This window comes from Rhinolophus ferrumequinum, chromosome 15 (genome assembly GCF_004115265.2).
Source record: "Rhinolophus ferrumequinum isolate MPI-CBG mRhiFer1 chromosome 15, mRhiFer1_v1.p, whole genome shotgun sequence".
Lineage (NCBI taxonomy): Eukaryota > Metazoa > Chordata > Mammalia > Chiroptera > Rhinolophidae > Rhinolophus > Rhinolophus ferrumequinum.
Window position 1 is genome coordinate 50,859,627 of NC_046298.1, and position 115,681 is coordinate 50,975,307.

At 52.4% G+C, this 115,681-nt stretch overlaps 9 protein-coding genes across 23 annotated transcripts; 5 read left to right on the top strand and 4 right to left on the bottom strand.

The window, feature by feature from the left end:
- The first annotated feature begins 11,424 nt into the window (after positions 1-11,424).
- Positions 11,425-15,595, top strand: RPS5 (ribosomal protein S5). Its single transcript, XM_033127805.1, has 6 exons — positions 11,425-11,567; positions 12,344-12,452; positions 14,134-14,343; positions 14,496-14,624; positions 15,300-15,398; positions 15,475-15,595. Exons 2-6 carry the CDS (start codon positions 12,345-12,347, stop codon positions 15,541-15,543), a joined length of 615 nt encoding a protein of 204 aa, XP_032983696.1. The 5' UTR covers positions 11,425-11,567; position 12,344; the 3' UTR covers positions 15,544-15,595.
- Positions 15,596-16,382: 787 nt separating this feature from the next.
- On the top strand, positions 16,383-19,234 carry RNF225 (ring finger protein 225). 2 transcript variants are annotated; one of them, XM_033127794.1, is made up of 2 exons: positions 16,383-16,416; positions 16,949-19,234. In XM_033127794.1, the coding sequence occupies exon 2, from the start codon at positions 16,959-16,961 to the stop codon at positions 17,931-17,933; it is 975 nt and encodes a 324-aa protein (XP_032983685.1). In that variant the 5' UTR covers positions 16,383-16,416; positions 16,949-16,958; the 3' UTR covers positions 17,934-19,234. The 2 variants fall into 2 exon arrangements, with proteins under 2 accessions (XP_032983685.1, XP_032983686.1); XM_033127795.1 differs by having other exon boundaries at positions 16,391-16,416; positions 16,738-19,234.
- A 10,507-nt stretch (positions 19,235-29,741) lies between these two features.
- On the top strand, positions 29,742-32,734 carry ZNF584 (zinc finger protein 584). The gene is made up of 5 exons (XM_033129316.1): positions 29,742-29,993; positions 30,792-30,890; positions 31,277-31,398; positions 31,759-31,907; positions 32,210-32,734. The coding sequence occupies exons 2-5, from the start codon at positions 30,877-30,879 to the stop codon at positions 32,732-32,734; spliced, it is 810 nt and encodes a 269-aa protein (XP_032985207.1). The 5' UTR covers positions 29,742-29,993; positions 30,792-30,876.
- A 3,383-nt stretch (positions 32,735-36,117) lies between these two features.
- Positions 36,118-42,846, bottom strand: LOC117034571 (zinc finger protein 132). Of its 2 annotated transcripts, none has more exons than XM_033127661.1 (6): positions 42,335-42,846; positions 41,989-42,125; positions 41,208-41,323; positions 40,913-41,081; positions 38,415-39,281; positions 36,118-38,330 (listed from the first exon to the last, which is right to left on the bottom strand). In XM_033127661.1, the coding sequence occupies exons 1-6, from the start codon at positions 42,421-42,423 to the stop codon at positions 37,387-37,389; spliced, it is 2,322 nt and encodes a 773-aa protein (XP_032983552.1). In that variant the 5' UTR covers positions 42,424-42,846; the 3' UTR covers positions 36,118-37,386. The 2 variants fall into 2 exon arrangements, with proteins under 2 accessions (XP_032983552.1, XP_032983551.1); XM_033127660.1 differs by having other exon boundaries at positions 36,119-39,281; positions 42,335-42,449; positions 42,564-42,845.
- Positions 42,847-43,135: 289 nt separating this feature from the next.
- LOC117034591 (zinc finger protein 324A) lies at positions 43,136-79,243 on the top strand. Of its 3 annotated transcripts, XM_033127731.1 has the most exons (6): positions 43,136-43,590; positions 45,311-45,409; positions 55,078-55,223; positions 75,992-76,118; positions 76,485-76,601; positions 77,219-79,243. In XM_033127731.1, exons 4-6 carry the CDS (start codon positions 75,998-76,000, stop codon positions 78,649-78,651), a joined length of 1,671 nt encoding a protein of 556 aa, XP_032983622.1. In that variant the 5' UTR covers positions 43,136-43,590; positions 45,311-45,409; positions 55,078-55,223; positions 75,992-75,997; the 3' UTR covers positions 78,652-79,243. The 3 variants fall into 3 exon arrangements, with proteins under 3 accessions (XP_032983622.1, XP_032983623.1, XP_032983621.1); XM_033127732.1 differs by lacking the exon at positions 55,078-55,223; XM_033127730.1 differs by lacking the exons at positions 43,136-43,590; positions 45,311-45,409; positions 55,078-55,223 and adding an exon at positions 74,436-74,804.
- LOC117034589 (zinc finger protein 304) lies at positions 47,505-53,743 on the bottom strand. Its single transcript, XM_033127728.1, has 3 exons — positions 53,028-53,743; positions 51,477-51,603; positions 47,505-49,734 (listed from the first exon to the last, which is right to left on the bottom strand). The coding sequence occupies exons 1-3, from the start codon at positions 53,061-53,063 to the stop codon at positions 48,122-48,124; spliced, it is 1,776 nt and encodes a 591-aa protein (XP_032983619.1). The 5' UTR covers positions 53,064-53,743; the 3' UTR covers positions 47,505-48,121.
- Positions 79,237-89,896, top strand: ZNF446 (zinc finger protein 446). Of its 4 annotated transcripts, none has more exons than XM_033127762.1 (7): positions 79,237-82,369; positions 83,652-84,028; positions 84,105-84,306; positions 84,570-84,664; positions 85,922-86,006; positions 86,197-86,286; positions 86,416-89,896. In XM_033127762.1, the coding sequence occupies exons 1-7, from the start codon at positions 82,216-82,218 to the stop codon at positions 86,907-86,909; spliced, it is 1,497 nt and encodes a 498-aa protein (XP_032983653.1). In that variant the 5' UTR covers positions 79,237-82,215; the 3' UTR covers positions 86,910-89,896. The 4 variants fall into 4 exon arrangements, with proteins under 4 accessions (XP_032983653.1, XP_032983654.1, XP_032983656.1 ...); XM_033127763.1 differs by having other exon boundaries at positions 82,358-82,493; XM_033127765.1 differs by lacking the exon at positions 79,237-82,369 and adding an exon at positions 82,657-82,683.
- A 1,620-nt stretch (positions 89,897-91,516) lies between these two features.
- SLC27A5 (solute carrier family 27 member 5) lies at positions 91,517-99,353 on the bottom strand. Of its 6 annotated transcripts, none has more exons than XM_033127689.1 (11): positions 98,526-99,304; positions 97,964-98,173; positions 97,428-97,586; positions 95,088-95,212; positions 94,445-94,456; positions 94,161-94,355; positions 93,987-94,077; positions 92,889-93,087; positions 92,555-92,652; positions 92,250-92,380; positions 91,517-92,166 (listed from the first exon to the last, which is right to left on the bottom strand). In XM_033127689.1, the coding sequence occupies exons 1-11, from the start codon at positions 99,211-99,213 to the stop codon at positions 91,990-91,992; spliced, it is 2,085 nt and encodes a 694-aa protein (XP_032983580.1). In that variant the 5' UTR covers positions 99,214-99,304; the 3' UTR covers positions 91,517-91,989. The 6 variants fall into 6 exon arrangements, with proteins under 6 accessions (XP_032983580.1, XP_032983582.1, XP_032983584.1 ...); XM_033127692.1 differs by having other exon boundaries at positions 91,989-92,166; positions 92,583-92,652; positions 98,526-99,309; XM_033127691.1 differs by lacking the exon at positions 97,428-97,586 and having other exon boundaries at positions 98,526-99,306.
- Positions 99,354-100,002: 649 nt separating this feature from the next.
- Positions 100,003-106,498, bottom strand: ZBTB45 (zinc finger and BTB domain containing 45). 3 transcript variants are annotated; one of them, XM_033127761.1, is made up of 3 exons: positions 106,409-106,498; positions 103,059-104,337; positions 100,003-101,554 (listed from the first exon to the last, which is right to left on the bottom strand). In XM_033127761.1, the coding sequence occupies exons 2-3, from the start codon at positions 104,335-104,337 to the stop codon at positions 101,298-101,300; spliced, it is 1,536 nt and encodes a 511-aa protein (XP_032983652.1). In that variant the 5' UTR covers positions 106,409-106,498; the 3' UTR covers positions 100,003-101,297. The 3 variants fall into 3 exon arrangements, with proteins under 3 accessions (XP_032983652.1, XP_032983650.1, XP_032983651.1); XM_033127759.1 differs by having other exon boundaries at positions 106,360-106,457; XM_033127760.1 differs by lacking the exon at positions 106,409-106,498 and adding an exon at positions 105,673-106,353.
- Between the last annotated feature and the right edge of the window lie 9,183 nt (positions 106,499-115,681).

Here is a 115,681-nt window from a genome sequence, read left to right on the forward strand (position 1 = left end):
CAGCCTGTGGGACATAAATATGCGACCATAGAAAATCACCACCTCACTGAGCACAAGGGTGCAGGTTCTACTCCTTCTCTGTATAGACAGATATCCTTTTATAAAAAATTCCACAAATCTGAGCATATTTAGTGAAATTGCTTGCTCCAATTCTCCCCTGACTCATTGTCCCTTTTCCGTCAGTATTGCAAATTTCTAATAAACAGTTCCCCTGGGTCACCCAGTGGCCTGAAATAACATGAGCAGGAACTAAAAGAATCAGGAAGCATTTAACCAAGACCCTCTACACGTTTTCAGCAAGGACATTTCAGAGCGGACGTGGTGCTTTCCAAGTTGCTGCTACTAACCATCTCTGGTAGATTCTTTTACCCTTGGACATCACAACCACAATGGCAGAAATGCACCAATGGTCAGTGCTCTGGGGGCAAATGTTTTTGAGTGGAAATGAGACACACTGGATTGTTTAAAGGTGAAATGCAGAGGTAAACACACCCCACAGATTGTGAGAAGCCACAGAAGCAGCTCAGCTGTCGCTGCCATACTCTGAGGAGGCTGTTTTTCTGAGTGTGGGAGATGAGGCTGTGACCTGAGGTTTCTCAAACAGCCCTCACTCCAGTCACACATGTGATAATTGCAAAACCCGCCTGTCCCCTCTGGGCCTGCGGGAGGCTGACCTTCAACCATGGCAGGTGAGGCCCGCCCTCCCCCCCCCCCCCGCCTGCACCTCAGAGTCACGCTCAGGGTCTGGGTTGACTAAGACTTCATAGAGCCACGAGGGCATGGATCCTGCTGGCTCTCTTCCCTGTGGGCGGCACTGATCAGGACTTATTCCTTGATTCCTTGGAAAGCCAACACCTTCCTACACCGTGGCAATGGCCACTTTGTGCCTTGGTTTCTCCACCTGACAAATTAGCAGCTGGAGCTTAAGACCCAAGGAGAGGGGTGCTCAGAGCCCCTAGACTTAGGAACTTCTCCCGGCAAGTGTGAGCACATCTGAGTGACAATGAACACTAGCATGTCACAACCGATGCCAGACTGTCCACGGGACCCTTAGAGAGTGACCCATCACTGTGTGGGCCTGTGGGAGGATACAAGAGAGAAGCAAACATTGTGGATTAGAGTTCAAGGACGTTCTTTCCAGGTGGGAAGTGTGCTGGCTGCTGTCCTCGCCTGTTTGTGTGTTTGCTGTCCACCCTAAGGTGCTGACGGTGCAGCTTCCAAGAACAGGGGTGGGGATGACAGGGTGTACTGCGTAGCTAGCAGCTGAGGGCCCCACCCCTACCAACGCTGGCCAGCCCAACAGTAGGTGCATATAAATCTAACCTACAGTGGAAACCATGCCCAGGGCTGACGGGCAGGCTCAGGGGCATGACTCCTGAGGGGTCCTCATGGGCCCCACGTAGGGGAGGTCAAAGGAGGTGCTTGCTCTAGAATATGGAGCATGATACGGCAATTCCATTCCTAGGTTCTACCCGAGAAATGAAATTTGAGCAAAAACTTGTACACAACTTTTTGTAGCAGCCTTTTTTATAATGGCCAAAAATGTGGAAACAACACAAATGTCCACTAACGATGAATGGATAAACAGAATGTGGTCCATCCATATAATGGAGTACTACTCAGCAAAAGAAAGGAACGAAGTTCTGATACATGGTTTGACCTAAGAAAACATACTCAATGAAAGAAACCAGACACAAAAAGACCACGTATTGTATAATTCCATTTATATGAGAAATCTAGAACAGGCAAATCCAAAGACAAAGAGTGGATTAGTGGTTGCCAGGGGCTGAGGGGAGGAAGAATGGAATAACTGTTTAGTGAGTATGGAGTTTAATTTTGGGGTGCTGAAAATGTTCTGGAATTAGATAATGGTGATGGTTGTACACTTAGTAAATATATTAAAAACTAAAAAATATACTAAGAACCAACCTGAATTGTACATTTTAAAATGGTTCATTTATGTTATGTGAATTGTATCTTTAAAAAAAATGGGATGCAGCCATGGCACAGAGTTCCTGCTGTAAGCGTGCCCTGGTGTGTGTCCTAGGGCAGCCAGGATGCCATGTGGGCCCCAGCCACAGCAACAGCACTGCATAGGGTGAAAGGTTGTGTGTGTGTGTGTGTGTGAACAACACTTTCATAATAAGAAAAACAAGGTCTTTAAACTTGCTAGGTAAAAATAAAACATTACCTTGGCCAAGCGAACTGCATACCAACCAAGCAGAGTCTTCACATCAGAAGCTTAAACTCTAGGTTGACAGCATTCTCCCCCCAAGACACAGACTTTTCTTCAACCAGGTATCTCTTAACCATTCATCTCAAGAAGGAAACTCTTTCTAAGGAGCTGGACACGCCTGCTGGGAATAACAGGCAGCATGCAGGGGCACAGGGCGAAACCTTCCAGTGTCCTGAGCCCCAGGGCACTGCTAATACTCACTTACAGATAGGAAGCTGAGACTTGGCAAGGGCAAGACTCAGGCAGGACATGGGGCGTGGGTACTCCTGCCCCATTCCATGTGACCATGGAACCCTGTCCTCCATGCTCAGGTGGCCCACTGGTTCCACAGAGAGCTGTGCAGAACAGGCCCATGCCATTCACCTCCCCAGTCTGCCCTGCACCCCAAGCCTCTGCCTCTGGGCATGGGAGATTTTGCAGAGGCCAGGCTGACCCTGCGGGGGGGCCAACTGCAGAGCTGCTGGGGAGACCCCCACGACTCTCTACTAAGGGGATCAGTCCAGGGACACTACCAGGCTGGGATCCAAGATCCCCACACACAGGGAAAGGGGCTCCCTAGCCATGAGCACTGATGTGGGGATCCTGTCACTCCCTTCCTCCTTGTATAACTATAATTGCAGGGCAAATTTGGGCCCCTCACACAGAAGAAGGTGCCCCACAGTGAGTGTTAAGCAGTAGGACGGCAGGCACCCAGGTTTCTGTGCATCATCCCTAGGGAAGGACCAGGATTTCTACAGTTGTGCATCCCAGAAGCCCCATAGCTGGGATCCGGGTCCCTCTGACAGCACACAGGGTGCTCTGTGCCAGATGTGAGGGACAATGGAACCTGGGTGCCTGCCACACTCCTGTCCCAGGGCTTCTAGTGAATGCAGGGTCATGGCTGCTGGCCTCGTGCCCTGGTTTGCATAGTAGCTGGCAGCCACAGCAGGGCCCCAGGCCAACATTCAGCATGACCTCCTGGACCCCTAAGGGTCTGGAGGCCAAGGACCTGTCAGGGTGGGAGAAGACACCCAGCATGGCCAATCACCATGGACTCCGAGGACAGGCCACAGGATGGTGTTCTGGGCATGAGGTCACCCACAATTGAGCAGGCTTCCCTGAAGGAGGTGGTAGTGGCTTGAGTGGTACCCCCACCCCTCAAAAGATACCTACACACCCTAATCTCCAGAACCTGTGAATGTGACCCCATTTGGGACAAGTGTATTTGTAGATGTAAGAAAGGATCTTGACCTGAGGTCTTCCTGAATTCCCCGGTGGGCCCTAAATCCAATGACAGGTATGTTTATAAGAGGGAGGCAGAGAGAAGAGGAGGAGGCAAGGCCTGGAGGGCAGCGGCCATATGCCAAGGAACACCTGGAACCACCCGAAGTTACGACACGGCATGCTTTCTGCCTCAGAGCTTCACAGTGTCACCCTGTCAACACCATCATTGCAGACTTCTGGCCTCCAGAGCTGAGAGAATCCATTTCTGTTATTTTAAGCCACCCAGTTGGTAGTAATTTGTTACAGCAGCCACCGGAAACTGAGGAAGAGACTGGTCCAGACCCTCGACAGGATGATTTGGTTGAGAGGTACCTCCTGGGCCCTGGAGATGTGGAGTCAGATGCCTAGGCAGAAGGTCAGGGAAGACTGGACAGTCCCCGGAAGAAAAACCAGCCCCCACCTGGCAGGAAGTGATAGGAGCCTAGGGGTACCCGTTAGCCATGTACACAGGGCATCTCCAGAACTGCCACCAGACACCGCATGCCCACAGGTAGCTCCTCTGCTCGTCTTCTGGGACAAAAACTTGCCTCCCAGCACCAGACACAGCAGGTGGAAGCCTCCAACGATGGCTGCGGCTCTGTCCCTCCCCCACCCCGCCCACCCTGCTTCCAACCTGCACAGTCACACTACCTACCTGTACCCGGATGATCTGGAGCCATTGGAGCTGAGCATGGCAAGGGGCCCCAGGGGCATGTCCCAACCCTGCACTGCATCTGTCCCAGGTGTTCTGACAGTGACCTCCCACCTGCTCTGTACCCTGAGCATTCACTCAGGCTTTCTAAGTGTCTCCCGGGCTGCTAGGAATGGGACACAGAGCAGCCACCTTCCGGCAGACAGGAGGGCTGAGAAGTTAACGTGTCCCAGACTGAGCCCTGCAGAACCACATGGCAACAGCACACAGGAAAGCGGCCAGTGAGGCTGAACATCCTCAGAGCTTGGACTCAGCCCGCTGAAGCTGATAAGAGGATGTTGGTCGAGGTCAACATAGGCAGCTTTGAGGTGTGGAGGATGGACTCCATGCCAAGACCAGGGTGGCTCCACCTCTCTGGGTCACAGACCAACCTTCACCCCCACTGATAGCCCAAGGGGACACAGACCCTATCCTGTCTGTCGTCTTTTACAGTACGACATGCAGTAGAACAGGAGTGCCCTGAGTGCCCGCACAACTCCTTTCTGTGGCTGTCCTCCCCATGGTGCCTCCTTCTGCCTGGGCCCGGCTGACGAGCTTCAGCACTCGCAGGACGTCCACTGTGTCAGGGTCGGGGACACAGCGAAGCCAAACCAGGCGCTTACAGGGAGTGACTAAGATAAGCACAGGCAATAGAGGAACGAGGAGAAAATTAAAGAAAGTGACGTGAGAGCATGAGGGAGGGAGGCAGCGGCTTCTTCGGCCTCTTCGAGGAGGGGACATTGGGACTGAGTTGGAGCCGCCGGGTCTGGAGACAAGGGAATGGCAAGTGCAAAGGCCGGGAGGCAAAACCAGAGGCAGCCGGGAAGCCAGTGTCAGCCACAGGAGAAGATGGTCTTGATTCCGAGTGTCGCGACGAGGGGTCCTGGGCCTGGTGCCTCCCATCGTGGGCCTCATCTCCACACTCAAAATGCGGGACATGGGAGCCAGAACCAGAGCGATCACACCCGCCCGACGTGCCATGGCCAGCCGGAACCCTGAGCATGAAGACCGAAGTGCGCGCGGGTCAGGTCTCGGCTCCGGACCCCGAGCGCGGGGGTGGCGAGGGAACGGGCGTAAGCGCCTAACAGGCTGGGGTCGCGGGTACCAGCAGAACGCCACTTACTCGTTGCGGGCGGCCGTACACGTCCTGGTCCCCGCCCCTCAAGCCACGCAGAGCCTTCCTCGCTCCTCCTCCCAGCTGCAGCGGCACTGATTTGGTACCGCCTCAAGGGTAGGCGGGAGCCCTCGCCGGGACTGCTGGGAAGCGCGGTCCCTTTGCGATCCGAAATCCTGTCAAGGCAACTGAGGCAGTCTACATCCAATTAACGAGGCACAAACCTGGGTCGTCGCCCAGGAGACGGCGTCCCGGATGAGGACAGTCCCACCCACGGGACCCTGGCAAACCGGGTGATTGGCCATTACGATGATTGATAGCCCTTGCGTCCAGTCAGACTTCTGGGAGATCCGGACCCAGAAACGACCAGCCATTCTCAGCCTCGCTGGAGTGGAAAAATCCCGGAGGGCTTTGAAATGTCCCGGTGACCGTGCTACTTGCCACACCTCTGGGAGTGGAGCTCGAGCATCTGGGTGTCAAAGCTCCACAGTTGATTCTAATATTTGCAGCCCCGTTTGAGAACTACAGCCCCCCTAACCCCAAAGGTGATGTTAACGCCGCTTGTTCATCTGGGTAGAATAAGCTGGTCAGGTTTCCCACCCACTTATGGTACCCTCATCTTGTGCCCATCTATTCCTTGGCTCCTGCCCCACATAGACACACTGAGTTTTGTTAGCCGGTTTAGCTCAGCAACCCAGCATGTGACGCCGCCCAACTGCTCCCATTGTGTGTCTCAGAGGCGCTGGGACTGCCCGGCTCCCTCTCTTGATCGAATGCCCTGCCTTGGGGTTTGTCTCCCTGTCCAAGGACAAAGTAAGGGCTTGGTTTGAAACTCTTGAGTGGGGCTTGCCATGCTCAATGAGGTTGGAGGGAGTGGTGGCTGAAGGGGACTCGGAAGGCCGCTTGCCCTTGTGCCTATCCTGGTGGCTAATGAGGGCCTTGCCACAGTTGCCGCAGAGAAACGAACGCAATTGCTGGCTGTGTGTGTGTGTGTGTTTGTGTGTGTGTGTGTGTGTCGTGCACAGTCTCTGGTCCCGCTCCCCACACAAGAACGCAGGATACGGTGAGGCCAAAAAGGAACACCAACGGAGCCATGGATAGAGAGTTCATGCCACTACTTCTCACTGGCAGCTGGGTTGGAGACACAGGAAGCAGGAGCCACACAATCCGCAATCTGTCATCCACTTCTCTGCCAACCAACCAACCAACCAACCTGTTGGCGTAGCCACAGCAGTTATGTCAGTGGCTAATGGCTAACCAGTAACAGCTGACAGCCCTCTACTACCCGAGCCAGCACCTTTCACGTGAGGCCAACAGCCTGGAAACTGCTCTCTGGGACTCTGTCCCCACACTCACCCCTCCAGGGTCTTGCCTCACAATCTACATGACAAGCATCTTCCGTGACAGGCCCTGTATCAGTAACCCAGCTCATGAGAAAAAGTTTCAGTCCACTTCAAGTAATGTCCCAGGGAGTGTCCTTCAATGTCCACCTACTTTCTGGGCACAGCCAGGGTTGTCAGGGTACCACCAGTCTCTCTGGGCACAGCCAGACTTTCTGAGCACAGTAAGGGTTTCTCAGGGTACTGTGCTGGAACAATAGTGGCTCACAGCCAAGGTGTTTACATATTCTCGATGGCAGCCAGTCGCAAACATCCTCCTGCACCCCAACAAGGGGTCTTCCTGCACCACAGTCTTGCTGGCACCAGGCAAGACACAGGAAGCAAACATCCGCCGGTTCCACTAGATGGTGGTATGTTCCCAAGCAAACAGTCAAGCGGTCCATCAAATCAGGGATGGAAGGCAATTCCCCATAGTCCACAGTTATTTACCAGGGCTGTGTGTTGGCCTCACAGTGTGTGCTCTCTCCGCAGGGTGAGGGCTCCAACTCCTCCCCAACCTGGGGGTGAGGGACGGCCTTGACCTCACCCGCATCCTCCACCGAGGACTCAGCAAGCATTTTTTTCCTGGGACTACAAGTCCCGCATCTGGGCTGCCTCAGCAAGCACTTCCCAGCCCACAGGGCTGGGTGGGGGCTGGCTGCAAGGTCTGTGGAAGGTCTGCACACCCTCCCCACTTTTATTGAAGTCTGTTCACTAAGTGGATCCTCCTCCCTCCCCAAGGCTGATGCTGGGAGTAGCAACACCCCCACTAAACTCACTGGTCACACACAGGGGGCTTCAGGAGCAAAGCCCTTGGTCACACACGTACTGGAAAGGAAGTGGGGCTCCCACATGAGGAATCCAGCTCCTGCAAATTGTCAGGTACCTGGACTGGAGCTCACGCCAAGGCCACAACCCTGGATGCCTGTGCCCTGGGGAAGTTGTTCTGCTGCCTGCTGTCCCTCCATACAGGCCCCCCCCCCTGAGAGGGGGGTTTCCCAGCTCTGCCCTCTGTGGAGGGTGCTCAGTTCCACCTCAGGCCTCTCCTGAGGGCCCAGGACAACTCAGTGGGAATCAGCCTAGGTACTCTTCCGTGGTCAGCATCCTGAGCTTCTTGAACTTTCAAGTTGAGGCTGGTCTCCAACTCAGAGAACTGGTTGCAGGATCTGGACAAGCTGAGTAAAAATGGAGAGGCCAGTAGTTTCCAGGAGGGGAAAAGGTAGCAGGAGCCATGAAAGCAAACCCCAGCAGCTGAGGCATTCTGGATGGCTTAGCCGAATTTGGTCAAGAGTCTTGAAAGCTGTAAAAAGGGCAGAGACATAAAGGAATTTCAGCAGGAACTGAAGGCAGCCAGCTAGCTCAGTGGGTGAGGTGGTCAGGGAGTGACCTTGCCTCTCCAGGTTTGGTACCTCCCCTCTCCTCTACTGTCCTCTATCATCTGTCCTGGTGTGGGGGAGGGGGTTAGGACAAAGTCCAGCACTTGACCTAGCTGTCGAATGTGGCTCTGAGTCTGGCTGCATGGATTCAGCTTGGGATGCATGGTTTTCCTGCCTAAGCCTGTTTCCCCACCTGTAAAGTAGGGAAACATGGGCAACCATCTCATGAGGGGGTTGTGAGCTCTAGCTCTTTCCAGGTGGCCCCAATCTGCATTTGAAGCCCTGCGGTGGCTCTGGGCGGTAAAATGTTCAGATTCCTGAAGATCTGAAGGCTTCCTCTCTTTGAACCCTCATTTCCCCATCTGTAAAATGGACGGGATGCTGCCGCCTTCCTAGACTTAGAGTGAGGACAAAATGAATCAATCTGTTTAACAGTCTTGGCCCAGGGCTGGATAGTGCCTAGCAGGCACTCAGAAAATTGTAGCTGCTTGTAGCTAATTTATAAAATGGTTGTCCATTGAGCAGACATTTATGGAATGCTACTGTGTGCCAGGCTCCAGACACTGCCTCTGCCATCTCCAGCTTTTGGAGCTACCCCAGCTGATTCTCCTGTGAGTATAGAGCTTTCTTCAAATCCTGATCTCTACACACTGGGCCCCGAAAGCGGCCTCGAACCGGAGGCCCAGACGCAACAAGTGGCCCAGGCCGGTCACCCCCTCTAAACCGCTGCCCATCCCAGGCCAGCCAGAGTCCTACCCTCCTCCTCCGATCCAAAACAACTCCTCCCAAACCTGAAGTGCAGGGGCCCAGCCGCTCCCTCCATAGCGTCACCCCGAGTGGGCTGCTCTGGGGGAGGACTTCCGTCTCACTGGTTCTCCAGTGGTTCTCGGTGGTTCTTCTGCACGGTGTCCAGGGTCCCTTTCCGCCCCCCTCCACCCCACCAAGAGACCTCCAGAGGAAGCCAGGATGCAGACTTCCTCCCGCCTTCTTTCAGGCCTAAAGGACCCTGTAGCAAAGGCCTGTAGGAGCCAGCTCAGAGGCTTGAGGGAAATGTAGTTCCGCCTGGGAGCCGATGCAGTGGAGAAACGGACAGGAAAGGAATGAGCGAACTTGTCGAGGCTTGACTGAGCAGCATGGTTACCGTGGCGACCGCCAAGCCTACAGGGAAGGGAGGAGACGTCCTCTTCGAGGAAAGCTGGAGGTTTCCTGCGACTCGCTATTGCCTGGGAGACGCCTCACATCATTCCGCCAATTACTTGGATGCTGGTGAATGGTCACTCCCAGGGGAGGGGCAGGGCTTCCAGCCTGGGTCCACGTGTCTGCACGTCCCTAGTGCAGGAGTGAGGAATGCCTGCGTGCCCTGCGAAGATTTAGGCCTTGTCCTTAGAATCCCCCCTCCCAAATCCCGAAGGCCGGGTCCTCCTGGCTGTGTGACCTATAATTTCCTAAATTCCCGTCTCAGCTTACACCAAATTCCGATGCCTGGTTCTTTCCCAATATTCGTCTCTAGTCGTTCTCCAATTCCTGCCTCTGGGTCTTCCCAAATCCAGGTCCCTGCTTTTCCAGTTAAGGCCTTAGATTTCCCCCTCAAATCTAGATCCACATTTGTCCCCCAATTTGTGCCTTATACCCCCAAATCGCAGCCATCACGAATCTGTGAGACTGTTCTAAATTCATACCCTCCAAAGCACAGCAGGTCACCTTGTGATGTCTATAAAGATGTCCATTATCAAGTGACCACCAGTGGCCAGGCCACAAGCTCCAAACTGGCCTTGTCTGATTCTGCTCTCATTTCTATGCTGAAGGGGGAAACTGAGGTTCAGAGGGGTGGGTCCCTGTCAGCTTTTGAAGAGAAAGAGGCAGGAGCCCCTCTGGATCCCGCTCAGTGTGAGGGTGAATGATGCCACTAACTTTGCCCAGCCTCCCTGCTTTCCCGGAGTCAGCACCTCCCCAGGGGCAGCCCCCAGGATGAGGCAGGGCCCCCAAGGATCAGAGAGGATCCCTCCAGGACCAGGGAGGAACCCACTTATCCCCTCTACATCCCCACAAACCCCAGTGGGAGGCCCAAGGCTGCTGCTCTGCATATACCAGGGTGGAGAGCAGAGGTAAGGGCCTTGGCTTCTGGGAGCAGCTCCTGTGCCCCTGCCAGAGCCTGAGGTTTAACCCCCAACCCAGGCCAGCTTCAGGGCCTGAGTCCTCCTGAACTGTTACTAATGGCATTCCTGTTATTAATGACAGTCCAAAGGTACCCAGAGTCCCTGGTCTGAGACGCTCCTGGAATTGGAATAGGACTGGTGTGAACCCTTACAATCCGTCAGTAAACAAACAATGCGGCTGAGCACCTGCTATGTGTATGCCCAGGGGTGGGCAAGTGGGGTAGGTAGGGACAAATGGAAGCCCTCCTGAGTCAATTTGCAGAGCCCGTTGGTGTCTGGCACCCCTTTGGAGGCTCGGGTGGGCACCGAGAGGTGGGGAGCCCCATAGTCTGCCTGATACCACCCCATGCCATCCTGCGGGCCAGCATGAGTGTATAGCTATTGTGGTCGCTGCCTCTGAGCTCACCAGGATGGAGTCCACGTTCCAGCTCAGCTAGTGTCTAGGTTTGGAAGGTGCCAAACAGGCAGGGCGTGCGTGTGTGTGTGTGTGTGTGTGTGTGTGTAAGGGCTGGCATGTGCTCTCCATTCTGACCTCCGGGGTCAATGGGGATGGCTGCAGAGTGAGCAGGGTACCCACCAAGGAGAGTGGGGGCTGTCCCTCAGGCCACCTGCTGGGCACAGCCCTAGGCCCCTCGTCCAGCGATCCTCCCCGACCTCTGCCCGCACGCGATGAGCGCGGATCGAGGAGACAATAGGGGGGAAATCGACATGGGGTGAAGGGAAGGGTCAAGCCAGAAAATGTCCCTTCTCCGAGGCTCAGGCCGCTGCAGCCCCGAGCGCACCATTGTGGGAGAGGGAGGACTCATGAGTGATGCGCACGTGGGGATCGGAACCAGCGGGGGGCAGTCGTGGCCACCGGACCCACTCCGCAGCCCGGGACTGCGGCGCGCGCTGCCTGAAAAGCTATCGTGACCGGACCGAGAATTGAGGAGGCGCCGAACTGGCTACCAGCGCTCGAAACCTGCGGTAGGTGGGATGTGAAGACAGTGGCCGAACAAAGCGGCGAGCCCGAGCCGGACTTCTGTCCTCATTAGACATGGCGGCGCTGGCCTCATGGAGACCTCCGCGCTTGTACTGGGGTCCCCAAGTCCGGACAAATACTGGATGTCAGACTTCCGCCAGGCACGCCGGTGGGGACGTTTTTGCAAATGCCCATGCGCTCTGTATTTACGTATTCCGTCTGGCGCAGAGGACGCTCTTACATTCTTGTTCCAGATTGGTCCATGAATACACTGTTCCTATTGCGCGCGGGTAGCCTCTCTGACCCGGAAGTTTTCGCTCCCGTTAAAAGCGTAGGCCGGCAGCCTGCGGCCTTTTCCTGTCTGTGTCCAGACGGCGCGTGGTGCACGCCGAGCGAGACAGACGCACCTGAGGTGAGGCCGCGGTAGGGTCGGGGATTTGAGGGACGATCAGGAATCTTACAGGGAGCCGTGTGGTGGGTCCCGAAGCCCCGGGCTTCCCTTGTGGGGCCTCACCTCTGCCTCCGGAAACCGCGCCGAGGAACCAGGTGGAGACGCAGGGTGTGTGCGTCTTGCCTGGTTGCTGGTTCCCCGCTGCCTCCGTAGCTCTGCCCGAAGCGGAGCTCGGGATTGTGGGTTTGTCCTCTGTAACAGCACATTGAGATAGGAAGTTTGCGTTATTCTGAGATGCACGATACACCTCGTGCAGTTTTCCCCTGAATAACAGCCCCTAGTGCCTCGTTGGTATCAGCCACGAACCGTAACCTTTGCCTCGATAACGCGCAGAGTTCGTGCAACAATCTTTGATGGCCGGTAACATTTCTGTATTACTGAGGAAGCCGAGTCCAAAGCAGTTAGTTGACTTTGCCAGCGTCGCAGAGCTCGTTAATGACATGGCCGGGACTTGAACTCCAGTGGGATGCCTTTTCAGGGCATTTGGCATCACCTGCCCTGCTGTGGTCCATGCTACAGCTGTGGACCCGATGCCTGCCAGTTCTTGGCCCCAGGGGTCTTGGGGGAGAGACGGGTGCATCTTGCTGACAGCTAAGTGGTTTCTCTAGGGCTCAGAAAGGTGGACCCAGAATTTCACAGCCGCTTTGGTTCCTCATAACATCCGAATTCACGGTATGTGGACAGGTTTTGGAGTCAGTGGTGGGTGTGCGTGGGCTCTTAACAATTGCTGTCCCTAGGATGACGGAGTGGGAGACTGCTGCCCCTGCAGTAGCAGAGACCCCTGACATCAAGCTCTTTGGGAAGTGGAGCACCGATGATGTGCAGATCAATGACATTTCCCTGCAGGTGAGGAGGGATGTGGTGGTTGTACTTCTCACCTGGGGTGGGGGCACTTGAAACTTGTAGCTGTCCTACCAAGTCAGGAGTTGAAGACCTGGACCACCAGGTCCATTTTTCCTTGTGTCCTATTCAGAGGTTGCTACAGTTTTTGTCACAAGATGGTTCTTCAGGAGCATCATATCTCATGGGTTTTTTATTTTGTAGTAACATACACATAAAGTCACCATTGTTACCACTTTAAAGTGTAAGGGTCCAACATCATTCTTTTGCATGTAAAATCCAGTTGCCCAGCACCATCTAGTTTTTGTTTTTGTTTTGGTCTTTTACACTTGGCCTTATTAGGACTTTTGTGGGCCCTTTATAAAACAACAGTTATATTTTGTGACTGTATTAGTACAAAGGTGAATAAAATTAAGGTTGGATTATATTCATTGTTGTCCCTTTTTTGTTTTAGAAGAAATTAAAACATTTCGTTGCTTCTCGGAGCAGAGAGACTGAGTACCCTGAAACTGTCATTAGTAACAGCGCTGTTTTTCACTCTCAATGTCTTGTAGACATTCATGGGTTTGTTGGGGGTTCTGCAAACTTAAAGCGCCACACAGTAAATGTTTTAGTCTTTGTGGGTCACATGTAGTTTTTGTCACATATGTGTTTACTTCCTGATTTTCTCTTTTTGTACAACCCTTGAAAAATGTAAAAACTATTTTTCGCTTTTCCCTGGTGCTGTCTTAGGGGCTGGGGAAGCAGAAGTCCGCAGTACCGGTGTTCTGCCTGTTTTGAAAGCTGTGCAGGGCTCTAGTGTGGGACAGGACAGTTGGTGCTTGCATTTTTTCCTTCATGAAAACGCGCGTGGCTTACTTGCCTGTTTGTGCAGGTGGTTCCCTAGCATAAGTAACAGTCAATCCAGTATCATAATCTCCTGTCCTTTTCCTGTTGTTGGTTGTATTTGTAGCAAAATGTGGCTTCTATATATCCTCACGTGTAAATAATAGGATGACCTTGGATGTTTCATAGTGGACTGTCCTCTAAACATACACATAGTTCCTCTGATCCACGCCCCACCACCACCGTTTTGGTGTTTTCCAAACGTTTTCTTAAGAAATGTATATATGTGTAGGAAGTATTGTTGTATGATTCTTTTAAAAAATAAGTGTTCTCTGGAGTGATTCCTGCCCCACCCCCGACCCCTTTGGACATTTGGGACATCAGTAACATTTTTCGGTGTCAAAACTGAGGGGTGTTCCTGGCATACTGGGTGCTGTTAAATATCCTGCAGTGCACAGGACAGCCTGCCCACCCTCCACCCCACCCCAATGGTCTAAGACATCCATTGTGCGGAGTTTGAGGAACATTTAAAATGGGTCCTGGGCTATATTCCCAGTAGTTCTCGAGCCCACTCCCATTAAGAAGGAAGTGCTGGGGTGGCCGGTTAGCTCAGTTGGTTGGAGCGTGGTGCTGATAACACCAAGGTTGCCGGTTTGATCCCCACATGGGCCACTGAGCTGTGCCCTCCTTTTAAAAAAATAAAAAACAAAACAAAAACTTCTTTTTAATGACTTAGTATAGTCACTTGTTTAGCTCTTATTTTTTCATGGCAGCAGAGGCTCACCGCTAAGCCCACACAGGCGGGTGGGGACTGCCCTGAGTGGGTGCTCCTGACCACAGTCCTCTCTCTCTCTTGCCCCAGGATTACATCGCGGTGAAGGAGAAGTATGCCAAATACCTGCCCCACAGTGCAGGGCGCTATGCAGCCAAGCGCTTCCGCAAGGCACAGTGCCCCATTGTGGAGCGCCTCACCAACTCCATGATGATGCATGGCCGCAACAACGGCAAGAAGCTCATGACCGTGCGCATCGTCAAGCATGCCTTTGAGATCATCCACCTGCTCACTGGCGAGGTAGGCCTTGAGTCCTGTGGGGCCAAGCACCCTAGTGCACCCTAAAGCCAGCACCCACCCCACAGCGCATGCTGGGCTCCTCCACGTCATAGGGCTGAGGAACGAGAGGGATGCCGGCTGGCTGTCAGGCTTATGGCCGTCCTGTCTCCTAGAATCCCTTGCAGGTCCTGGTGAATGCCATCATCAACAGTGGCCCTCGGGAGGACTCCACCCGCATTGGGCGAGCCGGAACAGTGAGGCGACAGGCTGTGGATGTGTCTCCTCTGCGCCGTGTAAATCAGGTGGGCCTAGGGCTTTTGGCACATGCGGCTGGGTTGGAGCAGCAATCAGGCCTTGGTGGAGTCCTTCCCAGGCCAGAGCAGGCAAGTGGGAAGGCTCATCCCTGTCTGCATGTTTTACCTGGAGTGTCATTTCCTCCAGGAAGCCTTCCTGGATTCCCACCAGTGCAGGGCAGGTCTTAGCTCTAAGCCTTTTCCTGGGTCACATTGGCTGAGGTGCAGTTTCATTTGGGTATATATTTTTACACACACTGTGTGTGTGTGTGTTTCTTGGACCATTTGAGAATCAATTGCAGACATTATAACCATTTCCCCCCTAACACTTCGTGGGTGTCTCTAGGAACATGGATGTTTTATTCTCAACATCACTCCCGAGGAATTTAATAGCAGTCAAATAGCCAGTATTCCCTCAGTGTCCCATTTATGCAGCTGTCCCCAGCATACCCTTTGCAGCTGTTTGTTTTCAGTAAAGGGTACAGGCCAAGAGTGCTATCATGGCAGGTCTCGAGTCTGTCATCGGGGAACTAACCTCAGCCTTTGTGTCTACACTTATTTTTGAGGGCTCCCGCTGTGCCTTGTCTCGGTGGGCAACAGCATGGTAGCCAACATTTGTTGGGAGCCCTGCCTGGTTTGGGGACATCCCCTGCCCCAGGCTTACCTGAGCCCTGTACTCCCTAGGCCATCTGGCTGCTGTGCACAGGTGCTCGTGAGGCTGCCTTCCGGAACATCAAGACCATCGCCGAGTGCCTGGCAGATGAGCTCATTAATGCAGCCAAGGTAGGTGAGGACATGGCGGGAAGTTGGGGTGGGGGATTCCTCCAACACCCAGAGCTGACTATGTGCCTCCTTGCAGGGCTCCTCCAACTCCTACGCTATCAAGAAGAAAGATGAGCTGGAGCGTGTGGCTAAGTCCAACCGTTGATCGCCTGGCTATAGCCCCAATAAATCTGTTTGCCCTTTGGGGCAGTGCCACCCGCCAGTGCCACTGTCTGTCCTTGTGGGGCTCTGGGAGCTGGGGGGGGGAACAACAAGATGGCCCTGGTGTCCTGAGGACCTGCTCACATTCCTGGCATGTCTTTTGGCCTGTGGAGACCTGGATTCCCCAGGGAAGCACAACTGACCCGGAACCATGGCATTCGGGTGCAGGCCTAGCCACCTAGAGTGTTCCAGCAGGTGTTGGAAATAAGCGGGGTGGGATCATCCTGCTGGAAATGTCACTCTGGCCTGGGGAGGGTACCCATGTGGCAGTCCACCATCATGAGAGGCCTGTTACGAGGAAGCCAAGACCTGGGGTCTAGGCCATGTCTGGTTCCTGCCCCTTTGTTGGCTGGCAGGGGCCAGCCCTGTCCAGTCCACGGTGGGGTCCTCCATCCCAAGGACTCCGTAAGTCCCACCCACCCTTGTTACTGGACAGTTTGGCCAGGGATTCAAGGCTTCCTCCCCAGCCACTTTGTGTGGTTTTGGCTATAGCCTAGCCGCCTCACCAGCTTCTTCAGTAGCTACCAGATGGACAGGTGTTGAATGGGGGGGCCTCACCGGAGGGACCTGGGCTGTCAGTGCTGTCAACCTGTGCTGTCATCTTCACCACCCCCGACATCCGGCTTGGTGTTCACCGTCCTGGTGGGTGGGACAAGCAGTCAGACCAGTCTGCCAGGAACCTGGGACCTGAATGAAGTGGCCCCACCACAGGCACCCTCCCACAGGGAGGGGCACTTAGTGTCCAGCTGCCAGTAGGCCATGGATTTGGGTCAGAACAGGCAGGGACGTGCCAGCTAGAGGGAGGAGGCACCAACAGGTAAGAAGAGCCCAGTGGCCAGCTGGGGTCTGTCATTGGTGGGGAACCTCTGACTCCTGTTAGGGGCTTCCATTCTTGGTCTGCTGGCACCTGAGGCTTGGGTGTCTGTCCCTCCCTGGAGTCCTGCAGGGTCACTGCCCCTCTCCTGGGAGTCTCTGTCTTTGCTCCTTCCCATGCCTGCCTGGGGTCCTACCTGGAGCCGCTCAGTTCCTCCCAGGGTCCTCCTTCTCTGGGGCCTCCCAAGTGTAGCTCATCTGTGCTATCCCCTGGGTTCATCTCTGAACCATCTCAGGTTCCCTCCCTGTCCCTAATCCCCTTCAGGTCCCCTGTCTTGCCATCTGTACACCCCCCACCAAGTCCAATCCTGCCTCTACACCCCACCTTGGACACCCTCTACAACTACCCCATCCAGTCTGCTCCTGCGCACTGCTCTACGTTGGGTAATCCCCTCCAGAGTCCAGCCCATGACTCTCCACAGACCCCCTGTATCCTTCTGACTCCTCTTTCCCTACCTGACCACCTCTCCTGGCAGGTCCGTCCGGATGCCCTGCCCTCGGCTGCCCTGGCTCCGCCCCCGGGCCCCTCAGGGCACGGGCCCCAGCTTCCCTGGCTCGCTCTCTGTGCCCCGCTCCCCCAGCGGGGGGACAGACGAGAATGAGGACGAGGAAGAAGGGGACGGCAGCCAGGGCTTGGGCCCCATTCTGCCCCCCGCGTCCCCCGTGGAGTGCCTCATCTGTGTGTCACCCTTCGATGGCGTGTTCAAGCTGCCTAAGCGCCTGAACTGCGGCCATATCTTCTGCCTCGAGTGCCTGGCTCGCCTGTCTCTGGCCACGGCGGGCGGCGGCGATGCGGTGGCCTGCCCAGTGTGCCGAGCGCCCACACGCCTAACCCCGCGCGGGGGGCTGCCCGCACTGCCCACGCAACCCAGCCTGCTGCCCCCCGACGCGCGTGCACCCTCAGCGCGCCAGGGCTCTGTGCGCTTCGACCGGCGCCGTGGGCTGCTCTACCTGCGCCCACCGGCCGCATCCGGGCCGCGCAAGGCCCGCAACGCGCGCCCTTCGGCCCCACCGCCGCTGCGCCTCGGCCGCCCACTGTCGCGCCGGCTGACGCTGAACAGCCCGACCTGGGCCTTCAACGCAGCAGTGGCATTGGCCGTGCTGGTGGCCGCAGGCCTCGTTGTCTCCGGCGTCTACATCTTCTTCCTCATCCCGCATGCCGCCTCCTCTGGCCCCGCACGGCCCCAGCTCGTGGCACTGGCCCCGGCGCCCGGCTTCTCCTGGTTCCCGCCACGGCCCATGCTCGGGACACCCTGGACGCCGCACCCCACGGACGGTGACCTGGACCCCACCCTGCCAGGGACTGCGGAGGACACGCTGGAGCCCAAGGGGAGCCCCGAGGATCCAGCAGAGGCCGAGGGGACGCTGGACAGGCCCTCGGATGGCATGTTGGGGACAGAGGGTGGCCCAGTCTGGGCCCCACAGGCACGGGGCAGGAGAAGGGTGTGGGGACCACAGTAAACTCATCTGTGCTGCAGGCCCTGTCTTCAGGCCTGGGGACCTCTGCGTCATGCTGGTGGGGCCCTGCCAGGACCACTTGCCATGATCCCCTGAGGCTTAGCAAGGCGCAATAGCAGGCACCCATTTCTCCGTAGGGAAGACTGGCAAGATCATCGCTATGGGGAGAGGACCTCAGGAAGTAATGCCTACTGTCATTCTCACAGGGACGCTCTGGAAGCATCCCAATGCCAATCTCCGGGTCATCCAGCTGAGGGAGCCCTGACCCCAAAATTGTAAAGGTTTTGCTGGGAGACGCTCCTAAAACTGGTTTCCATGAGGGTCCAGTGGGAATCTCCTAATCCTCATCCCTCATGGGGAGGGCCTACTAGGGGCACCCCAGCCCTGACCCCCACAAAGGTCCTACCGAGTACACCCACAGGCATTATCAGAGCCCTGGGGGCGCATCCTCAGCGGCACCAGGGGTTGAAGGCTCTGAAAACCCCTGCAGGTGGCTGGGGGCCCCCTATCCTTAGAGGGCAAAGCTGCTGCTGCTGTTATTTCCGAGCCAAGTCCCCTGACCGGGCCATGTAGAGCCAATAGCCCCCAGGACATGGAATTTGTTTTCTACTCTGCTGCCCGCAGGCTGGACCCTGGTGGGATTCAGCTGTCTCCATGCTGGTACTAGGTTGCCACCCTACACACCTGGCTGGGGCTTGGGCTTGGAGGGGCAGGGGTGGCCTGCCCAGGGCTGGGGAGGGACAGGTAGGGTTTGAGCCTCAAAGACTGGCTCCCACCTGGTTGTTGAGTACCAACTTGCCATGGGAGCCTTGACTTCCCCTATGGGTCCTGGCTTCTGGGATCCTCCTGATAAACTATGGGACAGCTGTGGTCACAGGTTCAAAGAGGCCAAGGTTGTCCTCTGTCATGTGATTTGGGAGTTTGCTCCTGGACATCCCTGGGCTGCCCAAGGGGTACTAGACCCTCTTACTAGCTGCTACAGCCCCTGTTATTCCTGTCTCCACTCACTGATTTCTCAGGACTAATTACCTCCTCTCCGGGGCTCCCTCAGCATTTCGTGGCATCCCTGTTGTGCCCCCAGGTGAAGCCTCAGTCCTCTCTGTGGACAGCAGCCTCCAGGGAGAGCCGCTCTTGGGTTCCTGCCCTCTTCTCAGAAGCCTTCTCAGAAGCCTGGGTGAGGCCCAGCAGAGTAGACGGCAGCCACCCTCTGCACAAACTGAACATGGATCACCTCCCCTGTCCCCAGCCGTGGGACCCCCATCCTGCCTCACTTCACCCAGGGTTGGGGTGCTGTGCAGCCAGTGGGCATCCGGCATTTGCCAATGTGGCTTCTATGTGGCTAGAAGGCCCTGTTTGGTTTATTTACATGTGGGCCCTGTTTGGTTTATTTACATGTGTACACTCTGCGCCTGGTATACAGTGTGTGCCAAATGGTTTTCAGAGGAGTGACTGCATTGCAGGTGACCAGAAGGCAGCCTGGGAATGCCCATAGGCACCCTGGGCTCACCCGGTTGCCAGCCACCCTGACCTTCTGATGCCAGCTGTTGCTTCCAGGTGGGAAACTGAACAGGAACAGCAGGGTGTCTGAGAGAATGTATTCCCAGACCAGTTCTCACCCCACACCCATGTGCCGATGTCACCCACAGCCCAGCTCCACAGGGAGGGGACCCAATCAGGCAGGTGTAGGCTTGGCAACCTGTATTGGTTTTCTCTGGCTGCTGTGATAAATTTCCACCAACTCAGTTGCTTAGAAAGGCACAGTTCTGTTGGTTACAGCCTGATGCTGATAACACCAAGGTGCCTGGTTCAGTCCCCACATGGGCTACTGTGAGCTGTGCCCTCCTTAAAAAAAAGAAAGACACAGTTCTGCAGGCAAGTCTTGTGACCAGTCTCAGCGGGCTGAAATCCAGGTGTCCTCAGGACTTGTTCCTTCTGGAGGCTCTAGTAGAGAATGGGTCTCTGTTAGCTTCTCCAGCTTCTAAGGCTGCATTTCTTGGCTTCCTCCTCCATCTTCAAAGAAGTAGCATAGCATCTTCAAATCTCTCTCCCACTTTCCTGCCTCTACCTCCCTCTTTCACTTATATAGACATTGTGATGACATTGAGCCCCCCCCCAGATAACCCAGGAATCACCCCAACTCAACAGCCTTAACTTAATCATACCTGCAAAGTCCATCTTGCCATGCAAGGTAACAGACTCAGATTCCAGGGATTTGGATCTGGGTACCTTTGGAGGCCATTATTCATTTTACATAGGGTCTCCAGTATCTCCCTCTTCATCCTTTCCCTCCTGCACTCCAGGCTGGAGGGGGGTGGGTGGTGGCAAAAGACCTGGCAGGGATGGGACCAGGGGGATCAGAAAGTGGCCCTTGGCTGGTGGTGCATAGAAGAGGGAGATACAATACCCTCTGCCTAAGGGTGTTCAGGAAAGGCTGCCTGGAAAAAGACACCTCAGAGCTGTATCTTCAAGGATACTCAGGGGAAATGACAGCTGGCATTGACTTGGGGACCTGGAGCAGTGAGGTGGTGGCTGAGGGCCGTGGGCGGCTCTGGCCCCTTCCTCCCTGTCCTAACCAGCTTCCTCATGGGAGCTACAAGGAAGCTTGGCTTCCCCACCCTCCCAGCTGGGAGTCAGAGGCCTCAGTTTCTCCTCCTGTAAAATGAGGCCAATGACAGAGCCCAGGGGTCGCTGAACATCTGTCTGATTGCTACCTCGATGCCTGCCTGCCCACTACCCAGGAACAAAGGGGCTGCCCGACACCACCCAAGGGGCCAGGATCATGAGGGACTCCTCCCCATCCTTGCTTATTCTCTGGCCACCTGGAGCTGTGCCCTCCCAGTCCCTCCCCCTGCCTATTCCATCCTTGCTGGACCCCCGACTCCAGGTCCTGCAAACACCCAGAGAGCGGGTCAGCCTCAGTACCTAGCATGGTGCCAGAGAGGCCTATACCCGCCAGCTTTTGGTTCTCTTTTCTGTAAAACAGGCAACAATAAACACCCTACTTGCAGGGAGAATTGATTAATCCACAAGTATTTATTGAGCACCTGCTGTGTACTGAGGGCGCACTGGGGGCACCTCAGGCACGAGGGACCTCATGTGACAGATGATGTCCAGAGGGTTTAGAGGAGCCTTCATCTTGGCCACACTGCCTCCCCCGCCGCGCTCTTGGGGTCCCAACTCCCCAAATCTTTCCTGGGTCCTCCCACAAGTCTCCCATTGTCCCCAAAGGGCACACCCGTTCCCGGCCATCGGGGCATCTTCTTGTGTTCAGGCCGAGGGAAGAACGGCCATGGGGGACCTCACTGGACCCTGGGAGTGGTAGTGTTCATATTAACAGATGGGGAAACTGAGGCTGACAGGCTGGGCAGGGCGTGGATTCGAACGGGAACCAGAGAGCTTTCTGCAAAACACCTTCCCTCAACTCCAGGCCCTGGTCTGACCTGGCAACTCGGTTTTGCATCCTGCCCCCACTCCACCCGTCCCCGCAGTTGCAGTTCTCTCCTCTGCCTCAGCTCTCCTTGCTAACACCCGCGGTGGACCATGCAGGGAAAGCGAGATTGTCAGACACCGGGGACCAATCTGAGGCCACATTCCGGGCCAGGGGCAAGACTTGTTGCTATAGTAACTCAGCTTTCCTTCATGTGGCTGTGACGTAGCTGCGAAAGCATGGTAGGTACCCCTCCGCAGAACCTGGTGGGAGAAGCAAGGAAGGTGCGCCAGAACTGATGGCCAATTCTCTATCTCATACTTTCAGCTAGTTGCAAAATGCAACACAGAGGCAGAGGGGTCATAGCTTAGATGGTCAGGGTGACCCCAGTTTGTACCTGGGTTCCCAGGTGACTGTGGTTACAATGCCTCACCTATTTTCGTCTTGTCCCTTATCTATCAAATGGGGAAATTACAACCTCAGCCCCTGGTGGGTGGGAACAGTAACATCCAACTGCTCCTACAGGAAGTTCAGCATCACTGCTCAGGCCCTCTACAGCTGTGTGGACACTTCCACCTCTGGTCACACAGCACAGCCCTTCACAGCTAGCTGGCAGGTAGTATCTCCCAAATGCCATCAGCTTCCCATGCTGCACTGATCCCGACCTTTTCCCGTGTCCGCCTGCAACCCAAACTTCACCCTCCTCCTGCCACTATTCAGGCAGCCAGCCCTAGTCCCCTCCCCAGGAAGACTCCATTATCTCATTACCTGACCTTGTAGTGCCTAAGAAGCACTAAACCTAAAATCTAAAAAATTAAACTGTCACCGGAGAGGGCCAGCGAGATGCCCAGGCTTGGCTATCACACCGGTGGTCGAACCCAATGGAGTCTGGGCAGCTTCCACACTGGGGGTCGAACCCAGTCCTCAGGGAGGAAAACTGGGAAACTTAGCTGCTATGTTACTAGAGGATGGGCCTTCCTTGGCATGGTGTCCAGGTTCTTGGCATCTCGAGCAAAGAATTGAACGAGACACAGAGGTAAAGTGATGAGAGAAGTTTATTAGAAAAGACAGTATACTCCAAAGAATTAGGAGCGGGCCAAGCACAAAGAAAAGCGGCTCAAGACTCATTATTAGAAGAAAAAGTACACTTCAAAGAGTTTGGAGCAGGCCCTGAGCAAAAGCAAGGCTCAAGAGGCTCAAAGGGCTCAAAAGGGCTCAATGGCTCAAGGTGGCATTATTTGGAGGAAAAGTACACTCCGAAGAATTTGGAGCAGGCTGAGCAAAAGAAGCTGCTCAAAAGGCAGCTGCTCACAGGAGCCTGGGGGTTTTATCTTTCTTTTTCAGGGATTGGCTGTTCCCCTCTGGGCACGGGGGACCACTTAATTGACACCTGTGACTGATAAGGGGTCATTACCTCACCCTCTTAGATTGCACTCGTCCCTTCCCAGAGTTCAGTCTGTTACAACGATATTAGTGAACTTCTGGGCATATGTATGATATTATAATAACAATATAATGAGGCTAGGGTGAGGTGGAGGTCATGGTGGCCTCTACCAGTGGTTACTGCTTAGGGAAGACAAGGGAAGAATTTGGGAGGTTTCCAGGCGGTGCTCCCCCTGGATTGTGTTGGACGTGCAGGAATGCAGAGACCCAATTACCTGTCTCTAACTGCCTGCCTTATTTTCCCTGAGAGACGTGCTCCCCATAAATCTCTGTGGGGAGTTGAGGGGCGGGGCTTTCCTGTATCTGCTTCAAGCTGAGAAGGGGGTAGAGCTGTCCCTACCTAAAGGGAATTCACAAAACTCTCATTCTATCTTATCTTAAATAATAAAAAGGGGTCTCTTCTTCCTTGGCCAGGATGCAGTGAGGGGTAGGGGAAAAAACATGTGGCAACTTAAGTCTGAGACCTTTGAGGGTCAAAATGTAGTGCTGCCTCCTACAGCTATGACCCAGAGTAAGCACTGGGCCTTTCAGACCTGTGTCAACCACACCTCTGCCCACACCCATGGAAGGGAACAGCCTGTCCCACAGAGGAACGGGCTTTCTAGACATGTTTAAAGATATGTATCAGCCCAGGACATGTTAAGAGGTGGCCAATGTTAGACACACAGCTCAGGTACAGGCATGAGAACAGTCTAACCCCAGGGCCATTTGTAATCTCCATGGCTGAGCCTCTCCCAGACCTCTCATGCCATCCCTGGTTTCAAGTCTACCTGGTCCATCAATCAGTGCTCCTTGACTGCACTCCAATCGAGTGACGTTGTGGGGTGTGAAGGTGACAATCATGTACGGAATAAACAGGGCTGGATAATCCACCCAATGACAGTCCATGGTACGCACGACAGGAATGTACCCTGTGCTGAAGGGAGTCTCACCTGTGCTTGCCTTCTTGGAGAAAACACACAGGCGTCACTGAGGAACAGGGCTACAAGAACTGTGTGAGGATATGTGACCAACTCAAGACATGTTATGGGGTGAGATTGCACAGCTGGAGACAGAGCTGTGGGATAGAGAGTGGGAGCATGGCTAGGGGACTGGAGTTGGGTTGTTGACAATTGGATGAAAAACCAGTAGAGGCTAAGGGATGCACAAAGACCAGAGAGGGCCTGGGCCAGGCACCAGGTGTGAGAATAGCTGACTTCTGGGGCCGTCGCCAGGGCCGGTTTTTTCACCAATTCCAGCTGAGTATGCACAGGGAATGTGGAAACTACCAGAGGTTTATGAGAGTCCAGCCCAGGAGAAGCCAGCCCACCTGCTACACCAAGGAGGACACTGAATTTTGCAAACTGAATGTCTAGGAACGATCTACAAGGCAGAGCCCAGTGTCCCCACGAACAACGACCACATCAGTATACATTTCACAGAAAGTGACTGAGCTAAACACGATGTGCTGTGAAGATTTACACTTGTGACCCCCATCTCGGCCACTCATCGCCCCTGGGTAGAATGTGTGCGGGCTGCTCGCGAGGCAGCCAGGGTGAGGAGGTAACGTGGTCTGGGCCCAGCAAATTCCAAGGGAAACAAGCAGAGAAAGCTGTTCCAAAGGGGCCGCCTCTCTGCGGCTGGGTACAACCGGGGCTGGGTCGAGGAGGGGCACTTGTCACACTCACTGCACGTACAGGACGTGGTGGGACCTTGTAGTGCAGGGGATCCTGCCGACTACGCCAAGTGTCGTGCGGGGGATCCGGCGGGGTCTCTGGTCCCACTCACCACATAAGAACGCAGGATATGGTGAGGCCAAAAAGGAACACCCACGGAGCCATAGGTAGGGGAGTCACACCACTATACTCTCAGTGGAGACACAGGAACCAGGAGCAACACAATTCTCAACCCTCACTGTGCCACTTGCAGACTCAGCCACCATCTTCTTGCTAGCTCCCCCTTTTTTCTTTTTTGCTAGCGTAACCACAGCAGTTATATTCGTGGCCAATGGCTCACTGGTTACAGCTGACGGCCAACTAGCCACAGCTGCTGGCCATTTGATCACAGTTGATGGCCATTTACTACCTGAGCCAGCACCTTTCTATGTGAGGCCGAGAGCCTGGAAACTGCTTTTTGGGGCTCTGTCCCCACACTCCACCCCTACAGGGTCTCGCCTCACAATCTACGCGACAAGCGTCTTCCGCGAGGGGCCCTGTGCGAGGAGCCTGGAGGTGAATGCTATTTCCTGGACACAGCCAAGCTCTCTGGTCACAGCCAGGGTTTTTCAGGGCACCACCGGTACTTCTAGGCACAGCCAGACTTCCTGGACTTCTTAGGGTACCACTAGTCTCCCCGGGCACAGCCAGGGTTTCTCAGGGCACCACCAGTACTTCTGGGCACAGCCAGACTTCCTGGACTTCTTAGGGTACCACTAGTCTCCCCAGGCACACGAGGGCCTCTCAGGGCACTGCCACTCTCTCTGGACACAGCCAGACCTCCTGGACTCAGCCAGGGCTCTCAGGGCACTGCCACTCTCTCTGGACACAGCCAGACTTCCTGGACACAGCCAGGGCTCTCAGGGCACTGCCACTCTCTCTGGGCTCAGCCAGACTTCCTGGACACAGCCAGGGCTCTCAGGGCACTGCCACTCTCTCTGGGCACGGCCAGACTTGCTGGACACAGCCAGGGCTCTCAGGGCACTGCCACTCTCTCTGGGCCTCTCATGGCACTGTGCTGGAACAACAGCGGCTCACAGTCAAGGTGCTTACATATTCTCGATGGCGGCCGGTCAAGACACAAAAGCAAACATCTGCCAGTTCCTCTACATGGTGGTATGTTCCCAAACAGTCAAGCTGTCCATTAAATTAGGGATGGAAGGCAATTCCCCATAGTCCATAGTCATTCGCCAGGGCTGTTCTGGGGGTGAGGGATGACCTTGACCTCATCCTCAGCTCCCACGGAGGACTCAGCAAGCATTTCCTCCTGGGACTACAAGTCCTGCATCTGGGCTGCCTTAGCAAGCACTTTCCAGCCCACAGGGCCGCAATGACCTTCGCTTTCTCCGGCCTTTGCTGGTTGGGGAACCGTCCATGTCTTCCCACCCCTCCAAGGGGGTCCAGCTCTCCGGCAGCTGCTCCTACTGGTCTTTCTGAGACTGAGTGTTCATAGGCACAAACTGCTCCACTGCCCTTCGGAGAGCTTTGGCCAACACCTACCCTGCTCGCTGCGCCATGTGTAGTGCAGGGGATCCTGCCGACTACGCCAAGTGTCGTGCGGGGCGTCCGGCGGGGTCTCTGGTCCCACTCCCCACATAAGAACACAGGACATGGTGAGGCCAAAAAGGAACACCCACGGAGCCATAAGTAGGGAAGTCATATCTCTATACTCTCGCTGGCGGCTGGGTTGGAGAAACAGGAACCAGGAGCAACACAATTCTCAACCCTCACTGTGCCGCTTGCAGACTCAGCCACCATCTTCTTGCTAGCTCCCCTTTTTTCTTTTTTGCTAGCGTAACCACAGCAGTTATATTCGTGGCCAATGGCTCACTGATTACAGCTGACGGCCAACTAGCCACAGCTGCTGGCCATTTGATCACAGTTGATGGCCATTTACTACCTGAGCCAGCACCTTTCTATGTGAGGCCGAGAGCCTGGAAAGTGCTTTTTGGGGCTCTGTCTCCACAGACCTCCACCACTCTCGTATTTACCTCCCTCGCACGTCCGTGGGCCTGGGTATGGCCTGGACGCCTTCCGCTGACCGCTGCCTCCCGCCCAGAAAGGTCCTGGTCCTGGGCCCTCATTAGTTACGTCGCTACGGACGCCCTGCGAGGTCACTTATGGGAAATGTAGTTTGCCTGCGTCCAGAAGCAGCTGGTAGCGCCATCCCCTTGGCAATGTGCAAGGGGCACTGCGGGGGCAGCTGGGAAATGAAGTGAACAATCTGAGGCAGGCACGGAGTCAGTGGAGGCGCTGGCAAGCACCCGCCGGGCAGGACTTCCGGCGTTGCTCGCTCGCTCGGCCGCGGGTGGGTCCCTGCTGGTTCTTGGGGCGCGCCGCACGGGCGGGGCGACTCCCCTCGAGCCCCGCCAGCGGAGGAGAAGGGCGGGAACCCTGGACGCGCTTTTGCCTGCGCCGTGGCCCCGGGGTGTCTCCTACTTCCTGAGGCTCCCGTGTCCCGCGCCCCCGGAGGCGGTTCCCCAGTCCTCGGCACGTAGTACCCGGGGGAGACCGAACTTAGAAGTTTCCACGCCGACTGGAGGTTGCTGCGCCCGGGCGGAGGTCGGGTTCGGATTTCAGCTGACTCCGCCGTGTTGATGCTCGTCCTGGTCAGCCCCGGTGGCGGCCACGCTGGGCCCGCGGGTTCCGATGGCCGAGGAGGCGCAGGCGAGTGGAAGGGATCCGGGTTCTGAGCACAGGAGTAAGGAAAGTTGTGGCAGGGGAGGGGACAGCCATGCAAAGCCGGGCGGAGGAGGGCCAGGTTTCAGAGATGCGTGTGTAGTTCCGGGTTGAAGCTGCGAACGGATCCTGGGGGGAGGTTCAGTGCAGAGCTGGGGGAGGAGGCCATTGAGGTATGGGGCCAGACTGGTTTAGGGTGGGATTGTGGGTGCTCTCTGTGGTGTCACTCTGGAGACACCATGTGCAGAACTGACATGTGGGGAGTCCAGCGAGTTGTCAGTGGGATGAACTGGTGAGGTTGTGCACGGCGTGTGGCGTTGTGACATGCTGTGGTACAAAGACTTACATGCCTGCTGGGCAGAAAGGCAAACTGAAGGGCCCTGGGACCAGGTACTTGTGCCTGAGAGGGAAGGGTGCGCAGGGATTTGGTTGTCTCTGAGAGGTGATCTGTGAGACACAGGGATTTGGTTGGCAGGAGCTAGGGTGTGCCCAACCAGGTACATGGATGGTTACCAGCCGGTTGTGGGCTGGGTGCAGAATCCAGTAGTGACATGGGGAGAGAGGCACCAGTGATACTGGGGGGTCGGGTGAACCTCTGAGGTAGAGACCCTGGGAGGAAGAAGGTATGTGTGAAATGGGGGTGGGGGTGGAGTAGGCGGGGTTCAAATAGAAAGATGTCAGCGAGAGATGTGCCAGACACTGAGCCACAGGTCAAGGGCCTGGATGTGTTCCTCTCTATTTTGGATGGCATCTCTGTCCTCTGTTGACCCTAAGGCTCAGCTGAATCCATCATTTGAGGACCTGCTGACCTTTGAGAATGGGGCTGTGTATTTCTCCCGGGAGGAGTGGTGTCTCCTTAATTTGACTCAGAGGAGCCTGTACAGGGATGTGATGCTGGAGAACTCGGCACTCACTGTCTCGCTGGGTATGTCTCTCACACGCTCCCCCAGCAAACTGACCGGCTCTGCCTTTTCCCAGATGGAAGTTCTTTCCATTCTAAAGCTCCATCACAGAGGCAGGTTTCTTCCCAGGTTCCCTGTGGTTGGTGCTCTGAGCACTGGGACTGGGCTGTGCGCTCTTCCCGCCTCATGGGGCAGCGCCGTTAGCCTCAACACCTGTTGCCCCACAGTCTTCTGGAGTAGGACTTGGGATTCATCTATTTACAGTTTTCCCAACAAATCCCACCCCTCTGCCTCTCTCTGGCCTTGTGACTCTGCTGAAGCCATTGCCTGTCTGTGCTCTGGGTTTTGCCTTCTTCCTCCAAAAGAAATTTAATAGGGCCCTCCCGGCGCCAGGCTTGAGCCATGAATTCGAATCAGATCAGTTTGGGGAGTCTTGCCATCTTAATCTCTTTCAATTCATGAACGTGAGATGTCTTTCCACTTATTTAGCTCTTCTTTAATTTTTTTCGACAGTGGTTTGTAGTTTTCAGTGTACAAGGCCAAATTTATTTTAATCTTAAGGATTTTATTCTTTTGATGCTATGTTACATGGAATTGTTTTCTTAATTTCATGTTAGATTGTTCATTGCTAGTATATAGAAATATAATTGATTTTCACATGCTGATCTTGTATCCTGCAATATTGCTCTACTCAGTTCTCAGTTCTAATAGGTTTTTAAAATATTTTTAGTGGGTTTCTCAGTGTTTTCCATATATATATATATATGGTGTCATGTCATCTACAAATACTTTTACTTCTTCCTTTGCCTAATTGACCTGGGTAGAACATCCAATACTTTATTGGATAGAGTTGGTAAGAGTAGACATCCTTGTTTTGTTCCCAATCTTATGGGGAAAGCTTTCAATCTTTCACTAGCAAGTATGATGTTAGCTGTAGGTTTTTTGCAGATGCCCTTTTCAGGTGAGGAAGTTCCCTTCTTTTCCTAGTTTGTTGAATGCATTTGTCGTGGAAGTTCCTTAGATTGTGTCTAAGGCTTTCCCGTGTGTATCGGAATAATTGTAATTTTTGTCCTCCATTCTGTTAACAGGATGTATTACAGTAATTGGTTTTCATATGTTTAACCTTGCCTTACTAGGATAAATCCCACTCTGTCATGGCTTATAATCCTTTTTTAATATAATTCTGGATTTAGTTTGCTAGTATTTTGTTAATGAGGAGTTTTGTATCTCTATTCATAAGAGTTATCAATGGTATAGTTTTCTCATAATGTCTTTGTTTGGATTGAGTATGAGGGTAATTTTGGCTTCAATGGATGGGAAATGGTCCCTTCTCTTCTGTTTTCTGGAAGAGTTGTGAAGTATTGGTGTTAATTCTTATTTCATTGTTAATATTCACTAGTGAAACCATCTGGACCTAGGTGTTGTTGTTTTTTTCCTGTGCAGGGATTTTTTTAAAAAACCTATTCAGATTTTCTATTTTTTCTTGAGTCAGCTTTGGTAATTTGTCCATTTTATCTAAATTATTTAACATGTGGGCATACAGTTGTTCATAGAACTTCCTCAAATCTTTTCTATTTTTGTAAGATTGTTAGTGATATCTTTTTTCATTCCTGTTTGAAATAAATTGAGTCTTCTATTTTTTTCTTGTCAGTGTAACAGTTTGTCAATTTTGTTGATCTTTTCCATCTCTATTTCATTTATCTCTGCTCTTTATTATTTCCTTCTTCTACCTTTGGGTGTAGTTGCTTTTCTGTTTCCTGTTCCTTAAGGTATAAAGTTAGGTTTTTGGTTTGAGATCTTTTTTAATATGGGTGTTGTGACATAATAAGAAATATGTTTATATTTTGTCTTTGTTTCCAGGTCCTGGCACACAGCTCCTAAAACTCTTGGAATCTCTGGAGTGATGAGAGTGTCTTTTGTATGCTAATGGGATGACTGGTGGTGGGGACCACTAGATAGCTTCAGGATGGGGTTTGGTCACCAGAAAGACCAAGCCATTATGGGAAGTTTGGATTTTCAGCCACCCCTCCCCCGAAACCTTCCCACCCATCTCCCACCCCTACCCCCAACCCATAGAGAGGAGAGGGGCTGGAGATCGAGCCAATCACCAGTCGCCAGTGATTTAATCAATCATGCCTAGCAGTGAAACGTCCATAAGAATTTCAAAACAACGGTGTTTGGAGAGATTCTGCGTTGGTGAACACATTGAGGTGCTGGGAGTGCCACCGAATCTAAGTCAACTTTTCCTGAGTCCTGTGAGCCTACATTCTAGCAAATTATTGAACCTGAGGAGGGATCAATAATTGTGGGAATCCCTGACTCATAGCCAGTGGGTCAGAAATACGGGAGGCCTAGGACTTTCAACTGATGTCTGAAGTGGGGGCAGTCTTGTGGGACTGAGCCCTTAACCTATAGGGTCTGTCACTAATTCTGGGTACTTAGTGTCAGAGTGTTGGAGAAGTTGGAGAAACTCCCCACACATTGGGTGTCAGAAGTGATGTAAGTAAAACAGCATGGAGGTGTTCATAGCTATAATTTTCCCTTTAAGCGCTGCTGTTTCCCATAACTTTTATATGATCCATTTTCATTTTAATTTATCTCCAAGTGCTTTGTAATTTTCTTTGTGTTTACTTGAGTGTTTTATTTAAAGTCCATAAATTTGTGAGTTTCCCAGATTTCTTTCTGTCATTGATTTCTATTTTTAATTCCTTTGTAGTCAGAGAACATACTTCGTATGTTGTCATTCCTCCAAAATCCACTGAGGCTTGTTTTATGTCCCAGCAAACGGTCTGTTCTGGAGAATGCACATGAGAATGTGAGAAGAATGTGGATCTGCTGTCGTTGGGTGGCATGTTTTAGTGATGTCTCTTAGGTTTAATTGATATTTGGTGTTATTCAAGTCTATGTCCTTGTTCATTTTCTGCCTATCCATTATTGAAAGTTAGAAATTGACGTCACCAACTGTTATTTATTTCTTACTTATGTCAGTTTTCCTTCATAGGAGGTTATTTTTTTTTTAAATTGTGGTAAAACGTGTAACACGATATCTGTCCTCTCAACAAATTTTTAAATGTACACTGGAGGTTTGTTTTCTGATACTGTTTCCTTCCTGGTTGCCATGATGACAGGCACTTCCTGTGGTGTGCAGGGGGCTGGGTCAGCATTGTCTTGGTCTGGCCTCTCATACTTTCTCTCTCCTAGGATTTGCACCTTTGAGATAACATGTGATTGCCCAACTGGAGGGCGAAGAAGAGCCCTGGGTGCCCAGCATAATGGACATGACTCTGGTCAGCAGAGCAGAAGCCAAGAGAGGTCCCAGTTTGGTGAGTGGGGCTGGGGGATGTCTTAGTTTCAGTGATGGACTCATAGTCCACTGGGTGTGCTGGTATTTTGGCGCTGAGGCCAGTGACCACAACTTCCCACCTCTCCTGTCCCTTTTGGACACCCTGTGTGGTCTTGCCATCTGTATCATGACTCAGGCCCTGGATGACGCACCTCTGGCCTGTGCCCTGTCCTTTCCCCTTCTCTGTGCAGTGCAGAGATGTCCAGGAGTGACCTGGTTTGCATGTGACTTGAGATGCGCACATATCCTTAAATAATACTTGAACACTAGCTACTCTGTCATCAGAGTACACACATCCTCTTCACAGTGCAGCTAAGGCTCTGCTTGAAACCCATCGCTGGGCAGTATGGTGGAGGCCCCGACGCTCACCCTGCACTGCTCCTGTCTTTGTGTCCTCATCCCTGTGGAGGTGTTCCGTGTCCTGTGATCTGGCGGACCCTATTGTGCTGGGCCACTCTTTCCTCCCAGACCTTTCCCAGATACCTCCTGGTAATTCTGTGGTCCCCTTTCTGGGTGTGCCCACTGGGCGCTGGTGGTGAAGGTGCCCCACCCCCTGATCCAGCTCTGGATAACTGACTGCTCTGGTTCAGGTTGTGTGGGCGGGGCAGTGAGGAGGCCCCTCCCTGGCAGGTGGTGAGCTGCAGCGGCTACCTGTCAGACAAGCACCCTCTGTGTGGGGAGTCTGGGAAGAACATGCCTGCCAGCCTGCGCCAGCCCCACAGTGAGGGGGAGCCATGCAGGAGCCCGGGGCATGGGGAAAGCCCCTCATACAGCCCTCCCATCACCAGCAGCAGGGGATCCATGCTGTACAGAAGCCCCTCAAGTGTGGCATCTGTGGGAAGGCCTTCCTGAAGGCCCTCATGCTCCTTAGCCACCTGCTGACTGACTCCACAGGGATACCCTTCGGCTGCCCAGCAGGTGGGAACACCCCCACGGAGAATGCAACCCTTGTTCATCACCGAAAAGTTCACATTGGAGACGTACCACACGTGTGCAAGGCCTGCGTGAAGGCCTTCAGCCATCCATCTAAGCTGAGGACGCACCAGGAGGTTCACACAGGCATAAAACCCTTCAAACGTGCTGTGTGGGAAGGCCTTCACCTGCAAAGATGCACTTGTCCTGCACCAGAGAGTCCACACTGGAGAGTGGCCATACCCCTGCGGCCAGTGTGGGAAATCCTTCAGGGTGCTGTCCACCCTCATTTGGAAGGTCCACACTGGGAGAGGCCGTACATGTACAGGAATGTGGGAAGTTCTTTAAATACAACCACAGCTGCAGGCTGTACACCTACAGCCAGTGTGGGAAGGCACACGTGACCTGCTCCGGCCTGTACCAGCACTGGAAGGTCCACACCGGAAAGCGGTCCTATGCATGCAGCCTATGAGGGAAGGCCTTCACCACCAGGTCCTACCATAACTGGCACCAGCAGTTCCACACCAAAGGCAGGCCCTACGAGTGTGCAAAGTGTGGGAAGTCCTTCAAACAGAGCTCTACCCTCCTCCAGCACCAGTAGGTCCACACTGAAGAGCGGCTGTAGGATGGGGTGTGGGCACACAAGGTCTCACTCTAGACAGGAGGCTGAGGGGAGGAGCTATATAAAGGTGCACTGGGCACACCCCAGCACCCACGTTGGGAGGGGTACCAGGTATGTGGGAAACTCTTTGGAGCTGTGTTGCACTCTGAGCTTCCCAGGCTGTAATAGAAGCCCTTCCACCTCTGCCACCTGGCAGGTCCCTGCGATGTGCATCCATCACCCCAATGTGCTGAGGGACATTTAATATCGGGCAGACATTCGTGCTCTCTGCTTTACACAGGAGAGAATCATGAGTGGTGGAGCCCACGTTGGTCCTCTTTTCTCCTGAGTGGTTTACATGTGGATATTACCTGGCTCTGGCCAGGAGTAGCTGAGCAGTGTCTACTGGGGGCTTCCAGGGAAGGTTAACTATTTTCAAGGACATGTTGATGCTACACTTGGTACCTGTTGTGTATTTCTCCAACCCAGGAACTGTCTCACACTGCTCTGGGATGCACAGCAATAAAGGCTTTGTCATTTAAGCCACCTTTAACACTGGGGGTTCTGATCCCTATGTGAGGGGATAGAGAAAAACGTGGGCTCCTGAATAGAGGGAAAGTGTTCTGTGGGAGTCCCTAACTTTTGTCTGCCTCAGTGGGAACAGCAGGATGGCAGAGAACAGCCCCAGTCAAGGTGGGCCTAATTTGCATTGGTGTCTGAGACTTCCAGGGAGAGACTGAAGGGCTCTGTGGGTGAATCGTGTACCCTGGATGTCAGGTTTATTTCTGGTACCAACCTCACCCCTAAGAATGGGAGAGTTGGTATAAGATCCTCCATGTGTCTAGGGACAATGTGAGCTGGGTCCCTTGTTCCCAGGGGATGTTCCTCAACCTCCAGCATTGGTCAAAGTCAGCTCAGAAGCTATGTTCTGAAATCTGGAACATGGAGGTAAGTTCTGGACTGAACGTAAGACCCACAGGGGCCTGTTGGAAAGCAACGGGGCACAGAAACACTGAATGAAGTGATAAGGACTGGGGAGTCTGCTGTGCTACCGTGTTTCCCCGAAAATAAGACCTAATCAGAAAATAAGCCCTAGCATGATTTTTCAGGATGCTCGTAATATAAAATAAGCCCTACTATATTTCCCTGAAAATAAGACCAGGTCTTACATTAATTCTTGCTCCAAAAGACGCATTAGGGCTTATTTTATTTTTTTCTTATTTTTTGGGAAACACGGTATAGGTCAGAGCTGATTCTAAAGAGGCAAGATAACTTACAGGTCTTCTGGATTCTGCTCATCTTCCTGGGCTTGTTTACCTCATGGCTATCACCCTGGGACTGAGAAAGAAGATCCTGTGGCCCTGGGGCGTGGCCATGCTTCCTGGTGTCTGCACACCATGGCGTTGACTGTTTTTGCTGCCACTGTCCCCGGGCTCAAGGGACAGGTGGCTGAATCAACATGTGGATTGGCATCTGGTTCATGGGGCCTTTTGATTTTTAAAAATGTTGGAAACTCTTTTTTCTAAAAAGTAAATGTCAGTTCAGCAAAATTGGTATGTTTGGCTGTAGCTATGTCCCTGGTCCTGAAACTGCTTCCTGTCAAGAGAATGTCAGTGGGAGGTGTGATTAGAGAACTGGCGACCCTGGACTTGAAGGGCTCTGGGCCACAGTGCTCAGCCAGTGCCACGTTTTGGGGCTGGAAACCACTGCTGCCTCCTTTAATTGGGGTGGTTCCTCGTTCACCCTCCTGAAGGCAGGCAGGGCGCTGACCACACAGAGTGGAACCGCAGGAACGCTTGCAATTGGGTCTTCAGCCAGTCTGCTGTTTCCCTCCAGCACCGTGAAGTTTAATGCCTACCTCCAGGTCTGCTCGGGCCCTCCTCCCTGGCAGTGATAACTGCCTCCAACATAGGGCTCTGTGTGTGGGCAGACTTAGAGTCAGCACTCAGATCTCCAAGCAAATGGGGGTCTGTAGATATTGGGCATTACAGCTCACCCCCTCCATGCCCTGTATGGGTGGCCTTGGCTAGATCTCAGGATGGCTCTCAGCATGTGGGTGAGATCCTCTACACTTGCCCTGAACCGGTCTTCTGGTCTCCTGCTGGGGGTCTGTACACAGCTGATGTGTTGGGGAGCAGAGGGAGGGTAAAATTTCCCTGGGGATGCTGGGACAGCTGGAACAAAGCCTGGTGGCTCTGACCCTTTGACCTGCTCAGGGTACCAGTTTGGGCTGGACTCACTCATTCCATCACGTTAGCCCAAACCTCCCATGGCAAGCCAACGCCAGCAGCCAGCCCAAGGTTGCAGGTGCTGTCTTGGTTGCCCCGAGACTGTCCTCGCTCCAGCCAGTGGTGGCTCTCCTCTGGAATCCACCAGAAGTTCCTGGCTCCTGGACAGTGTTTTGTGCCCTCCCATCCTTTCTGAATCTCCTGGTAACACCCTTTCAACCACTATGCTATGATATCCCCTCTTCATGAGGCTTCTCACTCATTGTCCCATTTAGAGTTACTTTCTCCCTCTCTCTGTCCTCCATGCCTTGACGTCAGGCCAGACATCAACCCTCTGCTTATGGTTTGTCCTCATGGACATGAAATCAAGAGATACATTTATGTTTTTTGAAGACTTAGCAACATAAACATACCAAGGCCCAAGGCTTCAGTGATACTGGGGGCTAGTGACAGCATGTTTCCTGCCTTTTAAAGTTCATCTACAGGGTGACGGGTGGCTCAGTTGGTGAGAGCGCGAGCTCTGGGCAACAGGGTTGCCGGTTCGATTCCCACATGGGCCAGTGAGCTGCGCCCTCCGCAACTAGAATGATGATGAACTGCAGCTGGACGTGTGCTCTCAATCACAAGGTTGCCGGTTCAACTCCCACAAGGGTTGGTGGGCTGCTGTGCCCCCTGCAACTAAGATTGAACACGGCACCTTGAACTGAGCTCCCGGGCAGCTGGATGGCTCAATTGGTTGGAGCATGTGCTCTCAACTACAAGGTTTCCGGTTCGACTCCCACAAGGAATGGTGGGCTGCGCCCCCTGCAACTAACAACTCCATCCAAGTCAAGTTGGCGACTGGACTTGGAGCTGAGCTGCACCCTCCACAACTAAGATTGAAAGGACAACTTCACTTGGATGGAGCTGATGGGTCCTGGGAAAAAAACACAGTTCCCCAAAGAAAAGTCCTGGAAATACATACTGTTCCGCTTCCCCAATAAAATCTTAAAAAAAAAAAAAAAAAAGTTAATCCACAGAGGCAAAGTGCTTATTTCACTGTGGTGTGTGACATATTTGGACCCCATGTCAGCAGGGCAGTGTCAATTTGTTTTCTCACAGTCAACGAAAAATTTAGTGACAGTTATGAACAAACATGCATGTCTCCATGGTAATTAAAGAGAGCAGGACTGAACGTCTGAACATCCTCAGTTTGATACCTGGTCTTATAAGACTGCCAGCACCATTTTTGCTTTGTAGAAGCCCGTGAGAGGGACCTTCTTCATCTCTTAGTGAGAGTCTCAGTCTGTTCCAGCTGCCAAAACAAAATAACACAGACTGGGCAGCTTAAACAACAGAGATTTCTCAGTTTTAGAGGCTGGAAGTTCAGGATCTAGGTGTTAGCCAATTTCAATCCCGGTTCCTTGATGAGAACTCTCTTCCTGGCTTGTAGATGGCCGTTTTTTGTTTTTGTTTTTTTTGCTCTCCTCACATGGTGGGGAGAAAGGATGCTCTGGGATCTCTTCGTTTCTTATAAGGACACTAATCCCATCACAGTCTCCACCCGCAAGACCTCACCTGAACCTCGTATTACTGTCACATATGGGGTTGGGACTTTTGACATATGAATTTGGGGCCATGCAAGCATCCAGTCTATAACATCATGTAAGGAAGCCAACTAATTCTTTGTGACTCTGGTACATAAAGAACTTAAGTCTTCACAGTGACAGGACACAATGTCAGTTTTCTAAAATAAAACAAATTGGTGACAGTTGTGAATGTTAACACCAGAATAACAACACTGGAACTATTGGGAACGTTTTCAATTTAATACCATCCATCCATGAGGAACATGCATCTTCCCAAGAAGACCAAACTGAACATCCCTCAGGGGCCTTCAACCAGTATGGGTTCAGTTCATTCCCTAACCCTCTCAGAGGCAATGGGAATGAAGCCATTCTAATGGGGCCAGGACAATCCTGATTCCCTCCAGGAAACGGGAAGGAAGGCACAGAGAGCCTTCTCCATGCATATGCAGATAACGGCTACAAATATTTGGATCCAGGCAGTCTGGAAAAAGGCTTATGCTCCGACAGGGAGACAACTCTGCCCAGGTTCCTGGGCTGCTCAGAAAGGCGTTTTCACACCAGTGATACATGCAGGTAATTTCTCTATGGGAATTCTGGGGCATGAAGTCTTGACTTGGCTGAAGATAGTTTCTCACAATGCTATTTCCATAAGGCTCCACTCAGATATGAATCCTTTTATGCTGAGCAAGGTTGCAGAGGCGGCTGAAGATTTTCCCACAGTGGCCACACTCATAAGTCCTTTCTCTGGTGTGAACTATCTGGTGTCGCACAAGGGTGGACCTTTCACTAAAAGCTTTCCCACACTGGCTGCACTTGTAAGGCCTTTCTTGTGTGTGAACTCTCTGATGACGAACCAGGTGAGAGTTATTGCTGAAGGCTCTTCCGCACTCACTGCACTCATAAGGCCTTTCTCCAGTGTGAATTCTCCAGTGATAAATGAGGCTGGACTTTCGGCTAAAGAATTTCCCACACTCACTGCACTCATAAGGCCTTTCTCCAGTGTGAACCTTTTGGTGTTTAATGAGAATGGAGTTTTGGCTAAAGAATTTCCCACATTCATTGCACTCATAAGGCCTTTCCCTTGTGTGAATTCTCCAGTGCTCAATGAGACTGGAACTGTGAGCAAAGGATTTTCCACACTCACTGCAGTCATAAGGCCTTTCTCCGGTATGAATCCTCCAATGTTGAATTAGGCTGGAGCTGCGGCTGAAGGCTTTCCCACACTCACTGCACTCGTAAGGCTTTTGTCCAGTGTGAACTTTCTGGTGCTGAATGAGGGTGGTGCCATTGCTGAAGGATTTCCCACATTCACTGCACACAAAAGGCCGTTCTCCAGTGTGAACTTTCTGATGTCGCAAGAGGTGGGAGCTTTGGCTGAAGTCTCTCCCACACTCACTACATTCAAAAGGTCGTTCTCCAGTGTGAACTTTCTGGTGCTGTATGAGGGTGGAGCTATTGCTGAAGGATTTCCCACATTCGCTGCATTCAAAAGGCCGTTCCCCAGTGTGAATTCTCCAGTGCTGAATGAGAGCAGAGCTGCGGCTGAAGGCTTTACCACATTGAGTGCATTCATATGGTGTTACTTTGGTGTGAACTTTCTGATGTCGAAGGAAATTGGAGCTTTGGCTGAAGGCTCTTCCACATTTGCTGCACTGAAAAGGCCTTTCTCCAGTGTGAACTTTCTCATGTCGAGTGAGGTGTGACCTGTTATTGAAGGTTTTCCCACACTCACTGCACTCGTAAAGCCTTTCTCCTGTGTGAACTCTCTGATGATGAACAAGTGTGATTTTGTGACTGAAAGTTTTCCCCCAGTTGCTACACTCATAGTATTTTACTCCACTGTGAAATTTCTTGTGCTTCCTCAGTTTAGATGGGTGACTAAAGGCCTTCCCAAATTCCTTACACACATGAGATGCTTCTCCAGTGTGAAACTTTTGGTAATTATCAAGGGTTGATTTCGCCTCTAAGGAATTTCCAATTATTGGACATCTAAACAGTATCTCTTCAGAGTGCATTTTCGGGTGGTTTAGGAGGGTGGAGCTCTTCTGGAAGTCTGTGCCACAGTCACTGCACTTGAGGAGCTGCACAGGATGGGAACTGTGTGGGAAGGCCCCCCTGCACTCTGTGCTTCTATGTGGCTTCCCACCGCTGTCGATGGCTGAGTGCCAGAGGAGGTCATGGCTGTCTGAGACATCCTTACTACCTTGCCTGCAAGTGAAGGGCTTCTCTGACAGACAGACTACAGTACTCTTCACAAACGGATCTCCGTCCTTGTTCTGTCTGAAGGGGTTGTCTCTACTGTGCTCTGTCTGGTACTGGGGAAGGCTTGCACTAAACCCAGATTCTCTTCCACACGTGTAGGGGGTCTCCTCAGGATGTGCTCCTTGCTGCCCATCTTGGTGCAAAATGTCTTTTAGGAATGGGCCACATGTGTCACAGATATCAGTCTTCTGGGTAAAAGAATGTGCACTGGGGATCCTGACCTGTGACACCCCTTCTACAGAAGCATTCTGCTTGGAACAGGCCTCCTCATGTTCCATTCCATGCCAACAACCTGAAAGCAGAGAAATTTATAGTTAATGGAGTGTCCCATTTGATGGAAAGGTGACTTCATTAGAAATGTGTAACTGACATATAGGAATGGCTCCAAGGGATTACTGACAGACCAAGGGGGCCAGAATAAGAATGAAGGGCCCGCTGTGCAGAACAGCGCACAGCCAAACCACAGAACAGACCTCACTGGAGGCAAGGACTGCTATGGGGCAAAGGACTTGAATGAACATTCCTCAAAAAAAAGATACACAGCTGGCTAATAAACATATGAAAAAATGTTCAACATCATTAGTGATTAGAAAAATGCAAATCCAAACCCAAGTGAGTTACCACTTCACACCCACTAGGGTGACTGTAAGAAAAAAAGACAATAATAAGTGTTGTTGCAGTAGGAAATTGGAATGTTCACAGTCTGCAGTGGGAATGTAAAATGGTGCTGCCAGTTTGGAAAACAGTTTGGCAATTGCACTCCTATGTACCCACCCAAGAGAAATGAAAATATAGCCACACAAAAACTTGCATGTGGGGGTTGGGGGGTGGGAGATGAGGGTAAGGGGGATCAAATATATGGTGATGGAAGGAGAACTGACTCTGGGTGGTGAACACACAATGTAATTTATAGATGATGTGATACAGAATTGCACACCTGAAATCTATGTAATTTTACTAACAATTGTCACCCCAATAAATTTAAAAAATAAAATAAATAAATAAATAAAAATTAAAAAACTTGCATGTGAATGTTCATAGCAGCATTTTTAATAATAGCCAAAAAGTGGAAACAAGCCAAATGCCCATCAACTGATGAATGCTTAAACAAACTATAGTATTTCCATAGCATGGAATATTTTTCAGCCATAAAAAGGAATGAAGTACTGGTATGAGCTAGAACATGGATGAACCTCAAAAACACTATGCTAAGTGAAAGCCAGTCACAGAAAAACATATATTGTGTAAATCCACTTATATGAAATGTCCAGAATAAGCAAATCTATATGTAATCAAAAAGGAGGCTGCCCGTCACTGGGGGGAAAGGGATGAGGGAGGATGGGGAATGACTGCTGATGGGTACAAAATTTCCCTTCATGTGATAAAAATGTTCTAAAATTACATTTTGATATTTATACAACTGTCCAAACATACACTTATTTTTGTTTTTTAAGATTTTTCAGTTTACAGGTATTACAATGATAAAATTTGGTTTGCTTTAATTTCAGGTTATTCTTTTTCATTTTTCCTCTGATAGTGTAGATAAAACATACACTTTAAAACGGTGAACTTTATGGTGTATCTCAATAAAGCTGTTTTTAAAAAAGTCTCATGGGGGAGGGGCAGGACCTGGGTATGGCCCCACACTGGGTCAAGCTCAGTGGGATCCATTAGGCCAACTGGAGATGCCTGAATCCGAACCTCTGCTCCCACAACGCCCCTGGGCATCAACTATTAGGATTGAGGCTGCTCATGAGGCTGCTCAGAGACAATGCCTGGTCCCAGCAACCACAGCACCCACAACAGGAAACCTAGGAAAGAAGCAGCATCTATGGTCTGGCTTTGGGACAAACAGAACTTTCTATGGGAAAAAGCCTGGGCAGAAGTTGGTTACCACAGTGGAGCAGGGCATAAGGACCTTACCAAGAGAGGTCATGAGCTCAAAGTTCTCCAGCATCACATCATGGTACAGGTGCCTCTGGGTTACATCAAGGAGGCCCCACTCCTCCTTGGAGAAGTACACGGCCACATCCTCAAAGGTCACCGGGCTCTGCAATGATGGGACAGCTGAGTCAGGGTGCCAATAGATGAGCTGAAAAACAAAGAAACAAAATAGTCAAATGGACTCGTCCAGGCCCTTGACCTGTGACTCAGAGTTCAGCCACATTTACCACTGGCATCTCCTTGTAACCCCTCAGTCCATCCTCCCCTTCCCTACCTGCACCTGATCCTCCTTCTCAGGCCCCCACTTCAGAGGAGGTAAGAGGTCCTGGCACCGTTGGTATCCCTCTTCCCTTGTAGTCCCACTGGTAACTGTTTCCAGGCCAATCCAACCTGGAGGAACAAAAGGCAGGTGGGCATGCAGTGTGAGCTCTGGACTGGCATCCAGCCCCCCTCCCCTCACTGACCAATTTCCAGATATGAGAAAATGGGGGCTATCCTTTCTCCCTTAAGCCTCTAGCATGATGGCCCATTAGTTCACATTCCCTAACCTTGTACACATTACGCTTTGGACCATACCATCCTCCTATTTCCACCCACCCCCACCCCTTGACCACACCACAGGCATCTCCCTAGAGTCCCCACACCCCACTATGCACATGGCATACCTGAGAAAGACAACCAGGATCCAATACTGAACTTGACCTGCCCCGGATTCCCACCATCCCCACTGCTAGAGACAGTCATCACCCCTATAGTTAATGCCTCCCCTCCTTGCCCAGCTGTTCCAACATTCAGCTCCCTGGAACCGTGAGTATGTCTTAAACACCCCTGGCTCTCTTCCACCTCTGCCCTTGTACATATTGTCCCTTGCCCAGTCAGAGCTGTCCTCCCTCTTCCTAATACACAAATCCCAGATCCACGGGCCCCCACCCTTGGCTTGGGGACTCTTTCTGTCCCTGCTACTCCACCAGATGGACAAAATCCCCAGGCCCCAAAAACCTGATGAGCTGTAGAAAGGTAAACCAATCAAATCTCAGGCCCCACTGTCATCCTACCGCTGTTGCTTCCATTCTTCATTTTGTAAAAATTCCAGGTGTACTCTCTGCTCAGAGGCTTGGTCACCATCCTGAACCCAAGCCACAGCTGCACACAGTGTCCACACCCAAGCCTCCACTTCTTGGATGTCTCCAGCCTGGACATGTCATAAAGCACACTTATTGCCTCAATTTGGCAGTCTCTGGGACATCTCAAATACAATATGGTCAAAACTCAACGCTTTATCTTCCCTGTGAAATCTCCTCACACCAACTTCCACATCTGAAAAACCCATCAGCGTCAACCCTGATATCTCTGTGCCCCACATAAGGAAATCTAGTCCACCCTCTTTAAACTCATACTCACCTCCAAGCAATTTGCACATGCTGGTCCTTGTGCCTGGACACTCTTCCAGATCTTTTCCCATGGGATTCCAGAAACGTGAACTCCACCATATAACCTCTGGCCTGGACTCAGGATGCTAAGGGAAAGTAATCATCAAGGCCCCGGATTCATGTATAGGCGGAGGTCCAGAACACAACCAGTTCCTAAACCGGAGATCCCGCGGGTGAGGGTCTGAGGCACCTCCACCCACCTGCGGCGAGTCCATCAGCTACGCCGGCCTGGCCGGAACCTGCGGGCTCATCCGAACCCCACACACCACTGGGCTGGGCGGCCGCAGGCTGACAGTCGCACTCAAGGCTAAGACACAAAGCGTCTGTTCCACATCCGGGAAAACCGAGACTCAGGAAGGATGAACCATTAGCTGCGAGTGAAAGCGCGTGCAAAGGTGCGGCGAAGGTCCCGGAACTTCCCTGCTTCCTTCTGCTTGGGTTCCAGCGGCCGCCTGTGCAGCGACCCACCAGCAGAAAAAAGAAGACAGCAATGGCGACGGCGGAAGTCCCGTCTGGTCCGCTGCTTCCCCCACGGAAACGCTCCCACTCGGAGCCTGATTGGCTCAAGGCCCGCAGCGGACTGTGATACTTTCCTTGAGTCAATCGCGGCTGGAACGTTGCCTAGGTGACCAACAAGGAGACACCGCGCATCTCTGCTCACGATACACGAACTACATTACCCAGAAAGCCCCTCACCGTGCGTTGCAACAGTGCTGACCAACGAGAGCTCAGAAGAGGGGCATTTCTAGGGGGACCGCACGTACTCTGTTCAATGATAGCCTAGGGGGTGGGTGTTTTGGAAACTGCCTCGCTGGCGGGAGTGGGATTTCCAGTGTCGGACCGTTGTTTGGCGTCTCCCTATTATGTCCGCTCATGGCTGACGCACCACATTGCCGGGCTGTGGGCGGCGCCCGAGAGGCTTCCCGGGAGCGGAGAAGGCGCGAGAGTCTGGAAGTCCCGCCTCTGTTCCCTGTACGCCCCCGTAACCCAGCGATTATCGGGCCTCCGCGAGCCCTCGTGTCGCGAGCCGTAGCGGGGCGGCCCCGGGCCCTCTGGCCGCACCAGCCTGGGGTGTCCGCCAGGGTCTCCGCCAAAGCTCGTACGTGTCCTCAGCGTGGTGTGCGCTTTACCGAGCGGGAGACGGAGGCACAACAGTCTCCCGTCAGGATCCAGCATATGGCTGGACTGCGAACGTGACCAGTGAGCTGATCGACTAGGCACAGACAGGTGAGGAAGTGTCACCTGGCCCCCACCCACCTGGACTCCAACCCCCGTGTCCTAAGTTCCCCACTGAGTCTCAGGCCTCGGCGTTCAGGACCGTGGAGCGTTCACAGGTGGGGTCTCCATTTCAGAATCCAGTATGGTAAGATGTAGGGGATACAGGCAGATTTGCACGTGCAATCAAATGGCTCGCCGTGAGACCGAGAGCGTTTGGAAAAGTCCTCGTGTCCCCACTGCAGGGAGCCAAGCGGGAGAGGAGAGGAGTCCTGCCTCTGTTGGCGGGCTGAGTAGAAAATTTTGAATAGAAGAAGGATGGCCATGATCTAGGGTAGGATTTTGCAAGTATCCCAATGGATAGTGAGTGAACACACTACACTGGTGGGAGAGGGGTTGCTGAGGGGCTGAGAATACGGAGATTCATGAGGATGCTGCTGCAATATTCTTCAGGACGGTTATAATGGTGGCCTGTCTGGAATAGTAGTAGCAGGAGAAGTGAGAGAAATTACCAGATTCCGGATCGATTTTCAGATGGAGTCGATGGGGTTTCCTGCTGTACTTGGGGAGTGAATGTAATTGAGGGATGAAGGGCCATCCCACATGTTTAGGAAGAATGAAGATGGAGGTTGGCAGGAGGAGAATGTTTTGGGGAACATTAGCAGTTGGATTATGTATGTATAGAGTCTGAATTGACTGGAGACCTCTGAGTGGAGGTGACACATGTGCCGGTGAACACACAGGGAGTTCCAGTTTGGCTACCGGGTGTCGAGGTTTCAGTGCACTGGTGGTTGGGACCAGAGAAGGGGCTGAGAATGCGATTTTGGAAGGCGAGTCGTAGGCTGTGATTACAGATGTTCCATGAGGTGAGTGTGGAGTGTCCAGTCTAAGGGTGGAAGAGGTGGGTGCAGAAAAGAGAAGCACTGTCCCAAGACCAGTAGATCTTGGGAAAGTGCACATGCAGGAAGAGGGCCGATGCTCTCAGATAGATACCTCAGAGGTCAGGGTTTGGGAGACATAATGGAAGGTGGCTGGTAGGACAGAGACTGGGGTCCCAGGTCCCGTGCCCAGTGCTTAGATCACATCTATCTGCTCCACGACCTAGTGTTGTAGGGACCAGTGACCTTCCAGGACAAGGTCATATTCCTCTTTCAGAAAAAGGGGAGCTCATTAGTGAAGTCCAGTGCGGCTCCTACTGTGACGTGATTCTGCCCCCACCAGGTCAGGCTGCCGTGCTCCTGTGGGAGGTGCTGTTGGCCCTGGAGCTGGCCCACCTCCTTGCTACCTCTTTTCCGAGACTGCTATATAAACAACTCCAACACCTTTTGCCTTGGGTTCTTGACAACCAGGTCCAGGGTCCAAAGTATCATAACCCAAGTAGCAGATCACATCCAGCTCAGTGATTTTTCTGGCCAGGTGACCCAGACAGGGTCTGTGGCTTTTCTGTCCCCTCTATCACACTTCTTCAGTCCAGCAGAAATTTTCTGCCAGCTACCCCTTGTCAGCCCCTATATGGCATCATGGGCACTGACATGACCATTGATTGTGGGGCCACTGAGCTTTTCCAGTGAGATCTTCCCTGGCTGTTCATTTTGTGAGGTTCAGTTCTCCCAGAGGCATACGTGATCCTTACCCACCTTGGTCTGTCATGGGGTGAATCACCCTATCCTGGGGCTGACTTCTCACAAACCACTTGATCCCCTTTAAGAATTACTTCCTCCACCCCCCACAGTGTGGTCACCCAACTTGAATACTGCAAGGAGTCCTGGCTGGTGGACATGGCAGCTCGAATCAGTCCGTGACCAGAGAGGCCCACAGAAGAACAGTCCTGGTGAGTGCAAGGCCGGTGTGGGAGGGCCTGGTCTCTGATCTGGTACCTGATCTATGACCTCTGTTCCCTTAGTATCAAAGTGAGTAGCCATGCCTCTTTTCTGTCTTTCTGACCCCTTCTAACACTTCATCCTACTACCCCCTGATTCCTGTTCCCTAGCTGACCCCTCTCTGTCCTCTGCCTCTCAGCCTTTCTCCTTCTCCCCTCTATGGCTAGGTCCTCCACCATTGGCATGTCCTCTCCTTAACATGTGCTGAGCTGATACTTTAAATAGTTCTTTAAACCTGCTCCTTTGGTAAGCTCTGGCATAACCATGGAAATACTAAGATTCCGATAAGCTGGCGGTGTGTACAGAGCCCTGGTGGGGAGAGCAGAAGGCAGGTTCAAGACACCACCCATGCACTGCAGGCAGCCATAGCCACACAGGTACAAGGAGCTATGCTTCTGAATATCCATGTCTACCCTGAGGCCCCAAGTTTCACTTGGACTTTAATTCTGATCTCAAAACCTTCATGTTAATAGAAGACAATTATTATACCCAGAAGGGACAGACTGAGTCAAAGGGTGCCCTCACACCTAGGGATGCTGGGGAGAGCTGAGGCCAACTTGCCACATACTTGGCTGACCACAAGCCTGCCTGGGATGCTATCCCTTATGTGGTCTGCTTCAGAGAATGGGGGAAGAGAGTCACCCTGAGTGTGGTGGCTGCAGTGCCACTGCCCATGCTACATGCTCTGGAGTAAACTCTGTGGGCCCACAGTCTTCATGTCTGGAGGCCTGGTTTGCTTATTTTCTGAGAGTCACAAATGTTGGCCCAGGAACACATGTGCAGCATATGTACCTTTAAACTTTGCATAAAAGTTTTTGGGAAATTGTTCTCAATATTTATACAATCAAAAGGCTCCACATAAAAATATGGCTCTCTCACTCCTCTAGGAAAACCAGAAAATGGGAAACAACCCTATGTTGATTCCAGTATCTCTAACCCCCATACCCAAGGACAGCCCTGCCTCAGTGGCAGCAAAAACCAGCATGTGGTGAAGAGTCACCACACTCACCTGGAATACTCGCAGGGCCACAACAATCCTGGACTACTGGGTCGCTTCTCAGTCCCTTGTTCCTACCTGTGCAGTGATGGCCTTGCAATGAACAGCCCAGGGAGACTGTAGGAGTCCTCTATTGGATTCTTCACTCGGGAAGTGAGCAGCATACTGCTGGCCGTGCCTGTTCTAAAGGGGCACCCACACTTGTTCCAGAGGACAAGATGAGAGTGTGCAGGACTTCCCAAGACCTGCAGAGCTGAGTCTCTTCTGTGGCCAAAGTCACTATCAGCAAATTGTGCACACTGCAAATCAGGTTTTTCCAGGGTTTTGTTTTGAGATTTTATTGCAGAGCTATTGCTTGCTAATTTTTGTGGTATAAATTCCACTATGGGTGATTTCAGGCTACTCATGTGATGTCATTAAATGTGGACTCGAGCACAAACAGCTCCTGTGAGTGGCTGTGATGTGGCCCAGGCACGCCCTGACCATACCTCTTCCATTTGCCACAATCTCCAGTTCCCTGATGTTAGAGCCACTGTTTCTGCACCCACATATGGTCCCACCTGGCCCTGTAGATCTTACACCTACCTACAGATTCTGAACTCCAGGGTCCTTACTCATGGGCAGGTCCCAGGAGCCAGTCAGAAATTTCTGACAGGAAAGGGGGACAAAGAGCGGTGTGCACAAGCCCAGGAAATCCAGCTGCAACTTGACAGTACTGGGCCCCTTGATAGTACTGGGCAATGTGGGACATTCCCAAGAATAAGGGACTCCTGCCCAGAAAGTACTAGAAATTGCCACATCAAATACCCAATTTCCAAAAAGCTTTGGGCTCAACAGGTAGTCCTGGCTTCCAGACACAAAACTTAGCCCAGAGACCTTCAGTCTGTCCCAGGAGGCCTTGCGCCACAAGGCAAATTAGGTTAAGCTATTCCTTGACGTCCTGCTGTCAAAGTTGGGCCCCCTACAAAAGCCCTTCCCCGTTTTTGCTCTGTTAAAGCCCAGGTCGATTCTCAGTCTCGCCCACAAGAATGGAGCCCCAGGATTAAAGATGGCTTCAACAATAAGGCCTTTATTGTCACACTCAAGGCAGGCTGTTCCAGGGCTGGGGGATTTGGAGGCTGGACAGACCTACTGTAGGCATCATCTATAGATTCAACCATGCCTACAAAGAAGGGAAACCTAGTCAAGAAGTCCTCAGACTCCAGTCCAGATCCTGCTGCAACTAGGCCAAGAGAAAGCCTGACCTACTGGGGACAGAAGGGAGGTGGAAATGAGGCCACACCAAAGGGTTCCCATCAGTCACGGCTCCTTCCAGGGAATCAGAGCACAAGGTCTGCCTTCCCTGAGTATGCTGAGATGACAGGCACATGCTGTGGGGACCTGCCAGCTGGTAGAGGTGAGATGGCATCTGGCAGTGACATTATCTGGCAAACAACCTGGACAGATTAGAAAGTGCAGTATAGCCCCCACATACTTGGAAGTAAAGCTTCCCACATATCTGGCACTCATGGCAATCTCCCAGTAGGGGTGTGGAGATGTGCAAGTTTCCATTTTTGGCTGATGGCTTCCTCACAGAGATTCCTTTCACAGTTTTCTCAGGAGCAAGTCCTTTTATGGTAAACAAGGAGAAAGCCCAAGCTCATGGTTTTCCACATTTGCCATACTTCTAAGGCCTTTCTTTGTTGTGTCCCCTCTGGTGCTGAGTGAGGCTGGAGCTCTGGCTGAAGGCATTCCTGTGTCCTCTGCACTCCAAAGGCTCTTTTCCAGTGTGACCCTTCTGATGCTTAGAGAGGTTTGAGCTGTAGCGGAAAGCTTTTCCGCATTTGTTGCACTTGTAAGGCTTTTCTCCAGTGTGAACTCTCTGGTGCTGATTGAGGATGGCGCTTTCGCTGAAGGCCTTCCCACACTGGCTGCACTCATAAGGCCTTTTTCCAGTGTGGACTTTGCGGTGCTTAACAAGGTTCGAGCTGTAGCTGAAGGCTTTCCCGCACTCACTGCATTCGTAGGGCCTTTCTCTGGTGTGAACCTTCTGGTGCTGAATGAGGGCAGAGCTTTGACTGAAGGCTTTCCCACATTCGGAGCACTCATAAGGCTTTTCTCCAGTGTGAATTCGCTGGTGTGGGATGAGGTTGGAGGGACAGCTAAAGGCTTTCCCACACTGGCTACACTTATAAGGCCTTTCTCCGGTGTGACTCCTCTGATGCAGAATAAGCTTGGAGGTCTGTCGGAAGGCTTTCCCACATTTACTACATGCAAAAGGCCTCTCTGTGTTGTGCACTTTCTGGTGCCGGACCAGATGAGAGCTGTTAATGAAGGCTTTCCCACACTCACTGCACTCGTAAGGCCGTTCCCCAGTGTGGATTTTCTGATGCTCAACAAAGTTGGAGATACAGCTGAAGACTCGCCGGCACTGTCTACACTCATAAGGCCGGTCTGTGTTGTGCACTTTCTGGTGCCGAACCACATGGAAGCTGCGAGTGAAGGCCTTCCCGCACTGTGCACACTCATATGGCCGCTCTCCAGTGTGGACTCTCTGATGCTGGACCAGTGAGTGTTTGCGGGTGAAGGCCTTCCCACACTCACTGCAACTGTGATGTGTTTTTCCAGCATGAACCTTCTGGTGCATCCTCAGCTTAGATGGGTGGCTGAAGGCCTTCCCACAAGCCTTGTACACGTGTGGTACTTCTCCAGTGTGAACTTTTCGGTGATGAACAAGGGTCGCATTCTCTGTGGGGGCATTTTGATCTACTGGGCAGCTGAAGGGTGTCCCTGTGGAGTGAGTTAGCAGGTGGTCAAGGAGCACGAGGGCCTTCAGGAAGGCCTTTCCGCAGCCGCCACACTTGAGGGGCTTCTGTACAGCATGGATCCCCTGCTGCTGGTGACGGGGGCTGGGTCGGGGGGATTCCCCGTGTCCCGGGCTCCTGCGTGGCTCCCCCTCACTGTGGGAGCCCTGGTGCTGGAGGAGATAGTGGCTGTCCATGATGTCCTTACCACACTCCTTGCATGTGACGGGTTTCTCCCCACTGTGCTTCTGGTGCTGGCAAGAGTTTGCACTGAGTAGGAAGCCTTTCCCGCACACCTCAAACTTGTATGGTTTGTGCCTAGGGTGTGTTCCCTGGTGCTCAGCTATATGCAATATGCCTTTCAAGACCAGGCCACACACGTCACAGGGATTGACCTTCTGGGTGGAAAGACCTGCCTCAGGAGTCCTGAACTGGAGCATTCCTTGTATGGAAACACCCTGCTCAGGACGGGTTTCCTCTGCTCCACACCAACAACCTGAAAGCAGAGAAATGCTGGTGATGTGTATGTCCTACATTTGTTGAGAGGGGGAAGCCCCTTCACAGATGTGTGTCTAACACATTCAGAAATGAGTCTGTAGGATGAAGTCAGGGTGAAGTATAGCCAGCAGTGCAGGATGGGGCTCAGGAAGGCCACAGAAGGCAAGGCCTCAGCACATGTGACAATGCAGGGTTGGGGTTCAGGCTGGCAGCAGAGGCAGGGACTCCAACTCATTCCTCAGCTCTTAGCAGGACCCAGTACAGGCAAGCCCCAGGAAATTTCTGACAGGTAAGGGGGACAAAGAGCGGTGTGCACAAGCCCAGGAAATCCAGCTGCAACTGGACATCTGGTGCTCAAGTCTATGAAGATAGATGCACATTCCTGATACATTGGCTGTAGTCAAGTGGCCCTACAAAGGGACTGGAGGAGGAAAATGGGGGACATGTGGAGATCAGAGCAATGGGGTCATCTGTCATCCAGGACCCAGGGACAAAGTAGAAATAACAAGAACGTAGTGTCCAAGGTGTGCCTACTGGCCCCAGCAACAAACACTAGTGGACACAGGGCAAATGCCAAGTACAATGGGAGCCCAGCCCCGATGTCACCTCTGCCCCCAGCTCCCACTCACGAGAGCCAGGCCCCCTCCTGGCCTCTCTTGCAGTGGCTGGAGACATGTCCACCCTATTGGGCACCCAGGGCTCTTTGCTCTGTTCCAAGTGGGCAACCACACAGGACTTGGAAGATGCAAGTCCTAGGAGAAGGACAGGGTGGGTAAGTGGCTGGCCCAGCTCAGGGCAACCCACTCTGTGACAGACCAAAGGAAGCTCGTGCCATTTTTCCAACTGGGAAGAAAAAAATATTAAAAAATAAGCTTCTGAAGAGTGTCTCACAGGAACAGCCCAATGGTCAGTGTCTGCAGTCCATGGCACAGCCAGGCTCCTGGAAATGTCTGACAGAAAAAGGGGGCAGTTAGGGTGGACAGGTGGCTCAGTTGGTTAGGGTGCAAGCTCTGGGCAACAAGGCTGCTGGTTCGATTCCCACATGGGCCAGTAAGCTGCGCCCTCCACAACTAGAATGAAGTCAATGAGCTGCTGCTCAGCTCCCAAGTGGCCAGGTGGCTCAGTTGGTTGGAGCACAGGCTCTCAACCACAAGGTTGCCAGTTCGACTCCTCGACTCCCTCAAGGGATGGTGGGCTCCGCCCCCCGCAACTAAGATTGAACACGGCACCTTGAGCTGAGCTCCCAGATGGCTCACTTAGTTAGAGCGCATCCTCGCAACCACAAGGTTGCTGGTTTGACTCCTGCAAGGAATGGTGGGTTGCGCTCCCTGCAACTAACAACGGCACTGGACCTGGAGCAGAGCTGTGCCCTCCACAACTAAGACTGAAAGGACAACAACTTGACTTGGAAAAAGTCCCGGAAGTATACACTGTTCCCCAATAAAGTCCTGTTTCCCTTCCCCAATAATAATAATAATAATAATAATTGGGGGGGGTGCAGAAACTGGGCACAGAGGTCCCACCAATTTGGACAGACTCAGCCAGCCAGACTAAGGCTCCCAGCTGGGGAAGACTTCAGAAGCAGGTAATTGGGGCTCCTCTGGCCCAGCTCTGCACACACAGTAGACAGTCCAGGGGAGAAAGCAATGTCTGTGCTCAGCTGTGGGAAGACAGCTACTCCTGGGAGAAGAGGAAGGGCAGAGCCTAGAACAGGAGTCTGGGTGGGTAGGAGGGCCTTACCCAGCGAGGCCACAAGTGCCAAGTTCTCCAGCATCACATTGTGGTACAAGCATCTTTGAGCCTCATCCAGGAGCTCCCACTCCTCCTGAGAGAAGAACACAGCCACGTCCTCAAAGGTTCCCCAGCCCTGCCATGTTGAAGACAGCTAAGTCAACCAGACCAAAAGGCAGAAAAATGAACAACAAAATAAACACACAGAGGTGAACCCATCCAAACCTGTGCCCGTAAACCCACTCTCTCCACCTCTTGTGGGCAGTCTCGGATCCCCAAACAACGCCCCTAACACACTCGTAGGTCACCCTCCTCCCCAAGCTCCAGTGCCATGAGTGTCACTGTCTCCTCATATTCCATTGATCACGGTGTCCTTCAAACAGCAGGCAGGTGAGCGGTAGATGCTATCTAAGCTGTGAGGATCAAGAAAAGCTGGTGAGCCCATAAGAGGCCCAGTCCCACTGGGGCTGAATAAGCACCAACACCAGTCCCACTGTCATCCTATCTCTACCTCCAATATGCTTCAACCTCCACCCCAGGGACTTTGGTCACCTTGTGGTGACTGAGTCCGAGGGCGCCGTCTCCGGGGGCCTCCTCTCCCACACACACCTTCCCTCGTAGCTGCTCTTCCCTGCATCTGACTTTGTGACACCCAGCACCGCTGCCCAGGTACCCAGGCCAGCCACCCAGTCCTCAGCTGTCCTGTAGGGCATCCATTACCATGACCCAAAGATGCCCCCTCTTAAATCTGAACCAGAATTCCACCTCAGGTCACAGGCTGGCTACTGCCAACTGGTTATCTCCAAGCCCAACCCCTCTGTACAACTTAGACCACGTTCAGCACCCATTCAATGCTCAGGAGTCCCTGGGGCATCTCAGCCTTAACATGGTCAAAACCCATGATATTCCCTGAAGCCTGCTCCACCCACCAACTTCTCCATCTCAGTTCATCCTCTTCTGCTTTCTCGTTGCTGAGGCCAAAATCCAGGGGGATGCCCCTACCTCCTCTGCTTCTCTCTCTCACCCTCCACATCATAAAATCTGGTTGGCTTAAGTTAAAAGATCCAAAATCCAACTCCTCCCAACTCCAGTCACAGCTCTAGCCCAGCAGCCACCATAACTCTTTCTCCTCCGTCTGTTTTCCATTCTGCAGCCAGAGGAAATCTTTGAACACCTGAGTCAAATCACCTCCCTCCTCTGTTCCAAACCTTCCAGGGCTCCCACCCCTCTCACATTCCAAGCCTGACTCCACCAGTCACAAGGGAGACCTGCTGTTCCCTGAACACTCCCAGCTCAGCCTGGCTTCCAAACATTTGCACATTCGGGTCCCTATGCCTGAAACAGCTTTCCACACCTTATTCCACTGGACTCCAAAAATGAACCTTTCCACCTAACCCCTGGCCAGGACTCAGAACCTTGGGCTTGGGGTGACTCTAGGGTCTCCAGGAGCACAGGACGGGGTGGAGGAGAAGAGTCCAGGGACATCCCTCTCCCCTCTATCTGGGGTCCTGGGCCATGTGGGTAGGGGTCCGAGTGAGAGGGCCGCGGGGCGCCACTCACCCGCGCCTGGTCCATCAGCGCCGCCGCTGCCGCCATTGGACCCTGACTAGACCTGTGGGGTCGGCCAACCCCACACCTGCACTGGACTAGGTGCCCGCCCGCCGCCCGTCACACTCGGGGACTCAGTCTCCACGGTATAAACGCGCACTGAGTCCGAGGGCGCCGTCTCCGGGGGCCGCGGGGATCCAGAGCGGGTGCGGAGGACACCACGTTACAGAAGGTCATTTCGTAGAATGCGAGGGGTTCGGTCCCATCCTGCTCTCTGTCTGGTCCCGAGAAGACGCCTGAAAAGCGGCTAGGACGCAGCGTCAGGGTCCCCAAGGGCGGCGTAAAACGACCCGTAAAGAGCAAAAAGAACGTCCGCAAGGGCGCTACCAGAAGTCCCGCAGCCACCTACTAGAACCACAGGAAATAGCTCTTGTAGGCTGGCTGTGATTGCTCCAGGGGCCGCCGCCATCCCCCGGAGCCTTCTGGTCAATGTAGTTCGGCCCCAACGGCTCCGCGAGGGTCTCTGGGTAAAGGAGTCCAGACATGAAGAATGGCAAAGTCGTGTTTTAGCTTCTTCTTAAAGAGGCCGCTCCTGGATTTTCTCCTTCAGAGACGTCCAGCAAGCGACCCGTGTTCTAGGCGTGGGGCTACCAGTCCTTCTGAAGGGGCCACTTTTCTCCAAGGATGTGAAATGATAATGTCTCCCTCACGGAGACTGCTCTGTAACATTAAATGTTTCTAATTCATAGGTCCCCAACTGTGGTCAATGAGTCAGTAGCATCAGCATCACTGGGGAACTTGCTAGAAATGTAAGTTGTTGCCGCCACCCCTACGGAATCTGAAACTAAGGTGAGCCCCAGCACTGTGCCTTGACAAGCATTCCTGAGGTTTCTGATCCCCAAACAGCTGCTTACTCAGAATCAGCTCTACTTCAGAGTCCAGTGAGAAAATTTGGAAAATATAACTTTGCTTCTGAGTGGTGACATGAAAGTTTATAGCACAGGGCCAGGCACGTAGTGCTAAATATATGAGAGCTATTAGGGCTCTCTTGATCATCATCCTCGTACCAAGGCTCACACACACTGCTCGGAAGGAGAAATTGGAGATGCCTCTATAGAATCACAAGGGTCCTTAAAACTGGAAGAGGAAAGCAGTGGAGACAGAGAGAGAGTCTAAGTGATACAATGTGAGGAAGGCTAAAGTCACCATTGCTGGTTTTGAAGATGGAAAGAGCCACAAACCAAGAGATCCTGGCAACCTCTAGAGTCTGGAATAGGCAAGACAACAGATTCTTCCCCAGAACCTCTGAAGGGAACACACTGACACCTTGATTTTTAGAGCAGTTGACACAAGTGTCAGACTTCTGACCTCCAGAACTAAAATTTTTTTTATAATTTGGGTTGTGTTTCTTTACTTTCAAAGGCTCATGTGATTACATTGGACTCACTCAGATAATCCTGAATAAACTTCCCATCTCATGATCCTTAACTTAATCACACCTGTGAAGTCCACCACGTGAGGTAACATATTAGCAGATACTGGACATCATTGAGGAACCCTGATTCTGCTTACCACACTGAATTCACATGGCTATTAGATATTTTAAAACAGATGTCAAAATTATAAAAGCAGAAATTTCCACAAAGAAATCTGAAGCTCTGGCTCTTCCAGACACACGATCTGGCAACCACCTTGAAATTTCCTGCCTTCCTTCCCTTCTCCATCCCTGGGTTGGGCCGACCGTGCCTCAGTGGCCGTGAGATTGGACAGCCATGAAGGTCACATTTTCTTAGGTCACATTTTCTTAGGTCACAGCCTGGACAACAGAAGCCTCTTGGTTCCTGCTGGAGCGGTGATGGCTATCAGGAAGACACCTCAGAAGAATACAGGATGCAGGACAAATTTATTTCCTCATGCAATGACCTTGGCTGTGGTAGATACAAGCTCAGCCCCTGTAGGTCTCACAAGCAGTGATCTTGCCTACTGGGCTCTGGTATCCCCATTATCTATGACTTACACCCACCACTGTCCATCGACACACAGTTCTGACCTGCCCCTGCAGGTTTTACAGCTGAGCTGGTTTTCCTGACCAGGAACAGAAAGACAGCTTCATCTCAAGCTTGTGGCTGAGACATGCCTGGGATGAGGAACCTGCTTCCTCATTTTCTCAGACCACTGTACCTCTGAGATCATCTTCTTGTTCCTCAGGTGAGCTCTGGGCACACAGGTAACTATGAAATCCAGGTCACAGTTTCTTTCTGCAAAGTCCTTAGTCTCTCCCTGGAGGCCTTGAGGCAGCAAAGCGTCTAGAACCACAATAAGACAGAGTGCCACCCCTTTGTCCTCCCCCACATCCTCAGAGGCAGATGTTGTCACCACCGAGAATCCTACCCCTCTACTCACAGGCAGTGACCAATTCATGTACCCTGCCTCCCCAACCATACCCCTGGCTCAAAGGTGAGATAATCAACCTGGCTTTTGTTGTCAGAGTCTGAAGCAGTCCCAGGTGTGGACGGAAAGCTCAGGAGATTGAAAATCTCACATAGGCTGGCATGAGCATAAAAAAATTTTATAACTAAGTGGGACATGGCGGGAAGGCACATCTTTAGCTTCCTTCATAAAGTTAATCTGTGACTTTAAGTGGGCCTGTTGCCGTTTTGCACCTAAGATAACAACGTTGGAATGTCAGTAATCCTTTTTCCGAGGACGAGGGCTGAAAACTGCAAAATTCTTCAATGTTATGCTTGTCTCCTGATTACCATCTCCATATGCTGTAAAAAATGAACTGTTAACTATCCTGTACCCACCTATGTAAAAGAAGTACCTGTCTCTCCAACTTACTTTTATCCAATCCCAGAGATTCCCCCTTTTCTCCCACCCCCTTAATCTATGAGCAATAGATTTCATGTAACCTTCCTCCTTTGATTTTATGTATAAAATCAAACCGCCGTTTCACTAAGCATTTTCTCAATCCTTTGAGATTTTGCTTCCCAGCAATTGTTGTTCAGTTTGGCTCAGATAAACTCTTATAAGCTTTCTCTTAGGTTGGATGTTTTTTGTCGACGTTACTTGGTATAGTCGGCAGGATTCCAAAGAAGCCCATCCAGGACCACCCTGCAGACCCAGATTCAGTGCTAGGTACCAGCAGGGGCCCATTGTGCCCCACTGGCTCCCTGCTTCACATCGGGTGAATTTGAGTGCGTTTTTCTGGAATCCTGGATCTCCCTGTTTTAAGGTAGGAGGCCCTGACTTTATTTGAGCTGTTTGTTTGTTTATAAGTTTATAAATCCTGGAGGTGACATTAAAGGTTAAGGGTTGAAATAACCCAGGCTAAGGACAAAAGTTAAAGATAGCGCAAGGACAGAAGGAAAAAAAATGGGTGGCTGGTTTTAATTTTGGCTTTTCAATTGGAATTGCTTACTGAGAGTCTGAACAAAACTTTTTGCTGGGTAAATGAAAGTCTGAACTTGTTCAACTCCGAAGTTAAGTAGCATTCACTCCCTCCAGCTTGAATTTCAGGTATTTTTATGTGACTAAGAATCTTTGTGGGAAAAAAAAAGAAAAAAAAAGAATCTTTGTGGAGGTGTTTGAGGGTACTTCTCAAAGTTTGCAGTGGCCCTATAGGGAATTCCAACACAACTGTAATTAAATATTTGACTCGTCCGGGGACGTGCACATAAAGGCTGGTTACCTAGTGCTCCAAGTCCTCACAGTTGTACTAGACAACCAGGGAGAGAAACGAGGCACGTAAGAGGGTTGAAGCGACTTTGGAGGTGACAGCCCCATGGAGTTCAACCCATAAGCAGCACACTTCAACCCACTACATAATATCACTAGAAATTTGTTCAGACTCTGCAGATCTCAAAAAAAGCAAAAACAAACAAAAAAAACCCTAAAAATTAACATCGGAAATTGTGCCTCAAAGGCCAACAAGCTCCCCGACCCCAACCCCATTAATACTCTTGCTGTTGTACAGTTCCTAGGAGTCTTGCAAGTACTTACAGAAATGGAAAGACTAGAAGTAATATCAACTTAACATGGCCAAAATGGAGATCTTTTAACATCTAAATTTTTGTGTGCACAATTAGAAAAGGCTGGCTTAAAAATCCAACAGACAGGGACGGCCGGATGGCTCAGATGGTTAGAGTGCGAGCTCTGAACAACAGGGTTGCTGGTTCGATTCCCAGATGGGCCAGTGAGCTGCACCCTCCACAACTAGATTGAAGACGAGCTCCTGCTGAGCTTCTGGAGGGGTGGCCAGATGGCTTAGTTGGTTAGAGGGTGGGCTCTCAACAACAACGTTGCTGGTTCAATTCCCGCATGGGATGGTGGGCTGTGCCCCCTGCAACTAAAAATTGAAAACGGCAACTGGACTTGGACAATGATTTGGAGCTGATTGGTCCTGAAGAAACACACTGTTTCCCAATATTCCCCAATAAAATTTTTTAAAAATCCAACAAAGGGAATGGGAGGTTTACCTCAATTGTCAAATAGAAGCCGCTGAAATGGCAGAGAGACCTTCTTCTCTCCAGGAAGTTAGTAAGAAAAGTTAGTAAGAACATTTCAGAGGCTGTCTCTGAACTAAAGAAGGTTTCTGCAGCTGCTCAATGCCAACATCCCACTTTCCCTCCTCGGCTATTTCGCTGCTTTGCTTTGTCTGGACTTGCTCTCATTTTCCGCTCTCTCTCTTCAGCAGCTCTGTTGCAGCTCCCTTCCGAGAGGAGCTGGTTTGGGGCAGAGGGGAATCCGTGGTTGTATGCAGGCAGAACTAAGAAATTACTAAAGATTCCCCCAACCCTCTCTAGGACGCTGATGAGTTCACAAAATACTTTGAATTAACTGTTAGAACATATAATACTGGCTTTTGTGATTTATTCCAATTAATGCATCTACTGGTTTTTGAGAACCAAGCAACAGAATCATTAAAGGTTTGCTAGGGAAACTCCTGTAGAGGAATCTGCTTTTATTGTAAAAAGACAAGTCACCTAAAGGATTGTAGAAAAAATAGGATTTAGAAACAGAAAGTAAATAGAAACAAGCATAGGGCTGCTCCAAGGACTGTGAGGGCATTTCCCCTTCTTACTAACACTGGGGCTGCTTTGCCTCTTAACACCACCCAGCTAAGTTGCCCTCTTCCTTGGAGTAATGCTTCTGTACAAATGGTCGGGACAGCTAATCAACTAATCTCTGTTTAAATCAGAACCTATTCCTCTCCAGTTAGAAAATGTTAAGGGGAAACATCTATTTTTACTACTGAAATCTGCCCCAATTCACCTGATAGTGTGAGACTTTTAACCAATGATGCTCACATATCCTGGTGAAATGTATTTAGGACTAAATGAATCCGATTGGAAAAATAATGATTTTAAAAGAGACAAAAAGTAAGTAATAGAAGGGTTGTAAAGAAAAATCTTGAAAGAACTTTATGTATGGTTAAGCTAATTGTGATTAATTAAGTAAATTTAAATATCAAAAGTAAGCTGGTACAAAATTAGTTAAGTTTTCTCTCTGCTAAGACAAAGTTTGTTACAAGACTTTTGGTCTGCTACTGATATTTTCTGCCTGAAAAGCCTGAAAAGCAAAAATTATGTTTTCTGCCTGAAAAGCAAAAATTATGTGTCATCAAAATATTTTTCTAGGGCCGGCCCAGTGGCTCAGGCGGTTAGAGCTCCATGCTCCTAACTCCGAAGGCTGCCGGTTCGATTCCCACGTGGGCCAGTGGGCTCTCAACCACAAGGTTGCCAGTTCAATTCCTCGAGTCCCGCAAGGGATGGTGGGCAGCGCCCCCTGCAACTAAGACTGAACACGGCACCTTGAGCTGAGCTGCCGCTGAGCTCCCAGATGGCTCAGTTGGTTGGAGCATGTCCTCTCAACCACAAGGTTGCCAGTTCAATTCCTCGACTCCCGCAAGGGATGGTGGGCTGCGCCCCCTGCAACTAGAAAACGGCAACTGCACCTGGAGCTGAGCTGCGCCCTCCACAACTAGGACTGAAAGGACAACAACTTGACTTGGAAAAAAGGCCTGGAAGTACACACTGTTCCCCAATAAAAGTCCTGTTCCCCTTCCCCAATAAAATCCTTAAAAAAATATATATTTTTTTCTATGTTTTATATTGTCTTAATTATGTCTTTAGTTACTAAAAAAACCTAAATCTAAGAACTAAGTTTTGCTAATAATTATGAAAACTTTTGTATTTTAGAACTGCTGGAGTTCATGTGCTCTCCTGGGGCGTCAGAGTATATGCCAGTATAAGGAAACTTAGCCTCTTGGGTATTGTAATGGTTATGGCCCACTGTTACATCCCTGATAAAGAGGCTCAGATCCTGAAAAAGACCAGGAAATTTGCTTAAATGTCTTTAACAACTGAGACAGGGAAAACGACAAAAAAGGAACAGTGAGACTGGTAACAAGGCCAGAGACAGGCCAGATTTTTGGCTAAAGTTAATAAATAGGCCAAGTCTAGGGCCACCTCAGGGTCACCCCACCAGCCCCAGAAGAGTTGATACTGATGGAATGTTTATTAAAGGATGTCCCAATACAATTTTAGGCTTTTTCCAGTACAGATATTAACAATATCAAGTCAGCCACTCCTATTAAAATAACTATTGATAGTATTTTGCCTCTGTCTAATATTTGCCAATATCCTTTGAGGCCTGATACACCAGCTGGAATTAGCTCATTGTGCAAGATTACTTTTAAAAGAGGGGCTTATAATTCCATGTATGAGCACCTGTAATTCTCCCATCCTTCCAGTAAAGAAATCCAATGAGAAAGGATGGAGATTTACACACAAGATCTCAGAGCTATAAATAGATATACTGTGGTTCCAAATCCACATACCCTATTATCAGCTATCCCTGTGTGTACTGCCAATATTTTTCAGTGATAGATTTATGCAGTGCCTTTTTCAGCTTTTCTGTAAAATAAAACACAGAAAATACCTCTTTGCTTTTCCACCTGGGAAGATCAGAGTTTACTTGGACAGTGATGCCCCAGGGGTATACAGAGTCCCACCTATTTCTCTTAGATACTAAAAGCATGTATCAATAATGTTGAATTTTTCTAGAAATTCTACTCTTATCCAATATGTGGATGGTTTATTCTTATGCTATGTGCAATAACTTTCATTGTAAACATAAATTTAAATTTCTTATTTACTTGAATGAGATCAGCCCAACAAGCTGAATTAATTGATCTAACAGGAGCTTAGAAATGAGCCAAACATCAAATAGCCAATATTTACACTGGTAATTGCTATACCTTTGGTGTAGCTCACCAATTTGTTGTGGAGGCAGTGAGACTTCTTAACTTCCTTAGGGCACCCCATAAAGAATGGAAAACATGTTACAGAATTTAAATTAGATGTCATACAACAACTGAAACAATTGACAATTATCAAAATTCCAGGACATTCTAAGGCTGCCATCATAGAAGGAAAAGAAAATAATTTAGCTGATACTGCACCTAGACTGACAGTAATAAACAGCCAATTATCCAGACTTGAGAATGTTTCTTCTCCCTATGAAATCAATAAAAGACTTTTACAGTTCCAATGGGCAGCTGCAGAAGAAAAGAAAATATGGCAACAAAAGAGGGAATTTTGACCCAAACAGATATAGCTTAGCATGTACATGAGCTAATGCATTGGGGTCTTGGAAAGATGGTTTCATGGAATAAATATTAGAAACCCCTTACTATAGCTCATAAGGTGTATAACAGATGTTCTATCTGTCCGAAATATAACCCTGGGAAGTCACTCCATGGGTCCCAAGGACATTTCCCATTTCCTTTAGGTCCACTTGAGGTATAGTAATTGGATTTTAACCAAATGCCACCATCTCAAAGATACAAATATGTATTAGTCATGATTTGTATGTTGTCTCACTGGGTTGAAATATTCCCTTGCAGGACAGCAACAGCCTTAATGGTAAGGAAGTTATTTAAAATAATAATAAACAATCCTGGGCTGGCCCGGTGGCTCAGGTGGTGGGAGCGCTGTGCTCCTAACGCTGAGATCACCGGTTCGATTCCCACATGGGCCAGTGAGCTGCACCCTCTACAGCTAAGATTGTGAACAACAGCTCTCCCTGGAGCTGGGCTGCTGTCAGCAGCCAGACGTTGGTGTAGGCGGCCCAAGCTGCTGAGTGCTGCCATGGGCTACCATGTGCCGGCAACGGCTTGAACAGAACCAGGGTGGGGTGGGGTGGGGGAGGCAGAAGAAGGCATTATTATTTTTTAAATAATAATGATAAAATAAAATTATAAAATAATAATAATAATAATAGTCCTTAACTAGAAAATTCCATGTGAATTACATAGTAACTGAGGGACTCATTTCACTGAGCCAATGATATAATGTATTTGTAATATTTGGCTTATTTTACAGCATTTTCATTGTGCTTATCACCCCAGTCCTCTGAATTGGTAGAATGTACAAATGGTAAATTAAAACTCAACTAGGTAAATTTTCAGAAGCTTTTAATCACCCTTGGCCAAAAACTCTTATAGTGCTTCTCAATCTGAGATATATTCCTTTTGGTAAACATGGGCTTTCTCTTCATTAGTCATTGTTCACCCTATGTACAAAAACATATGAACCAAACTTACTTAAAAGAGACAATTCTAGGGCCGGTTGGAGCTCCGTGCACCTAACTTCGAAGGCTGCCAGTTCGATTCCCACATGGGCCAGTGGGCTCTCAACCACAAGTTTGTCGGTTCAACTCCTCGAGTCCCACAAGGGATGGTGGGCTTTGCCCCCTGCAACTAAGATTGAATACGGCACCTTGAGCTGAGCTGTCTCTGGGCTCCCGGATGGCTCAGTTGGTTGGAGCACGGGCTCTCAACCGCAAGGTTGCCAGTTCGATTCCTCACCTCCTGCAAGGGATGGTGGGCTGCGCCCCCTGCAACTAGCAACAGCAACTGGAGGACCTGGAGCTGAGCTGCGCCCTCCACAACTAAGATTGAAAGGAAAACTACTTGACTTGGAAAAAATGGTGGAAGTACACACTATTCTCCAATAAAGTCCTGTTCCCCTTCTGCAATAAAATCTTTAAAAAATATATATTAGAACCCAACTATGTTTACCCCCTAACTCAACATAGTCTACTAACTATATTAATTCAGATAGAAGTTGAAGTAGATGTATATTTAAAAATTAGCCCTCTATAATGGCTGCTGAGGCACAAAAAAATTTATGAAACTCTTACTGTCCTGGCCTCTAGAAATTTTTAGGTAATAATTGTAATTTACACCATTATGTTCTTATAGCCTTGACCCCTATTAAACCTTAAAGTTACAGTTCCCAGTTATACAACTAACAGAAATCAGATTAATAAATGCCACTTGAGTGCTTCCAATATAAACTAGATAGGCCATATTAGATCAAAAAGATAAACGGTTGTATCGCCAATCTATATGGAGTTCTGAATTCACCCAATCCTGACCTATCGTATCCACCTCAACAAACTATATGTAGTGTATGGGAAGGGGGCGTTTTTATTGGGAAGAGTTAGAAAATTCTTGTCATATTAATTTCTATTGTAATGACACCAGGTTTGTAGTAAATGCTATGAAAACAGGTGTAATACTAAAATCATAGACAAATTAACTTTCTCTGAGGTTAATGAAACCTATGATTATATTGATACTAAAAATCCAATGTATTGGGAAATTGAACTTATCCTCCCCATGAAGTCATCTCTGTGGAAACTAATTGGCCAGAAAAAAATTAGAGCTTTTAGATCATGAAATAGTAGAAAGTCTTCATTCATCTGGCCTAACTTATCATAAGGTACAAATAACAGCAAACGAGGGAGGAAACATACTTTTAATAAAAATTATAATAACGCATGTAAAGAGTTCTTTGGTGGTGTCATCTGGCCAAATAATTCTCCAGATAATCCAGCAAAAGAAAATGGTTTGGGGCCGGCCCGGTGACTCAGGTGCTTGGAGCACCGTGGTCCTAACACTGTCCTAACACTGAGGTCGCCAGTTTGCTTCTCACATGGGCCAGTGAGCTGAGTCCTCTACAGCTAAGATTGTGAACAACGGTTCTCCCAAGAGCCAGGCTGCCAGGAGCAGCTGGAGGTTGGCGTGGGCTGCCTTGAGCAGCTGGCACAAGGTTCACATCAGCATGGGCCAGGGAGCTGTGTCCTACACAACTGGACTGAGAAACAATGGCTTGAACTGCAGTGTGGTGAGGGGAGGCAAAAGAAAGGGGAAAAGGAAAGCAATTTGGGGGGAAAAGTAGAACTACCTGAGTGCAAGCACACTCGCAATTGGACTGCCCGCTGGCCGCCCACATGGAAAAAGGGGTGAGCCCTAATGTTGTCACGCAGCTGCCTGCCCATCTGTCCTCTCGTGCCTATCCCTAAAAAAGAGTCTGTGAGACTGTTCCTTTCAGGGACTTTGCTTCACCTTTGTGCTTACACCTCATGTCTCTGTTTGGCCCCCAAAAGGTGGCTGGCTAGCCAATGACGGGAAAGATTCTTCAAGAGAGGAACGACCTAACACAGGCACAGTCACATAGGGGCCATCAGGAGAACTCATGGGGTCGATACAGGTGGGCACAGATCCCCACTTTCCCCCGTCTAAGGAGAGTTTCTGCCTCTGTGGCTATATTCCTTCCCACAACCTGCTTGGGAAGTGAGTCTAGATGTGATAACATCAATTCTCCATCTCAGCAAGTTTCAGCATAAAGGTTTTGTCCCCTGGGGAGTTACCAACAATTACTAATACATCATGGGGCTCTTGGCAGGCAAGGGTGATTGTTTTGAACCAGTTTTCTGGTGTGGTGTATGAGACTCAGAGACCCTAGAAAAAACAATGCGACTTCCTTGTATGTGTATCAGTAAAAGCCACAAGGTGGCCGGATTCGGGGCTCTCAGTCCTTTGAGGCTGTGAGACCCTTGGCCCGTTTCAAAACTTTCTTGATTTCTGTTTCTTTCTTAACCCTTCACCACCCCTTCTCGTTCTCTCACTGACGTGTTGCACTGGATGTGACACCCTAACATGGTTTCTCCCTTTATTTGCATCCCTCCCCCCCACCCCCGTGGTTACCGTAGAAGTAAACAGGAAGTCAAGATTAGGCAGTTCAGGGGCCCATCTCCACCCATACCGTGTTTCCCCGAAAATAAGATCTAGCCGGAAAATCAGCTCGAGTGTGTCTTTTGAGCAAAAAACCCGGGTCTTATATAAGACCCGGTATTGTATGATAGGATATATTATGGGGACAGGGTCGAGAGAGCAGTTTCGAGGCTCTCCGCCTCGCGTGGTGGGTGCTGGCTCGGGTGGTAGTTGGCCAATGGCTCTAGCTGGTTGGCCCCAATTGGCTGCTGATGTAACTGCTGTGAATGTGTTGGTTGGTTGGAAGGCAGAAAAGCGGACAATGGACTGCGGATCGTGTGGATCCTACTTCGTGTCTCACCCGGCTGCCAGCGAGAATATAGTGGTATGACTCTCCTATCTATGGCTCCATGGGTTTTCCTTTTTGGCCTCACCATATCCTGCGTTCTTATGTGGGGAGCGGGAGCTGAGACCCCGGATGAGTCCCTGCATGACAAATGGTGCAGCGAGTAGGGTCTGGTATCAGCTGAAACTCTCTGTAAAGTAATGGAGCAGTTTATACGCATGAAAGCTCAGTTTCAGAAGGCCCATGAGGAGTTGTACCAGGAACGGGAGGCGCGGTCTGCCTGGGAGACTCAAGCCTCCAGATGGCACACCGCCCTCTTGGCCATAGAAGACGTCGCCTTCCTTTGGGTAATCTGCTGCTGCTGTAGGCTCCGAGGGTTGCAGACATCTTGCACGGAGGCCTCCACCCAATCGGATGCCTGGCGCAGCGAGCAGGATTCCGGCCAGGTAGGAAAGGAGTCTGACTCTGGGCAGGAGGACATGTGGCCCCCACACAGTGAGTGGTGTCCAGTAGCCATTGTTCTCAGGAGATGGACCCCGAGGAGGGGTGGGAGGACATGGATGACTCTCCGGCCAGCGTGGAGAGGGCCCTGCAGGCTCTGGCTGAGTGGTTGCCGGAGGAGGCAAAGGGTACAGCCAATCATGTGGGATGGATGTTCCTCATCGCGTTGCATCATAACATGGAGGATGTGCTTAATGAAATAGCTCTGGTGCCAGACCAGCAGCCCCGGGAGGCGCTGGAAGCTCAGGACCATTGTTTGGAGGAGATTCTCACCGCAGTGCATCGTAACTCAGAGGAAGCGCTTGCTGGAACAGCCCAGGTGCGGGACCAGGTGTCCCTGTGGGAGGTGTTGGAAGCTCGGGTCCACCTGTTAGAGGATGAGCCCCACAGTGGAGACTCTGAGGTAGAGGTAGATGACATGAGTGGAGACAATGTAGCTCCCAACCCCCAAGACCAGCCCATCTTGAAGCAAAAGGTAAAGCATGAGCAACTTTTGGGCCCCGGGGGCACTGCTGCCGGTAACCCAGCTGTGACTAAGTTCACAACCTACACCCCTTACACTCCCACTGAGTTGCAGGAGCTGGGGAGGCAATGCCGAGAGCACCCCGGAGAGCCAATCTTGGCTTGATTACTACGTTTGTGGGATGAGGGGGCAGACAGCATTTTCTGCTCCCCAAGCGTAATGGAAAAGCTAGCCTCCATGATGGGGCATCCATCCCTGAGACAAAGGTTATAGAATTGCCATAGGTTGGCCCAAGACCAGGGCAACCACACTCTAGTGGAGTGGCTCACTGCTGCGATATGCACAGTATGGGGACAGGCTGATGATCTTCCAGACACTGTGAGTAAATGGCAATCATATACTTAACTTACTCAAATCATCCGTGAAATGGGTATGAGACATACTATGTTCAACCCTAATATGCGGGGGCCAGATGACGAGCGTTTTCCTACCAGCATTAGAGATCTGGTTTTGGATACTGCCCCTGCAAGTGCTTTTGGATCCTTGGTTGCCATTCTTACTCCCTATGTGGGGAGGCAGATGCATGAAGTTACCATGGCTATGGCCACCCTAGGGGACGTGGAAAGCTGGTGGCAAAGGAAATTAAGACAGGAGGTACGAGAAGTTGAGACCTGGAAGTCCAAGCCGAAAGTAAGGGTGCAAGGTCGCAGGCCTCAGAGAGTAACATGCACGCAGATGTGGCATGATCTTGTGGCAGCAGGGGTTGATAGGGGAAAAATACACTGACAACCCAATGCACTCTTGTTGGAACTTTGGAAACAGTTGCGTCCAGAACAGCAATTTCGGCGAAGCCTAAAGGAGAAGTCTGGGAAAGTGCGACCCTTGTACCTCCAGGACTTCAAGCGGCCACTTGAGGCCAACTCCTTTCAGCTCAATTAGGGGTGGGGCCAAGGTACCCGGTCAGAGGGGAGGAGCAGGGACTGGAGACCCCACGTGGAACTGTCCATACATTGGTCCCCTCCTAATGTGCAGAGGGTTTTGGCCCTAGCTGACACTGGCACAGACTGCAGTCTTGTCTATGGGAACCCTGCCTGTGCCTAGGAAGTCTGGCTGTGCCCAGAAGGACAGGGGGTGCCCTGGGAGCTCTGCTGTGCCCAGAAAGTAAGTGGACATCAAAGGACACCCCCTGAGACATTACTTGAACTGGACTGTGACCTTTTCTCATGAGCTGGGTTCCTAACACAGGGCCCATCGCGGAAGATGCTTGTCACGTAGATTGTGAGGTGAGACCCTGGAGTGGTGGAGTGTGGGGACAGAGTTCCAGAGATCAGTTTCCAGGCTCTCAGCCTCACATGTGGGGTGCTGGCTTGGGTGGTGGTTGGCCGTTGGTGTAGCCTGTTGGCCAATTGGTTGCTGATGTAACTGCTGTGACTGCGTTGGGTTGGTTGGTTGGTTGGGAGGCAGAAAAGCAGACAGCAGATTGTGGATTGTGTGGATCCTACTTCATGTGTCTCGCCCAGCTGCCAGCAAGAATATAGTGGTGTGACTCCCCTATCTATGGCTCCGTGGGTGTTCCTTTTTGGCCTCACCATATCCTATGTTCTTATGTGGGGAGCAGGAGCTGAGATCCCGCATGACACCCTGCATGACAATATTATATTACCCGGTCTTATAGTAAAATAAGACCAGGTCTTATATTAATTTTTGCTCCAATCGCATTAGAGGCTATTGTCTGGCTAGGTCTTATTTTCAGGAAATACGGTAGTCCTCCCAGCTCTATGGTTAAGCATCTTAAGATGTCAGTTTACTTTCAATATTCCCCTTCTCTTGCTCAAGATCTTTTCTCTAAAAGCATCATTGATCAACAGGCAGGTCTTCTAGTCTCAGGTTTTCCAGTGTCCAGCTTTTTGTCCCTCGTCGTCAGAAGGGCCTCTTTTGGGTATCATCTCTTAAATCATGGGGAAGAGTATATGGATCAGGAAACAACTGGTGTCCAGTGTCCACCGGCATCAGAAGCAGAGCTTAAATAGATCAAAGTAAAAGAGAATTAGAACATAGAGGGGCCGGCCCCGTGGCTCAGGTGGTTGGAGCACTGTGCTCCTAATTCCAAGGTCACTGGTTCGATTCCTGCACAGGCCAGTGAGCTGTGCCCTCTACAGCTAAGGTTGTGAACAATAGCTCTCCCTGGAGCTGGGCTCCCGTGAGCAGCCAGAGTTTGGCATGAGAAGTTGCGGGCTGTTGTGTGCTGCCGTGGGCTGCTGTGTGTGCTGCCATGAGTGGCCGGCAGCCATCATGAGCTGCTATGAGTAGACGGCAGCCATCGTGAGCTGCTGTGGGCTGCCATGAGCCAATAAGAGCTCTAGTGAGCTGCTGTGAGTGGCTGACCAATGACTGGCGACCAACTGCCTCAGCTGGGGGGAGCGCAAGGCTCATAATACCAGCATGGGCCAGGGATCTGTGTCCTACGCAACTAGACTGAGAAACAACGGCTTGAACCGGAGTGGAGAGGGTCAGGCAGAAGAAAGTGGGGGAAAAAAGAACATAGCAACCTAGCTTATGTGGCAGGCACAGACCAGGACTCAAGTTCCTTAGAGGTCACCTGTTTTAAATCTTGACAGTTTTAGTTTCAAGTCACCAGACTTTTTTTCAGTCAGGGTTTGGTGTCTTTTTTAGGTGTGACACATGTATCCAAGAGTCTGCTCCCTGCAGTTTAAAAGTACAGAGGTTAGTCAATAGTACCTGGTAAGGGCCCTTCCAGCGTGGCTGGAGGGAATCCTTTTTGAGGTGTCTTTTCCAATAAAAATCTCCAGGTTGTAAAGCATGAATTTTCAGTTTTTCACTTCCCGGAGTGTATGGTGAAATGATTGTTTGATTAAAGCATGATTATTGTCGATAGAATCAATTAAACCCTTACAATATTCAAGTATGTCTCCTTTCACCAGTTGTGGATCAAGAGAGGCAGGGACCAGATGCATAGGGTGTCCTGTAATTATCTCAAAAAGTGAGATCTCATGCGTAGATCTGAGATTTAAAAGGACTAATGGCAATGCTTTTGGCCAAGGTATTTGAAGTTTCCATAAATTTTGCCAATTGAGTATTAATAATGCCATTGGTGCGTTCAACTAATTCTGAAGATGGGATGGTAAGCACAGTGAAAATGTTGTAGGACTGACCAAACAGCACAGACTTGCTTTAGCACCTGACCAGTGAAATGGGTTCCTCGATCACTGTGGAGTTCGAGTTCCCCAAGTAGGAATAATCCTTTCTAACAGTACTTTGGCTACTGTAGCTTATCTGCAAGGGAAAGCTTTAATCCAGTGAGAAAACACACATATTATGACTAGAACATACTTATATCCATGAGATGTGGAAGCTGTATGAAGTCTATTTGCCAGACCTCAAAGGGTCCATTTGGCAATTTAAAATGTCCAGGGGCAGTACAAATAGGCTTCCCTGAGTTATACTTTGGACAGGTGGGACACCTGAGATAGGCACTTTTTGTGGCCTTATTAATATTTCCCCACCAATATTGGTGCATGAAAGCTACCCTTTTGTCAGTAAACCAATGGTTCAATGCATGTACAGTGGTTAAAAGTGGGAATTTCAAACTTTCTAATAGAGTTGGGTTGTTATTTGATCCAAACCAGAGTCTTTCTTCCTTATTAAACCAACAATTGTTGGATTTCCAGTTGTTTTTCTTCTTCAGAAGTTGGTTGTTGGACTTCTCTGGCCAATTTTTCTGTCATCAGCTGGAGAAGCTTCCTTCTGGACCATGACAGAGACCTAACTACTGTTGATGTCTTTAAGGGCAGCATTTTTAGCAGGAATGTCAACCCGGTGATTTCCTTTGGCTTCCAGGGAATCAAGTTTAGAGTGCCCCAGAATCTTAATAATGGCTAAAGTATCAGGTAAAAGTATAGCGTCTAATAATTTCTGTACATATGGACCATTTTTAATTTTATCTCCATTGGAGGTAAGGAAACCCCACTGTTTCCATAGCATTCCAAAGTCATGAGCCACCCCAAAGGCATATCTCCTGTCGGTATAGATGTCGACAGCTTTACCCTTTGATAAAATGCAAGTTCTAGTGAGGGCATATAATTCAGAAGCCTGCTATGCTGAAGTAACCAGGGGCAAAGGTGCTGCTTCAATAACTTCAGAAGGAGTTACAACAGCATAACCAGCACAGTACTCACCATTGTCATTCCTTAAGAACGATTCCTTAAGACCCCGCAGGCCGCCCCGCATGACAGCCAGTTTTCGTCTCAAAGGACAGCCTGCTTTCCGAAATCAAGCCAACATGCCACGAGTACACAAAGAAATAAGCCGTAAAGCCGTCACACATATGCACAGCAACAAACAAATGACAAAAAAAAAAATTTAAAACAATTCTTAAATAAAACCTGGAGAACGCCAGATGCAAAACCTATTGGCTCGGACCCAGGAGAGGAACTCACCCGAGGATTCTAAGCCAGGGAGCGAAAATTGAGCAGAAAGCAGCTCAGTTAGGCACCATAGCTTTGCTCACTGGTCAGAAGCCATTGGAGTGCTGCTAATCTCTGGGCCCCACATTGGGCACCAATGATGTCGTCTGACCAAAAAATACTATCGTTCTTGGTCCTAGTTTGTACATGTTGCCGGTTCAACTCCTCGAGTCCCGCAAGGGATGGTGGGCTTCGCACCCTGCAACTAAGATTGAACACGGCACCTTGAGCTGAGCTGCCTCCCGGATGTGCTGTAAAAAGAGAACTGTTAACTATTCTGCACCCAACTATGTAAAAGAAGTACCTGTCTCTCCAATTTATTTTTATCCAACCCCAGAGATTTCCCCACTTTGCTTTCTCCCACCCCCTTAACCTATCACCTATAGATTTCATGTAACCTCCCTTCTTTGATTTTATGTATAAAATAAGCTACAAACCACCATTTCGCAGAACATTTTCTCAGTCCATTGAGATTTTGCTTCCCAGCAATTGTCAGTTTGGTTCAAATAAACTCTTATAAGCTTTCTCTTAGGTTGGATGTTTTTCATCGACACAGGTAAGGATGGGAGTGGTCCCCAAGATATTACAGGTGCATGTGTAAACCTAACTACGTATGTCCATGAAGCAGAGCAGCATACTATGGTAAGCTGCCAGCAGACACTCCATGGTTCCCCTTAGCCAGAGTCAGTCAGTTCCCAACCACCACACACTTACGGCCCTATGGCTTCTCCCTTCTCGGGGAGATTCCTGCTGAAGGGTCAGATCTGTCATGGGCGTCGCAGGTGGAGATCAGAAGAGGCACGCCTGTGCCCCTTCTGTATCGTTTCTCTCCATCGGCTGCTTCGGGTCCTGGTCGAGGTTGGGGCTAAATCAGGAGCCTTCCTCTGTGTTCCCCACATGAACAGCTTCAGCCAGGAGTGCATCACTGGTGTGTGGCCAGTGGCTTTGAAGATGTGTGCACACATGTCACTGGGTGGGCTTTCTGGGGCTGCCTGGTGATCCTGGCCTGTGACACTGACCACATCGGTACAGGTGCACTCTGTTCAGATCGCACGCACCCCCCCCACCGCCCCCACCCCCGCACTCTGTGATGACCTTGGGGTGGGCTGGGGACTTCTTCACAAGTGTGTGCCACACCCAGAAAGGATTCCATGGGCTCCAGGGCAGGACAAAGACACTGAGATTTGGGTGAGGTGGGGGCCCAGCCAAGCCACAACACAGGAGAGCCAGACTGGGGACTAACCCACAGGATCGGTGCCTGTGATACAGGTTAGCTAGCATGTCCCTAGGTAGACAGGGAGGTCCCTGGTGAACTAAACAAAGACAGTCATATCCTGAAACTCCAGGTTTTGAAATCACTCCTTCGCTCTAGGACATAATGTAACAAGGCCTTGAGGTTAATCATAAAATTCCTTTTGGCCTGACAAATGGAGCAGATCTGATAGATAAGAGCGGGTTATTTTGCTAATTCCTTCAGGATGGGCAAGTAAACAAACCTGGTAGACGAATTTCATTAGACGGTGCCAGTTCCCTTCTTCAAACAGTTCCCTTCTCCAAACAGCTCCCCTTCCCCAAACAGGCAAGGGAAGGTATAAAAGTAAGAGACTCAGTCACTGGGCACCCCCATTCGGGACCCCCTCCGGCTCGGGAGCTCTGACCCTTTGCTTTCAATAAACTCTCCTCTTTTTAAAACTCTTGCCTCTGCTGGGTCCGTGTTTCCATTCTTCGGTCTCACGAGACATGATCCCGACACTCACTCACTCACTCCAAAGTCCCCTACATCATTTGGGGACTCACAGAGACATATTCCTCCTTTATATGTGTCAACAAAAAACCTCCAGCCTAAGACAACGCTTATAAGATGAGTTTGAGCCAAACTGACGATAGTTGCTGGGAAGCAAAATCTCAACGGATTGAGAAAATGCTCCGTGAAATGGAGGTTTGCAGCTTATTTTATACATAGACTCAAAGGAGGAGGGTTGCATGAAATCCATTGGTGATAGATTAAGGGGGTGGGAGAAAGCAAAACCGGGAAATCTCTGGGATTAGATCAAAGTAAATTGGAGAGACCGGTACTTCTTTCACATAGGTGACACAGGATAGTTAATAGTTCTCACAGAGATGTTAATCAATGCACAAGAATAATAATGGGGGTTCTATACTTTCCTGCTCTGGTCTGGAAAAAGCCGATTACTGACATTCCAAGGATTTCATCTCTGGTGCAAAAAGACAATAGACAGGCCCACTTACAGGCACAGATTAACTTTATGAAGGAAGCTAAAGATGTGACTTCCCACCATGTCCCACTTAGTTATGAAGTTTTTTATGCTCACGCCATGTTATGTGGTTATTGTCAGTCTTCTGAGCTTGTCAGGTTTAATATGTGGCCCCTTTTCCATCCACACAAGCAAGGAGGGCCTGCTTCTCCAGTTAGCCTGTCTGCAAATGGGATTCATCTCACCCTTAGTGATGGTGACAGCAGTGCCAAACTATGGAAAAGTCAGTGACACCAGGGCCCCAAACCCTCAGAGGGAACAAGTGCCTATCTGCCTCTAAATAATGACTTCCTATGATTCAGGAAATGAGCTGCTGAGTGCTGATACAAAGGGGCCATGTACTGAACCTGACATGCTCAGGGGAGGCCCCACAAACTCAGAGGCCAACTCACCGATAGCTTGTTCCCCAAACACCATCTCTATGTGCTGTGAATGTTAATTATTAACCATGTCAACGAAAAAACATCCAGCCTAAGAGAAAACTTATTAAGAGTCTGTTTGAGCCAAACTGAAATAATTGCCGGGAAGCAAAGTCTTAATGGATTGAGAAAATGCTGCGGAAAATGGCTGTTTTCCAAATTATTTTACACATCAAAGGAGGAAGTTTACATGAAATAAAGCAAAGCAGGGAAATCTCTGGGATTGGATAAAAAGTAAAATGGAGAGACACACACTTTTTTTACATTGGTGGGTACAGAATAATAGTATTTTACAGCACATAGAGATAATATTTGGGGAACAAGATAACAATGAGGGATTTTGCAGTTTACTACTCTGGTGTGGTGGGTTGTACCCCCTGGGGGTTCTGGAAAAAGGGATTCCTCTGATATTGCAAGGGTATGTTATCTTAGATGCAAAATGACAACAGTCTCACTTAAGGTAAAGATTGACCTTTGTCAAGGAAGCTACAGGTCAAAGATGTGACTTTCCACCATGGTCCACCTTAGTTAGGAATTTTATGTTCACGCCATCCTATGTGGTTATCTTCAGTCTCGAGCTTGTCAGGTTTAACATGTGGCCCCTTTTCTGTCCAAAACTGTCATGGACTCGCCCATATAAAAGAAATATGTCTCTCTGTTATACACAACCCCAGGTATTTCCCCGCTTTGCTTTCTCCCATGCCCTTAACCTCCTACCAATGGATTCCATGTAACCCTCCTTACGGCTTCTTTGATTCTAATGTATAAAATAAATTCCAAAACTGCCATTCTATAGGGCATTTTCTCAATCCGTTGAAATTTTGCTTCCCTGCGACTGTCATCAGTTGGGCTCAAACAAACTCATTTAAATTCTCTGCACGCCCTGGCTCCCCCACCCTCACAACACCCCACCTCTTGCTTCAGTTTTTTCATCTCCTACTTCCTCTTTTCTTTTTTCATTGACATTTAATTTTTCAGGTAGCAAAGGAACTTGTTAAAAAACAAATTTGAAGACCTAATTGATTTGTTAAATGATTCATGAATGGGCAGCATCCCATCTAGCAACTAGAGGGGCACTCTCAGGGGTTGTACCAAATGGAAGGTTTCTATAGGAAGCAGGGTGGGGCAAGAGAGCTATTGACAAAGAAAAGGATGTTTTCTGAGCAAGGATGTATTTTCTTTAGGGGAGGAGAACAGGAAGGGTTTTTATCATACAAGATTGCCTTTTTTTCCATTGAGGGGAACTGGGAAGGAGAAGGTCCACGTGACAGATTACCTTACTGGTGTTAACAGGAAAATTCAAGACTGGTTGGTTAAGATTATGTTTCTGGGAAAGGTTGAAACTGCGATGATATCAGGTAGTAAATCTAAGTTTGATATCCTAGGCTCTTAGCAGGAGTGCCACCATCTTGGGCTACGGTTTTCTCTTTGACATTGAGCCACAGAGAGGTCAAACTCCTGGGGAGGGGAGGGTGGCGGGCACACAGCCGCCAAGAGGCAAAGCAGGGGTTGGAACTCCTCCGCCTTTTAATCCACCCCTCTTGTTAACTTTGTACTTAGTGCTCCGCACTGGGGTCGCCTCTGGAATCTCAGTAGTTTCTAGCGTTTAGTCTTGGGGGCCGCTTGTATGAGCGTGGGTATCCTAGGACCCCAGCAGAACGACCCCACAAAGGGTGGTGCTCGACCTGGGACTCCACCTCCCAGCATCCCGCGCGGTGATGTTTGGCAGTTGCCCTGGAGATCCGGAAAGGCATCACCTTCCAGCGCGGAGAGCTGTAGGAAACTACGCTTCCCAGAAGGCGCTGCGCGTACGTCGCGCGCACATTGGGCCAATGAGGGTGACGGGGCCGGACTTCCGGCGTCCGGCACTGTCACTTTGCTGCCCGGCGTCGGACCACACCGGTGTTGGGGGCCGAGCGCCGCTGGTCGGGCCCGGTTTCCAAGAGGTCTGGAAACCCGAGGCACAGGCAAGAGGAAGGCGTGGGCGCAGGGCCCGCTTCGCGCGCCGACGGCTCCGCCCCCCAGCCCCAGCCTGGGTTTCTCCGGGGGTAGTGTGGGCGGCCCCGTGGGGCCTTCGGGCTGTTCCCGGAGCCACGTGCTCTTTGGCCCCTGTGCGGCTCTGGAGGCGGCGACCTGGGCGTCTGCTGCTTTGACGGACCAGGAGACTGAGGCCAGGAGCCGGGGCGTCTGGGTCGGCCGCCTCAACTGCAGGTTTCGATGTCTGCAGCGGCACAGGTTAGTAGAACCTCGGACCCCTCACCCGCCGGGACCACACCTCCATGGACCTAAGACCCGACTGAGGGAGGGACTTCACCTGGACGTCTTGTCTCTTGATTCGCTTTAGGCCCCGGTGTCCATGCCACTGGGGCATTCACGTGTGGAATTCCCCACTACTGGCAGCGAAGGGGGTGAGGTGTGGAAGTTCCAAAGGAAGGATCCCGCACGTAACAGAAGTTGGGAGGGGTGACAGCCTAGGTGCTTCCGCAACTGAGCTTCTCAACGTGGAGCTCGGGCGAGAAGATAGGTATGTCTGAAAGTCAAGCGGAGGAGTTGAGACTATCCCGAGAGCTCAGGAAGCCATGTAAGATTTTGACCTGAAGGAGGACATGCTTTAAATTAGGATTTTTAAAGTATCCCACCGTTTGCCGAGTGGAGAAGAGGCGCAGAGGAGGCGGGTGGTGTGCAGGGAGGAAGCACGTGGACCATATTAGTTCAGTGGAGACAGGAAAGTGGTTGAATTCTGGATAGATCTGCTGATCATCAGATGCGGGGTATGAGTGAATGACCGTCAAGTTTTTTAGTCTGAACACCAGAAGGATGGAGCTGCTGTAGACAAAATAATAAGTTTAAAGGGAAAGCAGGTTTCAGGGGAAAATAAGGAAGAGTCTGCCATGTCCTAGAGTGGAGGCTTCAGGTGGACCTGGAATTGTAGATATCCAAAGACAGAGTCCTAGTATCCTGAGCCGAGGCAGGACCTGGGAATCAAAAGTAGGAGGGGATTTCACGGACTCAGCAAGGGATGGGCAGTTAGTGCTCTAGGGAGATCAAGAGATGCTGGCAGTCCCTGGGGCACTTGGGAAGTCTGGCAGGTGGCTGAAGTAAGGGAAGGTGGCAGCCCAGGGAGGAGGAAATGGAGGGAACTGGCTCCTGTGTGCCCACGCGATCGTTGGGGCCACCACTGTGGAGACTGGTGGGAATCAGCCAGTCCTTCAGGCTGGGGCAGCAGCCTTAAAAGGTCAGGCATATTCAGCAGGGGCATCTAAGGCTCAGATAAGTGAGGGAAGTTGCATCTGCAGAGCCCTGGGGATGGAAGGTGAACGTCTGAGGGACATCAGGGAGGTATCATTGGGACAGGAATTTCGGTCCTGGGTCACTTGGCCGTAGCTTAGATTATGTCCATCTTCCCCTGCCCACTGTTATAGGGCCTGATGGTCTTTGAAGATGTGGCCGTGTACTTCTCCCGGGAAGAGTGGGGGCTCTTGGATGCTGCCCAGAGGGCCTTGTACCACCACGTGATGCTGGAGAACTTTGCACTCGTGGCCTCTCTGGGTAAGGCCCTGGGTCCTCCATGGGAAAGCTCAGTTGTTGCCAGGTTGGTCCAGCAGCACTAACCCCTTACCTCCTGGCGGCCTGTGAACAGCTCCATACCCAGTGGCTGAGTGTCCCTGTCTGGCTGTGGCACCAGACTGTACTGTGCCTGGGCTCAGTACCCTTCCTTGGGCACTGCCAACACATTCCTCCTCACAGGCACCACTGAGTTGTTCTTATGAGTCCTGACTTATGGTGCAACCTGTGGGTTTTCTTGGTTGCACAGATGACACTGTCTGTGTCCCATGAAGCCCTGACTCCGACCATCTGTTGGGCAGTTGGTTGTTTTGAGCTGCGGCTGGCCCCTCACTTGGTTGTCTCTCACAGGACTCTCTGCCTCCCGACCCCGTGTAGTCATCCAGCTTGAGCGTGGTGAGGAACCCTGGGTCCTCAGTGGGACAGATGTGACCCTGGCTAGGAACAACCAGAGGAGGCCCAGCCCTGGTGAGTGGGTCAACCTATGGCCAAGCTTCTGTCCCCTCTCCCCACCCTCCTGGACATGCTCCTCTCCTGCCTTCCACCCGATTTCCTTCTGTTCTCCTTCCACCATCAGCCTCTCCTGAAGGCTCCAGCCTTGGCTTTCCTCAGGGGAAGCTCCAAGAGCACCCCCCAGGCCGTGCTGAGACCTCTCAGAATCCCACCATAAGCCAGGGTGTGTGGCGTCAAAGCCTCCCTGTCCTACCTCACCACCTCATCTGCGACGCCATTCCTTGATTCATTCATGTGTTCATACCATTCCTGTTTCCGGCACTGGGGGCACAGCCTTGATCAGGACGCTCCTGGTCCTGCCTTCGAGGGGTTGACCGCGCTAGGGGAGAGGCAGTCAGTGAACAGTTTGTGAGTAAAACTATCGCATCGGGGAGCCATCAGTGTAAGGAACAAAAGGAGGCTGGGGTATCCCTCAGACAAGTGAGCTACATACAGGAAAGGTCTCTGGCTCCTCTTCTCCCCAGCTTCCACACCCAGACCTTAGGGTCCCCTTGCCCACCCACGCGGTCTGCCCTGGTCACCCTCTCCTGGTGAGGATGACCCCCAGGCATCCACTGTTTCTGTGCCTTCAGGTTCCCAGCATCTGGCAGAGGACAGAGATGTTTCTGGAGAAGCAGTGTGGCCAAGAACCTTCCAGAACACCAGGGTCCCTCCCACCACTGCTGTCAGTGTGCGTGGGAAATGCCTGGGGAGTCGGCGGGCCACCTCCTCATCCCGGGAGAGAAAACCCACGGGGGTCTCCGTGATCTATTGGGAAAGGCTCCTCCTAGGCCCTGGCAGTGGTGAGGCCAGTGTCAGTCTGCGGCTGACTTCCCCGCTGAGAGCTACCACGGGCAGCCCAATCACGGAGAAAGCCCGCACAGACCACCTGGAGCCAGGCAAGCAGCCCAGGGCGCCCGAGCGGCAGAAGCCGTCCCCGCGGGAGGCCCCGGGGAGAACCTTCCCGAGCGACCCTGTTCTCGAAGCCAGTCACTCTCGGGGGGGTCGAGGAGTGCGGGTGGTGTGGCACGAGCCTCAGAGACTCCCCGCCGGCCAGGAGCCCCCGACCTGGGATGAGCTGGGCGAGGCCCTCCACACCGGCCCCGGCCTCCTCCCAGGAGAGAAGACCTTCGAGTGCAGGGCGTGCAACAAAGTCTTCGTGAAGAGCTCCGACCTGCTCAAGCACTTGCGCACGCACACCGGGGAGCGGCCCTACGAGTGCGGGCAGTGCGGCAAGGCCTTCAGCCAGACATCGCACCTGACGCAGCACCAGCGCATCCACAGCGGTGAGACGCCCTACGCGTGCACGGCCTGCGGCAAGGCCTTCCGGCACAGCTCTTCGCTTGTGAGACACCAGCGCATCCACACGGCTGAGAAGGCCTTCCGTTGCGGCGAGTGTGGCAAGGCCTTCAGCCACGGCTCCAACCTCAGCCAGCACCGCAAGATCCATGCGGGCGGGCGGCCCTATGCCTGCGCGCGGTGCGGCCGCCGCTTCTGCCGCAACTCGCACCTGATTCAGCACGAGCGCACGCACACAGGCGAGAAGCCGTATGCCTGCGCGCTCTGTGGGGCCGCCTTCAGCCAGGGCTCCTCACTCTTTAAGCACCAGCGCGTGCACACGGGCGAGAAGCCCTTCACTTGCGCGCAGTGCGGCCGCGCCTTCAGCCACAGCTCCAACCTCACGCAGCATCAGCTGTTGCACACGGGAGAGCGGCCCTTCCGCTGCGGGGACTGCGGCAAGGCCTTCGCCAAGGGTGCCGTGCTGCTCAGCCACCGGCGCATCCACACAGGTGAGAAGCCGTTCGTGTGCGCACAGTGCGGCCGCGCCTTCCGCGAGCGCCCGGCTCTCTTCCACCACCAGAGGATCCACACGGGCGAGAAACCCATGCGGAGGCTCAGGGCCACGGCCGGCCTGAGCTCCCAGGCCAAGCCTCCGGAGGCACCCTCAGCTGGCACGCCTGGGAGGGAAGCCAGGCCCACTTCCAGCTCAGGCCCAGCCACCGTGCCGAAGCCAGCTGAGGCCTGAGGTCCCAGCTCCCCTGTTTCCGATCTCTCCTGAGTCCTTTCCACAGCTAACGGGCCGTGTCCTTTGAAAATCCACACTCTGGAGAAGCTCTGTGCGCACTCTGCAATTCCATCTGTATGTGGTGACAGGATTTGCCACTTCAGCCACAGCTGACTCCATCCCCAAGAGGTCAGGCTGCGGAAAGGTCAGGAGGAGGGAGATGGAGGCTGGGACTTTGGTGAGGCTGAAACATTGCAGAGCCAGTGGCAGGACAGCAGGGCGGCGCCACTGCTCTCATGTCGTGACTGAACACTAAGAGGAGGGCAGTGCCGGGATGGAGTGGAGGCAGGCCGAGAAATTTTTTACACATTCAGGATATTACCCCCAGGTCTGGATTCATCCAAGGCTTCCTGGGAGCTGGCCCAGTGGACGAGAGGTCATGTGGGGGGTTGGGTGCTGGCCCTGGGTAAATGGCTGGGCTCTGAGCCTCAGCTTCCTCCTCTGGGGGAAAGAAAGAGAAAAAAGGGATTTCATCCTACAGAGGGTATTTGCCATACCCTGACAGACAGGCTCTTGATAAGGCCAACATGTGCCAAGTGCCAGCCCCTGTGAGGTGGCTGCTGTGGCTGGTATCCCCACTTCTCGTAGGAGGAAACTGAGGCACAGAGGCACAGAGAAGGGGTGTGAATTGCACACAGTACAGCCAGGCCTGGCATCCAGACAACTTACCACTGCACACCTACGCTCTAATCAGCTCGCTGTGAGGGCTGAGTGAGGCCTGGCCTGGCTCCCTGAGCATGGCTGACCCATAGGAGGTGGAGGTCCGCAGGGGAAAGACAGATGGAGAATGATGGCTCCCTAACCACAGTCGTTCCAATTCTCATCCAAGCCTCAGCATTTCCATGTCCTATTACCAAAGTCAACTTGATAGGAGCCTTTACACCCCACTGTCCTGACAGGAGGTGACTGAAGTGACAGGTTCAGAGGACACAAGATAGGGCTGCTCATTTCTGCAGGGCCCAGGGGCCACATGCCTACCTGTTCTCTGCCCATATGAGGTGCCCTCCTGAGATCCCCGCTCAGTGTGACACCTCCACACAGCGGGAACACTGAGGTAGACAGGTGCGTGGGTGCCCAGTTTACTTCCTGTGGCCCTTAGCAGACTGAGGCCCATTTTGACTTTGGCCTCATGTCTAGGGAAGTTAATGGTCTTTTTACTGGGAAAAAAAAGACGAAGTTACAACTTGGAACGGGCATATATTGTAAATTCTTGCACAGCGCTGTGGAATTCCACAGCTTCAGCCTCCCTTCCCACCCGAGTCCAGAGAGGCTCCCTGATAAAGGTTTCTTTTTAAAAACGTGTGAATGGTAACAGCCTGATTTCACCCTAGCACAGTGCAGACGTGCCCTCAGGGCATATCATTGTCACAGAGCTGTGGGGACTTGGCTTCAACCTGGGTCCCTTTGAGAAGCCACAGGGAAGAGATGCAGCCTGTCTGTGGCCCTGAGGGGTTGGGATACCTGTGTCCCCTTGGCAGCCAGAGGTGGGTGAGGGGCCGCAGGAGACCTGGGTAGGTCTAGTAGGAGTTGGGCCTTTGTGGATTCAAGCTGTGGAATCTGAGTCAGGGGCCATCACAACCAAGACCTCACAGCCATCTGCCATACAGAGTGAGCACAGACATGATCTCCCTACTCCCCCACCTTCCAGCAGGACCTATCTTCCCCAGGAACCTCACAAGTTCCTACAAGGAGGGCAGACTTGGAGGTATGGAGAGGAGTCATGCAGGACCCAGCTCCCCAAGACCCTTCAAGGGCAGGTCCTCCGAGCCAGGCCTCCTGGTACCCTGTGGGCCCTTGAGCCATAGTCCGCCCTTCCTGGACTCATCCTCTCTGCTCTGCTCTGGTCGACACCCTCACCTTTCCGCAGGCTGTCTTCCATGGGGCAGCCTTGAACATGTCACATCCACCTCAGTCTGCACAGCTGTGTAATGCAGACACCCTCACCCTGCTGAGGACTTTTCTGGGGACCCATAGGATTCAGGAACAAAAACATCTGTCAAACTGCAAGTGGGTACCCAGAATCACATGCAACCTTTTCTGCACTTGGGACACACATGGGAGCCCAGTTTCCACCCTGAGCCCTCCAGACCACTCATGCTGGGCCTGATGCCCTTTCCTGTCTACTGACCAGCCGCCTCCTGTTTTCCTTGAGCTCCTCTTGGGTAAGGCCCTGGTTCTCTGTTCTTCCACCAATCCACCCCTCCCAATATCCAGGACTGGTCAGTGGCCTCCACCCTGTTCCTGTGGGAACAGCAACCATAAGCACCTTCCTTCACCCATGTCTTGAGCACCCAACTTCCCCCTAAGTTACTTTCCCCCAAACCTCTGTGGTATGTTGGGCCCTGTACTGCCAGACTGGCTGTTCTTAACCCTGAACAAGCTGTGAGTGTAAGTGTCCCTGGGCTTTCTGGGTCAAGATGGTGAACTGAATACATGCTTCTCACTTGGTTCAGAAGCCCACTGAAACCAGAGTTTAAAACACATCCTGTGGGTTGATGAGGAGAATGGTGAAAGAGGAGGCAGTTACAATGGTATTTTGAACCCAGGTGGGGATGCAAGAGCTGTTACTGACTTATGGCAATTCAGATAATGAGTTGCTACTGGACGAAGTAGACGGAAGTACCACCAGCCTTATGCTGCAGAACTTCAGAAAGCTTGAAAATCAGCCACCTCCCGGGAGGGGAGACCTAAAATATGACGGGTGGGAGAATACTGGAGAAAGCTGTAAGAGCTTCAGCTCTATCTACATGGTGGATGGTGGGAGAGTCATTTCTGGGGAACCCACACAGTCCAGAGAAAAGACCTAAGCCCCCACAAAACAGCCCAATCCCATGACACACTCCTGGGAAGACTTGACAGGCCCTAGGCTGAGAGCTTCCAATCATGGCAAGCTGGCTTGCTCTTGGCAAGCTGGCAGTCAGGGATTCCTAGGTATCAGAAAGAACCATGACAAACAGTTGCAATTTATGATTGAATATACAAGTCACAGTTCAGCCACCTTTGCTTCCACCTGATGTATGGAAGCAAAACTGGCCCAGTCCCAGTCAGATTTTGATAACATTGCCTGTTGAGATAAACTAAAAGGTCACCTTACTGGTTCTGGCTACCCAATTAAGTAAAAGGTTCAGCATGTCCCAAAAGCCTGGACAAAAACTTCCATCCTTCACTTTGCAGTACAATACTGATATCTGAAGATATGTCAGACTAGGTATAAATCATGGGACAGTTTTCTCATCAGTAAATGGGTGCCCACTAGGGGCAGGGCCCTCAGCGGAGATCGAATGAAGGACTCCAGCATCCTCCCTGGAGAAGGCCCATGGATCCGGCCGGCCTTCCCAGGTGAACCCCGCTTCTTCCTGGGACCACCCGGAGGTGAGTTTCTGCCGAACTATTAATAGTATATTACCCAGGCCGTCACTTCTGGCCTCCCGGGAGGGCAGGGCGACGCTCCTGCCGTTGCCTTTGAAACGTATGCAGGCGGGGACATACTTTAGCGGTTACCAAGGGGACAGATGAGCGACCAAAATGGAGCCTCAGGAAGAGCGCTGGAGGAGGAGCCTGGACGGAGTGCAAGCTCTGATTGGTCAACACATCATGCTCCTCACCTCGCTTACCAATAGGAACCAGGTGCGTTGTGCACATGCGCAGGATTCTAACGAACCGTCCAGCTCGGCAGTTGGTGAGTCCTAGGGCTCGGATGTAAAGGAAGAGCGGCCTCCAGTGAGGGGAGGGATCCCCCCCAAACTCTGTTCCTCTGCAGATTACAAGGAAGAGAGCACCTCAGTTATGAGAGGCCTCTGAAAGTGAGCATCCGCCGACAGGCTGCGCCTGTCTTTATTTGCTGAGGTTCATGGGAAACGTAGTCCGGAGCGGGGGTGGGGGCGGTGTCTTCGGAGCATGAGCTTGATTGGCCAGGACAATGAGCTGAAGGGCGGGGCGGGGCGCGCTGCCATTTACCGGAAGTGGCCTCCCAGCCCCGGCGCTGAGGCTGAGGTGAGCGTGGTCCCCGCTGGGCTGGGAGCGATTTCCATCACAAGGACCTGCTGGCTCCTGCTGCTTGCGCTCGGGAGCGCTCACCTACCTTCCGACATACCCTGCGTGCCCCACTCCAAACCTTTGCCTAGGACTTTCCTCCCACCCAGAGCGCCGTTCCGCCGCCTCCGAGAAGACTTCCTCCCTGTCTTCCATTTTTTTGGAGACCGACTCCCGGGATCAGGCCTAGTGGTGCCGGTCTGTCAGGTCCCCCAGCTGGGCGTTTCAGTCCAGACCCTCTTCAGGGCCAGGTCACAGGTGCCGGCTCACGACTCCACACAGCTCATGGTTTTGCTTTGCTTTAGCTTTTTATATGCACGGCGCAGATGGTATGGGTCATCCACAGCTCAGCTCGCTGTGGTCAGCAGGCTCGGAGTCCACAGCAGCCGCTGCCTCAACCTAGGGTGCAGATGTGCCCCGTCCGTGTAGGCAGCCCCTCAGTGTGCCCACTTCAGTCAACATGTCTCCCTATAGCCCAGCCTGGTCCCACAACAACCGTTGCCCCTTCCCACCCTGGATCACCGCCTCCCTGGCTTCAAGTCCCCCAGCCTCCTGTGGACTGACTACTTCCCTTCCTCCTCTGCTGGGCACTATCCCCTGGCTCTTCAGCCTGACCTTGGAAACCTGTGATGACTCCCTGTGACTACATGTAAACCATCATCTCCCAGCAGTCCTCTGTTCTACCCAAATGTTGGCATTTCCCTTGACTCTCCATTGGACAACCTGCTTCCAAGCACTTGTCCATAAGGCTTCCTTCTGTTCTCAGTCCCCGACGACAGCGAGCTCCTGTGGCCCCTCTTTCCATGAAGCATCCCTCCCAGGCTCGTCTCTGTCCTGACCTCAGCCGCCAGGCTGGGCCTGTCTGCAGGTGTCCTCCTTGGCCAGATGGTAGCCTCTTGGCTAGCATCCTGACCCCTCCTTTTCTGCAGGTCTCTCAGGCACCAAGAAGTCTTCCAGCACAGCAATGCTATCCTCACTGGGCCCCCCATGCCTGCCCTCCGTGGACCCCACAGCCACCCTGGAGGAGATCGATGCAGCTCGCCTGCGCTTCCGGGGGTTCTGCTACCAGGAGGCAGCAGGTCCCCGCGAGGCCCTGGCCCAGCTGCGCGAGCTGTGCCGCCAGTGGCTGCAGCCCGAGGTGCACACCAAGGAGCAGATGCTGGAGCTGCTGGTGCTGGAGCAGTTCCTGGGCGCGCTGCCCCCGGAGATCCAAGCCTGGGTGCGGGGGCAGTGGCCAGGCAGCCCTGAGGAGGCTGCAGCCCTGGTCGAGGGGCTGCAGCATGACCCTGGGCAGCTGCTGAGCTGGGTGAGTATAGCCAGTTTTGGCTTGTTGGAGGGGCAGAGCAAGACGAGAGCTCCTGTGACTTGCCTCTCCCCTTCAGATCACAGCCCATGTCCTGAAGCAAGCAGTGCTCGCTGTAGCACAGAAGACAGAGGAGTCCTTGGGGAGCCCCCACCCTTCAAGGATAGTGAAGCCCCTCAGGGCAGCCTCTGGGGAGGGACCACAGGATGCCCAGATCGAGGGGTCTGCCCAGCTCAGTTGCAGCGTGAAAGAGGAGCCTGATGCTGATGGGCAGGAGATGGGTGAGAGTGGGGCCACATTAGTCTGAGCTTCTGGCGGGAGTGTGGGCATCCTCAGCTGGGTTGGGGACCCAGGAGGGACCACAGACTGCAGAGCTGGGTCCCTGGGAGGCAGGAGGAAAGGACTAGCTGGTTGCATGCCATGTGACTGGCACACACAGTGGCCTCCTGCCTGCTGGCAAAGGAAGGCCAGGGCTGTAGTACCAGTCCTCATCTGCCCTGGCTCACCTGGGGAGCCCCTGACCCCCGTCTGCCTCACTTCCTAGCACCCTCCAGTCCCCCAAATCAAGCCCAGTCCCGCGAGGGGCCCCTTGGACACCGGGCACCAGACTCCGAGTCCTTCCACCCACCCAGGATTCAGGTGAGCAGCCCCAGGTGAAGGTGCAGGCAACAGTGGGAGGACAGTGTCCTTGGTGACCACTCCACTCTGCCAGTTTTCCAGGCTCCTTGGTCAGCGGTTCTTGTGCTGTTTGCTGCCCAGAGTGGAGTTGGTATCTGGGTGCCCTGCAGGACCTACGGGACAGAGGGACAGTCTGGTAGTCTCCAGTTGGGAAGGTTTTTAGAAATTTGGTTTAGAGTGACTGGAACCAAAGTGAGGGGTGGCTTCCTCACTTGGAGAGATGTCAGTCAGGGGGTTGCAGCTCTCAGCAGTCTTGAGCTGGCACCCTCGTGTGCAGTTGGGGAGGGGACAAGATGCCCAACCTTGGCAGGAAAGCCTGAGCATCACGTAGCTGTCCGGCCTCCCTAGTACACCTGACATCGGAATGGAGAGGCTCTTCCTTGGAAATGCCAACAGCCACCTCTCCAGCTGGGTGGAAGCTCAGCTGAGGGCCCTGCTACCTGAGTGGGTGGCACGGATCCTGTCCTCTCCCAGCAACCTTGCTCCTAAGCCACTCCCCTCTGCTCATCCCAGCCAAAGAGCTGGTTGAGATGTGTTTGGTGCCTGAGAAGTGGCACAGCAGGAAACAGGCAGGTGACAGAGACACCCTCCACAGTCTCTTCACTTCCAGCCAGCATCACCCTGGCTGTGAGTCAGTGTGATTGCCGCCTCCCTGCCCCTAACTTTTGTGGCTTGTCTGTCAGGACTATTTTTCCCAACCCAGCAAAGCCCCACCTAGATGATGGGAATTCTGGGAGGAGAGGAGGGAAGACCTCTCCCCAGAAAGCCTGCAGAGCTCACCCTCTGGCAACAGGCAGGACCCAGCCCACCACCCCCACCCTGTCCACATACATCATCTGGGACCGGTGGGCGTGTGGGGGGGCCAGCATCTCCTAACACAGGTGCCCACATCCGGGAATGCTGGCGGCCCTCCACAGCTCCCCAAGAAGTGTCTGTTAGGAGAGGGGGCTGGGGCCCGGAGGCCCCTGGCCCTTTGCTTTCCGTGCAGCAGACCGCCCAAGGCACGGGAGTGGGAACAGCCACATTTGTCGCTGCCACTCCCAAAACCCAGGAGGCCTCAGCTCAGCCTGTCCGCCCAGAACGTTGGGTGGGGGCAGCTGAGGAGGACGGGTACTGGCAGCCGCCAGGTTAGCTTCATGCCGTTCCCTCCTCACCCCGCTTTCCCAACACTCCACGATGCGGAGTGGAGGCCGGCAGTGATGGGCTGCGTCTCCGCAGGAGGAGTGGGGGCTACTGGATCCCTCGCAGAAGGAGCTGTACTGGGACGTGATGCTGGAGAAGTACGGCACGGTGGTCTCCCTGGGTGAGGACCGGCCTGCACCCACTGCTCCGTTGCCTACTTCCTGCTTTCCTTTGTGCGCGCCCGCCTTCTCTCTCCTTCCCGAGGGGAGCCCATGTTACCCGCCAGAGCCCCCACCCTCTCCCTCTTTTGCGCCAGACTTTCACCTGCCCCTGAGCCGGGAGTGGCGCCTGACTGCCCCTCACCCCAACAGGTTTACCGCCCCCCAGGCCGGATGCGCTGGCGGAGTCGGAGCCCCTGGCGCCGAAGGCAGGGACAGACAGCAAAGGAAGCCTCTGCCTGGGTGAGTGCTGCTCCATGTGACGCGGGTCACCCAGTTCTTGGGCGGGTGGGAGGTTGTGCTACGCATACACCGGGGAGAGGCGGGCCGACATTCTGGGGCCACTGGGTCGGCCGCCTCTCCTTCCCCCAGGAGGCGATAGCGAGAGCCACCGCGAGGGTCCGCCCAACTGCCCAGAGGCACCGCTGCCCTGGGAGGGCCCGTCTGAGACCGCAGCGTCCACCACACCTCCACGGGCGCTGAGCCCTGCGCTGAGCAAGCCCTACACGTGCGACCAGTGTGGCCGCGGCTTCGACTGGAAGTCGGTGTTCGTCATGCACCACCGGACACACGCGGGTGGGCAGGGTGCACAGGCCCTGGCGCTGGCCGTTGGAGACACTGAGAAACCTCCACAGGGCCCCCAGGAGCCAAGTTTGTCTCGCCACCATCGGCACACGACCCCGGGGCCCCAAGGCTACGTGTGCGAGGAGTGCGGGTGCAGCTTCAGCTGGAAGTCGCAGCTCGTCATCCACCGCAAGAGCCATACTGGCCAGCGGCGCCACTTCTGCAGTGACTGTGGCCACGGCTTCGACTGGAAGTCCCAGCTAGTCATTCACAGGAAGAGCCACAGGCCGGAGGCCCCATGAGTGGCTAGAGAAGGCAGCCTCGCCTTGGGGTCCTTGGAGTCCTTGGATGCAGCCCCTGGGCCTGGGCCTGGGCCTGGGTCTGGGAGAGGCAGCAGAGGTCACCAGAGTAAATTCGGAGGGTCCCTTGCCCCTGGCTGTCTACCCCCAAGGGCCACCTGGGTACAGGGAAAGAAGCTGCGCCTTACCCTCTTGCCTGCTTTCTGGAGTGAGGCCTGGGTTCGAATTCACCACTGAGCAAGCTTGGATACCCCTGCCGGTGACATGATGCAGGCTGACGACTCTCCCTACCACTGGGACCTCACTGGCCGCAGGTAGATTCTCAAAAACTTCCCCTTCCCACCCCTCCTGAAGCAGTGGGGTCCTCAGTCTCCGTTTGGAAGGTGCACAAGAGCATGGCCTGCTTCTATTTGCAGGCAGATGGAAAACTAATGCCCTTCCATGTGTGTTGTAGATTTTTAACAAATTCCACATCTATAATAGGGAAGTCTCTGCATAAGAATCCTGATTCCTGGTTTCTGCTGGTTAGAAGGTCAGCAATGCTGCTCCACCTGCCTGGCAGCCTGAGCCACAGAGCACCTACCCATGAGAAGGTCCACTGGCCCTGGCCCCTGGCCTACCTTGTTTCTGAGCTGCCCACACCACTCCCCCGGCCTCCTGTCCTTTGAGTTCTCACATCCCAAATTGAGTGGACACTAAGGGAAGTTCCTTTTCAAATATGGGTGGACAAGGGTGTTCTCCAAGAAAAAGGGCTACAAACAGATGTCACTTAGTCCATGTCCACATGCAGATCAGGGCTGCATCCCCACAGCCCACACTTTTGGTCAGTTGGTCACAAAACAGGAGAACAAAGGCTCAGCTGCCTAGTGTCCACAGAGGTCCGTCTGGATTCCTGCACAGTCATTTGGGATTTTAGTCAACGTACTGTACTACTTTCCTGTTGTTGTTCTAACAACTTGGTGGCTTGAGACAGCACAAATGTATTCTCTTATGGCTCTGAAATGAGTCTCACTGGGCTAAAATCAAGGTGTCACGGGTAGGTTCCTGGAGGTTCTAGGGGAGGATCTGTTCTATTGACTTTCCCAGCTTCTAAGAGAATGCTGCATTCTTTGGTTTCCTGCCCCTCCCGCCATCTGCAAAGTCAGCAGTGGTGGTGAAGGCTTTGTTATGCTGCCATCTCTCTGGCTCTCATACTTCTGCTTCCTCCTTATAAGGACCCTTGGAGTGGCATTTATGGCTCACCTAGCAATTCATGATAATCTCCCTATCTCAGGATCCTTAATCACATTTTGTCCGTTCCTGACCTGCACATCTGACTGATCTGCAAAATTGCTTTTCCGAGTGAGAGAACGTATTCACAGGTTCCAGTGATCAGGACCTGGATGTCTTTGGGGGCCGTTATTCAGCACCCTGCTCTGAAAATAAGGGGCATTTTTGTGGGGGATGGTTTTAGGAAACAGGTACACTCAAGAAGTCCTCTGCAGCCTGGGACACATGCCGGCGTGGCAGGTGGGTGGTGAGGGTAGCTGCTACCATGGCTACCCAGGTAAGGTGGGGGCTATCTGGGGGAATCACTTGGGCTGGGGGTGAGCTGCAGCCTGAAGCTAGGAGGGGGAAGTCTCTATTTGGGGGGGGGGGAGTGTTACCTCTTCCATCCACCATCTTCTGAGGACTTGTTGACCTGTTGCTCTCACACTGGGGCCTGGGGAAGCACTGACAGGCTGGAGATGGAGCTGGGGGCGTGATCTGATGGGTGAGCAGGAGGCTCACACTGGGGACATGGAAGAAGAGGATGATGGATCCCCTCGTCCCTGATGGTCCCAGGTGTCCCTGGAGAACCCCAGTGTCTCTGGTGGATCAAATCGTCCCTAGTGGACCTTAGAGGATCCCAGTGTCCCTTGAATCTGGTGGCCCTGGGTGACCACTAGTCCCTGGTGGATCCCCTTGTCCCTGGTAGATTCTGGCAGCACTTCTGGACCGTGAGGCCGCTCTCTACACATCCCAGAGGACTAGACATCCACTGGCCTCTGCCTACATCTTCCACAATGCTCTGGGTGGCACCTCCAGATCCTGTGGAGGCCCAGTCTAAATCACAGCAGCCTCACCATCTGCTGGCCTCTACCTACAGCTCCCACAATGCCCTGAGCCGCACTTACAGACCCTGATGGCCCTCCTGCATAGTCACTGAAGGCACAGTCAACGTTACAGAGGATTCTCCATCCACTGTCCTCTTCCTACAGCTCCCACAATGTTGCATGTGGCACCTACAGACTGACGGCATACCTCTACATGTCACTGGTGGTGGAGTCTACATGTTCACAGAGGCTTTGCCGTCCGCTGGCCACTGCCTACAGTTCCCACAGTGCTGCAGGTTGTACTTCTGGCCCATGATGGAGGGCCAGTGTATAGAGCATATAAAATACATATATAGATTGAGGTTTGCAAAACAAGTTATTAGTAGGGACAGGACTATAGCCACATATGTGTGAAACTGATGAGTGAAGTAAAAAACATGTTTTTGTGTGAAACTGAGCATAACAAAACTGAGTGATAAACACGTTCACCAAAACAACTTCTGGTTCTCACCTAAGAGGTAAACAAGTCCAGGAAAAGAGAATAAAAGCAGACCTCCAGAGCAATGCCATGAGCAGTCTGACTGGGCGCTCATCTAAGACCCTCTGTGAGGCTCTGAGGAAGACATTCCAAATGACCCTCCAGGACATTCGTCTGGGCGATCCCACAGAGTCCTCTGCGAGGTGCAAGCTACAATACTCCAGCATCCTCCAAAGTCCTTCCTTGCAAGACCAGCTCGCCTCAGACCCGTCCTGGGCCCAGTCGTCTCTCCCAGACCAGGGACCTTCTCCACCTCGATTGACTCTGGACTTGGGTTCGTTATTAAATTCTATTTTATCTTGCATAACCTGTGCTTGCCAGATCATTGGCCTCTGGAGGGACATTGGTTCCCAAATAAAGCTGTGTTATTCACTCTATCTGAACCTGTGTGCCTGGGACTTTGTTCCCCACTCACGTCACAAGTACCACGTAGGGATGTAGGGCCCTGCTGAGGGGTTAATGTCCCCTTGACTTTCAGGAAGAGACTGAAATGTGGCGACTGCCCTTCCAAAGCTAGAAACTGATGGCATAGTCGACGTCATAAAGGCCACAATATCCACTGGCCTCTGCCTACAGCTCCCACAATGCCCCAGGCAGCACTTCCAGCCTTTGAGATACTCCATGGAGGATTGGGCTATTGGGGCTGCCTCTTCTTTCTCTTTTGCCCTTCTATAGATCCCACAATGCCCCGGGGAGCACTTCTGGCCCCGAAGACACTGTGGTCCCATTTTTCAGAGGCCTCTGCCCCTGCTCCCCTGCTCCCCAGGACTTGCCTCAGGGGTTTTGCAAGTGCACTCTACTAGGACTGCTCCTGTCCCAGTTACTTCCTGTTCACCCTTCATGCCTCAGTCCAATGCCTGCAGGCTCCTGTCACATCACCCATCATAGGACTTTTCCCCACATTCTCCAGAGCACATGCATGTCCGCTGGCCCAGGCCCATCAGAGGCCCAAATAGACCAACAGATGGAGTCAGTGCCCTCCTCTCTCCATCCTGGATTGGTTGTAAGGTTGCTGGCTCCTCCCACACCCCTTGCCTTGCCCACAGGACCACTCCTTGAGGCTAGCTGAGGTCTTGGTTGGGAGACCAACGGGGGCCCTGAAGTTTTTGGAGAGCACTGGGCCCTGTACACCTCACTTGTTTATCCATACATGTCGCGTCCAGCGCAACACGGGCAGTGAGGGTGCGAGAACGGGAGCCTTTGGGTTAAGTTTTTAAGAAAGAAACATACAGAGACTTAATGCAGTTAAATCTCAGAAGGCCAGAGGTCTCACAGTTCTGAAAGACTGGAGTCCAGAATAAAGCCGACTGGAGGTTTTTATTGATAAGTATACAAGGGAGTAGCAGTGTTTTTGACACGGTCTGTGGGACTCAATTATCACGTTATAGAAACAACCAAACCAATTATGTTGATCTTCAAACAGCTGAAGCAGAAAGTCCTTGAGGTGAGGTATGCAACTCTTTTAAGGGACATATATTATATGTTGAAATTGTTTCACAGAGCTGAGCAGGGAGAGTTTAATCTTATCACTCTCAAGACTTTTCTCCCAATTAGGTGAGAAGGGAAAGCCAGAGTCAGCAGCTGCTTTTCTCAGGCAAGGGGAAGGGGAGACAAGGCCCCTTCCCAAATCTTTCTAAGGCAGCTCATCGGGGGTCTCCATGGGGTTCCGCCTGGCTTAAGTTATCTCCCCCATGGGGGATCTTACTCGTCTTTGGCCGCAAACCCTCTTTTGGAGACTAAATAGAGAGAAATATACAGTCCCAGAGATGCACAATCTCACAGAGACTTAAGGAAAGACACGGGGGAACAGTCTGCTAGGCTGCTGTGTGACAACACATAAAGAAATCTGTGTACACGTGAGTTCATTCTTGCTGATGCCGGGTCCACTGTCAACCCTCTCTGTGCAGCTAGGATGCAGCATGACCCATGAAGGTCCGTGGTGGAGATGACATTGCAAGCAAGGGTGGTGGTGTTAAAAACAAAAAGGCCTTACAAAGTGAGAGGAAACAAGCATTTATTTGAAATTTAAAAAAAAAGAATAGCCATTCAGGAAGAAGCCCAATTAGCATTCCAAGTAGGACACAGAGACAAGAGGTATTTATGGGAAGGGGAGAGGAACAATTAGATTTACAGAAGGAAGTCATTGCTATTGGTGCAGGTAACATAGTGATGTTAATTCTAAAGAATGTTTTTAATTTTCAGTCTGGTAGTCATCAGTCCAGTAATCATAAAATCTGCTTTCTTCTTATCTTTGAAAACAGTTTTGGGACACAAGCTTCCTTTAGTCTCAATCCAAAGGTTCTTTTGCCCTTTTAACATCCAAAGGTATGAGGCATAAGACGTGCAAGGCAGTTCCTCTGGGATGGCAGGTCCTGCTCCATTTTAAAGTGGCTCCATTTATTATTTATTTTTTGACAGAGGCCAGCATTACGCCCTGCCCCTTCAGATGTTCTGTTGACTGGCCAAATGGTCAGAGTTTCCAAGTACCCTCACACACAGCCTTGTACGTGTCAGGCGTCAGGGGCCGGAAGGCCTGGGCTTGGTTGTCCAGCACGAACAGGGAGTCGGCAATGACGCCCACGTTGAAGCCCTCACGCACCAACTGGGACTTCACCAATTTGAACGTGCTCGTGATCTCCATGGTGTCCTGCAGGGGCAGTGGCTGTAACCTCACTGTGACTCCCACCGCCAAGACTTCCCACCTACCGACTACTGCCACCCTGAGCTCACCTGGATACGGATGAAATGGGGGACAGCATAGGCAGGGAGCCAAGTGCAGACGTGCTGGTACAGTCTCTGCCCATCGAAGGTCTGGCCGGGTGCCAGGTGCACAGCAGCCATGCCCACCTTTCCTTCACACCCTGGGAAGCACGCCAGTCACTCTCGGCCGGCCCACCTCACAGAGCCCACTGCTGATCCTCTCCCCGCCCAGTTCTGCTCACTGCGCCCCAGCAGCTCCCCAACCTGTAAAATCCTGGTAACAAACCTCCACCCACAAAGCTGTTGGAGGTTAAAATGAGGTGACCCCTTCGCACCTGGGACAGACACACCATACACATTCACCTCCTGCAGGAAGTCCACCAGCGACAACACGCCCTCCACCTCCCGCGTGGACACGTTCTCACCCTTCCACCTGCGGGGTGGAGCTCGTGCGTGTGAGCACGACCTTGGTAAAGAGGAGGCCCCGCCTCTTGCCCACCAAGCCCCGCCTCCTAGGGAATCTGATAGCCCTCTGCCCAACTCCACCCCCTTCATGATTGAGAACCCCGCCCCCTCTGGCATCCGCCTCTTCAGCGAGCCTCCCTCCAGGATCAGGAAGCCCCAGTGTCCCCGCCTCCCAGTCCTGTCCCGGGAAACCCCGCCCCGAACCGGAAGGTGTCCCCGAGGCGGTCGCAGAAGTAGAGGAACCCTTCACGGTCCATGGAAAGCAGGTCCCCGGAGTTGTAGTAAACGTCGCCGTGGCGCCGGACGTCCCGCACCAATTTCCGTTCCGACAGTTCTCGGGGCCCGTGGTAGCCCACAAAAGGGTGGCGGCCTAACACCTGAGACAATAGGAGCCCGGGCTCCCCTGTGGAGCAGAGTAGGATTTGGGACATTCACTGTGTACAAGAACCTCAGGAGCCCACCAGCCTCCCGGCCAGAGGTTTCCGACAGCGATGGACTCCATCACCCAGGACCCTGCCAGAGAAGAGACAGAGACCCAGAGATACAGACGGGGAGATCCGGAAATGGGAGAGACAGAGACTCAGAGACACAGGGAAATAGAAAATGAGAGACAGGAGAGAGAAGGTGGCATGGGAAGCCCACTTAAAAAATAGGAAACTGACTCTGGGTGGTGAACACACAATGGGATTTATAGATGATGTGATACAGAATTGTACACCTGAAATCTATGTAATTTTACTAACAATTGTCACCCCAATAAATTAAATTTAAAAAAAAAGGAAACTGAGAACTAAATGTATTGACCAATTACTTTCCTCACCAATGCTTCTTCCATTCTGTTCCTTCCATCTACATTCCAAATTTTTCTTACAGTCTTTAGTAATTCAGTGAATGTCCCTAAGCTCTGTCCAAAAAGGATGGAAAGGGACAGAGACAAATGGTGGGAAGAAAGAGATGTGTCCAGGACCTTGCGAGGCCTCAGGAGAGAAGACCCTAGGTAGAAGGCAAGAGATTGATGCCTGGGAGGATGGGGCTTCCACAGAAAGCTCGAGAGAACTCAAATGGACACCCCAAACCTAGGCAAGCAAGAGATTGAGGCACGGAGCTGGGCTGAGTTCAGAAGCTGAGAGGCAGAGGGTCCCAGACAGTGGTCAGAGAGGCTGGGGACTAAGGGTCCAGGTGAGAACTGCCGACACCACCACTGGGCACTGACCTCAAGGCTTTGGGTAGCTTGTTCCAACCAAGGAGGAGACAGGGTCCCCACCTTTCCCATACCCAGGGAAGGCTCCCCAACCCCCATACCTGGCCCCACAGGCACACAGAAGCCTTGTTTGTCCCTCACAGGCTCTACGGCCTCGGTGTCGAACTGTACAAGCTCGAAGGGGGACAGCATCTGAGTGGAGGGTGGGGAGGTGTCAGCAGAGGTCCTGTGGGCTCAGCCTCAATCAGGACCACTGTCACACCCAACCCACTCACTCGAAGAAAGCAGCTTGTCTTGCCCACTGCCCCACAGCGCCCTGGATAGTTGACAAAGCCGATGTTGCCTTCTGTGGAGCCGTAGACTTCCAAGATCCGAATGGGACCAAAGCGCTGCTGAAAGTTTTCCCACACATCTGCCCGGAGTCCGTTGCCCATTGCCAGGCGGACTGTATGTGTCTGGTCCTCTTGCCGCTGCAGGGACATGCCAACGAGGGTGACAAGGAGGTGACCTCGGGTGTGCTCAGGTACCATTTCCTCGGAGGGCTATCTTGGGTCCTCGCCTGAGGAGTTACCTGGGAGATGATGGAGGGGAATAAACCTAGGGGAAATACCTGGGGTTCTTACTTGAGAGTAGTTACCTGGAGATTATCTGCAGAGGTTGCTTGGGGGTGGAGGAGTTACGTGGGGTCTTTACCTGGAGGTAACCTGGGGAGTAACTTGAAGCTTCATCTTGGGGAGTTACTTAGGGGCCTTACTTGTGGGTAGTTACCTGGAGACTTCCTGAGGGCTTACCTTGAAGCTTTATCTGGAGGGATATCTGGGCACATTGCTTGGAAACAAGTTACCTGAGCTTCATACCTCATTGCTCTGTAAGGATAAGGCTGGTTCACATCTAATGAGTTTGCCCTGAGTCACACCCTGTTCTAAGCAATTTAGATATGTTTAATTCTGACAATACCCCTTGAGGTGTTATCCTGTTTTCCAAATGAGGACTCTGAGGCAGTGTAAGGAAGTGCAGCTGGTCACCAAAGGATCCATGATTAGAAACCTTGTGTGGGACTCATTATAGTGGCTCTTGAACTGGGGAGTTTTACCTGAGGTACATTGCTTGAATCCTGTACCTAAATCTACCTGAGACCTTTACCTGGGATGACAGCTGGGGTTTCATACCTAAAGTATGGAGCCCTAATATTAGCCCCTCACCTGGGGAGTGTTACACAGGTACCGCAGGACCTCGCCCACATACTGGATCACAGTCACACTATGCTGCCGACAGTCATCCCAGAAGCAGGAGGCAGAGAACTTAGGGGCCAGGACACAGGTTGCTCCTAGGAGGGAAGAGAGGAAAAGGTTTCAGGTCTTGCTTCCAAGCCACTGTGAGAAACTGCATTGATCCCTTGACTGTGGCCCCCTGAAGCACAGGATGGTATCAGACTCCTGTTGGACTCATCTCTGCGTCCCTGGCCCAGCCAGGACGGCCTCTATGAGAAAAGCATAGGCGGGCCTGGGTTCACTTCCTGGATGTGTGGAAAGCTCGGTGCCTGGTACAAAGTGAGTGCTGCTAAATAGGGCTGTAAATATTAATCATTCTTGATTACAAATGTTTTATGAATGTTTAGCTGAGCAGATGGATGGGTGGGTGGGTGGATGGAAAGGTGAGTGGATGGATAGATGAAGAGGTAGGTGGTAGATAAATGGGTGTTTTGGTAGATGGATGGATGGATGGACACATCGATTAATTAATTTTAGGTCACAATATTCACTCCAGGAAAGCGACCCCTCCTTTTCTGATCCTCTTCTCTATAGCTGGCTCTGTGTAAGGCACTCTCCCTAACTCAACTTTTATCCTAAACAAAACCCTACAAGCAAAATATCATCATCTCTGCACCCAAAGGGACAGTTGCTCATATGCTTGATGAGTAGCAAGTGTGTGTCTTCTTTGAGGCTGGATTTTTGACAGGGAGGTAAATACAGTGCCCTTTCTGTGAAAATGGGTGCCGGGTCCTTGGACAGCTTGGTTTGCAACCCTGATGAAACACCCGATTCAGGAAAGGTCTTCAAGAGGTAGTAAAACCAGAAGGAAGGTTGACGGGGAGTTTTCCAATTAAAGCTCCCCAATTCATCTTAGTCTCTTGAAGGAAAGATAACAGTTATGAGCTGCCTCCAGTGTGACAAAGTAGGAAGCACAATGCACCCCAGCAAAGTTCTTGCCCAGAATGACTGAATGACTCTAACAACATCTCTAGACGGAATTTCCAGTCTAACAGGAAACACAGGAAAGAGCAAAGACCAAACCATGAGGAGACTAACTGTAAAGACAACTAGGTAACTGGGGACATTTGAGCATGAAGTGGGCATCAGGCAACATGTTAATTGTTAAGGCTGGGTGAAGACATGTGAGACTTCATCCAACTATTTGCTCTACCTTTGTGTATATTTGAAATTGTCCACGATAAAACAAAAAATATTTTAATAAAATATGAGAGTAAAAAAGACAAGCAGGAGTGAGGAGGTGATAAAAGAAATAAGTACAGCAAAATGCTGATGGTGGCTGAAGCTGGGTGGTGTGTACATGAGGATTCATGTGGAAACATTTAGAATTTTTATGTTTCAAAATTTTTGTGATAAAAATTTGAAGGGGGCCGGCCCGGTGGCTCAGGCAGTTAGAGCTCCATGCTCCTAACTCCGAAAGCTGCTGGTTCGATCCCCACATGGGCCAGTGGGCTCTCAACCACAAGGTTGCCAGTTCAATTCCTCGACTCCCTCAAGGGATGGAGGGCTCCGCCCCCTGCAACTAAGATTGAACACAGCACCTTGAGCTGAGCTACTGCTGAGCTCCCAGATGGCTCAGTTGGTTGGAGCTCGTCCTCTCAACCACAAGGTTGCCAGTTCAATTCCTCGACTCCCTCAAGGGATGGAGGGCTCCGCCCCCTGCAACTAAGATTGAACACAGCACCTTGAGCTGAGCTGCTGCAGAGCTCCTGGATGGCTCAGTTGGTTGGAGTGCATCCTCTCAACCACAAGGTTGCTGGTTCAACTCCTGCAAGGGATGGTGGGCTGCGTCCCCTGCAACTAGCAACGGCAACTGGACCTGGAGCTGAGCTGCGCCCGACACAACTAAGACTGAAAAGGACAACAACTTGAAGCTGAACGGCACCCTCCACAACTAAGATTGAAAGGACAACAACTTGACTTGGAAAACAGGCCTGGAAGTACACACTGTTCCCCAATAAAGTCCTGTTCCCCTTCCCCAATAAAATCTTAAAAAAAAAAAAAAATTTTGAAGGGAAAAAAACAGACTATATAGAGATCCCAATGTGGATTCCTAGTAGGGGGTTCAGGGAGACAGCACAATGGCATGGACTATGTGGGTGTCCCAGGCTCTGCCCAGGATCTCTTGGGGCTCTCTGCTGCATGTCCCTTTTTAAAGGTAAGAACCCAGGGTTCTGGGTAAGATGTGGGTTCTTGTCACCCTGACAGCCCCACCCTGACTTCCAGTCTGGCGGTCCCATGGATTGGAGGGGTCCTCAGGGAAGGGCTTACCGAGCTCCAGGCAACCGAGGACCCCAAGGACAAGCCCCATCGCATGGTACAGAGGCAAGACCGTGTAGACCACGTCATCAGCTGTGACCCCGCTCAGGGACAGCATACTGCACATTTGTAGAACCCGCTCATGCGTGAGAATGGCTGGCTTCGGCAGCCCTAGGGCATGAAGGAATGGGAAGGGTGGGGTGGTAGGACAGCACAAGAGGGACCAGCACTCAGGGGTGGGTCTCCAGGGTCAGGTCTGCAGGGCCCCCACAGCCAGCCACAGGTATGGGAATTTGTGGGTGGGTTCAAGGAACTCAAGTTGGGTTTGGGGTTCAGAGGCTGAATTCTAAAAGCTGTTTGCTGGGAAGAGGCAGGGTCCTGGCGCTGACCACTCAAATCACACTAGGAGTCAGAGTTCAGGCCAGATATCTCAATCAAAGCACATGGTAGGTTCCAGACGTCAAGTTAGAGGCACGGGTCAGTGTGGCTTGGGATCAGGTCAGCATGAGAGTTCAGAGGTCAGGACTAGGGTTGCTGGGTGCCCTCACCTGTGGTCCCTGAGGTGTAGATGAACAGGGCAGGGCTCCGCGGTGTGATCCCAGCACGCAGGTCTGCCGGCACAGGGTCCGGGGGTGCATCCTGCAGGGCGGCCCCTAGAGCCCCCACCCCCGGTGTTGGGGAGGAGAGACTGAGGTAGAAGCAACGGATGTTCTCTTCCTGCAGCCTGGGAAGGACCTCCTCCAGGTTTTCCCGGAGGTCTGCAGGAATGGATCAGAGGAAAAACTGAGGCAAGGCCCACCCAAGACCCAGAGATGGAGAAGAGGAGCCCACAGCCAGCCACAAAGGAAGCAGCCAGCAGAGCAAAGCTTCTGTGTTCTTCTGTAAAGAACCCCATAGTTAGTATTTTTTGGCAGAGAGGATTGAAATAGGCACGGTGAACAAAAAAAAGGAAACTGGTGCCCTCAGAATTACTTTGCAGAGGCTAAGTACTACTGCCTGTGGGGGTGGGTGGGGAAGAAGGCGCTTCTTGCCCAGGACCCCATGAGCAGCAGCCCTCCATGTCCGTCCCCGCCCCTTTCTTCCTCCACCGGCCTGTGGGGTCCTCCTCACCTGGGTCCACCACCAGCACCCGAGCCCCAGAGCTCAGTACCGAGTGCACCAGGGGCGCCCCTCGGCTGTGCGGATTGATCCACGCCACCGGGCAGCCCAACTTGGCCAGCCCCAGCCACAGGCCCAGGGCGGGAACAACCTGGGAGGCCAGCACCAGGAGGGCAGCGGGCTCCCTGGCACCCCGGTCCGCTGGACGGCCTAGCTCCGCCTTCAGGGCCCACGCCGCGCGGCAAGCCCTGGCGTCCAGCTCCCGGTAGGTGACCGAGCGGCCCCCCGGTCCTGTCAGCACCAAGGGTGTGTGACCCGGCTGTGCCCGCGCGCGCCGCTCAAAGGCATCCACGAAGGTGTCAGGCGGCGTGCGGCTCAAGCGCGCCCTGATAGCCAGGCCCGCGTGGAGGATCCTAACGATGAAAGCCACATCTGCCGGCAGCCAGCGCAGCCCCGGTGGTGGCCTCACAGGCAGCAGAGCCAGCGTGCTGGCCGCGGCCGCCAGACTGAGCCAGGGGGGCATCCAAGGGCTGAGCCAGGGCCGCGCCAGCGCGGCCAGGCCCAGCAGCGCACAGCAGGCGGGGTCCCCCAGGAGCCAGCGCAGTGCCAGGGCCACAGCGGCCGGCCACGTGTGCTGCCCCAAGCCGCGCAGCAACAACAGCAGCAGCAGCAAAATGGCCAGTCTCGACCGGACGTCCATGTTCCGTCTTCAGAGGAGTTCCTGGGAATGCTGTCCTCCGCGGGCGGCCAGCCTCAATCTTTGGCCCGCTCCGGAAGCCCATCAGCCCCGCCCCGTGCTGTGGCCCAGGCGCTGTTGACAGCATGCTCTTTGCCCTAGACTCTGCCCCCAGCCCTCTATTTGTATTTGTTCAAATACAGTTCACGTTCAGTATTATATTATTTTCAGGTATACAGCACAGTGGTTAGACATTTATATAACTAAGTCATCATCCCCGTAAGTCTAGTGCCCACCTGGCACCACATTACAATATTATTTATATTCCCTATGATTATTTACATCCCCGTGACTATTTTGTGCCAATCCTTATTTCTTAATCCCTTCGCTTTTCACCCAGCACCCCAACCCTGCCTCCAGCCCTTCTGAACCACACCTGTTTGTTCATCTCTGCTCATGTGGCCACCTGCTGTGGACCAGGCACTTGGAAAACAAGCCCAAGGCCACAGAATCAGCAGGAGAGCAAAGCGAGTGTGCTTCAAGCACTGCCAGCTGCTCTTCACAGCTCACCTGGAGGTTCTCCTGTGACACTCACTTAAGCTGCACTTAAGATGGCGCTTGACCAGGCTGAACCTCTAGCCAGGTATACAGCAGATGCTCAGTAAATACTGAAAGGGATAAATGCAGTGCCTGAATTCAAACCCAGCCCTCCCACCCATGTGCTGTACTGACAGCCACACGCCTGGCACCGGAGGGAACTGTGCTTGGGTTTCAGGAGGCTGAACTCTGCCTGGAACGTGGGAGGTGCAGTCAACACATGGTGGGATGCCCCCTCACCTCTGAGAGGCAGTCACAGGGTGGAGCTCAGAGATATGCTGCCAGGAGCCAACAGGTCGTGCTGGGGAACCTCCCTCCAAGCTGCACCCACCACAAGCTGCCCCAAATCCTAAGGGCAGGGCACCCAGGTCAGCTGTCACACCAGCACTGGAGGCAGGTGGTACAGCCTTGCTCTGAGCTGGCACTTTAAGTGACACGGGGTTGCGTGACACCAGCTCACCACCACGGATCGCCCTCTTCAACAGCAGCCCAATGGTGTAGATGCCACTCCCCACCACCCCAACCCGCCCAGCACTCAAGCTTGTCCCCCAGGGCAGGCATCCAGGGGCTAAGGTCTTCTCATGGCGGTCTGGCCCCAAAGACCCCCTGGGTCCTCCAAAAGGAAGTTCAAAGGGCTTGGAGGATCTGGGGGCAGAGGGCTCAACATTTTCAACTTGGACTGCAGCAAATTTGACTGGGGTGGGGTCCCACATGTGGCCTCCCTCCCTGAGACCCACCTCGTATGGAGTTGGCCTGTACCCCACCCCACAGGACCAAGGGCTCTAGGAGTTAAGCACTGATCACATATGCACCCCACTGAGGCATGAGATGACCAAGTCCAAGGGGGGAAGCGGGTGTGGCCCAGGGAAGGCGGTGCTAAGCCCTGATGTCCACAGCCAGTCTGTGAGTGAGAAATGCACGGTTTTGGCCCCATGGGCCACAGTCCTTTATTACAAAGCGGGTTTCCCAAGGTCTGGCCCCAATCCATGATGGGTCCATCTGAGCCCTCTTAAGTGCCAGAAGAGGGAGGGGTAGCTTGGGGTGGGGCGCCCAGCCCGACACTGGGGTAGAGAAACAGGCCTAGACCCCACTCCACTCATGGGAGGTGGGGTGCGATAGTTGGAGCCACGAATCCTGGGCCCTGCTCCAATTCTGAGCGTCCAGTTCAGACTGGAGATGATCCAGTTCTCAGGTGGTTGGGTCTCTCTGACCAGCCCCAGCTCCAGCAGCCACTACCTGGAAGGTCCCAGTGTAGGAGTTAGGCGGGTTGGGCCCCTGGTTGATGGTGAAGAGGGTGGGAGCAGGGGGAGGGCCTGCACTCAGGGCAAAGCCTGGTCTGGTGGTGGGAATGTGGTCACGGTGCCCATGGTGTGACCAGGCTCAGCAGGGATATCACTAGTCCTGCAGTGGGTGTGACTTAGCTCCACAGGATACACAGACCCCGTGGTGGGTATGGCCAACTGCGGAGTGTGGTCAAACCCACGATGAGCGTGGCCAGGTTCCAGCCTGGATCAGGGCGCAGGGTGGGAGGCCAGGTGGCGCTCCAGCAGTGCGCGGTGCGAGAAGACCTTGCCGCAGGCAGGGCAGGGCGCGCGCTCTGGCCGGTGCGTGCGCATGTGCACGTTGAGCGAGCTCTTCTGCGTGAAACGCTTGGCACAGACAGCGCACTGGAAGGCACGCACTCCCGTGTGTGTGACCATATGCTTGAGCAGGTAGTCGCGCAGCGAGAAAGATCGCCAGCACACGGCGCACTGGTGGGGCTTCTCCCCTGCGGGCGACATGGGGGGCCGCGCACGCAGGGTCAGCTGGGAAGGAACCCCAAATGCCTTTGCCCGGCATCCCCTCCCCGACCAACCATCAACCCGGAATCCCCCGCCCAGGAGGGACACCTCCTCCACTCTGGGACCACCCCATCACTCCCGCACCTTACTGCCCAACAAGGGCCCTCCCACATGGCCTGCTGTGTCCCCTCAGTTCCGCCCAGCTGTGACATCCCCCTCCAGACCCTTACCATTATACCAGTACACCGCTGTCAGTGTCCCCCACCTCTAACAGGTAACCTCCCTGCAGGGAACCTCGCCAGTGTGGGACATCATTGCGCATTGGAACTGACCACTCAGGTCTCCCCCGACATCGAGGGATCTCCCCTCACCCATTCCTGCCATGCCCATAAAGCATTCTGAACTCTGATCTCTGGCCATTCCAGGGACAGTCTGCCAAGGCCCAGCACCCTTACACTGGGAGAGAGCTGGGTACACCTGTCCCCTTTCTTCTGGGAGCCCCTGTTGCCCAGAAGCCCAGAACCCCTGCCTGCTGGCGGCTATAATATCCCTCAAGTGACAGAGCAGGCTACCCCACCTCACCCTGGATCAGAGAAGGGGAGGCCAGCTGTGTTGGCCCCTAGAGTCAGCAGGTATTAACAAAAAGCCTTTCAGAGCAGCAAGCGGCTGCAGGGCAGTGTCTGGGAAGGGATTCTCCCAGAACACCTGGGCCTGGCACCTAAAATCCCAAATTCCTGGCCCAGCAGTACTCCCCACTCTATTCCCGCTGGCCTTCTAGCCACATCTTTGCTTTTCTTAACAGCCAGTTAGGCCTTTGGCATTCCACACCTCAGCCCCCAGGGAGCACCCCTTCAGCACACCCACGACCTGCCAGCTACCACCTTGGCCCCTCACTCCATAATCCCCAGTGCTCTACTTCTCCCCCAGCGACTGAGGAGCTGCCTCCTGCAACACAGAGGTCCAAGGGGCCCTCTGTGGCCATGGGGAGCCCCATCTCTCTTTCCGGGCCCTGATCAGGCCACCTCTCTGCTGGCTTTCCACACTTTCCCAAGGCCGGCAAACCCACCCTCCCATGCATCCAGTCTCAATCACTGGACCTGCTGACATCTGACTAGACCCAGGAGGGTCCTTTCATCACTGCTCCCCAAACTGGCCATGTTCCCTCCCTCCAACCCATCTCAAGCTCTGTCATGGTGACTAAAGGCTCCACTGCCAGCTTTCCAAAGGCCCTGGGCAGGTTACTTGCTCCACAATCCAGCCTTAGAATCCCTGCACCAGCCCCTCTGGCATGCTCACCCCAGTAAATTGAGATAGGGGACCGGCAGGAGTGCCTGCTGCCCACAGGCATTGTACCTGGGGCTCGAATTCCAGGTTCCCCTGGGGTCATGAAAGAGCAACAGAACTGCGTCACTGCCCCCACCCAGTGCCCAATCCTGCCTAAGGTGTGAATCTCCAATGACCCAGGGGCTCCGAGACCCCACCACCGCTCACCGGAGTGGATGAACATGTGCTTTGTGTAGTTTTTCCGCGAGCTGAACGTCTTGCGGCAGTGGCTGCATTCATAGGCAGGTGGCTCGGCACCCGAGGCACGTGCAGGGGTGGCAGCAGGAGCAGAGGGTGGGTCGGGAGCCTCTACCAGAGGCGCACTGGAGGCCCCATCAGGCTGGAGCGCAGTGTAGAAGGCAGGCGGTGGCGCAGCGGCTAGCCCGGAGGGTGCGGAAGGGGGCTGAGCCGATGGCCCTGGAGCGCCCAGATGAAAGGGGAAAAGCGTGACAGGCGACCCCGGGTTCTTCACACCAGGCGGGCGGGATCCGGACAGAATGCAGTCGGGCGGGACTGGGACCTCTGCGGGACAGCTTTCGATGACGGTACCGTCTTCCTCTTGCCACGGGGATACGTAGTTATCGGGGAACACGTCCTCTGCACCCGAAGGCCCCCGAAGGAAGTCCCTCCCGGCGCTGCCATAGTCAGAAAGGACTGCAGACGCAGGTGGCTCCTCTCGCGCGCTGTCAGCGGCGGTGGTGAGGAAGCTGGCGGCGCAGTTGGGGAAGGATGGGGGTGCCTGGCCCTCACCCCTGACGCCGCCTTCGCCTTCCTCACCGTCGGTCTCATCATCGGTCTCGTCGTCGTCATCGTCGTCACCACCGTCGTCTTCTGGAGCCATGGGTAGGGCGAGGTCGGCGTCCGACCCCTCCGCCTTGGCGGGCGCCGAGGGCGCAGGCAGCTGCAGGCGTGCGGGCTGGCGCTGCTTGCGGCTATGTGCGGCACCAGGATGGCTCAGGGGGCGCGCGGCCAACAAGTGGCGCAAGCGGTGGCGCAGTTGCGCGGGCGCAAGTGATGGCGGAACGGGAGTAGGCAGGGGCGGGGGCACTGGGGTGGCTAGGGCGGGGACGCGGGCGCGGGCGATGATCTGCGTGCACTCGTCTATGACGGTCTGGATGCGCAGCACCGACGCTGCCGTGAGCACCTGCAGCGCTTCGCCTTGTGCCACCACGAGCGAGCCGCTGTAAAGGAACTCGACGAGCTGGCGTACGGTTTGCGCAGGCACCACCGGCGGCACGCGGATCTCGGAGTGGCCAAGCAGCAATTTATCCTGGAAGAAGGGTGAGCCAGCGGCCAACACGCAGCGGTGTGCGCGCAGCGAAGCCTCACGGATGCGCACGGTCACGTCACAGAAGTGCCCACCCAGCCGCTGCCCGTTGAGGGTCTCAAGCAGTGACCGTGAGAAGTTCTGCAGGTGGATGTGGTGCACCGCCTCTGCCGCTGCCATCTACACCAGACGAGGGAGGGGGGGGGTCAGCCAGGGACCCCCCCTCTGCGCTAGCGTTCCCAGTCCCTTAAGCCTTTGTTGCAGGACAGGGCCCCAGGGCAAACCTCAGCCCTCCCCAAGGGACTTTCGCAGTCCTCTGCCCAGCACACAGGTCAGAACAGGACTTTCTCTACTCCAGGACTTTTGCATTTCCCTCCACCTCTGCAGCCCCCAGCGAGGGAGGGTTAGGAATATCAAAGGTCTACTTGCTCCCAGTCTTGCTTACTACCCAGGGGAGGGTCCAGGGATCACTTCCCCTACTTAAGCCGTCACCCACCCTTCTACCAACTCCAAAATCCACAAAGGCCATCCCCACAGGCCCCTCTAAGGGGGCAGCCCTGTAGAGAAGAGACCAGCACCCAGAACTGGCTGACTCCCCAACACAATGGCTGCAATTCCCTCTACTCCTGGTCTTTTGTTCTGCCAGTCACATCCTCCAACCTTAGAACATCCAAGGCCCTATGCAGACCCGGTTCTGCTGCCTCAAACCGGTTATGTTAACCAGTGTACACGGAGATCTTCGCAGGGGTGGGGTGACATGACCTGCCTCTTGGACTAAGCAATCAGAAGTGTGCATAGTCACAAAGGGTTGAGAGATTAGCCTGGCAGGTGCTCCACAGGAGGAAAACACAGTGGCCAGGGAGGTGGCTCCCACAGCCTGGTGCTTCTTGGAAAATGGGTGGGCCAGTGGGGGATAGGGCATATGGAGGGGGGTCACAGAGAAGGGGCTTCTGTGGACTGGGCAGAGGTGTGTCATTGGGTTGGTGCAGTGGAGCAGGAACAGACTCAGATCAGCATGTCTGAGCAAAACGGATACTTGTCCAACTGTGACAAGAAAGAGGAGGGGTTCCCGCGACTCCCTGGGGACTCTGAATCTGACAAGTTCTGCTACTTCGCTTCAAGCACGTACCGCGCTCACCCAGCCTATTTCCCTTCTATCGAACAGGGGTGAGATACCTGGTTTATCCCACATCCTGGCCACACACATTTCCAGTGTAGGGGAGGGGGAGGAGAGTCAGGAGACAAGACAAATCCTGGGATCCGCCCACAGGTCACCAGGCCTCACTCAGGTAGGGTCATACAGTCCCAGGATGAGATCTCTCTTAACCCTCAGCCTCTAATGGGGTCTCAGACTCACCCCCTCCGACTCTTTATACCCAAACCGCCTTTGCTGTGACCAGACCCCTTCGTTTCTTGTATGCACCACATCTGACCGCTCAGACTACTTCGCACACCCCCACTGCCCGGGTAACACGGGCCTAGACTGATGGCAGTAACCGCCTCGCGTTCTCTTACCTCCGGGTCTCTAACCCACGCGACAGCCAGAGGGAGCCTATTAACACCTAACACATCTGGACCCTCGGCTCACAGCCCTCCGTGGGAAGAATTCTTGGCGAGTCCTCAAACGAGCCTAGTCTTTGCACGTGCCGTTGCCTCTGCCACAACACCCTTAAAGTCTTTATTCACCCAGCATCTAAAGGACTTCAAATCAGTGCCCGGGCGATGAGGCAGAAACCAGTGCATCAGCCCGCAGGGCCTGAGCCCTTCCTTTTCCGATCCACTACTGCCCTACTCTCCGACTCCTCGGTCCAGATGCAGCAGGGCCTTCCTGGCGCCTCAGAACAAAGGTCCACCTGGAGACGTGACTCCAAGCCCACCTTCCCGGGTACGCGCCGCATTCTCGCCGCCACGCCTTTGCCCACGCCATACACTTCCCTCACAGCACCCTCTCCCTCAGTCTGCGCCACTGCGCGCGCCCTACCCTGAGCCCAGAGCCCCTCTCTGATCCGTGCTGGCTGCACCCGCTGCAGCCCCGACCAACCTAGACTTCCAGCGTCCGGGACCTTGCCGGCGCCGTGCCCCCATACTGCAGCGCCCCCTCACGTCCGCAGCGTGCGCTCCACCCTTAGCGCCGGCACCCCTCCCAGGCACGCCCCAGCCTCCCTGCCGGCTTGCGGCAGGGGGTTGCCCGCTCGACCCCACCTCCGGCTCCTCCTCAGGCACCAGGCTGCCGTGGCCGCCTCCAGCTTACCCTCGCCAAGGCCGCACTTCCGGGCCTCGACAATAGCGGAATTGAAGTCCGCAGCTGCTGCGGCACTGGGAAGCACTAAGTGGGAGGACGTTTCCGGTGTTTCTATGGAGATCAGCCGCCGCCGTCAGGCAGCACTTCCGGCACTGGTCCGAGTTGGAACCAAAGTCTCAGAGGCGGGGACCGCGGGGCGAAGAGGAATCTCTGGGCCACAGCGTGCTTCTGGCGTCGCCCTAGAGACGGGGCGGAGGCGGGGCCTGAGCTGTCAATCCGCGGGCCACGCCCCCCGCGCGCGCGCGGCAGGGCTGAAGCTGATGCCCAGTAATGAACGATGGGAAAGCAGTCTGCGGTCTAAGTTCGCGATCGGCTTAAACCCCACTGCGACCTCGGAAGGCGGCTTTCTCCCCGTAACACGGGTAGGAGTAGGGTTCGCGACTGGGATGGGGGAGCAGACGCAACCCTGGCCTTGGTGCCCACCTTCTGCCCCGCGCCTGAGCTGAGATCCCAGGTAGAAGGTGGAGACAGCCTGATTGGATGACCCTCCTACCCCACCTCCCCAACCAGGCCCACTCTCCCCAGGGCGAATAATGACAAATAAATGAAGTGATATCGAACTGAAAGCCTTCTGCACACCACTGTGGGCCGGAACTCAGAAAAGAAAGGGAGTGGTGGTGGTGGTGGGGGGTTGAAATGGCTGGTACCTCTGCCAGGAGGGTGGTGAGCAGCCAGACTCCAAAGACTGGAAGTCGCAAGGGACAGAATCTGTCGGAACAGCTGTCCAGACACAGGGAACAGCGTAGTCTGCAGGGACCTTGAGATAGGGCTGGCTGTCCAGGACACGCATGAACCACGCCCACTAGATGGTGAGGCTGGAGTGGTGGGCTGGCCTGGCTTGCTCTACTCATGGGGGCGGAAGGGAGGCAGCAGGGCCTGGACCTCAAGTTTGGATGATGCCCCCGGCACCTTAGTGGACCCCATGCCTTATGCAGCAGGTGTGGAGTCCAGTGGGAGGGAGGGGCCTGACTTCTCAGCCTATAGTATTGGGACAAGGTCAGAGTGCCTCTCTCCACCTCTGGCAGCTGCTGGGCATGTGTTGTAAATGTGTTGAAGGTCAAGGACGGCAGGGGATATACCAGGCAGGGAATCACCATCCCCACTGGCAGCCCATCCTGTAGTCCACGACCTGAGAAACCTTATGAAAACCCAAATGTAATGGCCTCATTGTCCTTGTTCAGAATGTGGGGACTCACAATGGCCTGCCTCGTCCTCTGGGTCTGCTCCATCCAACCTCAAAGACACCTCTTGATTCCTCTCCTCCCCACTTCCTATTACTGATCATTCCTCTCTGGCTTCACAGGCCACTTTGCTGTTCCCACTTCAAGGCCTGCCCTTGTAGTTCCCTATGTCTGATTCGACAGACCTATGTAGAAGTGGATTCTACAGACCTATGTCTGTAGCACTCTTTCACACAGCTCAGCTGCCACCACCTTCCCCAGGGAACCTCCTTGACTTCAAGCCCCCCATCTTCTATTACAGCACCTATGAGAACAGGGTTTCATCTGTGTCCATCACCTTGACAGACAGTTGCTGCCCCTACAACTTACACAGATGCCAACAGCTGCTTCACCCTTCCCTGGATCTGATTCCATTGCATTCTGGGGCATTGTAAGTGTGGACGGAAAAGGGGCCACATATTAAACCTGATAAGCTCAGGAGACTGAAAATAATCGCATAAGATGGCGTGAGCATAAAAAAAAAAAAATTTAATAACTAAGTGGGCCATGGCGGGAAGTCACAGCTATAGCCAAGAGCTTTCTTCATAAAGTTAATCTGTGCCTTTAAGTGGACCTGTTTATTGTCTCTTTGCACCTAAGATGACATCCTTGGAATGTCAGTAATCCTTTTTCCGGACCAGAGCTGGAAACTGTAAAATCCCTCATTATTATGCTTGTCTCCTGATTACCATTTCTATGTGCTGTAAAAATGAGCTATTAACTATCCTGCACCCCACCTATGTGAAAGAAATACCTGTCTCTCCAATGTACTTTTATCCAATCCCAGAGATTCCCCCCACCCTTTACTTTTTCCCACTCCTTTAATCTACCGCCAATGGATTTCATGTAACCCTCCTCCTTTGATTCTATGTATAAAATGAGCTGCAAACTGCCATTTCATGGAGCATTTTCTCAGTCTGTTGAGACTTTGCTTCCCGGCAATTGTCATCAGTTTGGCTCAAATAAACTCTTATAAGCTTTCTCTTAGGCTGGATGTTTTTCGTCGACATAAATCATCTGATGTAGAGGGGTACAATTTTTAAAATGCCCCCCTTCCCAAGATCCCATGCCCAAATCCCCAGAACATGGCAGCTATAATTAAGGTTCCTGATCAGCTGACCTCAAAATATGGAGACAATCCTGAATTGTTTGGGTAGGCCCAGGGTAGTCACAAGGGTCCTTAAAGGCAGCGGAGGAAAGCAGACAGACTTGAAAGTAGGACTCCAGGGACTTTGGAGGTGGAGGGTCCATGTGACAAGGAATATGAGGGTGATGGTTGGCTCCAGAATCTGAGAAGAGCCCTGGATGACAGCCAACAACGAAACAGGGTTCTCAGTCTTACAGCTGCATGGAAGTGGATTCTGCCAACAGCCTGAATGAACTAGGATGCTGATTTTTCCCCAGAGCTTCCAGATAAGAGCCTAGCCCTTCCCGCAACTTGACTGCAGCCTTTGTGGGAACTGGAGCAAAGGATGCTGCCTGGGCTTCTGACCTACAGAATGGTGACCTAATAAATAGGTGTTGTTTTATGCTACTGAGTTTGTGGTAATTTGTTAAGTAGCAATAGAAAACCAATACAGCTGCCAGAGACCCAGGGCATCCACATAGAAAGTGTCTGATAAATGCCACTGTTCCCCATCTGATGAGTGCCTTCCCATTGCCTCTCCCTTGACAAAGGCTTCATGTCTGCCTTACCTGTATTTACCTTGGTGGTCTTTCATCCTACAAGCAGAGGGACTTGGGCGTGAGAGAGGGAACCAACTGTCCAGACACAGGACTAGAACAGCATCAGGGCAGGTGGAAAGGCATGTGTGAGGGCTCTAAGGAGGGCTCCCTCCCGGTAGGAGGGAGAAATTCAAACACTGACTCTTCTCAGGCAGCAAAAGAGGTGAGAGCTGCGGCCTCCAGCATCACAAGCCTCTGGAAACATTTTTGCTTTCCTGGTCCAAAGACCTTTGTCACTGGTTGTGAGGGCATTTTGGGGAATAGTGTAGCTTAGAGTACAGGTTTAATAAGACAGGGAGGGCCAATGTGGCCTGCAAATATTGAAAATTCCTTGGTCTGAGTCTTGAGAGTAGTGGGAGATAACAAGGGACAGGCCACACTGGCTCTCCATCCAGGGAAGAACATGTGAGGTCACAAGGATCACAGGGGGCAGAAGAAACTGAGCTCCTGAGTGGCTAGTCCTCCTCAGCTGGCAGAAGCAGAACCCCCTCTTCCACCCCCAAGGCTTAGATTAGAAGTCAGAAGGCTCAGCCACACCCAAGCTCAGTCAGTGTCCCCAACCTCTTTCCACCCTCCATTGTTACTAGGCCAGCTCCTCAGGCAGGATCCCCCACTCTGGCAGAGTAAAGCCCAGCAATCAGGCCCTAGTGTCTATAAGCCCAACCCTCTCCTAATGGGTCTGGGCTGTGCCAGGTATGTGATGCAGGTTCCAAGACCCAGGTACACACCTCTGTCAGCCAGGTGTTTCCCCTTGGCCCAGGGATTAGACGCTAAGCATGTCCCTAGAAAAATGCTTCCTGGTACCAGGTGGATAAGGTGGAGACTGAGGGAGGTCCCTGGCAAGGCAGCTACCAGCAGTTTAACTCTCCTGACTGGATTGAGAGGAAATGAGGAGCCCTTTTGGGTGGGGGAGGGGCAGTGGCAAGATCCCATTCTTACACCAGAAAGGCCGACATGGCCCGGTGGAGTTTACTGAGGCTAGGAGCAATGGGTGGGACCTAGAAAGAGCTTACCAAGAAAGAAACATCCAGGCTGATCAAGGACTGTGGATGAGGAGGTGAGTGAGGGTGGGGTGAGGAATATTTGCAACACAGAGAAAGGTTTAATTTGCTTTCATATGTAAAAGAAAATCCTATTAACTTTCTAGACAGAGGCCTAAGGAAGCCAAGTGAGAAGGAGGAGACTTAAACTGAAATAATCTTTAATGACACAGCTACCTCTGTCATTTTTGCAGGGCCTTTACACCTGGGCCATTAATTTTGAAGTAAAAAACCTGATAAACACTATAATACACACTGGAGCGCTCACATCCCCAAATTAGCAAATTTGTTTTCTAAAAAATATATTTTTGATGTTGTTTTTAGTATATTAAAAACAAAATGTAAGTAAAAAACATTTTTATTTATTTATTTTTTTTAAGTAAAGCTTGTAGGTGAAAGGGAAAGCCCCTCGAGGTGGCAAGCCTAGGCAGTTCTGTTCCTTAAGGCTTCTAGTTTCTTCCCAGTTTAACGTATGCGCTGAAGCCAAATTAAATTGCTTTTTGTTCTAATCCACCCGCTACTCCTCCGCGCCCAGGGCTGGTTATTTCCGCCGCCTCTGGGTCCTGCGGGAAGAGGCAGGTGTGAGTTTGACACCGTCATTCACTGTCACAGCCGCAAGGGTGCAGGACAGCCTTTCCCGCCACTGGACACCAACACTCTCAAATAATTATCATTTCAAGAGTACCTATGATCCCATCATTTTCAGTAAATTTACCTTGTTGTGTGGCCCTTAGCACCCTCCCGTTTTTTGGATACCTGCCCTTTCACTGGGAGTCCCTGTGCCCACCCTTGTTCCAGACGCCGCGAATCTAAGGTCACTGTATATTTGCCTGTGCTGAACATTTCACATCTGTGTCATCACACAATGAGGTATAGGAGATTGTGCCTCCGGCTCCTGTGCCATCCGTAGGTCATGAATTTTGTCTAGTTAGAGAGTTTTCCATTCAGGAGCTGTGTTCTTGTTTTCTGGTCTGAAAAGCACTTCCTGCCATCTGAGATGGGGCAGAACGCCATCCAGCCCTGATCTTCGTGCTATCCCCCATGGTGGCTGACAACACCCTGACCTGGTCCTGTGCCCCAGGATAGGGGCTGTTCTCCACCCTGCCTTACATTGATTAACTCCTCTTTTAACCTCCCGGTGCTCCTTTTAAAAACAAGTATGAAAAACAAAAACAAGTATGGTTTCCTACTTGCCTGTCTTCTGGAGAGCACTCACCCCTTAGCATGCCTAGTCTACATCGCCAAGTCACAAGCTGTCCACAAACGCTCCCTGATGGCTGGTTTCTCTCTGCCTGGGACCCATTCAGGGCTGGGCCCTGTTGACCCAGAAGTCCCACTCCCCCATTTAAAATTAAAGTGAAATTCACATAACACAATTAACCATTTCAAAGTAAAACATTCAGTGGATTTTAGTATACTTACAATGTTGTGTAGCCACCACCTCCATCTAACCCCAAAAAAGTTTACTCCAAAATAAAAACCTGTACCCGTTGACAGTCGCTCCCAGCCCCCACCCCCAGCTCCCCACAACCACTAATCCACTTTCTGTCTATGAATTTGCATATTCTGGATAGTTCATATAAACGGAATCATATAATATGTGGTCTTTTGTGTCAGATTTCCTTCACTGCGTAATGTTTCTAAGGTTCATCCATGCTCTAGCACATATCTGTGCTTCCTTCCTTTTTATGGCTGAATAAGACTCCATCGTATGGAAAAGCTCGTTGTTTTGTTCATTCATCAATTAGTAAACATTTGGGTTGTTTTCCACCTCTGACCACTGTGATTAGTGCTGCTATGAACATTCCTGTACAAGGATTTGTTAGAACACCTATTTTCTATTTCCCTTGTTATGGACCTGGGAGTTAATTCCTGGATCATATAGTAAATCTATGTTTAATTGTTGGAGAAAGTGCCAAACGTTTTCCCACAATGGCTGTACCATTTTACATTCCCAACAGCATGTGTAGTGCAGGGGATCCTGCCGACTTCTCCATGTGTCATGTGTGACGGCCTGCAGGGTGTCAGGCGGGGTATCCGGTCCCACTCCCCACATAAGAATGCAGGACATGGTGAGGCCAAAAAGAAACACCCACGGAGCCATAGGTAGGGGAGTCACACCACTATATTCTCACTGGCGGCTGGGTTGGAGACACAGGAACCAGGAGCAACACAATTCTCAACCCTCACTGTGCCACTTGCAGACTCAGCCACCATCTTCTTGCTAGCTCCCCCTTTTTTTGCTAGCCTAGCCACGGCAGTTATATTCATGGCTAATGGCTCACTGGTTACAGCTGACGGCCAACTAGCCACAGCTGCTGGCCATTTGATCACAGTCGATGGCCATTTACTACCTGAGCCAGCACCTTTCTATGTGAGGCCGAGAGCCTGGAAACTGCTTTTTGGGGCTCTGTCCCCACACTCCACCCCTACAGGGTCTCGCCTCACAATCTACGCGACAAGCGTCTTCCGCGAGGGGCCCTGTGCGAGGAGCCTGGAGGTGAATGCTATTTCCTGGACACAGCCAAGCTCTCTGGTCACAGCCAGGGTTTCTCAGGGCACCACCAGTACTTCTGGGCACAGCCAGACTTCCTGGACTTCTTAGGGTACCACTAGTCTCCCCGGGCACAGCCAGGGTTTCTCAGGGCACCACCAGTACTTCTGGGCACAGCCAGACTTCCTGGACTTCTTAGGGTACCACTAGTCTCCCCAGGCACACGAGGGCCTCTCAGGGCACTGCCACTCTCTCTGGACACAGCCAGACCTCCTGGACTCAGCCAGGGCTCTCAGGGCACTGCCACTCTCTCTGGACACAGCCAGACTTCCTGGACACAGCCAGGGCTCTCAGGGCACTGCCACTCTCTCTGGACACAGCCAGACTTCCTGGACACAGCCAGGGCTCTCAGGGCACTGCCACTCTCTCTAGGCTCAGCCAGACTTCCTGGGCTCAGCCAGGGCTCTCAGGGCACTGCCACTCTCTCTGGACACAGCCAGACTTCCTGGACACAGCCAGGGCTCTCAGGGCACTGCCACTCTCTCTGGGCCTCTCAGGGTACCGTGCTGGAACAACAGTGGCTCACAGTCAAGGTGCTTACATATTCTCAATGGCAGCCGGTCAAGACACAAAAGCAAACATCCCCCAGTTCCACTACATGGTGGTATGTTCCCAAACAGTCAAGCTGTCCATTAAATTAGGGATGGAAGGCAATTCCCCATAGTCCATAGTCATTCGCCAGGGCTGTCCTGGGGGTGAGGGATGACCTTGACCTCACCCTCAGCTCCCACGGAGGACTCAGCAAGCCTTTCCTCCTGGGACTACAAGTCCTGCATCCAGGCTGCCTCAGCAAGCACTTCCCAGCCCACAGGGCCGCAAGGACCTTCGCTTTCTCCGGCCTCTGCTGGTTGGGGAACCAACCGTCCACATCTTCCCACCCCTCCACGGGGGTCCAGTTCTCAGGCAGTTGTTCCTCCTGGTCTTCCTGCAACTGAGTGTTCATACGCACAAACTGCTCCACTGCCCTTCAGGGAGCTTTGGCCGACACCGTACCCTGCTCGCTGCGCCATGTGTAGTGCAGGGGAACCTGCCGACTACGCCAAGTGTCGTGCGGGGTGTCAGGCGGGGTCTGTGGGGTCTCTGGTCCCGCTCCCCACACAAGAATGCAGGATATGGCTAGGCCAAAAAGGAACACCCACGGAGCCGTAAGTAGGGGAGTCATACCACTATACTCTCCCTGGCGGCTGGGTTGGAGACACAGGAACCAGGAGCAACACAATTCTCAACCCTCACTGCGCCGCTTGCAGACTCAGCCACCATCTTCTTGCTAGCTCCCCCTTTTCTGCTAGCCTAGCCACGGCAGTTATATTATTGCCCAATGGCTCACTGGTTACAGCTGACGGCCAACTAGCCACAGCTGATGGCCATTTGATCGCAGTCGATGGTCATTTACTACCTGAGCCAGCACCTTTCTATGTGAGGCCGAGAGCCTGGAAACTGCTTTTTGGGGCTCTGTCCCCACAGCATGTTAGGAGGTTTCCAATTTCTCCACATCCCTGTCAACTCTTATTATTGTCCATTTTTTAAAAGCCATCCTAAGTGGCTGTCAATCGGTATTTTCGTAGCAGTTTGATTTGCATTTCCCTGATGACTAATGATGTGCAGTCTTTTCATGAGCTTATTGTCCAGGCCATTTGTACATATTCTTTGGACCACTACTAATCTGGTGTCAGGCTAGAGATTTACAGCCCCCTCTTTTGAGGACTGGTGGAGGACAGTGGACCCTGGCTGCTGGCAGGACATAACCCCGCTTCTGGATGGACACACTGGCTGCTCTCTCTCCCTCTGACATCCCCTTTAGTTCCCATAGACCGGAAGTTAGATCTAAAGACTTGGTTTTCAGGCCAAACATTGTTGGCTAGAACACCTCACAGGGCGTGTTGGGTGGGTCCAATTGCATCCCATGTAGGATCTCAGTGCTGCTGACCCTAATGTGGGGGCAGTGACAGCCTGACTGTCTACTGCCCACTCATGTGTCCACCCTGGATGGCCACATTGACACCACACCCTCCATTCACCTCACAGTGTATACAGTAGATAATTCTGGCCTGCTCAGGAATCTCATTATGGGTTGGGGAATGATGTTTTCCGAATTTCAGCATGTAATTATCTAAGCAAGAACAGGACCATGTGGTCCTCTGAAATACAGTTTCCCTTGGGAAGGCAGGATCAGTGCTGAATTCTCAGAGTGAGGGGCTGGCTTGAAAGTGGCATCATGTAGTGACAGATGGGCTTATTTTTCTCTTTTTTGAGAACCTTTAAGGACTCACAGATAGGTGGATTCATTGTGAGTCAGTCAATGACAGTCTTTTTTTTTTTTCTGATTGCTTGAGTTATATATCATCATTCCGATGAAAAAAGGGGGTTCTAGGGAAAGTAACCTCACAGGGTGATAAGATCATAAATTCCTACCTGGGCAGGTCATGGTGGTAGTCACGCCCCAGGTCTATAACTTCTTTAGTGAAAGGTTTTAAGCCAGGCCTATCTATTGTTCCTGTGCATTTAGGTTATCATACCTTTATAATGCCAGAAATAATACCCGTCAAAGGGGGCATTAACCCTCAAGAGAACACATAATCTGGCTTGCTGTGCTGTAATCCATCCCTACCTTACTTTCTCCAATCTTCCTTATGTCCTCTCCTTAATGTCAAATGCATAAAAGAAGCTGCAAAAGTGTCCTTCT

Bases quoted from the DNA above. Each gene is read 5' to 3' on its own strand.
- RPS5 (XM_033127805.1), top strand. From the start codon at position 12,345: ATGACGGAGTGGGAGACTGCTGCCCCTGCAGTAGCAGAGACCCCTGAC. The intron at 12,453-14,133 runs GTGAGGAGGGAT...CTCTTGCCCCAG, and splicing joins TCAATGACATTTCCCTGCAG to GATTACATCGCGGTGAAGGA. The intron at 14,625-15,299 runs GTGGGCCTAGGG...TGTACTCCCTAG, and splicing joins CTCTGCGCCGTGTAAATCAG to GCCATCTGGCTGCTGTGCAC.
- RNF225 (XM_033127794.1), top strand. From the start codon at position 16,959: ATGCCCTGCCCTCGGCTGCCCTGGCTCCGCCCCCGGGCCCCTCAGGGC.
- ZNF584 (XM_033129316.1), top strand. The intron at 31,399-31,758 runs GTGAGTGGGGCT...AACCCATCGCTG, and splicing joins CCAAGAGAGGTCCCAGTTTG to GGCAGTATGGTGGAGGCCCC. The intron at 31,908-32,209 runs GTAATTCTGTGG...CATCACCAGCAG, and splicing joins CCTTTCCCAGATACCTCCTG to CAGGGGATCCATGCTGTACA.
- LOC117034571 (XM_033127660.1), bottom strand. From the start codon at position 42,423: ATGGTGGAGTTCACGTTTCTGGAATCCCATGGGAAAAGATCTGGAAGA. The intron at 42,126-42,334 runs GTGAGTATGAGT...TGACATGTCCAG, and splicing joins CATGTGCAAATTGCTTGGAG to GCTGGAGACATCCAAGAAGT. The intron at 39,282-40,912 runs GTAAGGTCCTTA...CTCTGCTTTCAG, and splicing joins TGAGCTCATGACCTCTCTTG to GTTGTTGGCATGGAATGGAA.
- LOC117034589 (XM_033127728.1), bottom strand. From the start codon at position 53,063: ATGGCGGCAGCGGCGGCGCTGATGGACCAGGCGCGG. The intron at 51,604-53,027 runs GTGAGTGGCGCC...TCAACATGGCAG, and splicing joins CGCTGATGGACCAGGCGCGG to GGCTGGGGAACCTTTGAGGA. The intron at 49,735-51,476 runs GTAAGGCCCTCC...CTCTGCTTTCAG, and splicing joins GGCACTTGTGGCCTCGCTGG to GTTGTTGGTGTGGAGCAGAG.
- LOC117034591 (XM_033127730.1), top strand. The intron at 76,119-76,484 runs GTAAGGCCCTGG...TGTCTCTCACAG, and splicing joins TGCACTCGTGGCCTCTCTGG to GACTCTCTGCCTCCCGACCC. The intron at 76,602-77,218 runs GTGAGTGGGTCA...CTGTGCCTTCAG, and splicing joins CCAGAGGAGGCCCAGCCCTG to GTTCCCAGCATCTGGCAGAG.
- ZNF446 (XM_033127762.1), top strand. From the start codon at position 82,216: ATGGAGCCTCAGGAAGAGCGCTGGAGGAGGAGCCTGGACGGAGTGCAA. The intron at 84,307-84,569 runs GTGAGAGTGGGG...CTCACTTCCTAG, and splicing joins TGCTGATGGGCAGGAGATGG to CACCCTCCAGTCCCCCAAAT. The intron at 86,287-86,415 runs GTGAGTGCTGCT...TCCTTCCCCCAG, and splicing joins CAAAGGAAGCCTCTGCCTGG to GAGGCGATAGCGAGAGCCAC.
- SLC27A5 (XM_033127689.1), bottom strand. From the start codon at position 99,213: ATGGACGTCCGGTCGAGACTGGCCATTTTGCTGCTGCTGCTGTTGTTG. The intron at 94,078-94,160 runs GTGAGTGGGTTG...CCCTCCACTCAG, and splicing joins AGACAAGCTGCTTTCTTCGA to ATGCTGTCCCCCTTCGAGCT. The intron at 92,653-92,888 runs GTTCGGGGCGGG...TCCACCCCGCAG, and splicing joins CGCCTCGGGGACACCTTCCG to GTGGAAGGGTGAGAACGTGT.
- ZBTB45 (XM_033127761.1), bottom strand. From the start codon at position 104,337: ATGGCAGCGGCAGAGGCGGTGCACCACATCCACCTGCAGAACTTCTCA. The intron at 101,555-103,058 runs GTGAGCGGTGGT...TGTCGCCCGCAG, and splicing joins GCACATGTTCATCCACTCCG to GGGAGAAGCCCCACCAGTGC.